At 45.9% G+C, this 121,896-nt stretch overlaps 5 protein-coding genes across 6 annotated transcripts; 1 reads left to right on the top strand and 4 right to left on the bottom strand.

Moving 5' to 3' along the window:
• Positions 1–2,389: 2,389 nt before the first annotated feature.
• Positions 2,390–32,901, bottom strand: ATAT1 (alpha tubulin acetyltransferase 1). Of its 2 annotated transcripts, XM_069746452.1 has the most exons (13): positions 32,766–32,901; positions 30,672–30,858; positions 26,844–26,904; positions 26,667–26,758; positions 26,460–26,520; positions 26,237–26,350; positions 26,070–26,171; positions 24,739–24,784; positions 16,329–16,400; positions 15,884–16,100; positions 10,198–10,295; positions 9,706–9,742; positions 2,390–3,124 (listed from the first exon to the last, which is right to left on the bottom strand). In XM_069746452.1, exons 2-13 carry the CDS (start codon positions 30,764–30,766, stop codon positions 2,860–2,862), a joined length of 1,260 nt encoding a protein of 419 aa, XP_069602553.1. In that variant the 5' UTR covers positions 30,767–30,858; positions 32,766–32,901; the 3' UTR covers positions 2,390–2,859. The 2 variants fall into 2 exon arrangements, with proteins under 2 accessions (XP_069602553.1, XP_069602554.1); XM_069746453.1 differs by lacking the exons at positions 2,390–3,124; positions 9,706–9,742; positions 10,198–10,295 and adding an exon at positions 11,057–11,385.
• A 20,012-nt stretch (positions 32,902–52,913) lies between these two features.
• PPP1R10 (protein phosphatase 1 regulatory subunit 10) lies at positions 52,914–70,102 on the bottom strand. Its single transcript, XM_069746450.1, has 20 exons — positions 70,083–70,102; positions 69,361–69,925; positions 61,261–61,378; positions 61,081–61,167; positions 60,633–60,768; positions 59,589–59,640; positions 59,418–59,495; positions 59,117–59,287; positions 58,912–59,017; positions 58,548–58,657; positions 58,268–58,368; positions 58,024–58,171; positions 57,783–57,938; positions 57,444–57,690; positions 57,243–57,318; positions 56,921–57,109; positions 56,697–56,817; positions 56,449–56,574; positions 54,567–54,995; positions 52,914–54,173 (listed from the first exon to the last, which is right to left on the bottom strand). The coding sequence occupies exons 3-20, from the start codon at positions 61,365–61,367 to the stop codon at positions 54,067–54,069; spliced, it is 2,547 nt and encodes an 848-aa protein (XP_069602551.1). The 5' UTR covers positions 61,368–61,378; positions 69,361–69,925; positions 70,083–70,102; the 3' UTR covers positions 52,914–54,066.
• Positions 70,103–70,797: 695 nt separating this feature from the next.
• MRPS18B (mitochondrial ribosomal protein S18B) lies at positions 70,798–75,157 on the top strand. Its single transcript, XM_069746449.1, has 7 exons — positions 70,798–70,921; positions 71,003–71,105; positions 74,177–74,274; positions 74,404–74,472; positions 74,549–74,615; positions 74,687–74,746; positions 74,890–75,157. Exons 1-7 carry the CDS (start codon positions 70,862–70,864, stop codon positions 75,090–75,092), a joined length of 660 nt encoding a protein of 219 aa, XP_069602550.1. The 5' UTR covers positions 70,798–70,861; the 3' UTR covers positions 75,093–75,157.
• Positions 75,158–79,280: 4,123 nt separating this feature from the next.
• On the bottom strand, positions 79,281–92,431 carry DHX16 (DEAH-box helicase 16). Its single transcript, XM_069746448.1, has 21 exons — positions 92,366–92,431; positions 91,788–92,031; positions 90,274–90,485; positions 89,552–89,714; positions 89,047–89,103; positions 87,859–88,113; positions 87,348–87,566; positions 86,972–87,166; positions 86,782–86,892; positions 85,735–85,850; positions 84,765–84,975; positions 84,574–84,672; positions 83,802–83,954; positions 83,557–83,697; positions 82,492–82,654; positions 82,094–82,212; positions 81,939–82,006; positions 81,674–81,836; positions 80,827–80,988; positions 80,318–80,491; positions 79,281–79,645 (listed from the first exon to the last, which is right to left on the bottom strand). Exons 2-21 carry the CDS (start codon positions 91,983–91,985, stop codon positions 79,517–79,519), a joined length of 3,108 nt encoding a protein of 1,035 aa, XP_069602549.1. The 5' UTR covers positions 91,986–92,031; positions 92,366–92,431; the 3' UTR covers positions 79,281–79,516.
• A 10,970-nt stretch (positions 92,432–103,401) lies between these two features.
• Positions 103,402–120,358, bottom strand: PPP1R18 (protein phosphatase 1 regulatory subunit 18). The gene is made up of 4 exons (XM_069746447.1): positions 119,819–120,358; positions 115,168–116,548; positions 105,911–106,103; positions 103,402–105,808 (listed from the first exon to the last, which is right to left on the bottom strand). The coding sequence occupies exons 2-4, from the start codon at positions 116,401–116,403 to the stop codon at positions 105,789–105,791; spliced, it is 1,449 nt and encodes a 482-aa protein (XP_069602548.1). The 5' UTR covers positions 116,404–116,548; positions 119,819–120,358; the 3' UTR covers positions 103,402–105,788.
• Between the last annotated feature and the right edge of the window lie 1,538 nt (positions 120,359–121,896).

The following is a 121,896-nucleotide window of genomic DNA, read 5'->3' as shown; positions in this document are numbered from 1 at the left end:
CCGCCCCCTGCACTAATAATGAGGGAACAGTAACGTGAGAGCCGCCCCCTGCACTAATAATGGGGGAACAGTAACGTGAGAGCCGCCCCCTGCACTAATAATGAGGGAACAGTAACGTGAGAGCCGCTCCCTGCACTAATAATGGGGGAACAGTAACGTGAGAGCCGCCCCCTGCACAGGACAGGACGGGCACAGACTCCATCCTGATGGCAGTAGTGGGCGGGCAGATAGGACATTAGTGGGGGCTACAACCATCTGGGCCTTGTGGTGCCACCTGGGCTGTGACCTCCCATAACAATGAGAAGACAGAATAAAATCCTCATTTCCATGTCCATGCAGGAATTTAGGGGCAGGTTGTGTCATTGTTCCTGGTGCAGTGGTGACTCCCGACTCCTGGGAACTCATCATGGCTTCCTTTGATGGTGGGATCTCAGAGACCCTTCTTGTTTGCATAGGACATCTCTGCACCTGGGGTCCGGCTGGGAGGATTATTCTTCGCATTTCAAAGGAAGAGGAGTCACCGATAAGATAATAGCAAAAAATAAATAATCCAATGAGGCTGAGGCCGGGTATAGACGACCCGTGGGAAAAACAAGCCAAGAACATGGAGCTGGAGCCGCCGTCACATATTTCATGCATAAAACAGACCACAATGGGGCATGCTGGAAATTTTTCCAATAAACAAGTCATGTTCCGGGGAATATAACAGAGCCGGGTGCTCTCAGCGTTCAGTCAGCGGCGCACATGGACCAATCAGACGTGAGCTGAGAGTTTAGGAATAAGGCCGGGGTCACGCTACCGTAAATGGACCCTGCCCACACGAGTGCTGTCCCGATTTTTACGCACCAGAAAAAAAGCCAACAATTCATCTGCCGCATACAATAAAATCAGACTGATAGGTTAGAATAGTATACACATAGAATACATATAGATGTCAGTGACATACACACACATATGTATATATATATATATATTACATAGTTAGATACATAGAAGAAAAGTCAGCAATTCAGCAGCCGCGTAGTGTAAACTCACAGCAGGATAGAAGAGAGGGATTACATATAGTAAATACACATAGAATAGGTAGGTACACAGATGTCAGTGACAAATACCTGGGGGAGGGGACAGTATCCATGGCCCCTTCCTAGGCTATCGATATCAGCCACAGCTATCTGTATAGCCTTTGCTGGTTGTTAATTATAGGGGGACCCTACGTGTCTTTCTTTTAGGGTCCCCCATTTTAATAGCCAGGAAAGGCTAAGTATACAGTTGTGAGCTGATATTAATAGCCTGGGAAGCTCCATGGGCATTACCCCCTTCCCAGGCTATAAACATCAGTAACCAGTCATCGGCTTTCCCTCTGCTGGTTACGAAATTGTACGTCATGTTTTTCCAAAACATAATCTTTTATTAAATACATGTGCAGCTTTGTCACTGACATCTATATATTTATGTATTCTATGCGTATATATCTATTCTAACCTGTCAATCTGTGATATTACTGTACGTGGCACATAAATTGCTGGCTTTTATTCTATATATACGGTGTATATATATATATATATATATATATGTGTGTGTGTTTTGAAGAATATTTCCTATGAAAACGATGTGTAAATGACAGAACTGCTCTATGTAAAAGCTCATATTAAAATCGCATTGCAATCGGATGTAAATCAGATGCTAGGTGTGGAAAAAAAAAAAAAATCGGATTGCACTCACATGACACTCGTGCGACTCTCAGCAGGGAGAGTTGGACAGATTTTTCATACATTTAGTGCGACTCCGGCCTAAGGCCAGGGTCACACGGCCGTCGATTATCTCATGCGAGAGGATCCGGACGACTATGCTAATGAGCTTGGTGTGATCGGATTCTGTCGCCTGACAAAATTGGATCACAGGTGCGAAGATGGAGAACTTAAAATTCTCAATTTTCTCAGCGTGTGCACATCGGACTGCACTTGAATGACATCTGAGTGCAGTCCGATGTTTCACACACACCATAGACTTGTATGGGTGTGTGAGAGATCTGATTTATGGAGCCGCTCGCGGCACGCTGTGATTTATTTATCACGCTGAATCGCCACATAGGGTAACACTGGTCCGAGTGCTGTCGGATAAAATTTCAGCGCTCGGCCTTGTTATATGCTCATGTGATCGAGCGGTAATCTAGATGGTCTTTGGATGTGTTCACATGTTGCGGCTGCAGCGTCTTCTTTTGCTGCAGAAGGATTTAAAATAAATATACCGTAATGGCAGTGTGTGAACGCCGGCTTGGGTCAGTCAATTAGCTGTGCTCCACGTTAGTAAATGACGATAGTATAACCAATAGCGAGCTCCCTACCTCTGTGCTGCGTAGGGTGCGGCGTGAAGAACAAAAGCATACACGTCTTGTAAATGTCCGTATATTGGCATCATACAAAACAGAATTTTTAGGCCACCATGTGCATAAGGCTTTAACCCTTTTCTGACATGTACATAACATGTGGGTGTGGAGAGCAGGCTCAGGAGCGGAGCTCACTTATAGAAAGTGCCGATGTCAGGATATATGGTACTGTAGCCTCGATCAGAGCGCTGTAGCACAAATTACAGCAGAGCATATGGCCCGAAAAGCCAACCACCACATCAGCACAAGGGACCTCACATAGTCCAGTTTATACCCCTACCTATCCCTTTAAATAATAAAACTCCATCTGCCTGCAGTCGCCACTAGGGGGAGCTGCTGTGCACAGACTTTCTCCAACCTCTGGCAGAATATTGGAGACTCTGTATATATAATGTATTTTATTACCCTGCTATAAAACAAATTTATAATAAAAAAGTGTCAGTGCTGAGTGTCATCCTCTGCTGTGTCCTGCGTCACCACGGACGTGTCCCGCGCAGCTCCTGCTTCCGCTTCACCCACTGTGCGTTCCTTACTGTTCCCAGCACAGTCCATGAAGGAGTGTCTAACCAAGGAGCCGTGAAATGGTCCAGGCGGCAGGGTTTATTCTGTTCCTCGCTTATAACTGGACTTTTAATTCCTCCTGGGGGCTGGGTGCTGAACAACGTTGGTTTTTGCAGATTGTTCTTGGGATGAACATTCCCATTATGGTGGGCTTCTCCGGCCACAATTGTGTTACCCCTGTTTGTGATGATGGGGAAAGAAAACATTAATTTATTCCGAAATTAACACCCCAACACCTACAGAGTCCCAAAACAGACTACAGGGAGGTAGAGAGTCTTTGGATTTTCCTATTGCCTTGTTATAATACTGCACCCCCCATACTGTACACCAGAAGTGTGAAAACCAATGTCTAGTATCTTAGTTCTCTGCTGAGATCTGTGCAATTAGATACGCATACAGGCTTCATTGAAATCATTGAGAGCTGTATAAATCTGTATATAGTAAGCTCCCCCTGGTGGTGGCTGTATAAATCTGTATTCAGTGAGCTCCCCCTGGTGGTGGCTGTATAAATCTGTATTCAGTGAGCTCCCCCTGGTGGTGGCTGTATAAATCTGTATGTAATGAGCTCCCCTAGTGGTGGCTGTATAAATCTGTATATAATGAGCTCCCCTAGTGGTGGCTGTATAAATCTGTATATAATAAGCTCCCCTAGTGGTGGCTGTATAAATCTGTATATAATGAGCTCCCCTAGTGGTGGCTGTATAGATCTGTATATAATGAGCTCCCCTAGTGGTGGCTGTATAAATCTGTATATAATAAGCTCCCCTAGTGGTGGCTGTATAAATCTGTATATAATGAGCTCCCCTACTGGTGGCTGTATAAATCTGTATTCAGTGAGCTCCCCCCGGTGGTGGCTGTATAAATCTGTATTCAGTGAGCTCCCCCTGGTGGTGGCTGTATAAATCTGTATGTAATGAGCTCCCCTAGTGGTGGCTGTATAAATCTGTATTCAGTGAGCTCCCCCCGGTGGTGGCTGTATAAATCTGTATTCAGTGAGCTCCCCCTAGTGGTGGCTGTATAAATCTGTATATAATGAGCTCCCCTAGTGGTGGCTGTATAAATCTGTATATAATGAGCTCCCCTAGTGGTGGCTGTATAAATCTGTATGTAATGAGCTCCCCTAGTGGTGGCTGTATAAATCTGTATTCAGTGAGCTCCCCCTAGTGGTGGCTGTATAAATCTGTATATAATGAGCTCCCCTAGTGGTGGCTGTATAAATCTGTATATAATGAGCTCCCCCTATTGGTGGCTGTATAAATCTGTATTCAGTGAGCTCCCTCTAGTGGTGGCTGTATAAATCTGTATGTAATGAGCTCCCCTAGTGGTGGCTGTATAAATCTGTATACAGTGAGCTCCCCTAGTGGTGGCTGTATAAATCTGTATATAATGAGCTCCCCTACTGGTGGCTGTATAAATCTGTATTCAGTGAGCTCCCCCCGGTGGTGGCTGTATAAATCTGTATTCAGTGAGCCCCCCCTGGTGGTGGCTGTATAAATCTGTATACAGTGAGCTCCCTCTAGTGGTGGCTGTATAAATCTGTATGTAATGAGCTCCCCTAGTGGTGGCTGTATAAATCTGTATTCAGTGAGCTCCCCCTAGTGGTGGCTGTATAAATCTGTATATAATGAGCTCCCCTAGTGGTGGCTGTATAAATCTGTATATAATGAGCTCCCCTAGTGGTGGCAGTATAAATCTGTATTCAGTGAGCTCCCCCCGGTGGTGGCTGTATAAATCTGTATATAATGAGCTCCCCCCGGTGGTGGCTGTATAAATCTGTATTCAGTGAGCTCCCTCTAGTGGTGGCTGTATAAATCTGTATGTAATGAGCTCCCCTAGTGGTGGCTGTATAAATCTGTATATAATGAGCTCCCTCTAGTGGTGGCTGTATAAATCTGTATATAATGAGCTCCCCTAGTGGTGGCTGTATAAATCTGTATATAATGAGCTCCCCTAGTGGTGGCTGTATAAATCTGTATATAATGAGCTCCCCCCGGTGGTGGCTGTATAAATCTGTATTCAGTGAGCTCCCTCTAGTGGTGGCTGTATAAATCTGTATGTAATGAGCTCCCCTAGTGGTGGCTGTATAAATCTGTATATAATGAGCTCCCTCTAGTGGTGGCTGTATAAATCTGTATATAATGAGCTCCCCTACTGGTGGCTGTATAAATCTGTATTCAGTGAGCTCCCCCCGGTGGTGGCTGTATAAATCTGTATTCAGTGAGCTCCCCCTGGTGGTGGCTGTATAAATCTGTATACAGTGAGCTCCCTCTAGTGGTGGCTGTATAAATCTGTATGTAATGAGCTCCCCTAGTGGTGGCTGTATAAATCTGTATACAGTGAGCTCCCCTAGTGGTGGCTGTATAAATCTGTATATAATGAGCTCCCCTACTGGTGGCTGTATAAATCTGTATTCAGTGAGCTCCCCCTGGTGGTGGCTGTATAAATCTGTATTCAGTGAGCTCCCCCTAGTGGTGGCTGTATAAATCTGTATGTAATGAGCTCCCCTAGTGGTAGCTGTATAAATCTGTATACAGTGAGCTCCCTCTAGTGGTGGCTGTATAAATCTGTATGTAATGAGCTCCTCTAGTGGTGGCTGTATAAATCTGTATGTAATGAGCTCCCCTAGTGATGGCTGTATAAATCTGTATGTAATGAGCTCCTCTAGTGGTGGCTGTATAAATCTGTATGTAATGAGCTCCCCTAGTGGTGGCTGTATAAATCTGTATATAATGAGCTCCCCTACTGGTGGCTGTATAAATCTGTATTCAGTGAGCTCCCTCTAGTGGTGGCTGTATAAATCTGTATGTAATGAGCTCCCCTGGTGGTGGCTGTATAAATCTGTATTCAGTGAGCTCCCCCTAGTGGTGGCTGTATAAATCTGTATGTAATGAGCTCCCCTAGTGGTGGCTGTATAAATCTGTATACAGTGAGCTCCCCTAGTGGTGGCTGTATAAATCTGTATATAATGAGCTCCCCTACTGGTGGCTGTATAAATCTGTATTCAGTGAGCTCCCCCTGGTGGTGGCTGTATAAATCTGTATTCAGTGAGCTCCCCCTAGTGGTGGCTGTATAAATCTGTATGTAATGAGCTCCCCTAGTGGTAGCTGTATAAATCTGTATACAGTGAGCTCCCTCTAGTGGTGGCTGTATAAATCTGTATGTAATGAGCTCCTCTAGTGGTGGCTGTATAAATCTGTATATAATGAGCTCCCCTAGTGGTGGCTGTATAAATCTGTATATAATGAGCTCCCCTAGTGGTGGCTGTATAAATCTGTATATAATGAGCTCCCCTAGTAGTGGCTGTATAAATCTGTATTAAAAGAGCTCCTTCAATGGTGGTTGCATACATCTGTATGCAGAGAGCTCCCTCTAGTGGTGATTTGTAGCCCATGGCCGGACAACCCCTTTATTTACCAGGTACAGGTCCTTCTCAAAAAATTAGCATATAGTGTTAAATTTCATTATTTACCATAATGTAATGATTACAATTAAACTTTCATATATTATAGATTCATTATCCACCAACTGAAATTTGTCAGGTCTTTTATTGTTTTAATACTGATGATTTTGGCATACAACTCCTGATAACCCAAAAAACCTGTCTCAATAAATTAGCATATCAAGAAAAGGTTCTCTAAACGACCTATTACCCTAATCTTCTGAATCAACTCATTAACTCTAAACACATGCAAAAGATACCTGAGGCTTTTATAAACTCCCTGCCTGGTTCATTACTCAAAACCCCCATCATGGGTAAGACTAGCGACCTGACAGATGTCAAGAAGGCCATCATTGACACCCTCAAGCAAGAGGGTAAGACCCAGAAAGAAATTTCTCAACAAATAGGCTGTTCCCAGAGTGCTGTATCAAGGCACCTCAATGGTAAGTCTGTTGGAAGGAAACAATGTGGCAGAAAACGCTGTACAACGAGAAGAGGAGACCGGACCCTGAGGAAGATTGTGGAGAAGGACCGATTCCAGACCTTGGGGAACCTGAGGAAGCAGTGGACTGAGTCTGGTGTGGAAACATCCAGAGCCACCGTGCACAGGCGTGTGCAGGAAATGGGCTACAGGTGCCGCATTCCCCAGGCAAAGCCACTTTTGAACCATAAACAGCGGCAGAGGCGCCTGACCTGGGCTACAGAGAAGCAGCACTGGACTGTTGCTAAGTGGTCCCAAGTACTTTTTTCTGATGAAAGCAAATTTTGCATGTCATTCGGAAATCAAGGTGCCAGAGTCTGGAGGAAGACTGGGGAGAAGGAAATGCCAAAATGCCTGAAGTCCAGTGTCAAGTACCCACAGTCAGTGATGGTGTGGGGTGCCATGTCAGCTGCTGGTGTTGGTCCACTGTGTTTCATCAAGGGCAGGGTCAATGCAGCTAGCTATCAGGAGATTTTGGAGCACTTCATGCTTCCATCGGCTGAAATGCTTTATGGAGATGAAGATTTCATTTTTCAGCACGACCTGGCACCTGCTCACAGTGCCAAAACCACTGGTAAATGGTTTACTGACCATGGTATTACTGTGCTCAATTGGCCTGCCAACTCTCCTGACCTGAACCCCATAGAGAATCTGTGGGATATTGTGAAGAGAAAGTTGAGAGACGCAAGACCCAACACTCTGGATGAGCTTAAGGCCGCTATTGAAGCATCCTGGGCCTCCATAACATCTCAGCAGTGTCACAGGCTGATTACCTCCATGCCACGCCGCATTGAAGCAGTCATTTCTGCCAAAGGATTCCCGACCAAGTATTGAGTGCATAACTGAACATTATTATTTGTTGGTTTTTTTGTTTGATATTAAAAAACACTTTTATTTGATTGGATGGGTGAAATATGCTAATTTATTGAGACAGGTTTTTTGGGTTATCAGGAGTTGTATGCCAAAATCATCAGTATTAAAACAATAAAAGACCTGACAAATTTCAGTTGGTGGATAATGAATCTATAATATATGAAAGTTTAATTGTAATCATTACATTATGGTAAATAATGAAATTTAACACTATATGCTAATTTTTTTAGAAGGACCTGTAGAGCAATGATGAAGCTGTCTGCCTAAACAAAGAATGCAGCCTGTAGAAGTTCAGTAGCCGCCCAGTCGTCTGTCCCTTCACTCTGATCAGTACAGGTAAGAAACTGCCTGTGCGAGGCAGAGAGGAGGGACACGGCGAGCAGCCTGCGAGAGGCAGAGAGGAGGGACACAGCGAGCAGCCTGCGAGAGGCAGAGGAGCAGGGCGAGCAGCCTGCGAGAGGCAGAGAGGAGGGACACGGCGAGCAGCCTGCGAGAGGCAGAGAGGAGGGACACGGCGAGCAGCCTGTGAGAGGCAGAGGAGGGACACGGCGAGCAGCCTGCGAGAGGCAGAGAGGAGGGACACGGCGAGCAGCCTGCGAGAGGCAGAGAGGAGGGACACGGCAAGCAGCCTGCGAGAGGCAGAGAGGAGGGACACGGCGAGCAGCCTGCGAGAGGCAGAGGAGCACGGCGAGCAGCCTGCGAGAGGCAGAGAGAAGGGACATGGCGAGCAGCCTGCGAGAGGCAGAGAGGAGGGACACGGCGAGCAGCCTGCGAGAGGCAGAGAGGAGGGACACGGCGAGCAGCCTGCGAGAAGCAGAGAGGAGCACGGCGAGCAGCCTGCGAGAGGCAGAGAGGAGGGACACGGCAAGCAGCCTGCGAGAGGCAGAGAGGAGGGACACGGCAAGCAGCCTGCGAGAAGCAGAGAGGAGCACGGCGAGCAGCCTACGAGAGGAGGGACACGGCGAGCAGCCTGCGAGAGGCAGAGAGTAGGGACACGGCGAGCAGCCTGCGAGAGGCAGAGGAGCAGGGCGAGCAGCCTGCGAGAAGCAGAGAGGAGGGACACGGCAAGCAGCCTGCGAGAGGCAGAGAGGAGGGACACGGCAAGCAGCCTGCAAGAAGCAGAGAGGAGCACGGCGAGCAGCCTGCGAGAGGAGGGACACGGCCAGCAGCCTGCGAGAGGCAGAGAGGAGGGACACGGCGAGCAGCCTGCGAGAGGCAGAGGAGCAGGGCGAGCAGCCTGCGAGAGGCAGAGAGGAGGGACACGGCGAGCAGCCTGCGAGAGGCAGAGGAGCAGGGCGAGCAGCCTGCGAGAGGCAGAGAGGAGGGACACGGCAAGCAGCCTGCGAGAGGCAGAGAGGAGCACGGCGAGCAGCCTGCGAGAGGAGGGACACGGCGAGCAGCCTGCGAGAGGCAGAGAGGAGCTGCCAGTGTGAGACAGATGTTGGGCATGGCGAGCAGCCTGTTTCAGAAGGAAGGGTATCATGAATAGTTTCTGTGAGCTAGGCAAGCAGTCCGTGGGAGAAGGGAACACATGAGGGTCTTACTCTTTCTGCTACAGGGACTATGCTGGAATTTGGCGGGGTTAGTTATCCACTGGACACCAAGTATGTAGTGTTAACCTATCGCTGCCCTAGATCTATGGGTGACGCAGACAGACATCAACCCTTAATTGCCATAGACCGCCAAGCACACATTAACTCTTTCTCTGCTTTACACCCAACAGATTAGCATATGTCCAACAACTACTATTGGCGCCCTACAGTAGTGTCACTTGCCTCCTAATTTAGAAGGAGCAGCACCTGGGTCCCTGATTTCCCGGCTCATTGGCTATAAAAGCTGAGGAACAGTGGACACGGATGTAGGACACGCACAGACGTATAATAGCGCTGCCGCCGTCTGCCTGAAGACAACACTCACGTCTGCCCCTGCGTTACACATAGGATTAATACATGGAGCGGCTCTTACCTTTTAGCGCCTTCATCCTGCTCTTCTCCATCGTCGACTGCAGGAAGAAAAATATAACAACTCTTAATACAGATAATATAGAGCAAAGAAAACAATTACGGGGGTCCCTAAGCCCAGACAATCCCAAATAAATAGGTCACAAGGGTCCCATGAGCCCCCAAAACATTTTAGTAACAAAAATCACTTTTAAACTACAGTAAATCTGGAACCCCTGGAGAAAAGCTTTGTCATTCTGACACTTTGTATGTGTAGTACACCAGGTGACATGGACAGAGGGGCACGTCGGCCCATGTTAACTTTTTACTTGCAGTACCACGGCTGACCACACGGTGCGCTGTTAAATAAAAATGCTAGCTCTAATTTGGACACTTGTGACAATACTCTACATCGCCATCTCAAGGCAAAGATATGAAGTGCAACTTTTTTTTTTTTTTTTTTTAAAGGCTTTCATCGTTTTGTGAGTGGTGTAATGGAGCATAGAGCTGCACGTACCTGTAGGTGGCGCCCTGGAGAGAAGCGGTGGGGAGACACACGAGTGGCGGCTGTAGCAGTTCCTCTGCGCCATGAGTCCTCGGGAGAGATTCACACCGCTGAGAGATAAAGCGACAGAGAAAGAGGGAAAAGGAGGGAAGGAAGGAGCGGAGGACGGATAGAAGACGGCAGAAATGAAAGTGGAGTGATACAAAATGTGCAGAGAGCAGAAAGTGAAGAGACAAATGACGTCAGTAGCCCACGACAAGACGGCCTTCTCTTGAGGCTACAAGAAACCAGATCTATAAAACAGGTTCTTAATAACAGGACAGGAACGGCAAGGAACAGCGGGCAAAAGCCTCACCACTTCTGTGCCGACTTTACACCAAAAATCACACGTACTCCTGCTTGCTCTGGGGTTGTCATAGCAGCCTCAACAGGTAAACAACATGTCATGTGACTTGCCCTTACAAGGACATAATACAGTGGATGTGCATACACATTTTATCTCCGTGGCAACTCCAGAGCAAGCGCAATATCCATCTATAGATCACTAGAGCTGGGAGCGAGGTCTGGAGGAGGCGAGAAAAAAAACAAAATAAAAACGCAAATTATATTAGACTGAGCCGCCCAAGGCAGGCAAAGAAGAGCTATGCCAAGATTCAGAACTTGCCGTTTTGTGTATACAGCTCCAATGCATATCTATGCGTTTCAGACTACGCGCAGAATTTCTTTGTAATTTCTAAATTAATCCTGTTAATGTGATCACGAGAGTGAGGAATCAGACTGTCTGTAACCACGGAGACACATAGCTCTGCATGGGGACTGCATACGCAACACGGCAGGACATCGTTTTCTTTAACAATTTGCAAAACTTGGTTCAGTGCATCAGAGAAATACAAAGTTTGAAAAAGTATTCACGCCCTAAAACTTTTTTTTTTTGTTTTTTGTTGTAAAGTTGGAGCCTTCCTCTCCATTACGCGCCTCCTAGGACAGCAATATGGGCGGTCTCAACCGGACACCACCTAATCCACATGCATGAAAACATGAGCGCCGCCAGCACAGACACAGATCTCGTCATCATCATCATTGGCCTTTTTATTGATCCAGTCAAGTAAACTGTTAACCCATAATTTATTCCTCCTGCAGATCACGGGCCGCCGGCCGTAGGTGGCGCCGGCCAACAAGCACTGTAAGAAACCGTTCATCCTGGAGGGGCAAAAAAATGTGCAAAGAACTGAACATTGTAAAAGTGTATAAAAGGGTGAAACCTCTAAAAGCCGCAGCACATTGTGATAGGACAGGAGGCACCGAGGCGTTACCTGTCAATGGTGAGGCAATGAGTCAACAGCGACCCCTACTGGCCAGAAAAATAAGAAGTTCTACAAGAGTATTGCACTCTGCGGATCATAAAATAAATATTATATATAAAACAATGCTAGAAACATAGAAAAGACAATCCGTTCTATTTAATGAAGCGGTCAGCAGAGGGTGGCATGGATGGGTGACACTGTATGGAGACTGCAATACTTTTAAGAGATAGCGTTTGCAAAAATACCACTCCTACCATGAAAGCTGCAGCTGTAGTTTTGACACCTCCAGTGTAGACTAGACAGTACTAGTTGCTCCCAGAGCCACAGTTTCTTCTCTATCAGCCAATCAGCATTCGGAAGATCACTCTTCGCCATTCTGATTGGCTGGGAGCAGTTGGCAGACTGGGTGGCTGGCATCCTGCTGGAAAGGACATGGGTGCACATTAAAAAAAGCCCTTACATATCCAATCAATGCCCTTATTTAAAATGCTAGGCCCTCGTATATGGCTCATTAAAGGGGTCCCTGCCTTAAAAAAAAAAAAAGTTTGTCGGAAGAGTCTTTTGACAAAAAGCGGATGACAAATTACTCACTTACTGAGACTTCCTGACCTGTGGGACATCCTGGCAGCGTTCAGTTTCCCTGCAGCGCCACCACTAGGGTGCAATAAGTATTACACAGTGCCCATTCAAATACATGGGATTTCTGTAGGTCATCCAGAGTGACAGAGGTGAAGATCCTAAACAGAAGACCCCCTCTATAGATTATATGGAATAGAGTTTCCATGGCTAGACACCCCCTTTAAATGTGACACGACCATTGCAGGGAATGGGAAGGTTCCCCACTGACATCCCCTCCCCCTCTGTGCATGCGTTGCAGAATGACAATGCTCCCGGTGTCCATTGCAGCAGTCGATGCTTAGACCGAGGCCCGGGCTGATAAACTGCATTTCCATTATATAAGCCACAAGTGTTGTCATTGTGACACTATAAAAGTGTTGCTGTGAATGCAGGAGCCTGCGGTCAGGTCAGGAACTGCCTCTGTAATATGGATGGAAAAATGCAACAGCGGTATGGTCCTGATTTAGGCCAAAAAGGAGTAAATGAGAAATCAATAAAATAGCTCAAAATCTAAATAAATATTAGTAAATTCATTTAACTACAGGAAATCACCAATTCACATTAAAAAATCATCATCAATCTGCCTGTGAAAAGTGTGGTAAACTTACCTTACAGCAGATCTATAAATTAATGTCATTAAAGGGAATCTGTCAGCAGGTTTTTGCCATGTAATCTGACATCACCATGATGTAGGGTCTGAGACCCCGATTCCAGCGATGTGTCACTTAGTTTCCTGGATGCAGTAGTTGTGATTCCAGCTGCAGAGCTCTCTATAGCCCCGCCCACACCACTCATTGGCAGTGGGGGTGTGGCTGGACCAGGAAGCACCACCAGACACCTAGTCCTGTAGTGATAATCCCCTGATGTTAAAATACTCATTGTATTGAAACAACAACACACAGCTGGGTAAGTGACACATCGCTGTAATCAGGGTCTCTGCCTCGACATCATACTAAATACCAGCTGTCAGATTCCCTTTAACCAGGATCGTTATTGTGGCAGTATATGAAATCAGCCAGATATATGCTTTATGGCATAAATGCTCGGTTTTTGTTAAATACGGTATATCAGTTGGTCAAATATGGAGGTAAAAGCGAAAAACTAGGAAAAAAAAAAATTAGAAATGGACTGTGCTAGATAACTGATAAAAAAAAATTATATATATTTATAATAATAATAATATCATAGCTCCATTACAGTCCAAAAGTGCGTGAAGTGGAAGTGAGCATGTGCGACCACTGTACTATTCACTGTCCATAGGGGCGGTGGTCGCACATGCTCATTACTGCTCACAATCACACAGGAGACATTCAGACCATCTTTTGACGCTCCCAGTAGTCTGAGGCACGGCGACCATACATTTAATCACCTGTCCCTTTAACAGGAAATATAGGATGACCCCTTTAAGCATTACATGAAAATCAACTGAGCAATTTTCCATAGGAAAATGAATCTGCATGTAGTGATCTGCTGTCCTGCCATCTATGGCTACCATAGGATAATGACAGGCTCGTGAACACGGACTCATTTCCTCACCATTTGCAGGTAATACCTCCATGGTCTGACCGAACCGTGGGCAGCGCACCCCCCTATAGAGGTGTATATACCCAAGGCACTCACAATTCGGCTTCGTACCATAGATCATTTTGTAGGTTTTTTATCCTCCCAAGTGAAAAAGTTAAAAAATTGTTCTGAATGACAGAGGTGTAAATACCCGGAGGAAACAAACTGGTTCGATTTCCAAGAAGATGCTCTTTATCTGGGAGTATTCCCATCTCCTACATGTCCCAATATGTAGTAGGGGGGTCATAAGAATAATATTACCAAATACATTCAATTAGAAAAAAAAAAAATAGTATAGTTCTTCTGATAACTTGTCCCCTTACCCCATGTGCAGGGCATTGCAGCAGCATAGGTATCCATAGTTACGACCATTAACAACCAACTGTAAACTATATGAGTGGTGGTAACCATGGATACCTAAGCTACTGCAATGCCCTGCACATGGGGTAAGCGACATAGCGAATCAGAAGAACTATACTACATATCTAATTGCAGGTATTTGCCAATATTGTTATTATTATACCTACTACATATTGGGAAAGGATCTTGGAGATGGAAATACCCCTTTAATTCTGCAGTGACTGTCCAGGTCTAATGAGGAATGATGGAGGAGGAGGTGGACGGAGTACGACGGCAATGGAGATCAGACTGTAGAAAGGGTTAATGGTGAATGCTCTGAGGACGGTTGAGGGAACTGAGAGGGGGAAAGGAAGGGAAAAATGGAGAAAAAGGAAAGAGAAAAGAAGAGAAGAAAAGATCTATAGTGACAGAGGGAAGGAAACCTGTAGATCGCTGATCAGAGAGCGTCCCGGTCACCTGTGGACTCTCTTTTAGAGCATGTTAGGCCTGCACGATGTGTACGGCGTCTGTCCAGTTAACGTTTTACTGACCGATGTTGTCATAGGTTATAACCTGCAGTAAAGGACCCTTCTGATGTCCATGGCCGGTTGACCATGGACCCTTTTGGCCCCTTCAGACAGGCGGATGTAGGCAGTAAATCTACCCTCGGGTGACTATATACAGTGGCTTGCAAAAGTATTCACCCCCTTGGCATTTTTCAATTTTTGCTACCTCACCATCTGGAATTTCACTGTCTATTCAGTGTGCAAAACTTCTCACCCCCCTAAAATCAGTACTTTGTAGAGCCTCATTTTGCGTCAATTACAGCTGTAAGTCTCTATGATCTTTCCACATCTGGCCGCTGGGATATTTACCAATTCCTCAAGGCAAAACTGCTCCAGCTCCTTCAAGTTAGACGGTTTCCTCTGGTGAACGGCGATCTTCAAGTCTGACCACAGAGTCTCCATTGGATTAAGGTCTGGGCTGTGACTAGGCCCCTCCAGAACATTTACATGTTTCCCCTTAAACCACTCGGGTGTTGCTATAGCAGTATGGTTTGGGTCATTGTCTTGTTGGAAGGTGAACCTCCATCCCAGTCTCAAATCACTGACAGACTCAAACAGGTTTTGCTCTAGAATATCCCTGTATTTTGCACCATCCATCTTTCTCTCAACTCGGACCATTATTCCTGTCACTGCGGCTGAAAAACATCCCCACAGCATGCTGCTACCACCACCATGTTTCACTGTGGGGATGGTGTTCTTGGGGTGATCGGCTGTGCTGGTTTGGTGACAGACATAGCGTTTACCTTGGTGGCCAAAAAGTTAAATTTTTATCTCCTCTGACCACGGCACCTTCCTCCACACATTTGTGGAGTCTCCCACGTGTCTTTTGGCAAACTCAAAATAAGCCTTACAATATTTGTGTGTAAATCAATCTTTTTTTCTGCCCACTCTTCCATAAAGGTCACCTCTATGGAGTGTACGGCCGATTGTGGTCGTATGGATAGATACTCCAGTCTCTGCTTGGGAACTCTGCAGCTCCTTCAGTGTTACCTTTGGTCTCTGTGCTGCCTCACTGATTAATGCCCTCCTTGCCCAGGCTGAGAGTTTTGGTGGGCGGCCCTCTCTTTGGGGGGTGAACACTTTCGCAAGCCATTGTATGAGCAGAGAAGCAGTCGTTCGCTGGTCTAACATTCTACATGCACAGAACGATCGTTAATATGATCGTTCTGCGCCCATGAAGTAGCATTAATCGTCTGCACATTTCCGGTTTGACGTTTGTCGGGTAATTGAAAGCATTGCACGAGCCGGCCATCAGCTCAGATGGTCCACACGTGCCCCCCGGGACCGCACGCGGGCAGACCCCTTTACCTGGTCCTTCTCCTCTGGGAAGGATCCTCCTGTTCACCATTGGCCGCTCTTTGAAGCGAGTGTGGCCTGCAGTTTCTAAGGGACTTCACAAAGTCGTCTTCTCCAGGAATAGGTCTGGAGCAGGCCCGTGTGGGAGAAGATCCAAGGCTACCGGCGCGGTTAAGGGAAGCCTGTGCCTGACTGAAGGGCCAGGGAAGACCCTCCTCGTGCTTCAAAACTGGAAGTAGAACGAGGGAAACGTCAGCGATCACGAGGTACAACACAGATATTTTTGATAAATCTGCCTTTGTGGTCCCGAACAACCAATCACAGCGCAGCTTTCATTTTCCCACAGCAGTTTGCAAAATGAGAGCCGTGCTGTGATTGGTTGCTATGGGCAACACTGACAGTTTTGACAGACGAGGCCCATTATGTCCCCAGTTACCCCAGAGTCACCAGTCCTTACAGTCTCTCTCAGACAGGGAGTACGGTTTGATCTCTCCTTCTGCTCGTTTGGGGGGTAATTTCCTTCCTGGGACTGAAAGAAACAAAAATAGAATGAGATTTAGGAGGGGGGTCTTGAAAACCACATACATATCGGTCTCGTCCATGCTCCGGGGTACTATACTAGGGGGAGGGAAATATATATTAGGAGAAACAGAGAGGGGCGTCCGGAGTCCACCCCAAGGATAGGCAGGGAACGGATTTACAGGGCGTGGATACTGAAAATGCACTAGGCCTCGTTTACTGCCTGAAAAGCCTCATCACCCATAGCAACCAATCACGGTGCAGCTTTCATTTTACGTGAGCACTATAGAAAATGAAAGGTGAGTTCTCATTGGTTGATATGAGCAATAAAGGCAGATTTTCCTACAAAGATCTGAATATTTTATCTTCCAGTGATGGCGGCTCTGCACTTGTATCCATGGAAATTCTCCCCAGAAGGTCCCAGGCCCCTTCTACTACCACACACCATGATGCCGACCACTGCTTCATACTGACGGCACCACCGCCATCTTACATTTCTATTTGTACTTTGCCTAAAGTTTCTCTCTAATGAAAAGATTTCCAGAAGGAATCCCCCCTGGTCTGCATGTACCCCCGAAATCCGAAATTTCTGGTACAAATATTTGATGGCTTTTTATTGCATTTTCTTTGAAGGAGGAGTGGCGTTTAATGGATGGGTGTGCCGCATTACTCTCCCTCTTTAACCTCTCCCTTTACTGTACGGGTAACTTAATTTTACATTTTGGTAGATCAAACTTTTACAGACTTGGCGATACTGAATAGGTTAAAACAAAAGATTTACCAAATACAGGTCCTTCTCAAAAAATTAGCATATAGTGTTAAATTTCATTATTTACCATAATGTAATGATTACAATTAAACTTTCATATATTATAGATTCATTATCCACCAACTGAAATTTGTCAGGTCTTTAATTGTTTTAATACTGATGATTTTGGCATACAACTCCTGATAACCCAAAAAACCTGTCTCAATAAATTAGCATATTTCACCCATCCAATCAAATAAAAGTGTTTTTTAATAGCAAACAAAAAAAACATCAAATAATAATGTTCAGTTATGCACTCAATACTTGGTCGGGAATCCTTTGGCAGAAATGACTGCTTCAATGCGGCGTGGCATGGAGGCAATCAGCCTGTGACACTGCTGAGATGTTATGGAGGCCCAGGATGCTTCAATAGCGGCCTTAAGCTCATCCAGAGTGTTGGGTCTTGCGTCTCTCAACTTTCTCTTCACAATATCCCACAGATTCTCTATGGGGTTCAGGTCAGGAGAGTTGGCAGGCCAATTGAGCACAGTAATACCATGGTCAGTAAACCATTTACCAGTGGTTTTGGCACTGTGAGCAGGTGCCAGGTCGTGCTGAAAAATGAAATCTTCATCTCCATAAAGCATTTCAGCCGATGGAAGCATGAAGTGCTCCAAAATCTCCTGATAGCTAGCTGCATTGACCCTGCCCTTGATGAAACACAGTGGACCAACACCAGCAGCTGACATGGCACCCCACGCCATCACTGACTGTGGGTACTTGACACTGAACTTCAGGCATTTTGGCATTTCCTTCTCCCCAGTCTTCCTCCAGACTCTGGCACCTTGATTTCCAAATGACATGCAAAATTTGCTTTCATCAGAAAAAAGTACTTGGGACCACTTAGCAACAGTCCAGTGCTGCTTCTCTGTAGCCCAGGTCAGGCGCCTCTGCCGCTGTTTATGGTTCAAAAGTGGCTTTACCTGGGGAATGCGGCACCTGTAGCCCATTTCCTGCACACGCCTGTGCACGGTGGCTCTGGATGTTTCCACACCAGACTCAGTCCACTGCTTCCTCAGGTTCCCCAAGGTCTGGAATCGGTCCTTCTCCACAATCTTCCTCAGGGTCCGGTCTCCTCTTCTCGTTGTACAGCGTTTTCTGCCACATTGTTTCCTTCCAACAGACTTACCATTGAGGTGCCTTGATACAGCACTCTGGGAACAGCCTATTTGTTGAGAAATTTCTTTCTGGGTCTTACCCTCTTGCTTGAGGGTGTCAATGATGGCCTTCTTGACATCTGTCAGGTCGCTAGTCTTACCCATGATGGGGGTTTTGAGTAATGAACCAGGCAGGGAGTTTATAAAAGCCTCAGGTATCTTTTGCATGTGTTTAGAGTTAATTAGTTGATTCAGAAGATTAGGGTAATAGGTCGTTTAGAGAACCTTTTCTTGATATGCTAATTTATTGAGACAGGTTTTTTGGGTTATCAGGAGTTGTATGCCAAAATCATCAGTATTAAAACAATAAAAGACCTGACAAATTTCAGTTGGTGGATAATGAATCTATAATATATGAAAGTTTAATTGTAATCATTACATTATGGTAAATAATGAAATTTAACACTATATGCTAATTTTTTGAGAAGGACCTGTATACTCGAGTATAAGCCGAGATTTTCAGCCCATTTTTTTAAGGCTAAAAGGTGCCCCTCTCGGCTTAAGGTACCTTCACACATAACGATATTGTTAACGATATCGATAGAGACAGGTAGAGGGCACCACCAAATGCGTATGACTAGGCAATAATACACTGGGGCTCACCAAGGACTTGACAAACTACAGCGAAACCAAGAAAAAGAAAAAAAGATCATGTCCATAGAAATGGGAGCACCTCAGACAAAAATCAAAAAATACAAAGTTCTTTATTGATCAGTATGACTATATACCACACACAAAAAAACAGAATTAAAAACATTTAAAAATACAACACCAAAAAACACAGCAGTCATATCCTAGTATAGGGAAAATGACAACCCACAACCCAATCCCCTCCCAAACAGACAGAGATATATAGGCATAAACAAATGCAATAATCCCAAACAAGATGATATATTAACATGCACTATATGAGAAAATATAAAAATATATATATAGCAGAACTCTCAACCTCAAATGAAGCGGTACAAAGTATACACACGCAGCGGACTACTGATATCACAGTACCATACAGCCCTAAAAGGACAATAATAATGTGCTGACCGATGCGTAACAACCAGGTCTAGGCAGCTGTGATAAGAGGGAACTCAATCCACAAGAGTAATAAGCATGCCGGGCATGGCAGTCACACATATATCAAAGTATGGCAAGAATACAAATAGAATACCCACGCCTGAAAACAGGTCCATCTGCGTGTGGACGACCAAATCATATGCAAATTTAAGAGGGAGAGGTATGGGAGAGAGGGAGAAAAGGGCTGTGGGGTGCAACCCACGCGTATCGCCGCAGCTGTGGCGGCTTCCTCAGGGAAAAGAATAGCATCAGTAGTCCGCTGCGTGTGTATACTTTGTACCGCTTCATTTGAGGTTGAGAGTTCTGCTATATATATATTTTTATATTTTCTCATATAGTGCATGTTAATATATCATCTTGTTTGGGATTATTGCATTTGTTTATGCCTATATATCTCTGTCTGTTTGGGAGGGGATTGGGTTGTGGGTTGTCATTTTCCCTATACTAGGATATGACTGCTGTGTTTTTTGGTGTTGTATTTTTAAATGTTTTTAATTGTTTTTTTTGTGTGTGGTATATAGTCATACTGATCAATAAAGAACTTTGTATTTTTTGATTTTTGTCTGAGGTGCTCCCATTTCTATGGACATGATCTTTTTTTCTTTTTCTTGGTTTCATTGTTAACGATATCGTTGCTTTTTGTGACTTAGCAACGATATCATTAATAAAATCGTTATGTGTGACAGCGACCAACGATCAGGCCCCTGCTGGGAGATCGTTGGTCGCTGAAGAAAGTCCAGAACTTTATTTGGTCGCTGGACTCCCTGGAGACATCGCTGGATCGGCGTGTGTGACACCGATCCAGCGATGTCTTCACTGGTAACCAGGGTAAACATCGGGTAACTAAGCGCAGGGCCGCGCTTAGTAACCCGATGTTTACCCTGGTTACCATCCTAAAAGTAAAAAAACAAACAGTACATACTTACCTACCGCTGTCTGTCCTCCAGCGCTGTGCTCTGCTCTCCTCCTGTACTGGCTGTGAGCGTCGGTCAGCCGGAAAGCAGAGCGGTGACGTCACCGCTCTGCTTTCCGGCCGCTGTGCTCACACAGACAGTACAGGAGGAGTGCAGAGCACAGCGCCGGGGACAGACAGCGGTAGGTAAGTATGTACTGTTTGTTTTTTTTACTTTTAGGAAGGTAACCAGGGTAAACATCGGGTTACTAAGCGCGGCCCTGCGCTTAGTTACCCGATGTTTACCCTGGTTACCGGCATAGTTGGTCGCTGGAGAGCGGTCTGTGTGACAGCTCTCCAGCGACCAAACAGCGACGCTGCAGCGATCCGGATCGTTGTCGGTATCGCTGCAGCGTCGCTTAATGTGAAGGGGCCTTTATACTCGAGTCATTGTCCCATGGGGTCGGCGGGGGAGGGGGAGCGGCGGCTGTCACATCATACTCACCTGCTCCTGCCATAGTCTGACGCAGGCAGCTTGTTCCTGTGTTCAGCGACCACATGTTACCGCTCATTAAAGTAATGAATATGGATGCGACTCCACTCCCATAGAGGTGGAGCGCATATTCATTACCTTAATGAGCTGTACCAGCTGTGACCGCTGAACACAGGAACAAGCTGCCGGCGTCAGAGACCATCGCATCAGAGAAGCAGGGACCGCGCCAGGAGCAGGTGAGTATGACAGGATGCGATATTCACTTGTCCCACCGCCGGGCTCCGTCTTCCACGTCCTCTGGCTGTAGCACTAAACACGTCAGTGCGCCCTCTGACTGAACAGTCACTGCAGAGAGCCGGAAGACACAGCGGCGTGCGGCAATGGAACGGGGACAGGTGAATATCACAAGTGCCGGGGGCCTGAGCTACGAGAGGCGAGTATGCATATGGGGCATAATATGCTATGGAGCGTCTTGTGGGGTCATTATTACCCTTTTATGCAGCATTATATGGGGCATATTTTAATATGGAGCATTTACGGGGCCCATTATGAACTTTATGGAGCATTACATGTGGCTCCTGATTCAATATGGATATTCAAAAACACTTAACCTACTGATGTCTCAATCAATTTTACTTTTATTGGTATCTATTTTTATTTTTTTAAATTTACCAGTAGCTGCTGCATTTTCCACCCTGGGGGGGGGGGGGGGGGGGTCGGCTTATACTCGAGTATATACGGTATTTACATTTTTATGTTTATTTTTTCCTCTATTTTGTAAGCCACCATAGTATAGCACTATATAATACCGTACTTATTATTTTACTCGCTTATATAGCGACATTAATTCCAAAGCGCTTTACAGACACCTCTATATGATAGGAGACTGTAATTTTCACTATATACTATGAACCTCAGTCCTCGGCCTGACAGTGCATAATTAACAAGATGGAGCAAAGGGGGCTTTCAGCAGACCCTCAGCTGCCGTGGTAGCCCTTCAGCATCCCGCTAATGAGTTATGTGGGGGTGAGGAAATAGGAGGGTTCCTGAACAGATGGCCCCGTGGGGGTCACTTGACTTAGAGGGAACCTGCCATGTGAAAAAACGCGATTAGCCTGCAGATAAGGGGTTAATCTCCAGGTTTAGTATTCCGAATCTGCCCAATGCCTGCATGTAGACCCCTGCTGCCAGGAGGAAATTAACTTTATTCCTTTTGCCAACATTCGGCACTCAGTCATGGGGGCGGTACCAGCGCAGTTTCAGACACCGTTCAGTCTATAGAGTGGCATAAGTAGCCCCGCCCCCATGGACAGATGGTGGCGCAACCACTAGGTGGCAATCTGTTTATAGCGCAACCACTAGATGGCGATCTATTTACAGCGCAACCACTAGGTGGCGATCTATTTAGGCTATGTTCACACTTTGCAGATTCCACTGCGGATTTTTCCGCAACAGAATTCCAAAATCCGCAGTGAAAACCCGTCGCGGTTTTACTGCGGATTTATCGCGGTTTTTACTGCGTTTTCTTCTGCGGATTTTCATCTGCAGTTTTCTATTGGAGCAGGTGAAAATCCGCAGAAAAGAAGTGACATGCTGCGGAATGTAATCCGCAGCGTTTCCGCGCGGATTTTTCTGCAGCATGTGCACAGCGTTTTTTGTTTCCCATAGGTTTACATTGTAATGTAAACTCATGGGAAACTGCTGCGGATCCGCAGCGGTCAAATCCGCTGCGGATCCGCAGCAAAATCCGCAAAGTGTGAATATAGCCTTACAGCGTAACCACTAGGTGGAGATCTATTTACAGCGCAACCACTAGGTGGAGATCTATTTACAGCGCAACCACTAGGTGGCGAACTGTTTACAGCGCAACCACTAGATGGCGATCTATTTACAGCGCAACCACTAGATGGCGATCTATTTACAGTGCAACCACTAGGTGGCGATCTGTTTACAGCGCAACCACTAGGTGACGATCTGTTTACAGCGCAACCACTAGGTGGCGATCTATTTACAGCGCAACCACTAGATGGCGATCTATTTACAGCGCAACCACTAGATGGCGATCTATTTACAGCGCAACCACTAGATGGCGATCTATTTACAGCGCAACCACTAGATGGCGATCTATTTACAGCGCAACCACTAGGTGGAGATCTATTTACAGCGCAACCACTAGGTGGCGATCTATTTACAGCGCAACCACTAGATGGCGATCTATTTACAGTGCAACCACTAGGTGGTGATCTGTTTACAGCGCAACCACTAGGTGACGATCTATTTACAGCGCAACCACTAGGTGGAGATCTATTTACAGCGCAACCACTAGGTGGCGATCTATTTACAGCGCAACCACTAGATGGCGATCTATTTACAGCGCAACCACTAGGTGGAGATCTATTTACAGCGCAACCACTAGGTGGCGATCTATTTACAGCGCAACCACTAGATGGCGATCTATTTACAGTGCAACCACTAGGTGGTGATCTGTTTACAGCGCAACCACTAGGTGACAATCTGTTTACAGCGCAACCACTAGGTGGCGATCTATTTACAGCGCAACCACTAGATGGCGATCTATTTACAGCGCAACCACTAGGTGGCGATCTGTTTACAGCGCAACCACTAGATGGCGATCTATTTACAGCGCAACCACTAGGTGGCGATCTGTTTACAGCGCAACCACTAGATGGCGATCTATTTACAGCGCAACCACTAGTTGGCGAACTGTTTACAGTGCAACCACTAGGTGGAGATCTATTTACAGCGCAACCACTAGGTGGCGATCTGTTTACAGCAACTACTAGTCAAACTACAGCTCACTCTAGTGGTAACAAAAGATGACTGCTGCGTTTCTGTAACATTTTGTACTATGTATGCCACACCTTTCGCAGAAAATAGAAATTGTAAATGGCAAGGTCACTTTAAAAGCTTCCAAAGCAACAAAGTCCTGCCAGTGACCCCCGCAGCTTTGGTCAATGAACAATTGTAACAGAGATAGGAGCAAGAAAGGAAAAAAGGGGGTAAGGTGCAAGAAATGGAGAAATTTGTGGTTGGGTATGGGGGGTGGGGAGGTTTGCTTATATGCCTTACTGTCCAATTAGTAGGACGATCTCCGAGGTCCCTGTGAACAGTATCGTCGGCTGCATGGAGTGAGGGATTGGAGGGTTATAAAGACATGGGGTCATGAGTGGAGCGGACCCTCTATTAAGTCATATCCTGCATTAAGACGGTTATAATGAGAAATAAAGAAGTAAAAATTATTATAACCAAATATATGGAAGTCACCAAGCTGCACCGACCGGACAAAAGCATCGGCTGCGGGAAATTGCAAACTTTTCTAAACTACGGCGACAATACGAGCCACAGTCAAGACTTGTTTGCCAGGCACCTAAAAATGAAGAGGTCCCGGGAACATGAAACATTTATTTTTCTCTTGTCTGTGGTCTGCATTTATTTTAGGGGGCCTATTCCGTGGTTTTATTACCCCTAGGTCCATGGTCGGAAAATGTAAGGGTTATTCAGGGTCTGAATAGATTTAGGAGTCCTTGCAAAATGCTAACAAGACAACATCTTTTCTACTGGCGGTAGGACCTTCACCGGACCGCAGACCCAGGTGGCGGATCTTCACTGAACCTAGCCGAATCCTTCTTCAGGGATACTCTCAATATCCCACTGTTTGGCCTTAATTCATGATCTTAGCTTTCGTTTATTTCACTATGAGGTACTCCGCTTAGAAACATTTATCATGGGGTTGAGTCTCGTAAAGCAGCATTCACTTGAATGGGGCTGAGCTGCAATACCCAACACGGCCTACGGGACAACAGTGGCGCTGTTTATACAGAATATAAGCAGATTTTCATTTTCTTTCAAACCTCATACAAGCCCCTTCAAGACGGACCGCGTGTTTTACAATTAGCCATCGCTTACCTTTCCGGTCTCGGAAAAATCCTTCAAAGACGACAAAATTGTTAACCTGAAATAAAGAGAAAACGTACAATAATCCGGGAGGGGTAAAGATTGTTCAAGGAATCTGGGCAACCGGAGATCCTTGATTTTGTTTTTAGGATGTTAAAATTGTGGTTAAAAAATAAAATTAAATATTTTACAATTTTATTTTTTATGGCACAAGCTATAGATATTTTTGGGTATATGTGATGTTTTTATCTCTTATTCAATTTTTGGGGATAAAGTGACAGAGAAAAATAAATAAATAAATGAGATACCAAATAGGTTTATTTTTTTGATTATTGGAGAACAAACATGGCAGACACGAGGACCTCTGGTGGGCCACTGGCTCCTATGACAATGTCACGAGGGGTGAGGAGAGGTGAGTAAATGACGTCCCAGCCCTTTTCAAACCATGTGGGTGCCGACTGTACAACACAGCCAGCGCCTACTGTTTATAGAGCAGCCTCGCCTCATCCGGACCCTCCAAACATTAAAGGTACCGTCACACTCAGCAACTTTCCAACGATCACGACCAGCGATACGACCTGGCTGTGATCGTTGGAAAGTCCTTGTGTGGTCATACAGACAGCTCTCCAGCGACACCGAAGTTCCCGGGTAACCAGGGTAAACATCGGGTTACTAAGCGCAGGGCCGCGCTTAGTAAGCCGATGTTTACCCTGGTTACCATTGTAAAATGTAAAAAAAAAAAAAAAAACCCACTACATACTCACATTCCGGTGCCTGTCACGTCCCCGGCGTCTGCTTCCCTGCACTCCTCCTGCATCCTGTGTAAGCGCCGGCCGTAAAGCAGAGCGGTGACGTCACCGCTGTGCTCTGCTTTACGGCCGGCCGGCGCTGACACAGGATGCAGGAGGAGTGCAGGGAAGCGGACGCCGGGGACGTGACAGGCACCGGAATGTGAGTATGTGTTTTTGTTTTTTTACATTTACAATGTTACCCAGGGTAAATATCGGGTTACTAAGCGCGGCCCTGTGCTTAGTAACCCGATGTTTACCCTGGTTACCAGTGAAGACATCACTGAAATCGGAGTCACACACGCCGATTCGGCGATGTCAGCGGGTGATCCAGCGACAAAATAAGGTGCTGGCCTTCTAGCTCCGACCAGCGATGTCACCGCAGGATCCTGATCGCTGCTGCGTGTCAAACAACGATATCAATATCCAGGACACTGCAACGTCACGGATCGCTATCGTTATCGTTGTAAAGTTGTTCAGTGTGAAGGTACCTTAAGTGTGCACATCCCCGGGGGGGTTAAGCCAACATTCACCAGTTATCTCCAATTTTCTAACCTGCGGGATAGTTGAGCGAAGGTTGTAATGTTTCCGCAGGAAGGAGAGAAACTTCTCAGACGGTCGGTCAATGGCGAGATGCTGAGGCTCAACCTGCTCGATCTGGAATAAGACAAGGATAAGAATGAGGAGGAACGTCGCGCCACATACAACGGCCGTGTACTTACTCTAAGCATAAAGCCGAACAGTTCCTTCCCGAATCCGTGACGCTGGAGAGATTCATGGATGTAGAAATCGAGGATACACAGAGGTTCCACTTCTATGTGGGCTCCTGTGTGGTCCTGGTAGGAAACATGACAAAATATCGGGAAAGGGCCCAATGTCATCACTACCGACACAGCGAGCATGAAGCCCAAGGAGAACGGTGAAACTTATGGGTTCAGGTCTTACCAGCACAAATAACTTCTTATAGCCGACCTTGAGGAACCCGATCACAACTCCTCGGCCGGCTCTGAGACACAAGACAAGTAATGGAGTCAGACGTGTCTGCCCAGCAGGTACAAGAAGCAACTAAAGCCATTATTTCAGAGAAAGACAACTAAGAAAATAGAAAAATGAGGATGAAGGGAGGACATAGCACAATGGTGGGACCCTCACGTTTTTGGGGTGCAGTCCTTCAGGATATACAGATGATGCTGATTGGTCTGCATACGTGGAGCACTGGTTATGGGGGCAGGTAATCTCTGGGCCTGAAAACACAAGAGGCCAATGTTGTCAGGAGCGTCCTCTAGAGTAGAGAGTCAGTATTACATTGTGATGAAGACACAACGGTACCTTCGCGGACGCCTTCCCAATCTCATCTATGACCACTGTGATTTGTTTCTGGGCCTCCGAGCTGGAAAATAGAAGTGTATTACACAACAGCACAGAGATCCAGTGCCGGCCACAGATATCCTCAGGAATACATAATTTTTTTTGAGGAGTTACCTATAGAGATAACCTGGGTACTGCCCTTGTTAAGGCTCGACACGAGGCACGACAGGGCAGATAGTTAAGGCAATTGTGTTCATCTGACCCTGGAGTTCTACAACTTGACGCTCCTAGGCCCAAATGGGCGAGATCGCAGCTATTCATGCACTCTTTATTTTGAAGTGTTTCTCCCCCCCCCCCCCATTAGGATTTTAGGCATTTTGATAAAACTTTACAAGTGCTTCTCACAAAATTAGAATATCATCAAAAAGTTAAATATATTTCAGTTCTTCAATACAAAAAGTGAAACTCATATTATATAGAGTCATTACACACAGAGTGATCTATTTCATGTGTTTATTTCTGGTAATGTTGATGATTATGGCTTACAGCCAATGAAAACCCAAAAGTCATTATCTCAGTAAATTAGAATAATTAACAAAAAACACCTGTAAAGGCTTCCTAAGCTTTTATAAAGGGTCCACAGTCTGTTTCAGTAGCTCCACAATCATGGGGAAGACTGCTGACCTGACAGATGTCCAGAAGGCAGTCATTGAAGCACTCCACAAGGAGGGGAAGCCACAAAACATAGTAACATATGAAGGAGAAGTCATCTTTTAAATAAGGTGTTTTCACCGATTATCACAAGTTGGACTCATTGCTGGGAGGACAGACCTCATTTCCAACCTCCAATAGTGTTTTGCTCTGCACCGTGAATGCTTTTGAGAGTGGTGGCGTGAGGTCAATGGAACATGTAGCCGGACGTCTGCTTGTAGGCCACTGTCGTCCACATGCCTTTAGATGGTTTCTATAGAAGCCGTCACCTAAGGTGATGTCCAATTTTACTTGGAAGTACAGAATAGATTGCTACTAGCCATTCATCAAATCAGTCGAGACCACGTGGGCAATGCCCTGAAGACGCCTTCACGAGGGAGCGTCACACTGGTCCTACTCTTGGGACTATGGTGGAAGATCGCATAATGTACGGTAGCTGGAACCCTCTAGTCTTCATTCCAGGTCACTAACAGATCGGCATTACATTGATTTTGTAGTGTAACTAGTGGTATGGCCATTTCTCCAGTGTCTAAGGAGACAATTTTAAACATGAACACCCCAGGCCGCATGTTCCTCCTGCTACTGTGAGCGGCCTAAACATGCTCCAATGGCTGCAGCGTCTCTGGACTTGTCTCCCATCGAGCACATTATTGGTTGGTGATTACAGAAGAGCTGCCAGCACCGGATCTTGAGGATTTGCCCAAGTGCATTCAGCTGCAGAACCTTCCTCAGAAGACCATTAATGACCTCAGTGATGGCGGCCAAGGCTGGATGTGCCGGGATTTCTGCACAAGGCTCTGACTCCAGAAGTTTTTAAAATCTTGATTCCATTTTTCCATCATTTGCAGATTAGTGACATGACCAGCCTGTGATTTCCATAATTTCAGGACTTTTCCTTCTCGATGTTGCACTTTCAATGTTGAGTGGTGTATAAATCATTACCAGAGTGGATCCTGCCGATAGCCAAGACATCTCCCTTGTCCTCAGTTGGCCACAAGATCACATCGAGGAGTTAAATGGAGCAGAGGTCACCCCCACTCCCATCTGTCTAGGATCGGATCTTCTATCTACAGCACCAGGTGACTTTCTACATGAATGCATGTTCAACCCAAGGTATATTGCAGCCAATTGTGGAGCGATTTGATCCATTTATCGTCAGGAAAAACAAATTTGACTAAAGTTCTTTATTTTCTCTGCTTCCTCCTCAGTAGAAGTGGACAATGGAGGCTATGTCTGCTATCGAGACAATGAGGGTCTTGTTCCCTGGCCACGGTCAGTCCGATAATGAACTCTTCGCAGACAGCCTTAGAGCTCATTTTCACTTGTGAGGAAAATGGACGAGTGCAATCCGATAAAAAAAAAAAAAAAAAAACGGATTGCACTCGGACCTATGTTATTCAATAGGTGACATCTCATCTGCGATGTTTTTCTCAGCTGAAATCGGACTGAGAAAAAAAAAAAAAAAAAAAAAATCGCAGCATGCTGCGTATTGCTGTGATTCTCGGACGAGACTCGCCAATGTAAGGCTAGTTTCACATTTGCGTTTAAAAACGCATCCGCAGGTGGTGAAAAAAACGCATGTAAACGCGTACAAACGCTGCGTTTTTTAGACGTATGCGTTGCTGCATGCGGTTAAAAAAACGCCGCGTTTGTACGCGTTTACATGCGTTTTTTCCTGCGCTTGCGCTTTTGGTACGCATGATGAGAAATTTCACAAGAGAAAAATCAAGATCCAGACACCGCCAATGGGACTACAGAGGGCGTGTGACATGACTGTGGACCAAAATATGGAAAAATTGTAGCTCTCAAAATGTGGTAACACAAAAAATATTTTTTTGAATAAAAAGCGTGTTTTAGTGTGTGACAGCTGCCAATCATAAAAATCAACTAGAAAACCCGCTATAAATAGAAATCAAACCCCCCTTCATCAACTCCTTAGTAGGGAAAAATTAAGAAATTGTATTTATTTCCATTTTCCCATTATGGTTAGGGCTAGGGTTAGGGTTATGGCTAGGGTTAGGGTTTGGATCTGGATCCCTAGGGTTAGGGTTAGGGTTTGGATCCCTAGGGTTAGGGTTAGGGTTTGGATCCCTAGGGTTAGGGTTTGGATCCCTAGGGTTAGGGTTAGGGTTTGGATCCCTAGGGTTAGGGTTAGGGTTTGGATCCCTAGGGTTAGGGTTTGGATCCCTAGGGTTAGGGTTTGGATCCCTAGGGTTAGGGTTTGGATCCCTTGGGTTAGGGTTTGGATCCCTTTATCACCTTGATGGTGGGGGGTGGCTTATCAGTGTGTAGTCTTGTTTTTCTCTATTGAAACGCATGCGTTCAAAAAGGCAACCAAACGCACGTGCTTAAAAACGCATGCGTTTACATAGACAGCAATACGTTGTTTTTTTTGTTTGTTTGTTTGTTTTTTTTTACACAATCGAACACATGCGTTTTTTTGCGTCAAAAAAACGCCTCTAGAAATTACTACATGTTGCATTTCTGCACCAAAACGCAAGCATCGAAAAGACGCATGCATCGTCAAACGCGGTCAAATGCGTACAAAAAAAACGCATGCGTTTTTAATGTTAAATATAGGGGGGAAAAAAACGCATGCGTTTATATGCGTTAAATATAGGGGAAAAAAACGCATGCGTTTATATGCGTTAAAACGCAGCGGCAAAAAAACGCAAATGTGAAACCAGCCTAAGTCAATGGGTGTGAGAAGAGGGGGAAAAAAAAAAAAAAAAAAAAAAAAAAAAAAATCGCATGACAATCGCACGATTTACCTCCGTTTTTTCCTCTGAAGTGGAAAAGAGCCCTTATGCACAGAAAGTTGTGTGCCCCCTGCAGCTGCCACCTCGGAGACTGCACTAACACTGTGCAGTCCTATGCAAGCTCCACGCTGAGCCCCTAAAATGTCTCTGTGTATTATACAGGGCAGATTTGGACAGACCACAACCCAGCAGGGAATAACTGTCTGTTCTTGTATGCAGCTCTGGATGCGATTGGAGTAGAGAACAGCTCAAAATCAGTATGAAGTAAAGCAGAAATCTGACCGCTCACATCTGTGTGTCAGCCAATGAAATAACAGGTAGTCACATGTCTCATTAGCCCCACCCCCGAGGAACCCCCCTACACTGGGCTCCTACATACCTGGAGATTAGCGGCCGCCGCTGCGGGAGAAGGCTGCTGTCCAGCTTGGTGATCGGCTCCGAGAAGATCTTGTGTATGTCGAACGTAAACTCCATCTTGGTTGCCGGGTGAAACTATAATTCAGTTCCAGATGATGAGTTCGGATTTAGGGTCATGTCCCACCGACGCCGCCTCTTATAGAAAGCCCCTGTGAGGGACAGAAGGGTGGGATGAGCGTCCACCAGAGCCAGGAGGATGGAAGGAAGCAATAAATACCACAGTACAGGCATACAGGTCACCAGCGCACTCACACCAAGAAATACATATATCTGTATAAACAAACATTCACATCACGTCCTTTTCCCGGAAAGTAAATATCATAAAAATAAAAAATGTGGACATGACTGCTATATTGTATAATTGTGTAATCAAGTTTTTTTCTGTTATAAGATTGTTTTTTTTAATAAAAAAAAAAATGTATTGTTATAAAAAAAATATGGGCGCATGTGGAACAATCCAACCTAAGGAAATATCTAACAAACATTATCTCAAACAAATTTTTAATAACATTATATATATTTTATTTTAAAATGGAAGCTTTACCTTGGAATAGTTAAAAAAAAACAAACACAAATAAAAACACGCAAAATAAAAAGAATTTGAAAAAAAATATATATATATGAGAGTCATTCAGGGCCCAAAACAATAATAATAATAATAATAATAATATTATTATTATTAATACTTGTGCAAAAAAAAAAAAAAATGAATGCCATAGCTCTAGGAAGGCGAGAAGGAAGCAAATATTGCGGCCTGGAGCCCACTGTCACCCAGCGGCCCACTGTCACCCAGGGGCCCACTGTCACCCAGGGGCCCACTGTCACCCAGCGGCCCACTGTCACCCAGCGGCCCACTGTCACCCAGGGGCCCACTGTCACCCAGGGGCCCACTGTCACCCAGCGGCCCACTGTCACCCAGCGGCCCAATGTCACCCAGGGGCCCACTGTCACCCAGCGGCCCACTGTCACCCAGCGGCCCACTGTCACCCAGCGGCCCACTGTCACCCTGGAGCCCACTGTCACCCAGCGGCCCACTGTCACCCAGGGGCCCACTGTCACCCAGCGGCCCACTGTCACCCAGCGGCCCTCTGTCACCCAGGGGCCCACTGTCACCCAGCGGCCCACTGTCACCCAGGGGCCCACTGTCACCCAGCGGCCCACTGTCACCCAGCGGCCCACTGTCATCCTGGAGCCCACTGTCACCCAGCGGCCCACTGTCATCCTGGAGCCCACTGTCACCCAACGGCCCACTGTCACCCTGGAGCCCACTGTCACCCAGCGGCCCACTGTCACCCTGGAGCCCACTGTCACCCAGCGGCCCACTGTCACCCTGGAGCCCACTGTCACCCAGGGGCCCACTGTCACCCAGGGGCCCACTGTCACCCAGGGGCCCACTGTCACCCAGGGGCCCACTGTCACCCAGGGGCCCACTGTCACCCAGCGGCCCACTGTCACCCAGCGGCCCACTGTCATCCTGGAGCCCACTGTCACCCAGCGGCCCACTGTCACCCTGGAGCCCACTGTCACCCAGCGGCCCACTGTCACCCTGGAGCCCACTGTCACCCAGGGGCCCACTGTCACCCAGGGGCCCACTGTCACCCAGGGGCCCACTGTCACCCAGGGGCCCACTGTCACCCAGCGGCCCACTGTCACCCAGGGGCCCACTGTCACCCAGGGGCCCACTGTCACCCAGCGGCCCACTGTCACCCAGCGGCCCACTGTCACCCAGCGGCCCACTGTCACCCAGCGGCCCACTGTCACCCAGCGGCCCACTGTCATCCTGGAGCCCACTGTCACCCAGCGGCCCACTGTCACCCAGGGGCCCACTGTCACCCTGGAGCCCACTGTCACCCTGGGGCCCTGTACACACTATGATGTCACATTTCCGAGCCCTACAATGTCACCACATGGATCCCAACTCATTCCATCACTCCCATAGAGGACTAATATAGGGGCGGTCAGGGGCCCCCATTCTATCACTCTGTGGGGTTCACCCTATGGGGAGGAGATATATATACACATCAGTGTGGCCGCATACAGCCCTGTGCACACTCACCTCTCCCCACAGACGCACCGGGCAGTGTCAGTGCAGGGCGGCGCGCACATCAGGCCGCCTGTACACCGCGTCCATCAGCTGCGCGCCCCCGCCGACCCGCACTCTGCTGCGCGCCCCCGAAACAAAAGAAGCCCGGCTCCAGATAAGCGCGAGGGGAGAGAGGTGGGCGTGGCCACACGACAGCAGCTTCCTCCAATCAGCGAAGGTGAGTCCGCTTCCACCTAGCAACCGCTTTCCTAGCGACTGCTCTTCGCGCCCGTTGATTGGTTATGAAATGTAAAGAAGGCTTTAGTATTAAAATAGTGACCACGCCCTCCTCTTTGAGGGTCAATGGCTGTCACGTGACCACTTCTCTGTCAGTCACAAAAAAAAAAGGCTGTGGGGCTCCCTAGCAACCGACCAGGCCTTCCTTAGCAACACCTATATTTTCCTGCTGGGGTTCTTTTGTGTTCCTTAGCAACTGCACACTTTATTCATTGTGGAACTAGTGTCAGTGGTTCTATGTATCCGGTCACATTGGGCTGTGTTATCTTTCATGCCTTTTTCATTCTTCCAATGAATGATAATAAATAAAGGTGAAATATTAAACCGACCATCGACATCTCCATGCTTGTCCACCCTCCTGAAATAACTGGGACACCGTCCCCTCAAAGAAGGGAGAGGAGTTGCCATGACTCCCGCGAGGCGCCATTTCCTCCTTTGCTGGCCTGCTGTGCCATCAGACTCCTCCGCGCCATCATACTCCTCCGCGCCATCAGACTCCTCCGCGCCATCACACTCCTCCGCGCCATCACACTCCTCCGCGCCATCACACTTCTCTGCAGCGCAATCAGACTCCTCCGCGCCATCAGACTCCGCCATAAAAAAAGGTGGAATATTAAACCGACCATCGACATCTCCATGCTTGTCAATCCTCCTGAAATAACTGGGACACCATCCCCCCCAAAAAGAAGAGGAGTTGCCATGACTCCCGCGAGGCGCCATTTCCTCCTTTGCTGGCCTGCTGCATCAGACTCCTCCGCGCCATTAGACTCCTCTGCGCCATCAGACTCCTCCGTGCCATCAGACTCCTCCGTGCCATCAGACTCCTCTGTGCCATCAGACTCCTCCGTGCCATCAGACTCCTCCGTGCCATCAGACTCCTCCACGCCATCAGACTCCTCCGCGCCATTAGACTCCTCTGCGCCATCAGACTCCTCCGCGCCATCAGACTCCGCCATAAATAAAGGTGGAATATTAAACCGACCATCGACCTCTCCATGCTTGTCAATCCTCCTGAAATAACTGGGACACTATCCCCCCCAAAAAGAAGAGGAGTTGCCATGACTCCCGCGAGGCGCCATTTCCTCCTTTGCTGGCCTGCTGCTTCAGACTCCTCCGTGCCATCAGACTCCTTCGTGCCATCAGACTCCTCCGCGCCATCAGACTCCTCCGCGCCATCAGACTCCTCCGCGCCATCAGACTCCTCAGTGCCATCTGACTCCTTTGCGCCTTCTAGACACACGTTCACATTGCAGAAATGGGGTGGATGGGGTGTGACCCGCCAAAAGAGACCAAAAAAAATTGAAAATGAAGGTCCATCCACACGGCAAGATTATCGTGGACGACTTTTTGATAATCTTGCAGTCTAAACAGGTTGTAAATCATCTGCAGCAAAAGCAAAACGCTCGCTCGTCAGGTGAAATGATCTTTTCTGCAGCATAACGCCATGTGTACACAGTGCGGTCCCCGTGCTGCCGAGCACAATGGCAGCCTGTGCGCACTGAACTACTACAGATTGTTCGGTGCACATCTGGAGAAGGGTTCGTTTGTACCCGACCACAGCGTGGTTCATTCACCATGTGGCTCATGGAGAAAGCTGAGTGTAGCCCTTGGTAGCCCCATAGAGGATGAATATCTTACAATGTCATCGGAACAGAGATCATAATCACCCAATTCATAGAAAAGGTCCTATGCCTTCATAGCAGGCTGATAAAATAATACGTATATGGACACTCCTATCAAGGACGCATACACAAAAACTGGAGTATAGAGTCCGAAATGAGATATAAAAATATATTATTCATGATTAGATATACAAGGCAATAATTAATATAAAACAGGTATCAGAGAACAAAGAGAGCGGATCCCAAAAAGAGGGAGAGCGTGAGTATCACAAATATGGTTTACAACAGGGAGAGCGTAAAAGAAATAGATTAAAGCTTTCTATAAAGTGACAGCGCAGCATAGTAATAATGAGCGGTGTATTAAGCCATCTCAAGAAGGAGTAAGGTTACTACATCACATCTGCAGGAGGCACGATGATGTCACTACATCATGTCTGCAGGAGGCACGATGATGTCACTACGTCATGTCTGTAGGAGGCACGATGATGTCAATACGTCATGTCTGCAGGAGGCACGATGATGTCACTACGTCATGTCTGCAGGAGGCACGATGATGTCACTACGTCATGTCTCCAGGAGGCACAATGATATCACTACATCACATCTGCAGGAGGCACGATGATGTCACTACGTCATGTCTGCAGGAGGCACGATGATGTCACTACGTCATGTCTGCAAGAGGCATGATGCTGTCACTACGTCATGTCTGCAGGAGGCACGATGATGTCACTACGTCATGTCTGCAGGAGGCACGATGATGTCACTACGTCATGTCTGCAGGAGGCACGATGATGTCACTACGTCATGTCTGCAGGAGGCACGATGATGTCACTACGTCATGTCTGCAAGAGGCATGATGCTGTCACTACGTCATGTTTGCAGGAGGCACGATGATGTCACTACGTCATGTCTGCAAGAGGCATGATGCTGTCACTACGTCATGTTTGCAGGAGGCACGATGATGTCACTACGTCATGTCTGCGGGAGGCACGATGCTGTCACTACGTCATGTCTACAGGAGGCACGATGATGTCACTACGTCATGTCTGCAGGAGGCATGATGCTGTCACTACGTCATGTCTGCAGGAGGCACGATGATTTCACTACGTCATGTCTGCAGGAGGCACTATGATTTCACTACGTCATGTCTGCAGAAGGCACGATGCTGTCACTACGTCATGTCTGCAGGAGGCACAATGATATCACTACATCATGTCTGCAGGAGGCACGATGATGTCACTACGTCATGTCTGCAGGAGGCACGATGCTGTCACTACGTCATGTCTGCAAGAGGCACGATGCTGTCACTACGTCATGTCTGCAAGAGGCACGATGATGTCACTACGTCATGTCTCCAGGAGGCACAATGATATCACTACATCATGTCTGCGGGAGGCACGATGCTGTCACTACGTCATGTCTACAGGAGGCACGATGATGTCACTACGTCATGTCTGCAGGAGGCATGATGCTGTCACTACGTCATGTCTGCAGGAGGCACGATGATTTCACTACGTCATGTCTGCAGGAGGCACTATGATTTCACTACGTCATGTCTGCAGAAGGCACGATGCTGTCACTACGTCATGTCTGCAGGAGGCACAATGATATCACTACATCATGTCTGCAGGAGGCACGATGATGTCACTACGTCATGTCTGCAGGAGGCACGATGCTGTCACTACGTCATGTCTGCAAGAGGCACGATGCTGTCACTACGTCATGTCTGCAAGAGGCACGATGATGTCACTACGTCATGTCTCCAGGAGGCACAATGAGGTCACTACATCATGTCTGCAGGAGGCACGATGCTGTCACTACGTCATGTCTGCAGGAGGCACGATGATGTCACTACGTCATGTCTGCAGGAGGCACGATGATTTCACTACGTCATGTCTGCAGGAGGCACGATGATGTTACTACGTCATGTCTGCAGGAGGCACGATGATGTCACTACGTCATGTCTCCAGGAGGCACAATGATATCACTACATCATGTCTGCAGGAGGCACGATGCTGTCACTACGTCATGTCTGCAGGAGGCACGATGATTTCACTACGTCATGTCTGCAGGAGGCACGATGCTGTCACTACGTCATGTCTGCAGGAGGCATGATGCTGTCACTATGTCATGTCTGCAGGAGGCACGATGATGTCACTACGTCATGTCTGCAGGAGGCACGATGCTGTCACTACGTCATGTCTGCAAGAGGCACGATGATGTCACTACGTCATGTCTCCAGGAGGCACAATGATATCACTACATCATGTCTGCAGGAGGCACGATGCTGTCACTATGTCATGTCTGCAGGAGGCACGATGATGTCACTACGTCATGTCTGCAGGAGGCATGATGCTGTCACTATGTCATGTCTGCAGGAGGCACGATGATGTCACTACGTCATGTCTGCAGGAGGCACGGTGCTGTCACTATGTCATGTCTGCAAGAGGCACGATGATGTCACTACGTCATGTCTCCAGGAGGCACAATGATATCACTACATCATGTCTGCAGGAGGCACGATGCTGTCACTACGTCATGTCTGCAGGAGGCACGATGATGTCACTACGTCATGTCTGCAGGAGGCACGATGATGTCACTACGTCATGTCTGCAGGAGGCACGATAAAGTCACTATGTCATGTCTGCAGGGGGCACAATGTCACTACGTCATGTCTGCAGCAGGCACGATGATGTCACTACGTCATGTCTGCAGGAGGCACGATGATGTCACTACGTCATGTCTGCAGGAGGCACGATAAAGTCACTATGTCATGTCTGCAGGGGGCACAATGTCACTACGTCATGTCTGCAGCAGGCACGATGATGTCACTACGTCATGTCTCCAGGAGGCACAATGAGGTCACTACGTCATATCTGCAGGAGGCACGATGTCACTACATTAGGTCTGCAGGAGGCACGATGATGCCACTATGTCATGTCTCCAGGAGGCACAATGATATCACTACATCATGTCTGCAGGAGGCACGATGATGTCACTACATCATTTCTACAGGAGGCACGATGATGTCACTACGTCATGTCTCCAGGAGGCACAATGATGTCACTACGTCATGTCTGCAGGAGGCACGATAATGTCACTACATGTCTGCAGGAGGCACGATGATATCACTACATCATTTCTGCAGGAGGTACGATGATGTCACTACATGTCTGCAGGAGGCACGATTATGTCACTACATTATTTCTGCAGGAGGCACGATTATGTCACTACATGTCTGCAGGAGGCACAATGATGTCACTACAGGTCTACAGGAGGCACGATGATGTCACTACAGGTCTGCAGGAGGCACGATGATGTCACTACATCATTTCTGCAGGAGGCACGATGATGTCACTACATGTCTGCAGGAGGCACGATGATGTCACTACAGGTCTACAGGAGGCACGATGATGTCACTACAGGTCTGCAGGAGGCACGATGATGTCACTACATCATTTCTGCAGGAGGCACGATGATGTCACTACATGTCTGCAGGAGGCACGATGATGTCACTACAGGTCTACAGGAGGCACAATGATGTCACTACAGGTCTGCAGGAGGCACCATGATGTCACTACATCATTTCTGCAGGAGGCACGATTATGTCACTTCATGTCTGCAGGAGGCACAATGATGTCACTACAGGTCTACAGGAGGCACGATGATGTCACTACAGGTCTGCAGGAGGCACGATGATGTCACTACATCATTTCTGCAGGAGGCACGATGATGTCACTACATGTCTGCAGGAGGCACGATGATGTCACTACAGGTCTACAGGAGGCACAATGATGTCACTACAGGTCTGCAGGAGGCACGATGATGTCACTACATCATTTCTGCAGGAGGCACGATGATGTCACTACATCAGGTCTGCTGCCTTGTGGTATAGAGGCAGTACAGAACTGAGACCTTTGCTCACTGTGGGAATGGGGCTAGGTGAGATTTTTTTTATCATGTTCCTTTTCGACTGAAGTGGAGGACACCATACAGGGCAGAAAGGGGGTATCACTGTGTGAGGGGGAAGTTTTGCGTATAGATGGCATCATTGTGAACGGGGGTCAGGTAATATTTTCATGCTTCCAAAAAGTGGGTCCCCATAATCAGTGTCACTGGTGGACCCAAGGATGTAACTAGAGTCAGATAGGCCCTGGTGCAAAACTTGGACCTGGGCCCCCAACTGCATGTTGGACAGATGTATGGGCCTTGGTAGCATTCTAGATCCAATAAAGACATTCGTGTTCGCCACCCCATGTGATAATGTCCCCCATTCAGGCTCCTTCCTGTAATAATGTTCCTCGTCCTGTGCCCCAGTCTGAAATAATGTCCCCATCCTTGCCCTTCCTGTAATAATGTTCCTCATCCTGCGTCTTTAGTTATATATAGTGTCCCTGATCTGGAGCCCCTTCCAGTATGTGTCCCCTCCGGCCTCCCTCCCCATGGGCTCGGGCGGCTGTGATTATTGTGCCCTTGGGTGGGCCCTTGTCACCCCACCCGACACTGTAAGTGCCAATGCTCTCTGAAGACAGCAGATCTGTTAAACTATGCGGTCATATGCAAAAACAGTCTAGCTAGGCTGAAATATAGAAAACGACACTGATCATGGATACAAATGTAGCGAAGGTTAAAAAAAACATCAGTTTTGATACAAGAAAAGTAATAAAAATGTTTCAAACTGTTGGTTGTTGTGTAAATTAATCCCGTGAAGTTCAAGGATGACGAGAGGTCTATGTACGAAGTCCAAAATAACTTTCCTCTTAGTTTCGTTTTTATTCTCTTTTCGTTGGTTTTTGTTCCGTGAAATGTTATGAGGGTGAACACTTGTTTATCCCAGGGGATGGTCAAATATGAAAAAGGGAGGTATATGCCAGGCACCAAAGAAAGGCAATTATGTGTCAAATAGAGAAAAACTGGGAGAAAAACAAGAAACTGCACAGAAGTAAATAAGGAGTAACCTCTTTTTGGGTTGGAGTGCGGAGACCAATCTGTTCCCTTTATACCTTTACAATTTCATGTGTACAGATGTTGGGGGTACATTGACGATGTGCTATTTTTTGGGACTGGTTCTATGGAAGTTTATCAGGAGTTTATGTCAAGTCTTAATAATTTGGACATTTTTCCACAATTTCCCTAGATTTCTTGGATCTGAGGATCACCCACGATAGAACAGGGTGGGCTACAAACCACAAGAAAACAGCAGCTAGTAGCTTATTGCATTACATCCGCCTCCACCCTACACATTTGCCGACTGTGATACCAAAAGGTAAATTTTGATACCTTCAGTTTAATTGCAATAATGAATCAGAATTTAAATCACAAGCCCGGGGTATTACCCCCAAAAAAATTAAGGTAAGGAGTTACCAGAATGTCATTTCTCAGGCATGTCAGTTTGCCAAAAATACAATAGACACTAAGACTGAAACACAAACACAAAGAGAAAAAAAGCAAGCCAAAAAAAGTGAGCTGGACTATAAGCTTGCATATGCGCAAAGTGTAAGAGCACGTTCACACTGTGGCCATTTCATAGGCGGGCCTGCACAGCAATAGATTTTAACGGAACGTACGTCAGAGGATGCACATTCAATTACTGAACCGGCAGGGGCCCGGTGACATGCCAGGTCTGACATGCCAGTATGAGGTTTAATTGCCTTGCATGCTCCTCTGGGAAATTAAATATGCAAATTGTCTCTTTAGAGAGTACAAGGACTTGAACTATAGCGCCACCTATTGGAAGTAGCAATTCTACAAGTCAATATCAACCCTTTAATGAGCCTTGCAATATGACTTAGGATAAAAGCCAAATCAAAATCTCAGTTGGCAGAAAGGCTGTTTCAAGGTATCTGCTACTGGGCCCCATGGGCAGGATCCTGATGGTTCAGTTACTGAATGTCCATCCTCTGATGCACATTCAGTTAAAATCTATTGCCGTGCGGGCCCGCAATACAATAGTTAAAAGCCGCCAGCCAATCACAGGCGGGCAGGATCATGGGGCAAGATAGAGGGTGAAGGATCATGGGGCAGGATGGAGAAAGCAGAATCATGTGGCAGGATGGCAGAGGCAGAATCATGGGGCAGAATGGAGGGGGAAGGATCATGGGGAAGGGTGGAGGGGGCAGGATAGAGGGGCAGAATCATGGGGCAGCATGGAGGAGGCAGAATCATGGGCAGGATGGAGAATGCAGAATAATGGGGCAGGATGGAGGGGGCAGCGTCATGTGTCAGGATGGAGGAAACAGAATCATGGGGCTAGATGGAAAAGGCGGAATCATGGGGCAGGATGGAGAAGACAGAATCATGGGGCAGGATGGAGGGGGCAGAATCGTGGGGCAGGATGGAGGGGGAAGGATCATGGAGAAGAATGGAGGAGACAGAATAATTGGGCAGGGTGGAGAATGCAGAATCATGGGCAGGATGGGGGGGCAGCATCATGTGTCAGGATGGAGACAGAATCATGGGGCAGGATTGAAAAGGCGGAATCATGGGGCAGGATGGAGGAGACAGAATCATGGGGCAGGATGGAGACTTCAGGATCATGGGGCAGTATGGAAACATCAGGATCATGGGGCAGGATGGAGACGTCAAGATCATGGGGCAGGACAGAGATGTCAGGATCATGGGGCAGGATGGGACAACATATGGGGCAGAATAAAGACATACGGGGCAGAATAAAGACATACGGGGCAGAATGGGAGAACATAAGGGACCAGGATGGGAGAACATATGGCTGGGGTCAGGAATGAGCCTCAAGGACCTAGGAATGAGACACAAGGGGGAAGGATGGGGGATATTGTTACTGTAGGGGCTAATTAAGGGATTGTATTACTGCTATGATGCATTTTTGAGGATAACATTTTCAATGGGGTGGGGGTCCTGTTATTTCGTAGGGCGGCACTGTCTTTTTTTTTCTTCATCAGGTGTAGTGTAGAAGTTGGGAAAAAAATAGGCAATGTGCTCTGCAAGCGGTGCTCTAGATAACTGTGTTATTTTCTGCAGAGACAAGCCCTGGCAGGAAGAAGTGATTGTTGCCTGTGCTGGATGAAGAGGAAAAGCAAAGATGAAGGACTAGAGACGTCACTGGTGAGGCAGTGTTTTTATCTGTACACTATATAGTGTACACAGAGCTCCTGTGTGTAATGTCACCGGTGATCACTGTATTACCTGTTGTGAATTCAGCTTTTGGGCTCCCTCCGGTGGTTGTAGAGGGTAATGCAGTTGTGCCTGGACCGCAGGAGTGGACAGGTGTATCTACTAATTGCAAAACTGACTGGGGTATATAGCTTTGCTGGATCCTTTAGTCAGTGCCAGTTGTCCATTATTCACTTCCCTGCTGGTCTCTCCAGTTTGCTGTGTTTTTCTACAAAGATAAGTTCTGGCTTTGTTTTTGCTGTCCACCTGCAGTGGACCTTATAGTTCTGTGCATTTTCTTGTTTTTGTCTTGTCCAGCTTGGTCTGTGAAGGATTTTTTGCAGCCTAGCTATTTCTCTGGAGATGCAGATATACCCCCCATGTCTTTAGTCAGATGTGGTGATCCGTATTTTCTGCGGTGGATATTTTCTAGTGTTTTTATACTGACCGCATAGTACTCTGTTCTATTCTTTCTTTTTAGCTAGTATGGCCTCCTATGCTAAAATCTGATTTCATATCTACGTATGTTATTTCCCTCTCCTCTCACCGTCAATATTTGTGGGGGGCTATCTATCTTTTGGGGATTTTCTCTGAGGCAAGATAGGTTTCCTGTTTCTGTCTTTAGGGGTAGTTAGATCTTAGGCTGTGTCGAGGGGTCTAGGGAGCGTTAGGTACCCCCCACGGCTATTTTTAGTTGCGCTGCTAGGTTCAGGGTTTGCGGTCAGTACAGGGACCACCTTCTCCAGAGTACGTCTCATGCTGCTCCAAGGCCACCAGATCATAACAGTACAATTGGCCAACAATGAGTTAATTGCATCTCAGAAGAAGGGTGGAAAGATTTTGAGCCATTTTTTTTTCCTTAGCCTGTTTGGTCTGTTCCTCCCTCTTTACCTCTGGGTGGCTACGGAGTCTAGTATTAACATGAATGTTCAGGAGTTAGTTTCTCGGGTGGATCAGCTTGCTGCTAGGGTACAGGGTATTTCAGATTTCATTGTTCAGACTCCTGCCTTAGAGCCTAAGATTCCCACTCCTGATTTATTCTTTGGAGACAGATCCAAATTTTTGAGTTTCAAAAATAACTGTAAACTGTTTTTTTGCATTAAGACCCCGGTCTTCTGGTGATCCTATTCAGCAGGTTAAAAACATCATATCTCTGCTGCGTGGTGACCCACAGGATTGGGCATTTTCCCTGGAATCTGGCAATCCTGCTTTGCTTAATGTTGATTCGTTCTTTCAGGCATTGGGGTTGTTGTATGATGAGCCTAATTCTGTGGATCAGGCTGAGAAAATCTTGTTAGTCCTGTGTCAAGGTCAAGAAGCGGCAGAATTGTATTGCCAGAAATTTAGAAAATGGTCTGTACTGACTAAATGGAATGAGAATGCCTTGGCGGCAATTTTCAGAAAGGGTCTTTCTGAATCCGTTAAAGATGTTATGGTGGGGTTCCCCACGCCTGCTGGTCTGAGTGATTCTATGTCTCTGGCCATTCAGATTGATCGGCGCTTGCGCGAGCGCAGAGTTGTGCAATCTATGGCGTTGTCCTCTGAGCGGAGCCCTGAGCCTATGCAGTGTGATAGGATTTTGTCTAGAGCTGAACGTCAAACATTCAGGCGTCAGAATAGGTTGTGTTTTTACTGCGGCGATTCTGCTCATGTTATTTCTGATTGCCCTAAGCGTACTAAGAGGATCGCTAGTTCTGTTGCCATCAGTACTATATAACCTAAATTTCTGTTATCTGTGACCTTGATCTGCTCATTATCATCATTTTCTGTCATGGCATTTGTGGATTCAGGCGCCGCTCTGAACTTAATGGACTTAGAATTTGCCAGACGTTGTGGTTTTCCCTTGCAGCCTTTGCAGAACCCTATTCCTTTGAGGGGCATTGATGCTACACCGTTGGCAAAAATAAACCTCAGTTTTGGACACAGCTGACCATGCGCATGGCGCCAGCCCATCAGGAAGATTGTCGTTTTCTGGTGTTGCATAATTTGCATGATATTGTGCTGGGTTTTCCATGGTTGCAGCTACATAATCCGGTGTTAGATTGGAAATCCATGTCTGTGACTAGTTGGGGTTGTCAGGGGGTTCATGATCAGGTTCCTTTGATGTCAATCTCCTCTCACCCCTCTTCTGAAGTTCCTGAGTTTTTGTCTGACTTCCAGGATGTATTCGATGAGCCCAAATCCAGTTCCCTTCCACCGCATAGGGACTGTGATTGTGCTATTGATTTGATTCCAGGTTGTAAGTTCCCTAAGGGCCGACTTTTCAACCTGTCTGTGCCTAAACATACCACCATGCGGAGCTAAATTAAGGAGTCTTTGGAGAAAGGGCATATTCGGCCATCTTCTTCACCGTTGGGAGCTGGGTTCTTTTTTGTTGCCAAGAAGGATGGCTCCTTGAGACCCTGTATTGATTATCGCCTCTTGAATAAGATCAATACCCCTTGCTTTTGCTTACTGATTTGTTTGCTAGGATTAAGGTGTCTAGCTGGTTTACTAAGATTGACCTTCGAGGGGCATATAATCTTATTCGTATCAAGCAGGGTGACGAATGGAAAACTGCATTTAATACGCCCGAAGGCCATTTTGAATACCTTGTGATGCCATTCGGATTCTCTAATGCCCCATCTGTGTTCCAATCCTTCATGCATGATATCTTTCGGAGTTATCTTGATAAATTCATGGTTGTATATTTGGATGATATTTTGATTTTTTCCAATGATTGGGAGTCTCATGTGAAACAGGTCAGGATGGTATTTCAGATCCTCCGTAATAATGCTTTGTTTGTGAAGGGATCAAAGTGCCTCTTTGGAGTGCAGAAGGTTTCTTTTTTGGGTTTCATTTTTTCTCCCTCATCTATAGAAATTGATCCGGTTAAGCTTCAGGCCATTCATGATTGGATTCAGCCCACATCTGTGAAGAGCCTTCAGAAATTCTTGGGCTTTGCTAATTTTTATCGTCGTTTCATTGCCAACTTCTCCAGTGTGGTTAAACCTTTAACCGATTTGACCAAGAAAGGCGCTGATGTGACGAATTGGTCCTCTGCGGCTGTTTCTGCCTTTCAGGAGCTTAAACGCCGATTTACTTCTGCCCCTGTGTTGCGTCAGCCAGATGTTTCTCTTCCATTTCAGGTTGAGGTTGACGCGTCTGAGATTCGGGCAGGGGCTGTTTTGTCTCAGAGAAATTCTGATGGTTCCTTGATGAAACCGTGTGCCTTCTTTTCTCGGAAGTTTTCGCCTGCGGAACGCAATTATGATGTCGGCAATCGGGAGTTGTTGGCTATGAAGTGGGCATTTGAGGAGTGGCGACATTGGCTTGAGGGGGCCAAGCACCGTATTGTGGTCCTGACCGATCATAAGAATCTGATTTACCTCGAGTCTGCCAAACGGCTGAATCCTAGACAGGCTCGATGGTCCCTGTTTTTCTCCCGTTTTGATTTTGTGGTCTCGTACATTCCTGGTACTAAAAATGTTAAGGCGGGTGCCCTCTCTAGGAGTTTTTTCCTGATTCCCCTGGGGTTCTTGAGCCGGTCGGCATTTTGAAGGAAGGGGTGATTCTTTCTGCCATCTCCCCTGATTTGCGACGGGTTCTTCAGGAATTTCAGGCTGATAAGCCTGACCGTTGTCCTGTGGGGAAACTGTTCCTGATAGATGGACTAGTAAAGTGATTTCTGAGGTTCATTGTTCTGTGTTAGCTGGCCATCCTGGGATGTTTGGTACCAGAGATTTGGTTGGTAGGTCCTTTTGGTGGCCTTCTTTGTCACAGGATGTGCGTTCTTTTGTGCAGTCCTGTGGGATTTGTGCGCGGGCTAAGCCTTGCTGTTCCCGCGCTAGTGGGTTGCTTTTGCCATTGCCGGTCCCTGAGAGACCTTCGACGCATATTTCTATGGATTTTATTTCCGATCTTCCTGTTTCCCAAAGAATGTCGGTTATCTGGGTTGTCTGTGACCGATTTTCTAAGATGGTTCATTTGGTGCCTTTGCCTAAATTGCCTTCTTCTTCTGATTTGGTTCCGTTGTTTTTTCAGCATGTGGTCCGTTTGCATGGTATTCTGGAGAATATTGTGTCCGACAGAGGTTCCCAGTTTGTTTCCAGGTTTTGGCGGGCCTTTTGTGCTAGGCTGGGCATTGATATGTCTTTTTCCTCTGCATTTCATCCTCAGACAAATGGCCAGACTGAGCGAACTAATCAGACCTTGGAGACCTATTTGAGATGCTTTGTGTCTGCTGATCAGGATGATTGGGTGGCTTTTTTGCCATTGGCTGAGTTTGCCCTTAATAATCGGGCTAGTTCGGCTACTTTGGTTTTGCCTTTTTTTTTAATTTTGGGTTTCATCTTCGTTTTTCTTCTGGGCAGGTTGAGCCTTCTGACCTTCCTGGTGTGGATTCTGTGGTCGACAGGTTGCAGCAGATTTGGGCTTGTGTGGTGGACAATTTGGTGCTGTCTCAGGAGGAGGCTCAGCGTTTTGCTAACCGTCGTCGGTGTGTTGGTTCCCGTCTTCGGGTTGGTGATCTGGTTTGATTATCTTCCCGTCATGTTCCTATGAAGGTTTCTTCCCCTAAGTTTAAGCCTCGATTTATTGGTCCTTATAGGATTTCTGAGATTATTAATCCGGTGTCCTTTCGCCTGGCGCTTCCGGCCTCTTTTGCTATTCATAATGTCTTCCATAGATCTTTGTTGCGGAAATATGTGGAGCCCGTTGTTCCCTCTGTTGATCCTCCGGCCCCTGTATTGGTCGATGGGGAGTTGGAATATGTTGTTGAGAAGATTTTGGATTCCCATTTTTCGAGGCGGAAGCTTCAGTACCTTGTCAAGTGGAAGGGTTATGGCCAGGAGGATAATTCTTGGGTTTCTGCCTCTGATGTCCATGCCGTTGATTTGGTTCGTGCCTTTCATCAGGCTCATCCTGATCGGCCTGGGGGCTCTGGTGAGGGTTCGGTGACCCCTCCTCAAGGGGGGGGGGGGTACTGTTGTGAATTCAGCTTTTGGGCTCCCTCCGGTGGTTGTAGAGGGTAATGCAGTTGTGCCTGGACTGCAGGAGTGGACAGGTGTATCTACTAATTGCAAAACTGACTGGGGTATATAGCTTTGCTGGATCCTTTAGTCAGTGCCAGTTGTCCATTGTTCTTGAAAGATTCACTTCCCTGCTGGTCTCTCCAGTTTGCTGTTTTTCTACAAAGATAAGTCCTGGCTTTGTTTTTGCTGTCCACCTGCAGTGGACCTTATAGTTCTGTGCATTTTCTTGTTTTTGTCTTGTCCAGCTTGGTCTGTGAAGGATTTTTTGCAGCCTAGCTATTTCTCTGGAGATGCAGATATACCCCCATGTCTTTAGTCAGATGTGGTGATCCGTATTTTCTGCGGTGGATATTTTCTAGTGTTTTTATACTGACCGCATAGTACTCTGTTCTATTCTTTCTTTTTAGCTAGTATGGCCTCCTATGCTAAAATCTGATTTCACATCTACGTATGTTATTTCCCTCTCCTCTCACCGCCAATATTTGTGGGGGGCTATCTATCCTTTGGGGATTTTCTCTGAGGCAAGATAGGTTTCCTGTTTCTGTCCTTAGGGGTAGTTAGATCTTAGGCTGTGTCGAGGGGTCTAGGGAGCGTTAGGTACCCCCCACGGCTATTTTTAGTTGCGCTGCTAGGTTCAGGGTTTGCGGTCAGTACAGGGACCACCTTCTCCAGAGTACGTCTCATGCTGCTCCAAGGCCACAAGATCATAACAATTACCTGTACACTATATAGAGCTCTTGTGTATAATGTCACTGCTGATCACTGTATTACCTGTACACTGACACTATACACTGTATAATATATACAGAGCTCCTGTGTATAATGACACTTATGGTAATATCAGTATTGTATTTTCTTATTATTAATAAGTATTGTAGTATTCGGTCACTATGTGGTGGTAATATGTGATCTGGTCATGGTGTGGCGGTATTTATCCCGTGTGTAGTATTATCCAGTTACTGTGTGGTGGTAATATGTGGTCTGGCCATGGTGTGACGGTATTTGTCTCTTGTATGTGATATTATTGGTCATATATATAAAAAAAAAAGAAAAATATACCTAAAAAGAGTATTTGATATTTTAACAAATGTGTAATAGATTAGAGTTGGGCCCGGACAAAAAATTAAAGTCTACCTTGTCATGGTGGCAGGTTAAAAAAATCTTTTATCCCAAACAAAAGCCGCTCTCTACCTATATGATCTGGTGTTAGATGGGAAGTGTTCATGTGTGGTTGGTGAGGACATGGTGCAGAAGTGGAGTTTTTCCAAGAGTGGTTGGTGGGACTATGGAAGGTTCGAGGGGTGGAGGCGAGGCTGGGGTGAAGACTTGGCAAAGTCTCAAGGGGGCTTGGTCCTCATGCTGGTGTGCCAGACTTGGGATGTCACTTCACAAGGAGAAAGCTTACCCAATAGATCCCAGTCAACCTTTCAGCGATCTTCAAGTCTGACCACAGATTTTCAGTTGGATTAAGGTCTGGAATACTGCAAAACATTGAGAGGACGATTGGGCCTTGGCATCTCTGGACGCTGCTAAGGCTTTTGATGCATCTGAGTGTGCCTATCTGGAGAAAGCCTTCCAACAATTTGGCTTTGGACCAGGCTTCAGAAAATGGATTGCATTCTTGTATGGATCTCTGAAAGCCAAGGTCCTGATTAATAGTTTTATGTCCGCTTTGATTCCTTGGGGACAGGGACCAGACCCCCTCTCCCCTTGTGTTTGCCATTGAACCACTAGCTGTCAGGATCAGGCAGACTGCAGGCTATCAAGTTATTAAAGTGGGTTCCTGTGAGGACCACTTGGGGTTATATTGCTGATGATTTAATCGGTTTAGGGCTACTCCAAGAGTTACACTGCCTTTGGCAATGAATCTGATTGATGAATATGGATGGTTCTCCGGTCTACAAATGACACTGGCAAAATCCATGTGGTTACCTCTAAGCACTATGGGATGGAAAGCAGGGGATGAATTCTGCATGCTACAAATAGTACCCAACTTTAAATATCTAGATATACACATAGCAAGAAATCACACGCAAATCTGTGATTTAAATATATCCCCTCTTTTGTTATACCTGCGGGAGAAAATTAGAATATGGGGAACGCTCCCTCTAAGTAGCTGGGAAAAGCAAGGACATTAAGATGATAGTCCTCCCTAATTTCCTAAATTTTCTGGAACATTCAGCCTCCATAGTCCCACAAAAGGTCTTTGCTATGATCAACTCCCATTTAGCATTCTTCATATGGGGCTCAGACAACCTGAAAGTGACCGCTCTTCAGAGGCCCGGGGATGAGGCAGGGGCGGCACTCCCGGACTGCTTCTTATACTACTTAGTTGGCCAACTTTGCTTTCTAAGACACTGGATAGCAGATACTCATTTGACTAATTCTGAACACATCTGTTTGAGTCTTCAGAGTCTATCAGGGGGACTTTGAGGCACCAGAGCAATAGTCATGATCCGAATTTCCAATTCACAGATTTGTGGTTCAAGTATGGAGCGCCATCCAAAACATTTTCAATTAAAGAACACGGTAGTGGAGTCCCCCTTATAGCATAACAGTGCTCTTCCCGAAATGCTACATTCCCAAGGTGCTCAGTTCTAGTTGAAGTTAGGGGTCAAGACACTGGCACAGGTATACAGGTCCTTCTCAAAAAATTAGCATATAGTGTTTAATTGTAATCATTACATTATGGTAAATAATGAAATTTAACTTTCATATATTATAGATTCATTATCCACCAACTGAAATTTGTCAGGTGTTTTATTGTTTTAATACTGATGATTTTGGCATACAACTCCTGATAACCCAAAAAACCTGTCTCAATAAATTAGCATATTTCACCCATCCAATCAAATAAAAGTGTTTTTTAATAACAAACAAAAAAACCAACAAATAATAATGTTCAGTTATGCACTCAATACTTGGTCGGGAATCCTTTGGCAGAAATGACTGCTTCAATGCGGCGTGGCATGGAGGCAATCAGCCTGTGACACTGCTGAGATGTTATGGAGGCCCAGGATGCTTCAATAGCGGCCTTAAGCTCATCCAGAGTGTTGGGTCTTGCGTCTCTCAACTTTCTCTTCACAATATCCCACAGATTCTCTATGGGGTTCAGGTCAGGAGAGTTGGCAGGCCAATTGAGCACAGTAATACCATGGTCAGTAAACCATTTACCAGTGGTTTTGGCACTGTGAGCAGGTGCCAGGTCGTGCTGAAAAATGAAATCTTCATCTCCATAAAGCATTTCAGCCGATGGAAGCATGAAGTGCTCCAAAATCTCCTGATAGCTAGCTGCATTGACCCTGCCCTTGATGAAACACAGTGGACCAACACCAGCAGCTGACATGGCACCCCACACCATCACTGACTGTGGGTACTTGACACTGGACTTCAGGCATTTTGGCATTTCCTTTTCCCCAGTCTTCCTCCAGACTCTGGCACCTTGATTTCCGAATGACATGCAAAATTTGCTTTCATCAGAAAAAAGTACTTGGGACCACTTAGCAACAGTCCAGTGCTGCTTCTCTGTAGCTCAAAAGTGGCTTTACCTGGGGAATGCGGCACCTGTAGCCCATTTCCTGCACACGCCTGTGCACGGTGGCTCTGGATGTTTCCACACCAGACTCAGTCCACTGCTTCCTCAGGTTCCCCAAGGTCTGGAATCGGTCCTTCTCCACAATCTTCCTCAGGGTCCGGTCTCCTCTTCTTGTTGTACAGCGTTTTCTGCCACATTGTTTCCTTCCAACAGACTTACTATTGAGGTGCCTTGATACAGCACTCTGGGAACAGCCTATTTGTTGAGAAATTTCTTTCTGGGTCTTACCCTCTTGCTTGAGGGTGTCAATGATGGCCTTCTTGACATCTGTCAGGTCGCTAGTCTTACCCATGATGGGGGTTTTGAGTAATGAACCAGGCAGGGAGTTTATAAAAGCCTCAGGTATCTTTTGCATGTGTTTACAGTTAATTAGTTGATTCAGAAGATTAGGGTAATAGGTCGTTTAGAGAACCTTTTCTTGATATGCTAATTTATTGAGACAGGTTTTTTGGGTTATCAGGAGTTGTACGCCAAAATCATCAGTATTAAAACGATAAAAGACCTGACAAATTTCAGTTGGTGGATAATGAATCTATAATATATGAAAGTTTAATTGTAATCATTACATTATGGTAAATAATGAAATTTAACACTATATGCTAATTTTTTGAGAAGGACCTGTATATCAAGGGTGTTCTTGTTTCCTTTACTCAATGTCAACAGCTCTATCAAATCCCCAGCCATGCTTTCTTTAGATATCTGTAATGAAGACCTGTGTCCTGAGTATCCAGTTCCCAGGCATTAAGAAATTCACTCATATCCTCATACCCTGATTGGGATTCTTAGGGGAGCCAGGGATCCAAGGGGTTTATCTCCTTTTCATGCACCCATGTTCCTCATTGCCATTGTTGGTTGAGGCCAAATGGGGGACAGTAATACACTCCCTACCAGAGGAGGATTGGAGCGAGGCCTTGACCTCCCTACAACATTACAACGGTAATTAAGAACAAGCTAGTCCAAATGTATATAGTTCATCAATGCTACCTGATTCCTAGCAGGTTATATACAATGGCTAGATCCACGACTGCAGACTGCCATAGGTGTGGGGAAGAGGCAGATTTCATACTTCTGATATGGTCTTGCCCGTCTACTGCAGACTTTTGGAGTGAGGCCATAACTATCCTCATCGAAATCATACAATCCCTTGTACCCCTCTGCCCCAAGGTGTGTATTTGGAAACCAGGATAAGGAGGCCTCACTATCCTCACACACTTCTTTTTGGCTTGCAAAATTATCTCCATGAGATGGATGAAGACCCTGTGGACTTCACACTGGGTCAGTATGGTAGTGCAGCTTCTTACCAGAGGGGGCTATATAAAAAATAGACCTTGTCCTCAAAAATGTGATCAGGTATAGAGGCCTTGGTTTGATTCTCCTTTGACTCAGTCCCCAGGTAACGAGGAGGATTCTCTCAAGATGAAATATAAGATATTTGGTGCCTGACATGGGCGTCTTATGGTTTAGGTTAAGATATTAGACCTATGGTATAAGGGTTAACTTTGCCAGACATTATTAACGAGCAATGAGAAAAGCCGTTTGCTCTATGGTGTAATCTCATTATGTTGTATAATCTTCAATAAAACAAGGTTAAAAAAAAAAAAAGTTTCTTGCAAAGTCGTAACTTTTCTTTTTTTAACTTTACTATCATTGGAGTTGTGTGAGGGATTGTCTGTCTTTTTTGGGGGAGGATAGGACTCATTCCATCTTGTTGGGAAGATAATTCTGTTGTATTCCATTACTGAATTCACCACAAGGTGGATAAATGTGATATTTTAATAGTTCTGTTACAGTCATGGCGATAGCATTCCTGTCTAGGTTTAGGCATGATTGGCAGGTGGTGGATCTATGGGCTTTTATTAGGTTCATCCTGCCATGACATAGGGAGTTCGATATTATTAGCAGCACCTAAGGGATTAGATGGCCAGCACCCAACTTTGCCCGCTGTATCAGGTACCAGGGTATAAATTACAACCAGATCCTGAAACATTTGATATAAACACTTGGCAGATAACAAGAAGGGGTCTAGAAGCAAATTCCAGATCTTCTGATTAATAAATGCAAGGAGCTAGTATTTGTTCCTGGAAATCCGTGGCGCTCAGAAATGATGGATTTCACTAACGTAGTTGTCTGATGAAGTTACACAACGTTCTGCTCAGGGATGAGTTATTATAGAAAATGCAAGGTCTCGCTTCTAAGACTCCCTCCTGATTGTATTCTCTTCTGGGGTCTGTGCCATTATCCTCTTTTCTATAATCTCCTGAATAAACTTTGTCCTGCTGAGCAGGAGGAGATGGGCAGAGCTCAGATTGCGCATGTGATGCCCTGCTAAGGCATAATGGGAATGATAGAGCACAAAGGAAGAGGAAGCAGAGTGACATCTGAAATTCAAGAAGCGGACAGAAGGAAAGGCTGGTGATGATGGAAAGTCGAGTTCCTGCCTTTGGTCTTCCGTTAGGCAGATGTTACAGAAGATCCTTTTTTTCATTTTGGGAATCTTATAAATTTCAGAAATTAGGTACGGTAAATCTTTTACCTTCTGCTTCAATCCACCCTCTCATTAGGTTTATTTATCATTTACAAAGTATACAAAAGAGAAAAGAAAAACCATGGAGTCCAGGGCGCTCCTACTAGGTGCCCGTAAAAAGAAAACATTTAAAAAGAAATACAATATATTCTCAGACAGTTTTCATAGAAAACAAGTATGAAGGATAGGACTCGGAGCCCGCTCCCATCCTGTGATGTCGGTGGGTACAAAAGGTCGGAGCTTGTCCTGTTAATACTGTATTTAAATATATAAGTTGTGGAGGCGAAGAAGGAAGGGTTAATGAGAAAGACCATATTGAAGGGTTATCGGAACGGCAAAATGTTGGTTGTAAGATTGTCGGGGATGAAGTCCTCATGTGTAGACCCCCCAACAGTATAAACACTCAGCATTATCAGTACATAGATACCCTGTACATCACACAGAGCAGCATGGTCACTATATACATGGTCAAGATGCTCAGCATCATTACAATGACATGACACATTTATAAAAAATAAAAATAATATAGTGGTCAAAAAATATTCAGTGGTTTCCAATGCCAGGAAAGGAGTCCTTAATGATACCAGTCTTTAGTGTAAAGTTCAGTCATTGTAATACTTGTTCTTTGAAGGTCTGCTCTGGAGAAAGAAGCAGAGCTGAAGACAACACTGAGTTGCGTAGTGTTTAGTCTAAAAATATTGTATGCCGACACAGTCGCTGAGAGTCGGAAAAAAGCATAATATCGAAGCGGGGAAAAGGTGCAGAAAACAAACAAAAAAATCTGGGAGGTTAGTTCTCCGTCACATTTGATTTCTTTACTTGTGCAGTGGCATACACCCCCCACCCCAACATTGTCCATCCGACACCTAAGAGGAAGGATAATTCCCATCCTTTCTAATCTGTGGTGAATGAAATAGGCAGCACTCCCCCAATCAATCACACAGTGCTTTATGTTAGGCGCTTTGATACCAAGTTATTCAAGTAGAGGCATAGATAGGCAGGAATGATCTGCTCCTTCCTCAGGTCTAGTCTTGGTGAGAGAGGTTTGGAGGCCTCACAGAAGCCATAATAAGTCGAAAATCCAACAAGAATTCTCAAGTCACTTGTTCGCTTTCATCCAGGAAAACACTGATTATAAAAGGTCTTTGGAGGTTGACTAGAGAGGGGGGCCGTTGATGCCTGGATGATAGAAGGCACAGCCGTTTTCATACCGGCAATTCCCTTTCAACATGAAGTGTCGGCAAACAGCACGAAAAGACTTATCTGGAAACAGAAGAGATAACGTTTTATAAAGGCACAGAAATATCTGCAGGTATTAAAAGGGCTATCCCCACCATAGTGTACATATGTATACAAGTCCAAAAGACGCGCATCCTATCCTTGGGAGCCACATCTATCTGCAGGCCGTGGGACCCCCAATCACCCCATGCCCAGAGAAGCAGCTTCTGGCTGCTGCATCGAGTTCATAAATGGAGAGGAGCCAGCAGCGTTCCGTGTACTTCTATGGGAGTCACGAAAACAGGTAAGCGGGTACCTCTCCATTCATTCTGTGCTGGAGATCGGGATATGGTCACCCCCAGAGGTAGGACCACCGAAGTCAGTTACGGGAAATTTTAACTTCAGGGAGAACAAAATAACAGTGGTTGCTAGTCTTACCATGTCCTCGGTGTTCACCACTGTGACCTCGGTGTTCACCATGACCTCTGTGTTCTCCACTGTGACCTCGGTGTTCACCATGACCTCTGTGTTCTCCACTGTGACCTCTGTGTTCTCCACCGTAACCTCTATGCTCTATTCCATGGGGACCATCTCGTCCTCTACCTGGAGGGCCTCTCTCGCCTCCTCGTCCACCTCTACCTCGGAAGGGGGGCTCTCCTCCTCTGCCGCCCCTATTTCTGTGGAATGGAGGAGGGGGAGGGGGAGGAGGAGGAGGAAGGCCTCTGTCTCCTCCTCTCATTCTACCTCTCCCTCCAAAGCTTTCATGAGGATCGCCTCTCAAGTCATTAGGTGGAGGTTCCCAGTAACCATCACGGGGAGGAGGTGGTCCCATCATCCGTGGTGGAACGCCAGGAGGTCCATGTGGTCCTATAAGACAAAATTACATTTTTTTTTTCATTAGAGGGAAGAAAGGCCAGCATGAATCAGAGCATTAATCAGATAGTATTTTGCTGATACTATAATAAAAGTGCTTCAATAGGACAACAAAGTGCAGGAAGTGCACTAGTATACCGCTAATACATTACCATAACAGAGTGGATACAATAAGTCAAATCCAGTAACATTGGAGGCTCCACATACCTACATGTGCTCAGACCCTACGCGCACGTGGAGCCTCCAATGTTACTGGATTTTACTTATTGTATCTACTCTTATGGTAATGTGTTAGCGGTATACTAGTTACCGGCCCTTCCTTGTCCTATTGAAGCACTTTTATTATAGTATCAGCTGCATTATTAGGTTTATGGGCTCAAGTGCAATTGAAATTATTTATTTATATTGTGCAATGTTGGCCTGCTAATGTTATTGCACTTTTTATAGCACTATTGCACTTTGCTATGTATTGATTACAGTTATAAAAATTCTTTTTGCACTTATTATTCAATAATTGTTGCACATTTTTACAGTGCTTTTTTGATTCTTTATTTGCTGTATTTATTGCACAGTTTTTTGCAATTGGTTTGCACATTTTTTGCACAATTTTGCACTTTTGAGTGGCCTTTATATATCAATTTCCCTTTTTTTATCAACCTTTTTATCACAATTTTTGTGCATTTCTTGGAATAGTGCTAGGATATATTAGTGTGGAGGTTTATATATTATTTTGTATTTTGTAATATTTTGGTTGGTGTCCTTTCATACCATTATATTGTGCCCATATTTATCAGCTATATTTTGTGATTATATTACTTTTTTTATACTTTATATTATTTTCAATAACATAATTTTATACGTTGTCTTTTTTTGCACTTTTTATTTGGGAGGATTTATGAATCAGAGCATGTATGCATGATTACAGCCAGTTATATTTCCGGCATTTCAGTGGAAATATACTGCTTTCCATAACTGCTACAGGTAATTGACAGGTCTCGTTATAAAAGAACTGTCAATCACCAGGAGTGGATCTCGGGGAAGCAGCGCCAGACTTGTCTAGTCTCTAGTCATCATCCACGGCCAGATCTATAGGCCACAGTTTCTCTGAAATACTGAAGTGTTTCAGCGAAAATTATACCTGGCTGAAATCGTACAGCCAGGCTGCGATTCATACTGTCCGCTGTTTGGGCCAAGTCAATCAGTTGGAAGGTTCCCTTCAAGTCAGATGCACCAATATGAACCAATAAACTGATAATCATCTTCACCTGTATGAGTTTCAGATCTGAGATTATTGAAAAAGCTCTTTACAATCAGAAATAAATGCTGAGGGCAAAAAAAAAAAATGGCTCCAAAAATAATTTACAGGGTGAAGAAAAACAAAATCGGAAAGATAAAAAAAAAAAAAAAAAAAAAAAAAAAAGGAAAAAAAAAAACCGGAAAATCATACCTGGGAATGGCATGCCAGGCCCGGGGGGTGGAAAGTGCGGAGGCGGTGGTGGTAGCTGAGGATTTTTTAGTACTGGTGGCGGGAATCCATTGTTGGGTGGCGGTGGTCCTGCCATTCCTGGTGCGACTATAAGAAAAATATCAGATTAGTCCGATTCCAGTTACTTGCATAATTATATCTTCTGCATAATTCTCCATGTAACAGAAGAGGGCAGACCTATTGATCCGATGCAGCGCACTGATACTTACGTGGTCCTGGTGGCGACTGGTTATGAGTCTGACTTTGAAGTGAGCCAAGAAATAGTTTTATCTTATCGGAGAAATCTGGCTGCTTCATCAGATCTTCGGTATTAGCATTACCTTGGGCGGTCTGAAATAAAGAAAGACAAAAAGTTACCAATGGACTAAAATTCATTAGCATAAAGTATTGACAGCGAACTCCCAGAACCCAGGCTAATAATACGTTCTCTCACCATTATGGAAGTCAGGATCTCCTGCATAGCGTCTGGCAAAGGACTTGTCTGGGCCTTTGTGTTACCCATGCTACCCATTAAGTTAGCGAGTACAGGAGGTAATTTAGCACCGCCGGTCAAGTCAGGTGATTGAGAAGCTCCGCTCTGATCCATAGGCTCAATATATGACCCATCGTCCATGGAACAATCCTGGAAAAAAAAAATTAACAAAAAAAAAAATTGGGTTATTTTTTGCTTTTAGATCGGTCAGGAGGATTAATTTTTCTGTGAAAGCACTAGAAGATATCATCAGGATTGTGAGTGATAGCGGGTTACACTGTACCTCATCCAGTGGTATGAGTTTTGGAGGTGACGGTTCATAGGCCTCAGGGTCCGGCTCATGCGGTGTGTCAGGAACACTGGTGGGTAAAATTAAAAATTTATAAAATTACCATTTACACTTACTATTGTCATTTTGGCAGAGAAAACAAAAAATTAGTAACGTTATATATTAAAAAATACAATCCAGTGGTGATTTATCTACCTCTCTTTGGATAGAAAGATTTCCTGCAGGATCCCCATCTCCCGCTCGGCCTGGGTGTGCTTCTCAGTGCTGTTGTTGCCCACTTGTACAAGAGCCCCTGGAAGTGACAGGGGACGCGGTAGTACCCAGGGTGTGACTTCTTCCATGGCATCGTGACTTAAGCGTCGGGCATTCTGGAAAGCACGGCGGTCCATCAGCATTTCTCGTTTGGCAGCTTCACCGAAATCTTTAATCTTATTTACATTCACTGTTAAGAAAGATGTGATACAGAAGTTTAGTGATTACAGGGCACAGCAGGTATGGCCCAAGACATCACTAAGAGGAGGAAAGCAAACATACCTCTCTCTGTTTCATCCAGCTCAAAGTAGAAGTATTCCCGGAGATGACTCTCATCCGGCCAGCTGACTGTTTTCCTCTTCTTTCCCTTCTTTGTCAGTTGTGGGACTTCTGGCTCGTTAGGCTTCACTTCTGTTAATGCCAAATCAGAAGTAGAAGCTAAAAAACAAAAATCGATAAGATTCAATTACGACCTATAGTAAAGTAAGAAAAAGGACAAGAAGTCAGCAGAACGAGTCCTTACTTTCCATGGGCTCAGGGAGCTCAACAGCAGGAACCGGAGTCCCGGGCCTCTCCACATCCATCACTTCGGCTGGTGGCTCTGGCTCAGGAGATGGCGGCTTGTTCACACTGGTGGCATCTCCTGGAGACTTGATGTCAAATGGACTGGGCTGCAGATACAGAAATAATACACTGTAGATATGTAGATATGAGCAAGGTGTAACAACGTAGTCCGGAAACTGGGCAGAGAATCTGCACCTACGAACCTTATTACTGGTCGGAGAAACCGCTTTTTTCTTCTTTTTGATCTTTATTCCAGGAATGGGGGCAGAATTTAGTGCGTCCAGAAAACCTAAACTCTCCATAGCTGGGAAGAGATCATGCAATTCATTAGTTGAGTGTACAGAACATAAAAACATAAAAAACTACAGCACTTAATGTGAGGAAGTCACTAATATTTATTGCAGAGAAAACTATTGATCAGAGGAGCAGGAATATTACAAAATGGCTTCAATAAAGAGATTGTGTCAGAGGCGTGATACATACGCTGAGGAGGGATGATCTTGACTTTGATTTCTTTGGCAGAATTTGGTGTGGTATTGAGAGGCTTGTACTTTTTCTCAGCAGGAACAGCATCGGTGGCAGAGGGCACAGGTCTGGTGGGATAATATGTCAGTGAGTTAAAGTGTTTCTCAATAAGCTATTTGATGTTAGCAAGTAACTAAATTACAGGGTCTATCCAACTATGTGACCAACACAACGGTTTGTAGAGGAACACAAAGTGCTGCGTCGCCTTCAGTTTCAGGATCATGGGGGCTTCCTCCCTATCATAAAGCGATGAAATATCCTAGCAAAACACCATGACTTTATAAGCACATAACACACCAGATGTCGGCACCAGTCTACTTACCCCTGCCTCTTTACTGGGACTGGTTTCAAGTATTTGTCAGATATAACTGGAACAGGTGTAGTAGGTTTCTTACTGGGCGCAGGAGCTGGAGCTTCAACCTCAAGACCTGTCAGATGAAGAAGAAAGTAATTGGTCAAACAACTTGGGAGAGAAAAAACAAAAAAAACAAAAAACACAGACAAATGTTTCTAGTGCTGCTTCTCACCGGTAGATCGGAATTTTGCGTGACTTGGGGCTGTGGTTCGCTGCATCTTTGGTTTCTCTTTCTTCTTATCACCTTGATCATCGACTCTGGATTCAGCTTTCGCCTCTGCACTTCTATCAGCAATGGGTGATCGCACTTTTACATCTTCTTTCTTTTTCTTTTTGTCCTTTTCTATTAATTATAAAAAGAAACAAGTTGACAGGGGATGGATGGCCTCTTCGATCAGTCACACAATGAAATACCAGAGGCGAGTTATAAAAAAAGTATTTCTTCGGCTTGGCATAAAGCATTTTCATCTTACCTGGAGGTAGGAGGTTGCTCTGGGTTCGGATAACAGTCATCCAGGCGCCGACCAAAACCCCTGCTAACATCCGAAGCTCTGAAACAACAGAGAAAAATCAAGAAAACCATTCTAACTATTAGCCCATGAGATGCAACAGGTTGCATCAGCTGCCCGTGCTTCATATCTTACCTTCAACCTCGCTGGTTTTGCTGAGCTGCTTGACTAACTTTGCAGTGTTGTTCTGTGAAGATAAAGTAAAATGTTAGAGAATACAAAATATCTATCTTTAAAGGGAATCTGTCACCCCCAAAATAAACGGTGAGCTAAGGCCGCCGGCATCAAGGGCTTATCTACAGCATTCTGTAATGCTGTAGATAAGCCCCCCGATATATCCTAAAAGATGAGAAAAAAAGGTTAGATTATACTCACCTGGGGGGGGGGTCGGTCCGATCCGATGGGCGTCACGGTCCGGGGCCTCCCATCTTCTTACGATGACGTCCTCTTCTGGTGTTCACGCTGCGGCTCCAGCGCACTTTGCCCTGTTGAGGGCAGAGCAAAGTACTACAGTGCACCTGCGCACTGCAGGACTTTGCTCTGCCCTCAACAGGGCAGACAAAGTACGCCTGCGCCGGAGCCGCAGCGTCAAGACAAGAAGAGGACGTCATCTGATGAAGATAGGAGGCGCCGGACCGGACCAGCAGCGGGACCGCCCCAGCAGCAGGACCGCCCCTGGGTGAGTATAATCAATCCTCTTTTTCTCAGCTTTCAGGATTTAGGGGGGCTTATCTACAGCATTACAGAATGCTGTAGATAAGCCCCTAATGCCGGTGGGCTTACCTCACCCTCTATTTTGGGGGCGACAGGTTCCCTTTAATGGTACATTCTTATAACAAACAAAAAAAATGTTTAGGTGTTGCAGATGTGTATTGGGGCCTCCTGAATTTCCCTGACAGATGTTGGGGGACAGAAGGATCTAGTTGTCTGAATTGAAGCACCCAATCCCTTTTGTTTTCCAGGGAGATAAGCGATGTCCGGCAGCAGCTTTCTCCTCTCTCCCCATCAGCAAGGCCAAATGCTCATGCATATGGGAAAAGATGTTTTTGCTAGCCGTCGGCTGAGACCGTGATCTTATGTGGGCAGGTTCAGCATACATTCACATGTGGCAGATCTACTGCAAGAATTTCTGCCAATGTAAGTCTTGAGTGGGCATAAATGGAATTAGGGTCTCTTTACCATTTTCAGGTGGTCCACGGTCAGAGGTAAGTGCTGCAGAGTAAGGAGGATCTGGTGGAGCAGCGGGCTGTTGTTATTGGTGCGGGCATAAGTCAGCCAATTATTTAGCAACTTGTATCCACCAACACGAATAAACCTGAAAGGAAGAAGTCAGACAGTTAATCCACTGGATCTGGTCTACAGTCTTGTTATTAAATTTAATGGCAAAATGCACAAAGTAAACTAATATTAAACAGCATCAGTGCGGGCTCATGTTGGATTTGGGCCAAGTGGAGTCGATATGAACCCATGGAGGTTGTATGTAACATTTTTTTTTTTACTGTGTCTCTGTATGAGCGTTGCAGATTTGCGTGTGCATCTAAAACAAAATGTGATAAAAACAACCCCCCCCATACAAACCCAACACATTAAAAACACTTCCAAATAGTCTTAAAAGTGGGCGCCTTACTTGGAGAGAATTTCTGGGGCTTGCGTCTGAAGGATGATGTTAAGGTAGATACATCGGCTCACCAGCTTTTTAGATTCTTTCATTAAGCTGAGAAAGACAGTGGGAAATGTTAAGAGATGAACAAAGCATCAAACACAAGACAAAATAAAAATAAAATGTTGATAATCTACATGAACCTACTTGTAAATCTTGGTCATGGCATCAACAGCTTTCACTTCTCCTTCCTGCCCAAGGAAACAATCTAGCCCCTTCAGGAGCTCCAGGGGGTCTATAGATCCAGATCCCATGTTTTTAGCGGCTAGGAGGAGAAAAAAAAAAAAAATAGATAAATGGGAGAGTTCATTTTCAAGATGGCCAACAGCAACAATTATCATCCTAGTAGGAAATAGAAAGAGCCGCCCTATGGTCACTCGCGGGGTCTGTTTTCAGACGGTCATCCAGGTAACACATGATTAGTAGGATCTGGGATAATGAACCGACGATGAGATGTGTCTAAGGGGGAGTCTAGACTGGGGCGAGAGAGGTAGCCTCTTCTAAGGGTTTTCCCTGATCTCACGGGATGGGGGCCAGCTCCTATCCCTGGCAGTAAAGAACATTAATAAATATGGCGATCCATAAGGAGATAATCTTCATCATTCCCCATGGTACATTATAAATATTTTTATATCCTGACTCATCGAGACAGATAGCTGTCCCAATACGTATACGGACACGTTATACCGGCATTTGACAACTGTGGACTGACAGACGAGTAGCCTTCCACTAATCATCTCACAGAATATATTACGCTGGCGGTAATGAAGCGCTCGTAAACAAAAATACACTAGAGCGCTGCCTCAATTTACCATAAAAAAAGCATTCCGCACTATATACCTCAGTATACAGCCAGGTTATATACATTTCTCAGTAGTTATGACTGAAGAAGAATCCCCAGTAGCCCTACCAAAGTCTATGGGCATTACAGCTGGCATAACCTTCACAATGTGTGTGGGGGGGGGGGGTCTTTGCTCTACTATCGTGCCCCCATTCACATTGTGCTGTGGTGGAAGTAGCTCAGACCCCCCTCCAACACCATCTACATCAGGGGTGTCAAACTGCATTCCTCGAGGGCCGCAAACCATGCGTGTTTTCAAGATTTCCTTAGCTTTGCACAAGGTGCTGTAATCTTTATGTGTGTAGGTGATTAAATTATCACCTGTGCAGTACAAGGAAATCCTGAAAAACGTGACCTGTTTGCAGCCCTGGAGAAATGCAGTTCGACACCTGATCTACATAGTAACCCAGTCATTACTGATCATTATACAGACTCCTCTATGGGTCACAAGCTGCCTGACCTTCACAGGACACATAGATAGATATCATCTCAATCGTTAGAATGACTATCAGCATTTCTTTTTTAATTGGCTGGAAACTTGTTTTGTCTTTTTTTTATCCGATAGCATTTCTTTAAACAATTAGTAAGAGATCTTTCTCTCCTTTTCGGAGCCACGGTTTGTCCATGTCAGCGCTATATTGTCGTTTTGCTTTTGCACGCCATGTCGGTAGCGGCAGGCAATAAACATAGAACAGGGGTGTCAAACTGCATTCCTCGAGGGCCGCAAACCATGCGGGTTTTCAAGATTTCCTTAGCTTTGCCCAAGGTGCTGTAATCATTATGTGTGTAGGTTATTAAATTATCACCTGTGCAGTACAAGGAAATCCTGAAAACATGACCTGTTTGCAGCCCTTGAGGATTGCAGTTTGACACCCCTGACATAAAATCTTTCATTTTAGAAAAGTTGGATTGAATCAGATGATTGGAAAAAAACAATAGAGCTGAAAGGTGCACAATCGTGAAGGATCGCTAAAAAAGGAAGCACATGATCCAGTCATAGACATATGACGCTGGTTATATATTCCCCCCTCGTTATTTGCGGTTGATTCAGATTGGATTTTGGTCACAGTCTGGCATTGTTGAGGCAAGTAGTTTATAAAGCTGCAGAGAACGTTCGAGATGGTGTTCGGTTCAATTTCTATACCTTTATGAGTCGTAAAAAAATAAATAAAATATGAGCCTACTGTCAACATAGTAGGCCAATGTACGAGACAGAGAAAAAAGGCAAGAGGATAAGAGAGAAAAAAAGAAAAGAAAAACAGAACAGTATATAACTTGTTTGTGCTCCTGAAGACTCTTCCTACAGGCTGCCAGCTCCGGTCTCCAGCACTTGTACAGAGTAGGTCATGGCTTGTGTAATACACTATGTTGCTCTTCCCCTGCTCTATGGTAGGGGGCGACAGCGAGCCCTCAGTAGTGATGGATTTAGGTCTCCTCCCGAATGATCTCCCTGCAGAGCCGAAGCAGAGCGCACACAACCACATCCACCCAGAGCAGCACACAGGCCTGCACCAGCGCCGCACAGCACTCGATCCGGCCTCTTACACAACTTGCTCGACACTTTTTTCATCCAAAATTTGAATAAAAGTATATTTAGGCTATGTGCACACGTTCAGGATTTCTCGCAGAAAATTCTTGAGAAAAACCGGACATTTTCCGCAAGAAATCCGCATGCGGTTTTGCCGTGTTTTTTTCCCGGACACTTCACAATGCATTTTGTAGTGGGAAATCCGCAAAAAAACCTCAAAGTTAATGAACATGCTGCGGTTTTTACCGTGATGCGTTTTTTTCGCGGAAAAAAACGCATCATGTGCACAAAACATGCAGAATTCATTCTAAATGATGGGATGCTTATTGTATGCGGTTTTATAGCGTTTTTATCGGGAAAAAATGCGAAAAAACGCAACGTGTGCACAGCGCCTTATAATGATCTTGTACGTTTTGTTCAAGTCAACACAAGTAGGGGCTCATTCAGACGTCCATTTATCGTACGTCCCATTTTTCTTGTGGACAGATCGGTCTGTGATAAATCAGAGACATGTCCAATATGCCCCCTGAAAGGAGTATTCCCATCTCTAAGATCCTATCCCAATATGTAGTAGGTCTAATAATATTAGCAAATACCTCCAATTATAAATGGAGTAGTTCTCCTAATTCGCTAGCTGGCTTAACCCATGTACAGGGCATTGTAGTAGCTACGGTATCCATGGTTAGAAACGCTCATATAGTGACAGTTCATCGTTAGTGGTCGTAACCATGGATACCTAAGCTCCTGCAATGTCCTGCACATGGGTGTAAGCGAAATAGCGAATCAGAAGAACTATACTACATTTGTAATTGGAGGCATTTGCTTATATTATCATTATTACACCTACTACATATTTGGATAGGCTCTTGGGAGACGTGAATACCCCTTTAAGCTTTTCAAATCTTGCTATTTTTCCCACACATTTGGTAGATGTTCCCTAATAAATGTGTCCTAAGGCTGAATGTACCAAGTGTGAGTAGACGTTTGGCACTTTCTCATATAGGTAAAGTGTAGTCTAGCGTCCCCTCCTACACACAGTAGAAGAACGATCACCAGGCAGCTGCAAACAGAGGACTCTAATGGAGGTATAGTCGGGAAAATTCTCCCAGCGTATAGATTTCCATGATAGCCGAAAAGTGAGGTCCTCAATAGGCTTACGTGACATAGCAGCACCCAGGCCATACACACACACACACTCGCTAGCGACAGTCTAGTCTAAGTTTACATCAGCCATATTTTGGCTAATGGGATGTTTTCATGGAGGTTTTGTAACCTAGATTTTGAGTCAGAACTGCACCAGCATAACCTCCATGTAAACATACCCTTCCTTTTAGCCAAATGACTAGAGCGCATCTCTAGCACATATAATGTACTTTATCAGACACACTTTAGGCCAAAGTTAGACGTCCGCCGTGATCTACAGATCGGCCTGGGGGTCTCCGATCTGAAGTCAACAGCCTCAAATATGCAAAGTACATAGCACTCCTGTCAGGGTGCACGAATAGGATTACACTCCAATATAGAAAAAAAAAAAAACGAAAGTTCGGCACTCCGAAGAATTGATGCAACAAATTAACAATTTTATTAAATAGACAGTTCCATTTAAAATGTTAAATGAAACAATCTACTTAATAAAATTGTTAACTTTTTGCATTGAGTCTTTGGAGTGCTGAACTTACATTTTTTTGCCTTCAAGACTATCACGTTTGGGTCAGGAGACCATGCGGTTGGTCGATACATCACAGATTGTTTCACGGGATGTCCGGAATGAGATCATAGTCGCACCGTGTTTGATTAACACTCTAAAAGCACCTAATAAGCTGCAAAAAGTTAATAAAAACCCATACCACAGCACTCAAATCAATAAGGTGAGTGTTCTTGCGGCATTCACGATCATGGGTACTGAGCGCCATTGCCGCATGTACGTATGTGCCTGCCTCGCGAACATGCACGTATACATCTGATCAAACACGTTTTTAAGCTATGTGCACATGCTGCGGATCCGCAGCGGTTTCCCATGCGTTTACAGTACAATGTAAACCTATGGGAAACGCAATCCACAGTGCATATGCTGCGGAAAAAAAAAACGCGCAGAAACGCAGCTGTTTTACACCTGCTCCATAATAAAAAACTGCAGTCGACTCCGCACGAAAAACGCGCAGTTTTTGCCCTGCGGATTTATCAAATCCGCAGAGGATCATTCTACGTGTGCACATAGCCTTAGGAGATCGTAATAGCATCTGGAGTATAATTGTATATATATATATATATACATACATACACTCACCATCCATATACCCACATTCACACCAGGGTTATTCTCTTACCAACACTTGAGCTGGAGTCATCTGAGGGGACACCGTCTATTCCAGTCATTACAACGATGAAAACCGTATGAGTGGCCTGTACTAGAGGCATTCACACGGCCGCTACACCACCAAAAGCTCCACGTTACTCACCCAGTGTTTCCCAGTAGAGTTTTTGGCAAGATATCCAACAAGTAAAACCTACTCTTACTTTTCTAAAATAAAAGTATAAAATAACAGGAAGAAATTTTTCTCGGACACATTGAGTTAGCCGAGGCAGAGCTGAAAGGCTCTGTCCATACACTAAATACTTACATGCAAAGTATTAGCATAAGTAAACAGCGGTGTACAAGATTAAAAAAAAATTTTTGGCTAAAAAACGTACAATAAAAAATAAAATAAATGTATGTTGCTGACCAGTCAGGAAACAAATTAACTTCTGGGAGAAACATCAAACTCAAGGGTCACGGTTACACTGGTATACGGTTGATTTTGGTGCCAATGTCTGATCGGTTTTATATTATGTGTATGGTGCCGATTAAGAATACGAGTTTGGTTTTGCCAGATTGGCTCTAGTTTCTGAGATATTTAATAGTTACATTAGAAGTCTGGCTTCATAAAGTGGCTTTAATGGGGTTGCTGCTTCCAACAGGTTGAAGTCCTCGTCCTCTCTGAAAAGGCAATTTGCACAGAAGCTACAAATTGAAATACAAAATAATTATATGGGATATTTCATTATCTAAGACACTAAAATAAGAGTCAAAAGACTAAAACCTATTGCATTTATCATCGCACACAAGTCGCACTGGATGAATGCATGATGTTCATGGACGAATTATCCCAAAAACTAGAACCAATTCAGCAAAAGTAACAGGATTTAAAAAAAAAAAAAAAAAAAATCAGCACCGTCGAAGAAAACCCTAAATCCACTAAAATAAATAAATGGGGAGGGTAGACTTGTGTTACAGGAAAGATGACGAGTCCCTGAACGAAGCAAATGAGAAGTAGAATCAGCCGTGGATGCGAAATGGATCAGGACTTCTCTGCATAAAAGGAAGGAAATCCCATAGGTCCGAAGAACGAGAGATGAAAGCGTAAAGGACAACACATACGAGAAACAAAAAATAGGTATAATATAGAATACCTATATAAATTATATTTACATATATATATATATATATATATATATATATATATATATATATATATGTGGGTCGATTAAAATTTCATCCCTTTTCACCTGAAACTTTTGGAGTGCTGCCTTCTTTTTACTATTTGGTATAAATATATATATATATACACACACACACTACATACTTATACACACACACTTCTATACATAAACGCATATATACATACACACAGGTACATGTATACAGACACCACATCTATACACACGCATATATACAAACACATCTATATAAAGATTTCTGCACTCAAATATACAAAGTTAGAGATAAAACACCGATTACAGAGCATCAAGACTTGAGCATTTTCATGGCTTCTTTTGACTCGTCCCCTTCTACAAATATGTAACATCTAAGTTTTAAGACATACCTTGGAAACAAAGGACGTAGAAAAAGGTTAATATATAAAGTAGATAATTTTTTTTGACCAATCAAGTAAAAAAAAAAAAAAAAAAAAAGCTGTCCATCAAACAAAACTACTGTATTGGATACTGTGAAATGCAGTTTCATTAGTAGGGGATGCAAACAATACGTCAAGATTATTATCCGCCAAAATGAGCCCTAAAAGAAATCAAAGTGCAATATATAATCCGTATGTGGCAAATTTATCATTGTCGGTACCAATATAGTTCACTATAGACTTATGGCAAATCTATCACTGTCCGTACCATTGTAGGTCGCCTGCACTAGCTTGCGGTATATAAACCCCTGGCTGTGAGACCCCACACTTTCACGGTCTAGCCTCTTTTTCCACCCCCCAGCTCGGCTCCTCTATGCTCATTTTTCAGCTGTCTGGCTGAGTAGAGGGCATTTGTAGATGAAATGAGGGCGTTCCTAAGAGCTGATCCGAAGGCCAACCCACTGCAGTACACCCCCCAAAATCCCCGCCCAACCCCCCCCCCAGATCTGAAAACAAAGGAGGTACAGGGGCCATTTTGCCGTTGGAACTTGCTAAAGATTTAAAAAAAAACAACAAGCCCGGCAACCATCTTGGAGAATGAAATCAGAAGCTCAAAAAGTGACGAAAAAAAAAAAATAATGCAATGAGAAAATCATTACTATGCAAAAAATATGAAGAAAATTGTGGGTTAAGAAAAAAACAAATTTGCCAACACTTCTAAAACCATTTACACAAACAACTATATATAAAAAAAATGATATTTACAGCTAAGATGAAATGTGTGTAATAATACAGGAAAGATATATATCTTGGTACCGTGTTAGCCAGTAGATAGAAAAATATTCAGAACTGAGAGTCCTCAGTGGTTGATACCTTTTAATGGCTAACTGAAAAGATGGTAACAAATTGCAAGCTTTCATTGCCTGATGAAGAGATCTGTGTAGTCTCGAAAGCTGCAATTTGTTTCCATATTTTCAGTCAGCCATTAAAAGGTATCAACCACTGTGGACTCTCAATTCTAAATATTTTTGTAATAACAATACACAGACGTAATGGAAAATTACGAAATGCCAAGTCTAAAACGTACATTAAAATAATGATTTTGCAATCCCACGCACTGAGCCACAGTCATTAGATCCTTATTCCTACCCCTCCAGCCCTGCTTCCTATAGCTAAAGTTGGCAATCTTTATTGCTAGATTGCATGCAATTCTCTTAGGGTAAGTTTTGCCAAACTGCTATGGTCGATAGGAAGGAAAAAAAGAATATAATTGTAACCCACTGCTGTGTAAATATCAATTCCTCAAGGACATCGAAATAGTAGGTGCATAGTCGAAAAATAAACAGCATGTATCCGTAGTTATTGTAGCCTATCGTCAGTTTAGCTATAGGTCGTTCAGGTCTCTCCCTGCAATCTTTATGTACAGATTGCTCATGGATCTTTCGGGTTTTGTCATCCAAAGGGGCAAAATTACCTATTAATAATCCCTTTCGTCTGTATTTGGGAGGGGGGTCTCCCACACAGAGATGACCAAACACCCCCATCATCTCTCGTGTGGGAGCTCATTTACAAAAAACCCTATCTGCGGCTCATAAATCGCCCGCTTATCCAACCTCTCTCTAAAAAAAAGCCTATTACATTGTCTCGTCCTCTTGTATGGTCTCGTCCTCTTGTATGATGTTAACAGGCATGCCAAATTATAGGATACACGTTATGTCAAAAATGGGTACAAAAAAAAAAAAAAATATTTCTCTGCAGCTTTAGCCTCAGCGATTCAGACTGTACCATAATCATAGTAATTCAGTGATGCCAATCTCTGTACAGCGCTACCGAATAAGTTGGTGCTAAATTAAGAACATTGCATGGGAGGCTTTTATCGATTAAGGTTTTTTTTTTGTTTTTTGGAAGGATTAAAAATAAAATTTATAAAAAAAAAAATTAAATTTTTTTTTTCCAAGTTTGGTTGGAAAAAGGTTAACACTTACTATCCAAAACTTTCCTCCTGAGCTTCGTAGGCAGATAAAAAAAATCTAAAATAAAAAAAGGGGGGGGGGGGGTGTAGGGCAGAGCAAGGTTCCTTACGAAGAAGACAATGTGCCGCTGATTTACGGCCACATGGAAAAAGCTGTGGCGGCCATTTTTAGAAAGGGCGTATCCTCATTTCATCAGGTTGGAAGACATCCAATTGCTGTTTTTTGGGTTTTTTTTAGGCTTTGCTGGAAAATCTAGTTTTTCTCCGAGCGGTGACTAGCATTTATTACCAGTGTTACTATGAACTAAACCGCCCTATGGTGGAGTATGTGGAGGATAGCACTTTTTTTATATATATATTTTTTTTAATAAAAATGGCACAAGATGGTCAAGGAGAGGAAAGTGAAAAATGCTTATAAGTCGTTCGAAGAGGCTTCCTCGAGTAATTCGATCTTCAGACTCCTCCAACAAAAGGAAAAAAAAACTGAGAGGAAATGGGCAGAAGCTTCTGGATAATTAATCTTTAACTATCGTCCATAATCATAGTGGTTGAGGTAAACCCAGAATATTCGAGAAGACCTGTAAGGAGAAAAAAAGAGAAGAGAAAAAAAATATTAAGTACGAGGCAAATAAGATAAAGACGTAGAAAACAACATGTAATGGCGACTGGGACAAGGTCACGAAATGGCGGCTGAAGGGGAACACACGAGCGGCACAGATTCCTGATACTACTTACCTGACGACGCTGTCTGGAATGGCGGGGTGGTGACGCAGTCGCATTTATATAGGCTCGTGACGTAGAAGGGGGGCGGGGAAAGGCCGCCGTTAAAATCAAGCACGGGATTGGTTGTAAGAAGGACGGCAGATTTTAGAGATCGGTTAGAGACTGGTGACGTCGAACGGCTTGACCAATGAGGAACCGTGTAACCGCTAGCGCACGTGTCCCCCGTGACTCCGCCCACGGGCTGTGGCTCGGCGCTATAACAGGATTATGGGCCGCTAACATTGGCGTAACCGAACACATTCACGTCCTTTTCCCCGTGTATACGGCCATAGTGCGGATAAAGCGGGGTTGAGGAAACAGAAATGATATATCGGCTATGTGAAGCTTAGGGGGGGGGGTGATGCAATTGCAATGGCGTCGACGCCCTTTCTTGTGGTGACTGATGCAATCACTAGAGCGCTACGTGTCGACATTGTAGAGTCTCCTTCGGACGCCATTTTGGGTGAGCCAGTACCGATACATAAAAGGGTTAGTCTTCGGAAAAATGGCGCCTGGAGTACTCTGAGGGGCTGAACAGCCACTTATGATCTTAATAATGCCTCCGTAACCTTTAATAAAAGTCCATAAGGAAGACTAGTTACTGAGAATGTGGTAGAAAAACGGTTACAATGCTGAGGCGGGGTTTGTTATTGTGTCCCATTTTTGTTAATAAAGTTTATTGATTAAAAAAAAAATATTGATGATTGGCAGATGTCCTTGCGTTCGGTTTATACCTACCTTCCCTCCCCAAGATGGCGGCCTCCTTGGTCAGGCTGTGTGTGAGCGGTGTGAGAGGAGGGCTCCGGAGCCGGGTAATTAGCCGATGGCGGAGGAGGAGAGCGGGGCGGTGTAGTGAGTGATGAACGTCCGGTAACGGTGTGTCTTATCCACAGGCGGCGCTGCCCCCCGGGGTCCGCTCACTGTGCAGCCCCCCGGAAGAGTCTGGCCTGGAGTCTCGTTATAAGGAGCATCCCTGGGAATACCTGAGCAGCGAAGGTAACAGTGAGCCCCCCCTCCCTGCTATTGCTCTCTGTTATCAGCCTTGACAACAAGTTCTCCACCTGTTCGGCCCTTTTAGGTCATGTGACCTCTACAGGCGAACTACAACCTCCAGAATGTCCTGACAACCTGCAGAGGGTTGTCAGTGCCTCCTCCTCAAGTCTTTTACACCCGCTTGGATCACTTTTTTTTAAAATCTGAAAGTAAAAGCAAAAGTTTTTTTTTTCTTTTTTTTAATGTGATTATTTTTATAAACCAATCCCTCAGGTGGGAGAATCTATTCCCAGGACCGCGCTCTGTCGGTCAGCGATCTGTGGTGGGAGGCGCGGGGTTCTCCTCAAGTCCTAGCTCTTCTTCCGGGAGCGACGTTGTCACCATTCACACACGGTGTCCAGTCCCTCGTGTCTTTTTCTCACTGCCGCCATCTACACATCTTCTGATTAGCCGGCCTGGAGCAATGTCAGTGCTGGCGGACGTCGTGCTGGGCCTGCTAATCAGAAGAAGAGGCGCACTGGGAAAGGAGGTCTGCAGAGCTCCCGTCCTGCGGCCACAGATTACCAATATGGCCGTCAGATCACGGTCCGTGCGGAGCGCTGTAGCGGAGAGGAGTCTGTCATTGCCCATGCGGAGCGCAGCAGCGGAGAGGGGTCTGTCATTGCCCGTGCAGAGTGCAGCAGCGGAGAGGGGTCTGTCACTGCCCATGCGGAGCGCGGTAGCGGAGAGGGGTCTGTCACTGCCCATGCGGCGCGGTAGCAGAGAGGGGCTTGTCATTGCCTGTGCGGAGCGCAGCAGCGGAGAGGGGTCTGTCACTGCCCGTGCGGAGTGCAGCAGCGGAGAGGGGTCTGTCACTGCCCGTGCGGAGTGCAGCAGCGGAGAGGGGTCTGTCACTGCCCGTGCGGAGTGCAGCAGCGGAGAGGGGTCTGTCACTGCCCGTGCGGAGTGCAGCAGCGGAGAGGGGTCTGTCACTGCCCGTGCGGAGTGCAGCAGCGGAGAGGGGTCTGTCACTGCCCATGCGGAGTGCAGCAGCGGAGAGGGGTCTGTCACTGCCCGTGCGGAGTGCAGCAGCGGAGAGGGGTCTGTCACTGCCCGTGCGGAGTGCAGCAGCGGAGAGGGGTCTGTCATTGCCCACGAGCGGAGTGCAGCAGCGAAGAGGGCTCTGTCATTGCCCGTGTGGAGAGGAGCAGCGGAGAGGGGTCTGTCACTGCCCATGCGGAGTGCAGCAGCGGAGAGGGGTCTGTCACTGCCCGTGCGGAGTGCAGCAGCGGAGAGGGGTCTGTCACTGCCCGTGCGGAGTGCAGCAGCGGAGAGGGGTCTGTCACTGCCCGTGCGGAGTGCAGCAGCGGAGAGGGGTCTGTCACTGCCCGTGCGGAGTGCAGCAGCGGAGAGGGGTCTGTCACTGCCCGTGCGGAGTGCAGCAGCGGAGAGGGGTCTGTCACTGCCCGTGCGGAGTGCAGCAGCGGAGAGGGGTCTGTCATTGCCCACGAGCGGAGTGCAGCAGCGAAGAGGGCTCTGTCATTGCCCGTGTGGAGAGGAGCAGCGGAGAGGGGTCTGTCACTGCCCATGCGGCGCGGTAGCGGAGAGGGGTCTGTCACTGCCCGTGCGGAGTGCAGCAGCGGAGAGGGGTCTGTCACTGCCCGTGCGGAGTGCAGCAGCGGAGAGGGGTCTGTCACTGCCCGTGCGGAGTGCAGCAGCGGAGAGGGGTCTGTCACTGCCCGTGCGGAGTGCAGCAGCGGAGAGGGGTCTGTCACTGCCCATGCGGAGCGCGGTAGCGGAGAGGGGTCTGTCACTGCCTGTGCGGAGCGCAGCAGCGGAGAGGGGTCTGTCACTGCCCGTGCGGAGTGCAGCAGCGGAGAGGGGTCTGTCACTGCCCGTGCGGAGTGCAGCAGCGGAGAGGGGTCTGTCACTGCCCGTGCGGAGTGCAGCAGCGGAGAGGGGTCTGTCACTGCCCGTGCGGAGTGCAGCAGCGGAGAGGGGTCTGTCACTGCCCATGCGGAGCGCGGTAGCGGAGAGGGGTCTGTCACTGCCCATGCGGCGCGGTAGCAGAGAGGGGCTTGTCATTGCCTGTGCGGAGCGCAGCAGCGGAGAGGGGTCTGTCACTGCCCGTGCGGAGTGCAGCAGCGGAGAGGGGTCTGTCACTGCCCGTGCGGAGTGCAGCAGCGGAGAGGGGTCTGTCACTGCCCGTGCGGAGTGCAGCAGCGGAGAGGGGTCTGTCACTGCCCGTGCGGAGTGCAGCAGCGGAGAGGGGTCTGTCACTGCCCGTGCGGAGTGCAGCAGCGGAGAGGGGTCTGTCACTGCCCATGCGGAGTGCAGCAGCGGAGAGGGGTCTGTCACTGCCCGTGCGGAGTGCAGCAGCGGAGAGGGGTCTGTCACTGCCCGTGCGGAGTGCAGCAGCGGAGAGGGGTCTGTCATTGCCCACGAGCGGAGTGCAGCAGCGAAGAGGGCTCTGTCATTGCCCGTGTGGAGAGGAGCAGCGGAGAGGGGTCTGTCACTGCCCATGCGGAGTGCAGCAGCGGAGAGGGGTCTGTCACTGCCCGTGCGGAGTGCAGCAGCGGAGAGGGGTCTGTCATTGCCCACGAGCGGAGTGCAGCAGCGGAGAGGGGTCTGTCATTGCCCACGAGCGGAGTGCAGCAGCGGAGAGGGGTCTGTCATTGCCCGTGTGCAGAGGAGCAGCCTGGGACCGAGATGACAGCCCACGTCATTATATTGAGAGCTTTGACGTCTCGCCACCCATCCTCATTCGCTATACTACTGGTGCTAGGACCAGGGCTGTGGAGTCGGTATAAAATAATGTTTCCATAATAATTTGGAAAGTTAGGAGATGTCCTATAAATGTCTCTTCTGTTCCTGATCTCGGCTTTTAGCTGAGATGAATCTGTGCTGCGCTTTCTGCACATGCTAAGTAGTGACCGGCACTGTGGAGTCAGAAGTCTCTGAAATTGAGGAGTCGGAGTCTGTGGTTTTGCTTACTGACTCCCAGCCCTGGCTAGGACATGCTGGGAGTTGTAGTATTTGCACACCATGTGAGTTCTCCACGGCTTTGCATTTTCTTATTTCTCCCCACTCTGTAGAGTACTTGGAGCGTTATGAACAGAGATGTGTCTGGACCGGTTACAGAAGAAATCACAAGGGACCGATCCCCCCGCAGAAAACACGGAAAACCTGCATTGTGAGTGGTTGCAAGACTCCACCACGTTCATCATTAGATACGAGGCTGCTCAGCAACGCCACTCTTGTGTATAGGCCATGCCTGGTATTGCTATTGGATATGCAGTAAGCACTTTGTATTTTCTTGCAGAGAGGAGGTAAAGTGTGCGGCAATCCCTGCCCCATCTGCCGGGACCAGAACCTCGGTGTGGATTACCGGGTGAGTCTCCTATGGGTGCGGTGACCTCTCCCAATCCAGCCCAGGCCGATGATTGCCATTTCTGTTGTTTCCGCAGAACGTGAAGTTACTGCAACAGTTTATCTGTCCGCACACGGGAGTCGTGTATGACCCGACCAGAACAGGTTTGTCTTGTTGTAGAGCGCGGCGCGGACCGCAGGCGGACGCCCATAGACGTAACGTATTTATCTCCTAGGTGTGTGCATGAAGCAACACAAGCGGCTCGTGAAGGCCATAACTGAGGCCGAGGACCACGGTGAGATGATGCTACGTGACAATCTGCATGGCCGCCACTCGTGGTCATATAGTGACTGCAGACGTTATTTCAACCCCTTTAAATAATTTTTTGAGACGTATGAAATTGCACCTGACAACGTCTCGTCCCCTCCTAATCTGCAGGTCTCCTGCCAGTAATGATACAGAACAAGGACATCACCTTGGGAGACTACTCGCGGACGCACAGTGCGGTGGCACAGACGCCTCCACCCCCGCCGGGCCCGTGGTATTCCTGGTACGAGTGGCAAGAGCCGTCCGAGAAGGACGTCACCAAACTCCAGAAGCTGTACAAGCCGTACTGGAAACAGATGAGGGGGGAGCAGTGAGGACCGCCGCGCCGCTTTATAGTTTCTGTATGTAATAATGAATAAAACACAATGTCGGGAAGTAACGAGGTGTGTAATGGCGCCATACTGCGGACACCGCGCGTCTCTGGGCTGCAGCGTTTAGGGCAAGGTCGGTCCCTTACAGTATTGCTGCCGCTATAGCAGTGATAATCCTACCTATAAGCCGTGGTGCTTGTAGACAGATAAATCCGGTGCTCGTTTATTTAGAGGGTAAAGTTTGGCGGTGGGGGGGGGGGGGAGACCTTCCAGGGAATCGCAGAATTTCCCATCACTGATATAAATGAAGAGGAAATGGAGACGCATTTGCCGTAGTGGGACGTGTGGGTGATCGGGGATTATCCCCTGTGGAAATCACCTTAATAGGGTTTTTGACAAGTATAATAAATTCAGAAAAGTACCTGTGTGTCAGTGAGGGTGTGTAATAAGTCAGATGTAATTTATTTCTCATTACTAGGGGTGTTCATTACTTCGCACAACCTCCGATACTGCCTGACCTGTTATAGTACTGACAAAGCTCAAAGGGAAGGAGAACGATTACTGTCATTAGGCAGAACACACTTCAGCTACTTACACTGGACTCTACACCATTTCCAAATTATTATGCAGATGACATTTTTCTCTGATTTTCCTAAATGGTCGGTGCAAATGACAGTCAGTCTAATAAAATTCATCACCTGTTAGATTATACATCGAATTTTATTGAAGAAACCTCCCAACCAATGATAACAGTATAATCTCCACAATGAATAAAAACTCACAATGCACTGTTCCAAATTATTAGGCACAGTAGAATTTCTAAACATTTGATAAGTTTTAAAGAACTGAAAATGCTCATTTGTGGAATTTGCAGCATTGGAAGGTCACATTCACTGAGCAAAAAAGCTATTTAGCTACAATACATCCTAACAGGCCAAGTTACACATTAACATAGGAACCTTCTTTGATTTCAACTTCACAATTCTTGAGTATTTGGAGAGTTTCTGCTCGTATTTCTTTGCATGAAGTCAGAATCGCCTCCCAGAGCCGCTGTTTCGATGTGAACGGCCTCCACCCTCATAGATCTTTTGCTTGATGATGCTCCAAAGGTTCTCTATAGGGTTGAGGTCAGGGGAAGATGGTGACCACACCATGAGTTTATCTCCTTTTATGCCCATAGCAGCCAATGACTCAGGTTTCTTTGCAGCATGAGATGGGGCATTGTCAGCATGAAGATGATTTTGCTCCTGATGCCACGTTTCTGCTTTTAGACCATGGAAGAAAGTTGTCAGTCAGAAACTCTATATGCTTTGCAGAGGTCATTTTCACATCTTCAGGAACCTTAAAGGGCCCTACAAGCTGTTTCCCCGTGATTCCGGCCCAAAACATGACTCCTCCACCTCCTTGCTGACGTCGCAGCCTTGTTAGGAAATGGTGGCCATCCACTACTCCATCCATCTGGACCATCCAGGGTTGCTCGACACTCATCAGTAAACAAGACTGTTTGAAAATTAGTCTTCATGTATGTCTGGGCCCACTGCAACCGTTTCTGCTAGTGAACACTGTTTAGGGGTGGCTGTATAGTAGGTTTATGGACCAAAGCAAGCCTTTGAAGGATCATACACCTTGAGGTTCGAGGGACTCCCGAGGCACCAGCAGCTTCAACTAACTGTTTGCTGCTTTGTAATGGTATTTTGGCAGTTGCTCTCTTAATCCATTGAATTTGTCTGGCAGAAACCTTCCTCATTATGCCTTTATCTGCATGAATTCTGTCTGTGCTGTGTCTCAGTCACAAATCTCTTCACAGTATGATGATCACAAGTTTTTGTGAATTATCTAATTTTTTCATACCTTGTCCAAGGCATTGCACTATTTAACGCTTTTCAGCAGCAGAAAGATCCTTTTTATTTCTCATATTGCTTGAAAACTTTGGCCTGCTTAATAATGTTGAATATCATTTTTAAGTAGTTTTCCTTTAATTAGAATCTATGTAAGGTATTAGTTGATATTAGGGCCATAATATGGAAGCTGGCAACCCACGCCAAGGGTCCTTACGTATTGCCAGTCCTACTCTAACATGAAAAACACCAAAAAAGGACACATTCAAGAAAAAACACCAAAAAACAGGTAAAGATGCTTACCTGTCTAAATAGGCCTCAATACAAATGCACAAGCAGGGTGCAGCGGACCCAAACAAAATAGCAAGTGCACAGGTGCAATACCTAATGAAACAGCCAGCCTTCAATAAGGCTTTTTTTTGCACGTATATTTTTTGCAGGGTGCAGCTGGGCCCAAATTGTTCTGTACACTGTGGCCTCTGTTCGCACGTGATGCATTTTAGCACTGGGCAGCCCGCCATATGGCGTCATTAATAGGCTGTATCCAGACGCTTTGTTTCCCTTGTGTGAACACGCCACATACAGAGTATTTTATCTTAGTGCATTGGTGTACCACACGGCCAAACCCTTATTGAAGGCTGGCTGTTTCATTAGGTATTGCACCTGTGCACTTGCTATTTTGTTTGGGTCCGCTGCACCCTGCTTGTGCATTTGTATTGAGGCCTATTTAGACAGGTAAGCATCTTTGCCTGTTTTTTGGTGTTTTTTCTTTAATTAGAATCACCTGGAAAACTAATTATCACATGTGTTTAAGGGTACCGTCTCACAGTGGCACTTTTGTCGCTACGACGGTACGATCCATGACGTTCCAGCGATATTCATACGATATCGCTGTGTCTGACACGCAGCAGCGATCAGGGACCCCGCTGAGAATCGTACGTCGTAGCAGATCGTTTGGAACTTTCTTTCGTCGCTGGATCTCCCGCTGTCATCGCTGGATCGGTGTGTGTGACACCGATCCAGCGATGCGTTCGCTTGTAACCAGGGTAAACATCGGGTTACTAAGCGCAGGGCCGCGCTTAGTAACCCGATGTTTATCCTGGTTACCAGCGTAAAAGTAAAAAAAAAAAAAACACTACACTTACATTCCGGTGTCCGTCAGGTCCCTTGCCGTCAGCTTCCCGCACTGACTGACTGCCGGCCGTAAAGTGAAAGCAGAGAACAGCGCGCTGTGCTGTGCTTTCACTTTACGGCCGGCAGTCAGTCAGTGCGGGAAGCAGACGGCAAAGGACCTGACGAACACCGGAATGTATGTAATGTTTTTTTTTTTTTACGCTGGTAACCAGGGTAAACATCGGGTTACTAAGCGCGGCCCTGCGCTTAGTAACCCGATGTTTACCCTGGTTACCCGGGGACCGGCATCGTTGGTCGCTGGAGAGCTGTCTGTGTGACAGCGACCACACAACGACTTACCAACGATCACGGCCAGGTCGTATCGCTGGTCGTGATCGTTGGTAAATCGTATAGTGTAACGGTACCCTAAGATTGATTTCAGTTATCTATTGAGCCCTGAGACACAATACCTTCCATGAGTTTATTTGAAAAACAAAACAATTAAATCTTTATGACACTTAAATCCAATTTGCATAATTTGGAACACAGTGTATCTGCTGCCCAGCATGTAAAACACAATCCAGACAGAAAGGGGATGATGGAGATGAGAATCACGTGATATGTGTGCTTCCTCAGATCTATTATCACTTGTATTAATCTGGCCATACACAAGATGGCCGTCCGACATGGGAGCGCCCGCTCTGCTGCCGCCTCCTCTCTGACATGGAGCGCCCGCTCTGCCGCCTCCTCTCTGACATGGGAGCGCCCGCTCTGCCGCCTCCTCTCAGGCATGGGAGCTCCTGCTCTGCCGCCTGACATGGGAGCGCCCGCCCTGCCGCCTCCTCTCAGACATGGGAGCGCCCGCTCTGCTGCCACCGCCTCTCTCGGACATGGGAACGCCCGCTCTGCTGCCACCGCCTCTCTCGGACATGGGAGCGCCCACTCTGCTTCTGTGTTCTCTGAGAAAGCAGTCTGCAGACACGTTGGCCGGTGTCTTATCTCTGCGAGAACAATACATACAGAATCAACATTTCTCTCAACCATCAGTCGGCAGGCGCTTCCATACACAGACCGTCAGCCCAACCTGTCAATGTTGGCGCATTCGGCCAACACTAGTGTAATGTGTATGGGAGCCTTTAATGCTGGATGTCCCACCAGCAGGAGACCAACACCCGCGGCAGACGTTCTGACAACATTATAAGCGACTGCTGTTACCACGTGAAAAGCATTAGATACAAGAGGCAGAAACAGGTTTTATATCCAAAATGAGAACTTTTATATACAAGATCTGTACAGATATGATCCATATAATCCAGTGAGCGGCTGCAGCGTGACGAGGCCTCTTCTTCCGGCAGCGCAAAACGTGAGCGGTCACTGGTGCAGAGCTAGACGTACGCAGAATGTGAACACACCCAAAATGTCCAGCTATTCCAGACCGGCACCTGAGTGCTAGAACTCCAGTAATATGGCCACCACTCAGCCAAGTTCGTCTTTGCTCTTTCCTACTTGTTTGGGCATCTTCTTACTGCTGGTGTCCTCTAGTTCTCGGGACTGGTAGTAATGCGGTGCCACCTCCAGGAGCCAGGTGCTATCGATCTCAATGATCTGCGGGTGGAGCGAGAACTTATCAATAGAGTGCAAATTACTAACCTGTTGGATAGAAATGTTTTCAGTGTGTGGGCAACGTGGGCCCACAGCCAGGGTAACCTGTACCCCACGGGGGCCTCACCCCATGCAGTTGGTACCTTAAATAAAGTTTTACCATTTTTTTAAAATTAGGTTTAAGGTGAATGTAGAATAAAAAATATATATATACCTATCCGATGCTGCACATGTCACCATCTATATCATCGCTTCCACCAATATGGACATCCCATGACATCTGCAGCTATTTAGCAGCCACTGATTGCCTGCAGTGGTGATGTTCAGTAGAAAGAGAGCAGACTGAATAGCAGCGGTCATTTTGGATTTTGTATTTACTGATACACTGTATCAGAGGTGGCCGGCTTCCTAGGCGAGGAGCACAGCACTTACAAGCTCTTTCCTGTACAGCTCGTGAGCGCTGCCGGCCAGATCGCAGGATCCAGTTAGCTTCAGTGCTCCTCTGATGACGCAGAGGCAAAGAATGAAGTTTGGACCAGCGGAGCAACAATGCCGCTGGGGTGCACAGGGAGGTGGGGAAGCAGAGCGCTCCTGAAGATTGAAGATTAATAAACCCCTTTAAGGCCCGCAAGAAAAGGCAGAAATAAGGACGGAAAAATAAGAAAACTATCTGACCTGTCTCATAAACTCCTTGGAGGTGAAGACCAGCTCGTGGTAGATGATGCAGCGGGGCTGCTCCTCATGTAGGCTGCTGTTCGGATGGATGAACACCGACTGTTGTTTTTTCACCGTCTTGTACCCGCTGCGAGTCAGCCTGGCCGTGTGGTAGAAGTACCCGGCTGTGATTGCCTAGAAGTTAAAAAAAAAAAAATAGGAGTGAAGCCATCATTGAATGAACTGGACTGTCAGGCTAAAGGCAAAAGGCAGGGCAGTGGTGCATCTTAGCACGCGGTTAAAAGGGTACTCCATACAAAACCGATGCACTCTGGTTACACCCAACGAGGGGAAGATGCCCGAGAGACCACCCTGTGTGCCCCTCCGCCACCTTAGGCAGAGCAGTCAGTTTGTCCTGCAGGACGGCACGTTCAGGACCTACCGGTGCCCCAATATTCACGGCACACAACAGCCAAAATTATCCAAAAGGGAACCCGGACATTCTGGCACGTTAGGATACGGGTCTCTACCTTCCGTATTGGCACGGAGTCTCCTTCGCAGGACGTTAACTCGATCTCTATCCGGGCCATGAGTCCTTCCAGCTGCTCCCGGACGTCGCGGGCCCGGCGGAGGGAACGGGCTTGGATGAAGTTCTCGTAACACCACTGCAGGGAGTGAGCCGTCTCCACCCACTGACAAAGAGAAACGACATTGGTAAGGAAACATGGTAGACGGGTGGTCCGGGACTCCATGGAGGTCCTAAAGCGCTGAGCTCCATGTGCCTTATATGAAGGTGTCACCGGCGGGAGGAATTAAGGGGTAAATTCAGTTTCTATTTTATATCAATTTTGAAACGGGACCTTTCACCAGATCTTTCATGCTGAACTGAACTCATAATGTCAGAGGATTACATTTTTTTTTTTTAATTTCTCTTCTACTTTGCGGAAATATCGGCAATCAAATAGTTGGCACCTAATGAGTTAAGTCCAAGTGGGTATTATCAGATAGTTTTTAGTGGGGGCGTGTACTTTTGCTTCCTGTACGACGCTGACCAATCATAAGCAGGCAGACGGACTTACGATGATGCCCTCAGGGTCACATGACCCAAGTCCACAGATCCTGCCAGGTGGAGAGTGCAGCATACATTACACAGACGTGTGGAAATATTAACTCTGGTTACATGGCTGCTTTGTTCCTGGAACAGCGCCACTCCTGTCCATGGTTTGTGTCTGGTATTGCAGCTCAACTCCACTGTAGTGAATGGTACTGATCTGATCTACCAGACGACAACCTGTGAGCTGACATGGCGCTATCTCTGGATGAAAGCAGCCATGTTTTTAGATTACTAGACATCCATATATACATTCATCTTCTTACCTGTGTGTACACATTGAGCAGCACCATGTGGTCGCCCCCCGGCACAGTAAAGTTGGTCCGTGCCGTGTCTGCATGGACCAGTTTGTCTTTGGGTCGATAGAAGATGGCATTATTTATGGACAACATGGCGGCGATGGTCAGAATCTGCTCTGAACAGCCATACCTGAGAAAGGACGCAAAGGGATGAAAAATTGAAAAATCTGGGACGATAGTGAAGAAATAATGGAGAACGGGAAAGAGAACTGCTTCCAGGCAGACAACTCACTTCTCAGACGCCAGGATCATCTTGGATAACATGGGATCCACCGGGAGCTCGGCCATCCTTCTCCCGATCTGCAGAAAACAAAAGGAGAAGACACGTAAACAGAAGACGCGGATGAAGCGCCGCTGCGCCACCACTACCCTCATCATCAGTGTTACCTTGGTCAGCTCTCCTAGGTGGTTTAGGGCCCCGAGGGCATAGAGCTGCTCCAGCGCCAGAACCAGCGTCTCGTGGGGTGGTGGGTCCATGTAGTCAAAGTGAATGAGATCATTAATGCCTGGAGAAAAGGACAAGAAACTGAGCGTTTGGGGATGAAGAAAAGATGAGCAGAGAGGAGAGACTTGATGTGCAGGACCCTGGACCAGTCCGCGGCCGCCGTCCCGAGTCGTACACAGAAGTGGTTTCCGTTCACTACACGGCAAGCAGAGATACTGGTGAGGAATTGATCCCAGATATGACAGAAAGCTGCAGAATTTCCATTATTCAGGGATTACGGATTTACACAAGATATTACAACCCCAATCCTCCCCCCATAATGTTCTGTGCAACCCCTCACCTAAACTCTTCAGCAGCAGAACCACATTTCCCAGGTTGGTCCTCTGGATTTCCGGTACAGTCGTATCTTCCATTTCGTTTTTGTACGCCCAGGCTGTATAAAGCCGGAAACACTTTCCCGCAGCCACGCGGCCGGCTCGTCCCGCTCTCTGGTTGGCGGAAGCCTAGAAGAAGAACGACACTCGTTAACGAGTCTATGATTACAGTGATAACAAACGTGTATAGTTTTTTATTATTATTATTATTATTTCAGTGGTGCAAAAAACGTTGCTTTATGTCACCATTTTCTGAGACCTGTTAAGTTTTATTTTTTTTTTGTAAATGGAGATGTGTGAATATTTTATTTCTTTTTTTGGGCGATGAGCAAAAATGTAATCATACCAATCTGGGTTACAGGTTATGTTTTGGTCACTTTTTAATGCAATTTTTTTTTTTTTTTTTTTTTTAGGGGCTAGTCATTGAAAAAATGTAATTCTAGCGTTTTGACTTTTTATGGCCTTTACCATTCATTTTAATATTCATTTTAGGGGGTTAGGGGTTAATTCATTTTATATTTTGACAGATCCGTGCTAAATGTGTTTTGTTAATTTTCAATATTTTAATTTTTTGTTATTAATTTTAAACATTTTTTGAAATAATTTTTACAATTTTTCAACTTCCTCTAGGTGACTTGTATTGAATTACATAGTCATGATGACGCTCTCTTAGGATGCACAGACACAGGCTGGGCTTTGCAGGACTACCGGGATGGACCTCAGCCTCCTAAGAAAACCCATCGGGCCCCTGCAATCGTGTCATGGACGACGGGAGCCGACGCGCACCGCGCCATATAAATGCCGCTGTGAACAGATCGACAGTGGCATCTAAATGGTTAAAAGGCAGTGATTGCCGGATATTGTGCGGTCTCAGCTCCTGAGCCTGCTACAATACATTGTGACCTAGCAAACAACAACAACGTACTTTTACATGCTACACCTAGAAGGGTTTATGAAAGGTGTATGGCCACCCTCAGAAAGGATTTTCTACCTCTGTGTTGCTGGATAGAGACAGAAGTGAGAGGCGTCACCTTTGAGCAGGGGGTGACGATGAGGGACTCCATTCCGGTGCGAGCGTTGTAGCTTTTCTGCTTGCAGAATCCGGGGTCAATGACGTAAATGATGCCGTCTATGGTCAGCGACGTCTCCGCAATGTTGGTGGCTACGACGACCTTGGAAGAAAAGAAATGATGTAATATATATATATATATATCTATATTTTTTTATTTTTTTTTTCACGGTTCCCTTCTTTCCCCCCTACTAGGCCATTCCTCACCTTTCTCGCTCCAGGCGGGGTGGGGTCGAATATCTTGGCCTGCATGTCAGACGGCAGATTGGCATAGATGGGTAAAATCAGCATTTCGGCGATCTTGGAGCCCAGCCTGCGACAGCGTTCTTGTAACATTTCACAGCAAGCCTCGATCTCCTCCTGTAACACATTCACCAGCCGAGAGTATAACCTCCATCATCTGCTCTGTGTGGGCACCCTGTGATATCCAGCCTGAGCGCACTTTTATCTTGGACAGAGACCCTGAAACTTGGGGGGGGGGGGGTCTCCAATGTAAAATCTGTAGCGGGACCCCCACGCCGATATGACAGGGCAGATTGGTATCCGGTCCCATGTACAACACTACTATCTATTGGACCTGAGTGACCGGCTGTGTGGTCACTGCCCTCTTGTGGTCATATGTAATAATAAGCCAGGAGCACAATGTTGGTCACCAGGCAGATGTATACATAACTGTGTGCCAATTAACCCCTCCCCCCCTTCCCAGTCGTTTTTTCCTAACCCCATTTTTTCCCCCCAAACCTTATTTTTTTATTTAAATGGCCAACGATTGCACCGTGTTATTTCAGATGCCGTAGTAAGAGACTGACAGCATTGCTGACGCCATTGGAAGCGGGTGCTGCCTGTATAACACAGCTGGTGCCTGGCCCTGTGATGCGGGCTCAGCAATCAGTGTCATGGAGTGTGATGTGGTGACAAATACGAGGAGAATGACATCAGAAGAACCACAACGCCCAGCATCCCTCTCATCTGCATGTACCTGCCCGGTCAAAAAGACCAAGATGTCTCCAGTCGGCTGTGTGACGTGAATCTGTAGGACGGACACCACGCACGCCTCCAGGTAATCGGCCTCCGGTGCCTGGAGGGGATAAAGAAGAAACCAGGCGACGTTAACCCTTTACTATCACCCCCTCTCCAGATACATCTATAGAAGTTAGATTCTCGCCGCACCTTTGTGTAGTAAATGTCTACTGGATATCGCCGGCCAGGAATACGGAAAATGGGGGCATTGTCGAAGAACAAAGAGAAGCGCTCGGTGTTGAGGGTGGCACTGGACACCAGGACCTTGAGGTCTGGACGGAAACGGGCGATGTCCTTGATGAGGCCGAAGAGCACGTCCGTGTGCAGGGTCCGCTCGTGAGCCTCGTCTATGATGACCACACTACAAAGCAGAGGGAGAAACGGGGGAAAGGATCCAGGTGATACTTATTACATGAGCGGGGCTGATGATGACCCCAAGGACCTGCCGAGAAGCGTCTACCATCCCCAGGGATCAGGCACGAGTCCTTAGAATAGATCACGTGTGGGGTCGTAACACCATTTGCCCAAGTAACGACTGACGACCCTTTTAAAGAGTGACTTCTACAGTGAGGACATCTCCATGCCGGGCGGCTCCTCCTAACAGCAACCATAGCTTTGGTTGCCAAAACTGCAGAAAAATGGCTTCAAAACTCTATGCAAATTAGGTCATCAGTGCAAAGTGGGAGGTGCTTCACAGTTCAAAAGACCTCCCATAAATTTGGTTTCCTGCTTTCTTGATGGACAGTGCTGGCTGGGCAGAAATCTGGCGCGTGTGCACATCCCCGTGCTGCTATATCGGTGCATGATCAGGAGCTGTGGAGACGTGTCCGTGATTTCAGAAGAGACGGCGCTGACCCGAAATAAAACCAGTGCTGTCAATCAAGTAGGAGGCGGCCGACCCGACTGACAAGAGGGAGGAGCATCAGACTTTCTGACATCGTTGTGCACTTCTAATGTACAAAACTGGTAACACATGCACTGATTGTTTTTGGTGCAAGATGCCCGAAATGTGGATGTGTCTTTCTTTTGGAATGTAATTTTGCCCTGACACATTCCCTTTAAGGAGAAGCAGATCCCAGCAGAGGAGGAGGATAAAGCTTCGCCAATGTTGGTGTAGTACCTGTATCCGGCCAAGTCCGGCTCAGTTAGAAACTCACGGAGCAACATCCCGTCCGTCATGTACTTCAGGACCGTGCGCTCCGACGTGCAGTCCTCAAACCGAATGCTGTACCCCACCTGGGAGCGGAGAACGGATATAATCAATCATCGCAATCAGCTGTGTCTGTGTTCTGAGGAAGCGGAGTGAAAACTCAGAGGGTTACGATCAATGCTCCTACATTGGTTGTCAGACTTTCACATCCCCTCCTCCGGTATCAGTGCTTGACCTGACAGATATGGCTCCAGAAAAGGGGACTTGCTCTGAGGGGGCTGCTGTGGCTGGTCCGGTTTAGAAAACCCATTTTAATGCTTAAATTGGGAGTTCAGGAACCTCAAAGCGGCGGTCACAGACACATTTTGCTCTGGAGGAACCACCATGTATGTACAGGACAAGGACAGACACCGGATTTCATTGAGAGATTGGTAATGCCTCATTTGTCCTGCGGTGGTGCTGCAGGAAAACTGAACACTCGCTGGGAGGTTTCACAACAACAGACGACAGCAGATCACAAGAGATTCTCCCGTAGCTGATCACAAGAGATTCCCCCTAGCTGATCACAAGAGATTCCCCCTAGCTGATCACAAGAGATGCTCCGTAACAAAACACCTTGTAATCCCCTTAAGCCAACGCAACCTCCGGGTGTCCTCCGAGTATTTTTTTAGTGCTCGGAGATTTCGTTTTCAGCGCCGCAGCTGAATGATTTACATCTCTTATCCAGCTTGATTACATGTGGGGATTCCGTAGCATCCAGACAACCCCCACATGTACTTATGCTGGCTAACAGATGTAAATCATTCAGCTGCGGCGCTGAAAACTAAATCTCCGAGCGCTAAAAAATACTCGGAGGACCCCCGAGCGTGCTCGAGAAATCTCGAGTAACAAGTATATTCGCTCATCACTAGAAATTACCCTTTAAAGGAGTTACTGTCATGGAGACAGATGTCAAAACCCCAGCACAACTCTTTTCCATGCACTTGTCAGGTATCGCAGCTCTGCCACACCGCTCACCTCATTGCCCAACTTCACAGACATTTCCTGAGCGACGCGTGCGGCTACGCTCATGGCCGCCACCCTCCGAGGCTGAGTGCACCCGATCTTCATTCCTTTCTGGGTGTAGCCCTGTGCAGGAAGGAGACAGGTAATGGGGGTCTACTACAGGAACAAACATAAGAGGGGACACTAGACGTTAACCACTTACTTCTTCGTGCAGGTACTGGGGGATCTGGGTGGTCTTGCCAGAACCCGTCTCCCCCTCGATGATGAGGATCTGATGATCGGCGATGGCTTGGAGGAGATCGGAGCGATAGGGGAAGACGGGCAGACTGCGCCTCACCTCCTGGATGGACATCTTCTGCTTCTCCAGCTCCGACAGCTGCTTGGCCGACTCGTCTTCCTGAGGAGTGAAGGTGGCAGATATTTATAACAGCAAAGGGTTAAGTCCGACCATTACACCACCTTTACCGCTAACTCCCAGAGCCGTATCGTACATAGAACCACCGCTTACTGCGGAAAGAGCGACATCACCTTTAATTAGGAAACTGCTCGTAACGCAATTCCCAGACCTTCCGCCTCACCTTCTCCACCGTCCCTTTCATCTGGGTGGCGCTGACGAACTGTATCATCTCGTCTTCCTCCATCACGTAGTCGTATTCCTTCTGACCGCGAGCGTGGGCATCCTTGGCTCCAAATTTCAGAGCGGCCGCGCCGATGTGCTCCTCCTCCCAACGCCTTTGCTCTTCGCGGGGAGCAAAACGCTCCTCGCTCAGCGGCTCCTCGTACCGATCCGGAATTTTCTGCACGACAAATATAACACAACGGACACGTGTAATATCTTCCATTTTCGTGGAATCTTAAAGGGGCGCTATGTCGGAAGTACAAAATGCTAATATAATATTACAAAATCTGGCAGCATGTGATGGTTGTGTCCGATTTATGGATGTGGTCGGGCGCATGAAGCTGCGGACGGGACCGATCCGATAAATTCAGTGGCCCGTGTGAACATAAACCAACTCTGCATGGAAGCTGTGTACGAAAACGTTGGTTATTACTAGACCCCCGCCCGAGTTTCATTACTAGAAGACGTACTTTACTCCTGCTCTCCTCGGGAATGAAGTAGCGATCGTGTTTCTCCATGCGCTCCTTCTCTCCGGCCTTCTTGTACTCCTTGGCCAGATCCCTGACGCTCCTCTTGTACTCCAGGTCTTTCTTCTCGGTCGACGTCAAGCGGCTGTCAGCGAAGAAATACTCCTCGTCTGCTATCTCCGCTTCCAGGTCCTCCAGCTTCTCTTTCTCTCTCTTCCCGAGATAATCTCGCCGAGACTTTTTCCGCAATTCTGGAATCTTCAGAAAACAAAAACGATAGGTAAAAAGTAAACCATGACTGTGGCAACGGCTGCAATACCAGAAACAGCCACGAATGGGAGGGGGGAGCTGTTTCTGGAAGAAGGGAATATTTTCTGGTATTGCAGTTCAGTCCCATTTAAATGAATGGAGGCAAAGCTGCAGTAGCATACACAGCCTGTAGGGAAGGGTGGCGCTGGTCTTAGAAGTAATGTATATTTATATACTCTGGTATTATAGGGGTTGTCCAGCCTTGGGGTACAAGTCTGCAGTCATTCCTCGTACTGTGGGGTTTCTTCGGTGCCGCTCATGTGACCACAAATATGTAATTTGCATACAGCCAGTCACATTCCGACTAGTCGTGTCTGGCCTTGCTCTATTCACTTGTATCGAGAGAGGCTGCGCACGTCTAGTCGGCATGTGACCGCATGTATGCAAATCACATATTTGTGGTCATGCACTCGCCCATTTCCCGATCCTGACAGTGAAGATTCACAAGTCTGCAGTCACATTGAGTGACTGCAGACATTAACCCCCAATGCCGGACAACTCCACTGTGCATTTCTTATGGCCTACTGACTAGTTCCAAAAATGTGTAGTCACCGACTGCCAGAATTCAGGACCGTACTGATCCAAAGGGGAAAAACAAAGTCCCTATTACCTCTGGAAAAATGGACGGCCATGTCGTACCATCATGTAAGCGGATGTTTGCTGTTGGAAATGCGATCACACTCCGGTACATTACAGTGAGAGGTAGCAGAGGCATAACGTGAACTTACGTCACATGGAACACGTCTCGTCTCCAAAGTGGGCGTTTAGTTGCCGTAGCCCAAATGAGGAGAGACCCTTCAATTAATTGTACTGACTCTAGTATTTTGGGTGGGAAATGTTGCAAAGTGGAGGAACTCCTTTAAACACTGGAAATCCACCTACCATTTTCTTACGGTCCTCCTCAGCCATTTTGAGTCTTTTCTGCGCTTCTTCATAAGCCTAAAAAAAAAAAAAAAAGTACAACTGCCATAAAGTAATGTCCAGGCGACTGCGCCAAGTCTGGTCCATGTGCTACATCTGGTGAATACTACGGTACCCGACCCAGAACGTGGACGATGCCGGGACTGCTGCCGCCTTTTCGTTCCATAGGAGCTTAAACTATGGCTGCCATGGGAGGTTCGTAAGCCCAATGCACATACATGGTTGATGTACCAGGATGGACACAAACGGGGGATATAAGAAGGTCTTCATTAATCCTAAGCATAGCTAGGACACAATGGCATTAATGTAATGTTTCTGGGTGGGTTTATTGGCCATGGGTGTGGGGTTCCAGCAGTTGGACGCACAAAATATACCCAATTGGGTAGAAATCAGAAAAAGTTACTGGTGGGCTCCTTGATCCAAACCCTCAATTTCTAAAGCCGCCCCCCACATACGAGCGACTCACCTTCTTATCGGACCTCTCCACAATGTTCCTGGTCTTTTCCTTATCTCGCTGCTTTACCCTCTCAGCAAATGCATCTCTCTCCTCCAAGTCCTTCAGCCTGGCCTGCTCCTCACGCTCTTCCTCATCATCAGAGATGACCTGCGGTGATGGCACCTTCTCATTCCTGGTGGGATCAAGGACTATAGTAATGACTGACCTTAGTCTGACAATATGGAGAACATGTACGTCTCACCCTCGTGCACTAGGACCACCATGAAGCCCCATCTCACCCTCCTGCACTAGGACCACCATGAAGCCCCATCTCACCCTCCTGCACTAGGACCACCATGAAGCCCCATCTCACCCTCCTGCACTAGGACCACCATGAAGCCCCATCTCACCCTCCTGCACTAGGACCACCATGAAGCCCCATCTCACCCTCCTGCACTAGGACCACCATGAAGCCCCATCTCACCCTCCTGCACTAGGACCACCATGAAGCCCCATCTCACCCTCCTGCACTAGGACCACCATGAAGCCCCATCTCACCCTCCTGCACTAGGACCACCATGAAGCTCCATCTCACCCTCCTGCACTAGGACCACCATGAAGCCCCATCTCACCCTCCTGCACTAGGACCACCATGAAGCCCCATCTCACCCTCCTGCACTAGGACCACCATGAAGCCCCATCTCACCCTCCTGCACTAGGACCACCATGAAGTCCCCATGGACTATACTTACTTTGCCCGGTCACTTTCGCTGTCAGACGATTCCTCTTTCTTCCGCTTCCGGAGATGTTTCTTTTTCCTCTTCTTCTCGTCTTTGTTCGCCATCTTCTCCTCCTCTTCGTCGCTGTCTTCCAGGAGAGCGTAAGATTTGTTTTTCTGCTGCATTGCTAAAGCTTCTCTCTCGGCAGCTCTGGCCGGACGCTCGACCGGGGCTTTACGGGGCAGCTGAGACAAAAAGGGAATGAAGATAATAGTGTTTTATTAGTGTCGCCGTCATCGCAGTGTAACACAAGGCTGGAAATCTGGTGCAGGAACATACAGCAAGCAACAGCGCCTCCACCCAACCCCAAGACGCCTGTACTATGTAATCCACAATGTAGTACTTGTACCTACCTGTCATTGAGGGGTGAACAGGCATGCATCCCTAGGATCGGGAAAGGAGGCACGCGTCCCCGGGGATCGGAGGCATGCATCTCCTGGAATCAGAGAGGTGGGGAGACGAGACACGCGTCCCCGGGGATCGGAAGGGTGGGGAAAGGAAGCACATGTCCCCGGAGATCTGGGGTGAGGTGGGGTGGGGGAGGGAGACATGTGTCCCTGGGGATCGAGGGGGGAAAAGTAGGCATGCATTCCCGGGGATCAAAGAGGTTGGGAAAGGAGACACACATTCCAGGGGGATCAGGGGGATGGGAAAAGGAGACACACGTCCCTGGGGATCGGAGGGGGAAAGGAGGCATGCATTCCTGGTGAATGGGGAGGGAAACAAGGCTCGCATCCTCAGGGATCGGGGAGTAGCCAGGTTGTCGGGAGGGGGGGAGGCACCGTTCCCCAGGGATCAGAGGAGGGAAAAAGGAGGCGTGAGTCCCTGGCTATCAGAGAGGGGGACGGAGGATGCAAGAGTCCTGGGTATCGGAGTGTGAGGAGGCACGAGTCCCCAGAGATCAGATGGGGAGGGGAAAGGAGGCACATGTCCCCGGGGATTGGGGAAGTAAGGAGGCATGAGTCCCCGGAAACTGGGGAATATTTTGGTTAAAAGGTATGTGCCTACAGGAGAGAGGAGCGGTGGAAGGTGTACCGATATGAGTCCTTGCAGTTTATAATTATCTTGCAGCTTGTAATGACCACACGACCACCTCACCACCATCGGAGCTACTGCGACCTACTGTCTCCTTCCCCATAATCCTGTAGAATGTACGCCCGCAAGGGCAGGGTCCTCGCCCCTCTGCACCAGTCTGCCACTTAGCTTATTTACTGTAAGTGATATTTGTATTTTGATGTAACCCCTTCTCATGTACAGCACCATGGAATCAATGGTGCTATATGAATAAATAAGAATCTTGCCATTGCTCTAATGGCGGCTCCCTCCTTGTCCTGACATCCTGGTGAGCTTGTGCTTATCAGCAGCATTAATCTAAACAAGCAGAGCTGCAGTATAAAGCATGGAGGATGGAGAGAAAGGATAACCAGCGGGCAATCCTCGCCCATTTTGTAGACGGCCCATACTGTACATAGCGTCTGGTCTCTCACCTTCGCCCACAGCTCCTCAGCGAAGCTGCGCACTTTGTCCGTTACGTCGACGGCTCCGGTGTCGCTCAGGCGGCTCACAAGGTCGGCGGCGCTGGAACTTCGCCGCGCGGTGCCAATAAGGAATTGTGCCACGTGGCGATCGCTCATTCCCAGGACATCGTGGAGCCGCTCCTTCACCCACACTTCTATCACATCCATTTTGGCTGTGGTTGTTGACGCTTTCCTGGACGTGATGCAGAGGAGGCTGCGGGAGGAAGAAGAAAACATTCAGTTGTGGGGGAGCAGTATATCCTACGGACGTCTCGCGGATTCCATGGCAACCAAAATGCACTTCTTGCATGAGTCTTCCGCTTGGACAAAAACCAGGGAGACAATAAGGATCAATGTTGCCCATAACAACCAATCAGATTCCAGCTTTCATTTTTCCAGAGCAAGTTTGAAAATGTCAGGAGGGCTTTGATAAGCTGCTGTGAGCAACACTGACACTTTACGACTAGCTTTACAGCATCAATAGACATTAAGCGTTTTTTATGTAATAAAACGTACATTTAAGCTGTAACACATGAATAAAAACTTACATCCCCTCCTGCTCACTCCACCACCAAACAAGCGTTGTCCGGCGACTCTTGGTGACGTCATTAACTCTCTCTATTGACAGCTGTTCCGCATCCTGGAACGCATAGTGCGTTCCATTGACGTCACGTCCTTCTTAGTCTGCTCACCGCGCGCATGCGTAGTAGTCATCGCTAGAGGCCTAAATGTATTTGACAGTCTCGTCTCCCTCATGGAGACCGATTTGAAAGTAGAAGTCTCCACTGGGCTTCGGGAAAATGGCGACTCTAGCATAGATTGCACGTATTATAGATGTATACCGTGACAGGAGAAGGTGGTGGATGTTGATAATTATAAATGTTACCCACCTGGATCAGGATTGTGTAGGGAGGAGACACTATTCCTGTATGCAGAGCTCTATGCTGCCATTTTCCTCCATTTGTAGCAGTATAGCCTGACTACCTAGACGTGGCCACTCCGCATCAACAACGGGGTCCGCGGCCATCATGAGTTTCTGATAAGGAGATTACTGTCAATCAGATCTACAACAGCCACCCCTATGTTATGGCCATGCAATACGAGTTAAAATGGAAAATCCCTTGAAGAATTTTTTAAAGGACCTGTCCACTTTTGCAAATCCTTGTTTAGGTCGTACTTGTTAACGTGCAGAAACAAAGGGAAGAATTGTCAGCCCTGGAATCCATCCATCTGTCAATTTTTTTGTCTGGAATAGATCGGTTTGATAAATGCTCATTATTATTATTAATATTATTATTTTTATTTTTTTTTACTAAACGCGGTTACAAATGAATTAAATTCACTTTTTTTTTTGCAATATTTTCTGCAGCGCTGTCTAATTTTGGTTTCTATGTACTGGAGCCGGAAAATCGGAGATGTGCATCCGTGCGGATCATATTGTCACCGTAGAGCCGTAAGATCAGCAGATAGGGTCGCTCAGTCACTGAATTGCTGAGCCATGTAGTCCATAAATAATACCGCCATACAACGCTGGCATAGTAGCCGCCATAGCACTGCAGCAGCCGCAGCAGCCCTGTCTAAAGCTTTGTGCCGCATTAGGTTTAGTAGCGGATGGTTAGGTATAACAATAGATGGGGTTTTGGTAGGAAAATGAACACAGAACTGAAATTATACCGCCATACAGTCCTGATGTAACAGTGCCCTATGCTGCATTACGAGGCAAAAATAACTCATTTTGCATTCGGTGGAAAAAAAAATGCAATTATGCATATAGACTGTAGTCATATATGTTTCCAGTGTTACTGTGCCAATGGGTGAAGGTTGTGTGAGGCAGTGACCGGTTTCATATGCGAGGGCGCTGTGTGTCCCCCAGGATGTGCAAAGAAGCATATGGAGGCCGTGGGAGGACATTGCAGTCACAGGCATAGCTGTGATTGCAGAGCAAAATAAAAGTGAGTATTGGTCTTGGGCAAGCTATGTGTCCAGGGCAGATATAAGAAAACCTGTTCTGGGCTTTTATTTTTTAAACAGACTACAGGGTGGTAGTGGGGCAGTCCGTTTCCTCCCCGGCCTCAGGTTTTCCCAGGCCACAGGTTCTTTTGTAAAAAACCCTGCAGCAGAGGGTTGGGTGTGTCAGTTTTGGTCTTGCAAACAGGCAGAGCAGATGGCTCTGCAGAGCACTACCTGTGTGACACAACACAGGGCCAAACGGAGCCAAAAGGCCCAGAACCTTCAGCATACACGGCAATGCCGTAGCCCATGGCAACCGGTCACGGACTGTCTTTGTTTTCCTGGCTGTGATCCGGAGGATACAGCGTGCTGTGCACTGTGTGAGTTTTGAACTTTGCTGGGTCACTGCCTCCTCACTGCACAGCGTGGATACCGCTGCACTACAGTTGGCATAACTTAATGTTTGGGTCAACTTCTCTTTGATTCAATTTACATGGAGAGATTTCGATAATATCTTCCTGTGACATTCTCTGTAGGCCTATGAATGGCATTCCTCGTAAGTGACATCAGCGGGCTCCGCCGGATTAAGGCTGACAATGATGGGTGCTGTTGTTTTCCAGTCTGGTCCGCGGGCCTCCTCCGCACTGCAGGAAACACGACAACACAGCGGTACATTCATCCGTTACTCTCCATCCATGGTTTCAGTTTTTTTACCCTATGACCAATATTGTCAGTTCGGGATGCAGGTTGTTGAGTAACAAATTTGGACGAACATCTCACCGAGCGGTACTTGTTACAGTATGTCCCCGAGCGGTACTTGTTATCTCCCCCAGCGCTACTCGTGATCTCTCCTAGCGGTACTTGTTTTGAAGTTTCAAGCAAAATAAATATTTTTTGTAACCTTCTATTTGGCTTTCTAGTAAGAGGACAGACCTATACCTGGCTTTTAAGTAAGAGAGCAGACTGATACCTGGCTTTCTAGTAAGAGAGCAGACCGATACCTGGCTTTCTAATAAGAGAGCAAAACGATACCTGCTTTTTAGTAAGAGAGCAGACCAATACTTGCCTTTCTAGTAAGAGGACAGATGGATACCTGGCTTTCTAGTAAGAGGACAGATGGATACCTGGCTTTCTAGTGAGAGGGCTGACGGATACCTGGCTTTCTAGAAAGATGATAGACCGATACTTGGCTTTCTAGTAAGAGGATAGATCGATACCTGGCTTTCTAGTAAGAGGATAGATCGATACCTGGCTTTCTAGTAAGAGGATAGATCGATACCTGGCTTTCTAGTAAGAGGATAGATCGATACCTGGCTTTCTAGTAAGAGGATAGATCGATACCTGGCTTTCTAGTAAGAGGATAGACCGATACCTGGCTTTCTAGTAAGAGGATAGATCGATACCTTACTTTCTAGTAAGAGAGCAGACGGATACTTGGCTTTCTAGTAAGAGGGCAAATATATACTTGGCTTTCTAGTGAGAGGGCAGACCAATACTTTGCTGTCTAGAAAAGGTACCGTCACACTCAGCGATGCTGCAGCGATATAGACGAGCCGATCGCTGCAGCGTCGCTGTTTAGATCACTGTACAGACGTCAAACACAGCAGCTCCAGAACGATGCAGGAGCGATCCAGTGGCGTAACGGCGACTCACTTATCGTTCTCGCTGGTTGTTAGCTCCATGTAAAAACATTGCTGGCATAGTTGCTTTTGATGTCAAACATGACGAATCACGCCGACCTGACGACCAAATAAAGTTCCGGACTTCTAGCTCCGACCAGCGATGGCACAGCGGGATCCAGATCGCTGCTGCGTGTCAAACACAACGAGATCGCTATCCAGGACGCTGGAACGTCACAGATCGCTGTCGTTCTCGTTGTAAAGTTGCTGAGTGTGAAGGTACCTTTAGAGAGCAGAATGATACTTGGCTATCTAGTAAGAGGGCAGACCGATACCTGGCTTACTAGTAAGAGGGCAGACTGATACCTGGCTTTTTAGTAAGAGAGCAGATACCTGGCTTTCTAGTAAGAGGGTAGATCGATACCTGGCTTCCTAGTAAGAGGGCAGACTGATACCTGGCTTTTTAGTAAGAGAGCAGATACCTGGCTTTCTAGTAAGAGGGCAGACTGATACCAGGCTTTCTAGTAAGAGAGAAGACCGATACCTGGCTTTCTAGTAAGAGAGCAGACCAATACTTGCCTTTCTAGTAAGAGGACAGATTGATACCTAGCTATCTAGTAAGAGGGCTGACCGATACCTGGCTTTCTAGTAAGAGGGCTGACCGATACCTGGCTTTCTAGTAAGAGGGCTGACCGATACCTGGCTTTCTAGTAAGAGGGCTGACCGATACCTGGCTTTCTAGTAAGAGGGCTGACCGATACCTGGCTTTCTAGTAAGAGGGCTGACCGATACCTGGCTTTCTAGTAAGAGGGCTGACCGATACCTGGCTTTCTAGTAAGAGGGCTGACCGATACCTGGCTTTCTAGTAAGAGGGCTGACCGATACCTGGCTTTCTAGTAAGAGTGCAGACCGATACCTAGCTTTCTAGAAAGATGATAGACCGATACTTGGCTTTCTAGTAAGAGGATAGATCGATACCTGGCTTTCTAGTAAGAGGATAGACCGATACCTTGCTTTCTAGTAAGAGAGCAGATGGATACTTGGCTTTCTAGTAATAGGATAAATCGATATCTGGCTTTCTAGTAAGAGAGCAGCCGGATACTTGGCTTTCTAGCAAGAAAGCAGACCAATACTTGCCTTTCTAGTGGAGCGCCCCCAGACACAGGGCCATGAGTTCTCGGTACCGGGCCTCTCTGGTTCGGTTCTGAGGCTGTCACGGTGGCTAGACCCGGTCCGCGACCCTGCTAAGGGGCGTCCAATAAAGGTGGTGCAGTCTGTCAGGGGTTCGTGACGCCACCTGTGGTGTTCGGTCAGGGTGGCCGACGCTGCTGTGGGGTCCGCTGGGGTGATGGAATGGCAGCTGGATGGTATACCTTCCCACAGGTGAAGTATGTCCCCAGGGCTTCCCAGTAAGGTAGATGGTAATGGTGTGAGGTGCAGGCAATAATGAGGACACAAGGTTGCAGTCTCTTTACCTCTTTACTGAAGACTTCAGGATCCTCAATCCAGAGCACGCTTAACAGGGCTATCTGAGACCGGCCGGTCCGATGGGCACATCCAGAGTTTCCTTCGCAGATGGAAATCGTTGCCTACCAATAGCGCCTGTGTGTTGTAGTCCTACCCTGCTGAGCATTCGGAATAGTCCTCACAACTGCTGTTCTCGTTCGTTCGTTCTCTACAGCTCTCTCTCTCTTTGGTTCCAGATCTTTCTAGTTCAACGTCCCCCAGGTATGTTATGGCTAGGACGCACCTGTATGACGGGAAGGCCTGGAGCTCTTCCGGGACCCTAGAGACGCCTCTCTCCACGCGTTGCCCCCTATGTCTTCGTAGGTGTAGTGAGGAAGACAGCCAATCTATGATTAACTGTCCTGCGGAGTTCGAAGTAAGGCCTAGAGTCAGTTACTCCCGCGGTGTTCTGGCCACCGGCTACGCGCCTCAGTAGGATGTTGCCTCGGTCTCATGGCACGACTCCTACTGGCTCTCCTTTGTGCTTGATCTCGTTTACACTGTTCCACAATATCCTTCCCTTCGTGTCTCTCTCTTGGATACCGCCGCGGGGTGTGCAGGCGCGGTTACGTTACGTTCTGCTCTGTTCGCTAGGCACCTGCCAGGTTCCCACGCCTGACAGGGACCCCCCTGTGTCTTCTCCCTGCAATACCCCCTGCCACGGGATGTTGCCTGAATCCAACCCAGTCAGCTTCTAACTAACTTCCTCCCCGACCCCTAGTTTTACCAGTGTGAGGAGTGGCCCAATAAATAAAGCCTTTTGCTCCCCCTAGTGGCCGGAGTGTGAAGTGTAATGTGTTCTGGTGATACCTGGTCAGGAGAATTCCTTCAGTGCCATCAGACGTACCATCACTCCCCTTAGTGGCAGAGCGTCATACTGCAACGACCAGATCTCTGGGGCGCTGCACTAGTAAGAGGACAGACGGATACCTGGCTTTCTAGTAGGAGGACAGACCGATACCTGGCTTTCTAGTAGGAGGATAGACCGATACCTGGCTTTCTAGTAGGAGGATAGACCGATACCTGGCTTTCTAGTAGGAGGACAGACGGATACCTGGCTTTCTAGTAAGAGGATAGACCGATACCTTGCTTTCTAGTAAGAGAGCAGACGGACACTTAACTTTCTAGTAAGAGGATAGATCGATACCTGGCTTTCTAGTAAGAGGACAGACCGATAGCTTGCTTTCTAGTAAGAGAGCAGATGGATACTTGGCTTTCTAGTAAGAGGGCAAATATATACTTGGCTTTCTAGTAAGAGGGCAAATATATACCTGGCTTTCTAGTGAGAGGGCAGACCAATACTTTGCTGTCTAGTAAGAGAGCAGAATGATACTTGGCTTTCTATTAAGAGGACAAATCGATACCTGGCTTCTAGTAAGAGAGCAGATCGATACCTGGCATTCTAGTGAGAGAGCAGACCGATACCTGGCTTCCTAGTAAGAGGGCAGACCGATACCTGGCTTCCTAGTAAGAGGGCAGACCGATACCTAGCTTCCTAGTAAGAGGGCAGATCGATACCTAGCTTCCTAGTAAGAGGGCAGATTGATACCTAGCTTCCTAGTAAGAGGGCAGACCGATACCTGGCTTCCTAGTAAGAGGGCAGACCGATACCTGGCTTTCTAGTAAGAGAGCAGATACCTGGCTTCCTAGTAGGAGGGCAAACCATTATTTCACATTCCAGTAAGAGGGCTCCCAGAATCTTGGGATCCCAGAAAGATGGTTGACCGAACCTTGACATCTCATAAAATGGGTAAAGTTACACTTTTGAAGTGTGAGAGAGATGGTGAAGTGACACTTGGAGTGCCAAAACCTAAGAAGTCGTGGGGTCTAAGATCAACAGCAGAGCGAACACGTGGAATCACAAAAGGACAAACTGACTCTTAGGATCCAAGAAAAAGTGTTGACTAAAAATTGGAATACCAAGAAGAGGGCAGTCTGACACTTGGCCACCCAAAGTCGGGTTAGCCACCACTTGTAACCCTTAAAGGGGAGAAGAGGAACACTTGGATTCTTTGAAGATGGCAAACCAGCAATTGGGAGAACACACTGCGACTCGGAATGCCACATAGAGGGAAGACCAACCCCGCGGATCCATAAAGAAGGGCACGATTCTGGTTTCTCAGCACAATTTAGCATACCATTGACACAACAACCAACCTAGTAATTCGTGATTGAGGACGTCTGCTGTCAGAAATGTCCGCTAGGTCTCATTATCCCAAATTTTCACTCTGATCTGAAAATTTTCCAGCTTTGAGTTAAAGTTCACCGATGAAAACAGTTCCTAACGTTTTCCTCATTTGCACCGTGTGATACTTTTTGTATCTCGTCCATCCCGTATACATTTTTTTTAAATTCTTGCTGTGCGATAACTAACAATTGTATTATCCGCTCTTTAATGTGCTTGTGTTTGTGCAAAATTTTGGGGACCAGCTGGTTTAGTAACTTATTTAGCCCCAATAATTCTATATTTTAACCCTGTGGGGACCAAAAACTCTTCTGAGGACATCAGAAGACAAAAGATTGGCTTCATTTTTTGGTATTTTTGAGGCCGCAGTTTCGCTGTAGTACAGCTTATAACCAGCAGATGGCGTCCACCTTGTATATTTTTGGAAGGTTTTTTTGTATGGAGGAATGAGCAATGCCAGCCTTGGGGTTATTTAGGTAGAGGGTTCGGCATTTATGACATATTGGTGAGGTCACCTTTGGTTGCCAAATTATCCAATGCAATTTCTGACTAAAAGGTTTCAAAACTGTGCCAAAAAATGTCGCTTTTCAGCCTTTCGGCCAAGATGAAGTACAAAATCTGTTCCTATCAGTGGCTGTGATTGCAGTTATTGGCAGGACATGTTGCTCCATACAAGGTTACACCTGGGTACATGCATGTTGGCCCAATCCGCTGCCCGCAGCGACCCTCCTCCTAATGGGTACTGTGGTGACCCCAGGGCCCCCGTAGTGGTGTCATGGTGGGCATCCGAACAGCTAACCCACTTTATTTGTTTGTATTTTTTTAAGCTGCCCCTTTACAGGATAAAGTTACGAGTAAAAGGTTATGGAGACACATTTTTTGCTTTTTACTTAAATGCATCTAATCTGGGCCAAAAATAATTCTTGCAATTGCATTTGATTAATAATTTTGCACCATTTGCTTCTGTAACTTCTGCGCTGTACTGTCAGTAGCTGACTGCAGAATGAGTTAACTGAGAACCTGTCATTCACCTCATTCTGATGGGAGGGTTCATAACGGCCATCTCCCTCTTTTTCTTATCCTGTGCAATCTACTGTATCAGTGTACGGGAGAGGGAGGAGGGGAGCTGTGACATCACCTATTGTGAATGGTGGATCCTGTGTTATCTACTGTATATAGCGGAGTTATCAGTCATTGTACAGGAGGAGGAGGAGGTGAGCTGTGACATCCTCTATTGTGAATGGTGGATCCTGTGTTATCTACTGTATATAGAGGTGTTATCAGTCATTGTACAGGAGGAGGAGGAGGTGAGCTGTGACATCCTCTATTGTGAATGGTGGATCCTGTGTTATCTACTGTATATAGCGGTGTTATCAGTCATTGTACAGGAGGAGGAGGAGGTGAGCTGTGACATCCTCTATTGTGAATGTTGGATCCTGTGTTATCTACTGTATATACAGGTGTTATTAGTCATTGTACAGGAGGAGGTGAGCTGTGACATCACCTATTGTGAATGGTGGATCCTGTGTTATCTAGTGTATGTAGCGGTGTTATCAGTTATTGTACAGGAGGAGGAGGTGAGCTGTGACATCACCTATTGTGAATGTGGATCCTGTGTTATCTACTGTATATAGAGGTGTTATCAGACATTGTACAGGGGGAGGAGGTGAGCTGTGACATCTCCTATTGTGAATGGTGGATCCTGTGTTATCTACTGTATGTAGAGGTGTTATCAGTTATTGTACAGGAGGAGGAGGTGAGCTGTGACATCACCTATTGTGAATGTGGATCCTGTGTTATCTACTGTATATAGAGGTGTTATCAGTCATTGTGCAGGAGGAGGAAGTGAACTGTGACATCACCTATTGTGAATGGTGGATCCTGTGTTATCTACTGTATATAGAGAAGTTATCAGACATTGTACAGGAGGAGGAGGTGAGCTGTGACATCTCTTATTGTGAATGGTGGATCCTGTGTTATCTACTGTATATAGAGGTGTTATCAGTCATTGTACGGGAGAGGGAGGAGGTGAGCTGTGACATCACCTATTGTGAATGGTAGATCCTGTGTTATCTACTGTATATAGAGGTGTTATCAGTCATTGTACGGGAGAGGTAGGAGGTGAGCTGTGACATCACCTATTGTGAATGGTAGATCCTGTGTGATCTGCTGTATATAGAGGTGTTATCAGTCATTATACAGGAGGAGGAGGTGAGCTGTGACATCACCTATTGTGAATGTGGATCCTGTGTTATCTACTGTATATAGAGGTGTTATCAGTCATTGTGCAGGAGGAGGAAGTGAGCTGTGACATCACCTATTGTGAATGTGGATCCTGTGTTATCTACTGTATATAGAGGTGTTATCAGTCATTGTGCAGGAGGAGGAAGTGAGCTGTGACATCACCTATTGTGAATGGTGGATCCTGTGTTATCTACTGTATATAAAGGTATTATCAGTCATTGTGCAGGAGGAGGAAGTGAGCTGTGACATCACCTATTGTGAATGGTGGATCCTGTGTTATCTACTGTATATAAAGAAGTTATCAGACATTGTACAGGAGGAGGAGGAGGTGAGCTGTGACATCTCTTATTGTGAATGGTGGATCCTGTGTTATCTACTGTATATAGAGGTGTTATCAGTCATTGTACGGGAGAGGGAGGAGGTGAGCTGTGACATCACCTATTGTGAATGGTAGATCCTGTGTTATCTACTGTATATAGAGGTGTTATCACTCATTGTACGGGAGAGGGAGGAGGGAGGCTGTGACATCACCTATTGTGAATGGTAGATCCTGTGTGATCTGCTGTATATAGAGGTGTTATCAGTCATTATACAGGAGGAGGAGGTGAGCTGTGACATCACCTATTGTGAATGTGGATCCTGTGTTATCTACTGTATGTAGAGGTATAGAGGTGTTATCAGTCATTGTACAGGCGGAGGAGGTGAGCTGTGACATCACCTTTTGTGAATGGTGGATCCAATGTTATTTACTGTATATAGAGGTGTTATCAGTCATTATACAGGAAGAGGAGGTGAGCTGTGACATCACCTATTGTGAATGGTGGATCCTGTGTTATCTACTGTATATAGAGGTGTTTTCAGTCCTTGTACAGGAGGAGGAGGTGAGCTGTAACATCACCTATTGTGAATGGTGGATCCTGTGTTATCTACTGTATATAGAGGTGTGATCAGTCATTATACAGGAAGAGGAGGTGAGCTGTGACATCACCTATTGTGAATGTGGATCCTGTGTTATCTACTGTATACAGAGGTATCAGTCATTGTGCAGGAGGAGAAGGTGAGTTGTGACATCACCTATTGTGAATGTGGATCCTGTGTGATCTGCTGTATATAGAGGTGTTATCAGTCATTGTGCAGGAGGAGGAGGTGAGCTGTGACATCACCTATTGTGAATGGTGGATCCTGTGTTATCTACTGTATATAGAGGTGTTATCAGTCATTGCACAGGAGGAGGAGGTGAGCTGTGACATCACCTATTGTGAATGGTGGATCCTGTGTTATCTACTGTATACAGAGGTATCAGTCATTGTGCAGGAGGAGGAGGTGAGTTGTGACATCTCCTATTGTGAATGTGGATCCTGTGTGATCTGCTGTATATAGTGGTGTTATCAGTCATTGTGCAGGAGGAGGAGGTGAGCTGTGACATCACCTATTGTGAATGGTGGATCCTGTGTTATCTACTGTATATAGAGGTGTTATCAGTCATTGTACAGAAGGAGGTGGTGAGCTGTGACATCACCTATTGTGAATGGTGGATCCTGTGTTATCTACTGTATATAGAGGTGTTATCAGTCATTGTGCAGGAGGAGGAGGTGAGCTGTGATATCACCTATTGTGAATGGTGGATCCTCTGTTATCTACTGTATATAGAGGTGTTATTAGTCATTATACAGGAGGAGGAGGAGGTGAGCTGTGACATCACCTATTGTGAATGGTGGATCCTGTGTTATCTACTGTATTACCTTTCATTTCAATCCTGCCTGCAATGATAATGACAATACTGAAAAGTTATCTGAAAACTACAGGAGGTTTGAGTATAGTGCAAGTGCAAATGATTACTGATTTTTCTTTTATATAGTGATTTTTTCTTAGTTTTTCATAAGATTATTATGAAAAAAAAATGCGTTTAACCTAAAAGCCTGACACAGTAGGTCACTTAGTGACGACAAGTGGCTATTACGCACTGAGCAGTGGGTCCCTGTGATCGTCTTGTCGGAGAGTTACTCTGACCATTACCACGTCCATCACATGTCGGTGTCGTGCATTGTGAGGATACAGAACAGTCCACGCCAGGCCGATGTCAGAATCATTACTCTTAATTGTATATTTTACAGCACGTTCTTACAAAATCGCAGTCATGATTTGCATCCCTCCGAGAAATACAATGAGGAGACACGCGTACATTCATATATATATTAAAACATTCAAAATTAAGTGCAAAACGCAGTGCATTATGGAAGCAGACTGGTCCCTGCGGGAACACTATGATGTCCGGCGAGACAGGCGCCCTCGCAGAGGTGGCCGCTATTGGGGAATAGTCCAGTTTCTTCTCGGCGATGCCGGCTCATCCATGGATTGGCAGCCAACACTTTGTATGAGGAACCGGCTCCTTATAGTCTCAACTGACGAACATCATTTTCCGTTGATAACAGTAAAAATACGCAAAAAAAACAAAACAATATGGCGACACATTCAAAGTGGCTGAACAATCTGGGGGTCCGTGGGTGGTTTCCCCCTGACCCATTACCTTCTGTATTCGTAAAGGAGGGGATTGGCACTCACGTACAGTAAGAAATCTTAAAGCCCCGATAGCAAACGCTCGTTATCAACATTTCCTTGTATCAAAAACATACAAAAATATAAAAAAAAAATATATAAAAAAAATACAAAATAAACAAAAAAAAAATAAACACAGTTTAAAGAAATACTTGTCGGTAATAAAACTAGCAATGTGAACTAGTCTCAAGCAAAGCGTCCTCATCGAGAACGGTGACAGTCCTGAGCCAATGGAAGTCCTTTATTCTGTGGCCGAATACACCAAAAAAATTTTTTCTCAACCTACTCAATTTTTCCAATGGTGTAATATGGGTTAATACCAGTACCTTGGTCTAGAGGATCACTCACCAGTAATACTTCTGGTGTTACCAGTAATAGCAAGACATTCTCCAGCAACGTGGTTAAAAGAAGGAAACTAATTAGGTAAAATGAACTTGGCGACTAATAACCGGATGGACTCGATCTGGTAATGATTTCAGTGGTTATAACAGTAGCTTGTTCTAATAGTCTAGACAATACATAGTTTCAAGATGGCTGATTTTTTTTCTTAAATAGCGCCACATCTGTTTAGTGGTTGTGTGTGGTATTGCAAGTCAGCCACATTCATCCCAATACCAGACACAACCTACGTATGGAGAAGGAAGCGGCGGCTTTGTGTTTTGGAGAAAAATCAGCCATGTTCTTGTACAATCTTTTTAGCGTACAGTGAATTAGGACAAGCTATATCTAAATGAAGTCAATCTATACATTATCACAATTAACTAATACAATATATTAAGAAACTAATATATGGCTAAAACTAGTCTCACCAGTAATGTGTATATTCTAAGAACAGGTCATTGTTAGTCCTCCACCAATTTAAAGGGATCCTGTCAGCACGTTTCTTTATATTGAAGAAGTGGTGTTGCTGTATAGGCTCTTGTTCCCAAAGAAAAATGATACCTTTTCTGTATATATCCGATGTACCAGTCATGAGTAATCTAGCGTAGAAGACTTAGGCAAGTCAGGCAGGAAATGCACTGGAAGGCGTGTCCCTGCACTTGGACTGTTGCTTCCTACTGACACGCCCCCACCAGGGCACTTCCTGTTTGATTCTCATAAATCTTCTATGCTAGGTTAGCCATGACAGGCACATTAGATTTCTACAAGAAAGGTGTCATTTGTAATGGGGAACAAACACCTTCCCAGCCATAGCACTATTACTACATGTAAAAATGCGCTCACAGGTCCCCTTTAAGAATTTGGATTATTTTACAGATACATGGTAATCAAAGCCGAAGAAGATGCTCTAAAGGTGGGCATACACATTAGATAAAAGTTGGTCGATGGTCGAATGATCAATCATCTGGTCATCCATCCTTACGTAGACGTAACCGTACGTGGTTTAGTCCACCATGGCTGTTGTTGTCGATCAAACTGGTGAGACATTTTCAATGATACCAGGTGAAGATCAATGTAGTATTCTGTTAATGTTCTTCCAGTAAAGATCTTTCATGGACTGGTGATTGTCAGACAAAAACTTTGATCATATCTGACTTTCAATCCAGGTGTAGACAGACTTTCACTGTTTCACTCGGTGAATGATCGTATTAGTTAAAATCGTATGTTTTGGTCAATTTTAGACCATCGTGTATTGCCACCTTTGGTTCCATGATCAATAAGTGTTGCCTTCACTGGGTCAGTCAATAGTTTGAATGGTTTGACCTCCCTTTCAAATAATGATTGGCCTACAGAAAGCAGCTCTTCGTAAATAGACCAAGTCCACCTCTTGGACGTGAAAGCAACAACTTTTCTTTCCAATTGGTAGTATTGTTGTTTTCATTGGTAAACATGGTTTGTTGAACTGGTAAGAAAATACCAGGATCCACAGGTGCATGGTGCTCAGTACCCAAAACGCTTTGTGACTGCTCCTCAGCGTTTGCAGGACTCGTCTACAACAGAGTAGAGTGGGGACATATTATGGGATAGTATAACAATATATGATAAAAATGAAAAAACAAAACAAAACTGAAAACTGAAGTCATATTACTCACCGACTATGAGAGCTTTCCTTCTTAAGATGCCTCCCAACAGGGCGCTTTCTTCTTCTTCGTCATCTTCGGGCTGAGCAAATGGAGCAACTGGGACCTCTGGCTCATCCGATGGCCCATATTCTGCTAACATTGAGCTCTCAGATGGATACTCAAAGGTGCTCTCTAGATCCGCATCCGGAAAGGAGATGTTCATCTGATGACAAAAAAAGTGGAGAGAATTGACTTTACTGGAATGTGTTGACTTGTGTAAATGTGAAGGCTTTCCGAACTGGAGAACCTCTACAAGTTAGTTATCATGGGGTGGGGTAAGGATTTTGGCTGGACTTTTTGGCTTAGTGTTAAGTAGGGATGACGAAGTCCTCATAAGCCAGTTAGGCCATTTTGGAAGGTAAAATAAGTCTTAGGGTATGACAATAAGAAACTTCATATACAATACTAGTAAACAAAGTAATCAGCGAACTGACGCCTGGTCCACTGTGACTTTTACAACCCTTGGTTTACAGATATTGGCTGTGGTAAACTGAACACCATTTGAAAAATAACCAATTATTTCTGAACATCCGTAATAAACCAGATCATACCATGGACCACAAGGATGATGATCTAGTGGATCCAAGGCCAAACCAACTTTCATAGCTTTAAGGTTGAAGAAAGACAAGTCCATCATGTACGACCTACGACCTAATGTTTATCCATGACAGTACCAATCTTGGACTTTATCTTATTTTGGCTATATTATGAGAAGGCTTTGTTCACATAACACATGTATTATGGATACATTGAAAGGAGAGGAAGATCTCCAACATCAAGATGATGAGCCCACCTCTTAAAAACTTCAAACAGAAGACGGAACACATGGTCCTCAGAAATATGAAGGGTTTTTTTGTTTTCTTTATGGGTCACATAGGACGTTCTTAATATTGTAAATTATCAGTTAATTTTATAGGTTATTTAGAGAAAAAAAATCTAATAAAGTTTTCTCCTGCGTACAACGATAACAGAGTGGTAGATTGTGCAATGTATGATGTATTTATAGTGCCGAGAACAAAGCCCCTTTTGTAGATGGAGGATAGTTATGCAAGTACTGACATTTTTTAGTTGGGGTACAAAAGCAGATCGGGTCTTAATATAGTAAGCAAATATCGGTGAACAGGTTCTACCAGTGATCTGAATGCCTCCTAGACCCTTCTACAAAGGGAGTCCCTGTAATGTCACTGATGACATCACGTTCCCTACCAAACTCCAGCATGCAGAGCTTATTTCAGCTCCTTGTCCCAGTACAGAATTGGGCTATCACTGTGGCAGTCCAATCTTACTGGTGACTCTGGTGCACCGTGCCGTCATGAATGAATGGGCTTATGGCCCAGGGACTATACCATTAGTTTGTAATTTAGGTAGATAGTTGTAGATGCTGAATGCACACAGAAATTTGTGTTGCCAAATATGTGCAATAGTATCGTGTACGTGCGACTCTGTAGGCCTACAAAAATAAATACGAGGCTGGCCTGACCAAGAAGGGGTTAAGCATGTTAATCTCTTAATTGGCTGGGGCCCTAACAAGATTATATGGTTAGGGGTCATGTAGGGGAGACAACAAGGGGACGAAGAAGCTGAGATCTCTCTTGGAAAGAAGCAGAGGCTTCAGCTGGGTGTGAGGGGTGAGGAAAAGATGAAGGGCGAGGAAAGACGAAAAGGCCCAACATTGTGAGAAAATGATTCAGAAAGAAGAGGAAGAAGCTCAGTCATAGAAGGTCTCCTCCTCTCGGAATGATCTTATTATATTCGACCTCTTCTATCCTCTCAATAAAAGAGTTTATTATTATCTCGCTGCTCTACAGTCTGCATGTCCCTTTTATTCCCTCTATCCATTGTCCACAGGCCATCAATAATCTCTGTCTCTTCAGCCCTCGGGAATTTCCAGACCTTCTCTTCCATGGTCTCCCCTCCCTTTCTTACCCAGCTGTCTCTCCTCCCCCAATGACCCCAGATGTCATGAGCCTTCTTCTCAAAAGTCTCTCTGCCCCTCCTCTTCCTTAACTCTTCCTTAAACCGTTTGGCTTGAGACCATCTTCTCTAGCCTTCTTCTTGACCAGCGCCCTTGTTAGGTTTTCTCTAAATCTGTGCTCTACAACCAGACAAATGGATCGAATGCAAAGACATTTCACTAAATAAATGAACTTTTTTTCTATATAAAAAAAATTCCACCTGAAATTTTTCATAGCCTTTTGGGTGTTATTTTAGTTCTTGTAATATATTCTAGATGGTCATAGACAAGTTGATGTGGTAGTCGCTTCTACATTGAGAAGATCATGAGCTATTTGAAGGGGAAGGGGCCATTAAATATGTGTTCATCAACTTGCATGCAGTCGATCGATATATGCTTATGTCCAGAGATGAGCCCTTGTCAATGGCCCTTACAGTTTTGGACTGGAGTGCCAAGGACCCACCTGTAATCAACTCCAGGGCCCCACTTTTCAGCTTCAAGCAAATGTGACTATCTTCAATCACAAGTTTATATAACAATGAATTGAATAGATTATTAAATTAATAAAATGCTGCATTTGTCTGTACATAGTGATTCAAGTATACTGTGTCAAGGACTGCTCATATAAGAGGGTGGAGGCCCACCGGAGGATTCTCCTGTTCTCCTGTGGGCCAGTCCAAGCCTGTCCTTATGGGTCCAAGAACGGCGCAGAAAATCCTTTTGTCATGCACCGTTGCTTTAGGCTCTGGGTGTTTATTAATTATACTTCACGGGGTATTACAGGCAATGGAAAACTACAAATTATACAAAAATATAATGTATAGTTGTCTTTTGACTTTTTTAATTAAATAAACCATGGTGACACGCTGTTCATTTTTCCTAAATCCATGTGTCATGGGAGCGGAGTTTAGTGTGACGCGAGTAGTTATGCAATCAGCGGAGTCGCATTCTGTTCACCGATGTGTAACATTTCTAATTAGTGTCAGGCTTGTGATATTACTACTGTATTCGGAAATGTTTACACTCCGGCTGGCGTCCGTTCTGCAGACTTGCATTTAGGGCACTGATAATCTCCTTATGTTGTCTATATATATCTATAGTGTATCCTCACCCACCCCCTGCAGACTGTGAGCCCTCGCGGGCAGGGTCCTCCCTCCTTATGTACTCGTGTGCCTTGTTATCTGCTCATGTTTAATGTATTTGTCTATATTTGCCCCGTATTCACATGTAAAGCGCCATGGAATAAATGGCGCTATAAAAATGTATAATAATAATAATAATAATATATATGGCATCCCTTTATCTTCTTCCTGCCTTTACAGAGTCAGTGTTCATTTGCTTGCTGGGTTTTACGTACTTGAGAGGCTCATATTGGTTTCCTCTGGTTAATGTGGGTTTTTGTCACACGTTCAAAATTTTCTTTACCATCGTTCTCTAAAACAAGCTGCTTCTGATTAAATTTTGGGTTCTGAAATCCCCAGCAATCTGCCCATAAATAGGTGACCATGTGGATGGACCTCCCATAAATAGGTGACCATGTGGACGGACCTCCCATAAATAGTTGACCATGTGGTTTGACATCTTATAAAGTGGTAACCATGTGGAATTTCACCAGAAGGGAGCAGTTTTCTTCAGTCGATCTCTGCTAACACTATTGGCTGTATATGATGCTTTATAACAGGTGACTATGTGGAGAAATGTTCCATAAATAGGTGACCATGTGAACAGACATATAAATAGGTGACCATATGGAAGTCCATCAGAAACTAGCTATTCTTTTCAGTTGATCTCTGATATACCTATTGGGGGAGACCCCCTTCTATAATAGGTGATAATGTAGATAGATCAATCATAAATAGTTGACTATGTGGAAGTCCACCAGAAGAGAGCTGCTCTCTGCTAAGACTATTGGAGGAGACCCCCTCTATAATATGTAGGTGACGATGTGGACAGATCACCCATAAATAGTAGACTATATGGACAGACCCATCAATAGGTGACTATGTGGAAGTCCACCAGATGAGAACTTTTCTCTTCAGTTGGTCTCTGCTAAGACTATTGGGGGATTCTGCTCTATAATAGGTGACCATGTGGACAGATCACCCATAAATACTTGACTACTTTTAAGTCCATCAGAAAAGAGCTGTTCTTTTCAGTTGATCTCTGCTATGATTATTGGAGGAGATCCCGACTATAATAGGTGACAATATGGAAAGATCACTCATAAATAGTAGACTATATAGACAGACCCATCAGTAGGGGACTATGTGGAAGTCCACCAGATGAGAGCTGTTCTTTTCAGTCGATTTTGGCTATGACTAATTGGGGGGGGGGGGAGACTCCTCTCTATAAGAGGTGACCATGTGGACAGACCACCCATAAATAGGTGACCATATAAACAGACCTGGCAATCAATAGGTTGCCAGGTAGATAGTCTCATAAATAGACAAAGATCTGGAAGTCCACCAGAAGAGAGCTGTTATTTTCAGATGATCTCTGCTATGACTAATTGGGGAAGACAAAGCTTTACATTAGGTGACCATTTGGAAAGATCATCCATAATAAATAGATGACCATGCGAAGAGACCCATTAGTAGATGACCATGTGGAAGTCTGACAGCAGAGATCAACTGAAAAGAACAGCTATTTTTTGTTAGACTTCCACATGGTCATCACGGATGGGTCTCTTCACATGGTCATCTATTTATTATGGAAGATCTGTCCAAATGTTGCACTAGCAATCTCACATTCTCTGTAACCTAATTAGATACTATGGGCAACCTTTGTGTTTTTTTTTGTTTGCACTAGTGAATAAAGACGATAGAGAGGAAATTGACGTGGATAGGTGTTACCAGCAGCAAGTCTCTGCAACTTTCACAGCTACCGAGGAATGTGTGTACCTTAGCAGATGCTTGGCTATTCATGTGAAAGCTTGCAGATCGATGGCTTGACAAGAAACCTGTGAAACATAAGAACCACTGCTGGATGGGGCAATTGCCCAGTAGGTCGGCCCAACACATACGTATAAAGATCGAGGATTGAAAGACATCAATCAAGTAGGAAGTTGGTGCAAGCGAAGGCGCTCTGAATTCTGATAAGTGGCCACAATGGTGCAGCACAAGATAAGTTTTAAAAAGCTGAGACATTGTAGGATTGGGAAAGGGTTATGAGCAAACTGTACGACATCTCATCGAGGGTTCGAGAGCTTGGTCTAGTTTGCAAAAAGGGGAAGGAGACAATATAACTAAAATGCCTGCAAGATAGTGCATTATAAGACACGGTAACAATATGGGGCATTTTTTTAGGTTTTGAAAAAGAGGCAACTTGACTATCACCAGATTCTTCAGTCCATAGAATGTTAATCACAGCGAATGTTCTTGTTTTATTCCTCCTGTTCGACAGCTGAAACGCACGTGCAGATTGCGTAAGAAACCGGCAATCCCTGAATGTGTTGCGGCTGTCGAACAGCCGCGGGGACTTGAATATATTTTTCCAGCACGCTGAAGACATTCTGTTAGCACCCGAGCATGGATAACGTCTTATCCGAGCACGTTCGCTCATCACTATTAATCTTTCGTGGACCATGTACAGCTCCTCGGGTGCAGCTGCTCGGTCTCGGCCCCTCTATCAGCTGCGTTTCCCTCTCTGTAATCACATCCTTTTTTTCTGCCTTCTACACTCTATTACTCATTGCTTCCATTTCAAATTCCGTCTTTATTTTCACCCCCTCGCCACCACGAATTGAAGGCCAAATCTGGATGATTTCATCATTCTCTCTCCGACATTACAGCCATATATTGTAGGTCTGCGTGCAGAAAAAAAACGTTTGAGTTGAGCTTGTGCAAAATTATTGAGCAAATTTTGCTTTTGGTGGCAGATGTCCAAGGTGTCCATACACATATTACAAGATAGAGCATAAGGGCGTTTTCAAATGTCTACATAAAGGAAAGGGTCCAATTGTTCATCAGCCAACGTGCTTGAACGCCAGTCCACACAGTCTATGTAGACGTGTATATACATCATTGCTCAGAAAGCTCCAAGCCTCTGATTTATTGCATCTATTGACACTTGCCTCCTCTGTGATTACCAGAAAATAAGAGACCTCAGTGGTTATCTTCTTGACCTAGAGCTTGGCTGACTTGCATGGCTGGTCGCCTGCAGAGTTGCACTACATGGCTATAATCCATGGACTCCTATACCTTGCAGGGAATCAACGAGCCTTTGGATTGAAGATACACAGTGCCTAGAGGGTGCAAATACTTTTTTTTTTTGTTAAAGGAAGGGGTTGTCTAGGTTGCGCCACTCTTGTTAAAGGGGGATGTTTGGTGAAAACATGTTACCACTTTTCCACAGAATTGCTGATCGGTGGGAGCCTGACCGATGAGACATGCACCGATCGGCAGAACGGAACACTTTTATCCCCGTTAGTCTTAGATCAGATCCAACAACTGCTCCATTCATTCTCTATGGGGCTGACGAGCTCCGAGCTTGGCATTTTCCAACAGCCCCATAGAGAACGAATGGAGTGATGGTTGGACATCCAACTTGCTGTTCCATTTTGTAACCAGGACTAAAAATTCACTGTTTTGCCGATTAGTGTGTGTCTTATTGGTCAAACCCCCCACTGATCAGTAAGTTATCACCGATCCAGCAGTTTAAGTGGACAAACCCTTAAAGTAGCTGCTTCCTTCGGTGACTAGTTGATCATTCACTGACCATCGAAATCTGTGTGCTGCTTGTACAATACTCAGACATATGAGGTCCTCCAGAGAGTGGTCCATCTCTGCTATGACTAATAGGGTCTCTACAATGTCAACCTACAATTGGGTGGGTGTCGTGACCAGTGTTGGACTGGAGTACCAAGGGCCCACCAGTAACCACTCCAGGGCCCCACTTTTCAGCTACATGCAAATGTGATGTTTTCCTCAATCACAAATTTATATAACCATGAACTTGGTAAATGAATAAGATGCTGCCTTTGTCTGTACATAGTGATTCAAGTATATAGGGCCAAGTATTTCTCCTATAAAGGGTGGTGGTTCTCACACAGGGGCCCACCAGAGGATTCTACTGTTCTCCTGTGGCCCAGTCCAAGCCTGGTCGTGACTACTTATTCGCCTGTCATGTCTCTGCAGTGGGCCCACCTTGACCGTAAGTAGGCCCCAAAAAATGTTAAAACCAGATGGGCGTTGCATTTTTTCAGTAGTGCTCTGACTACATAACGAGGGTGCACATAGGCTTTAAATGAATATTGACGTTTCGTAGGACTTGGTTTGGTAATTTAGCATGAAGTGGATAATTTCAGGGTCACAAAGTCACATTGCGTTACGTAATTCTGCACAGGACTTCCTGTGTACAGCGCCAACACCTTCCTGTATTTACATGCACACAGCAAATAATGAGAACATGTATCTACAGGAACTTCTGTCCTGAAGACATTTTCTCATGGACCCTTCATAGAACAATGCGTACGAATACAGGTGTCTTGTAGATGGTCACTGGGACTTCTGAACCTATAGTCAAAAAAGTTTTCACAATGAGGACCGACCTCTTCAGACGTCCGTGAAATACGGTACCAGCGCGGACCACAAAGCACTAACTGGCTGTGGGTCGCCTGACCCGAACTCAGCAGCCCCATATATGCCTATAAGGCTACTGAGTTAAGGTCAGGAGACCCATGGCTGGTCCATGGCCAATGTGTTATATGCTTACACTGCATTTCACAGACGTCTGAAGCAGGTCTAAGGCTCACATAGCTGCGGATTTTATCTGCAGGTGAAACTTGCTGTGGAATAGATGGAATAGTGCAGCAGGTATATCGATGATATATTAACAGTGGGTTCCTAGAAATCAGATAGGTAATCATCAATATGTGGGTCTAGGAGAGCTCCTTTAAAAGGATTTCCAACTATTTTTTGTCTACAGCTGCTATGCAGTCCAATGTGATTCCATGGCAACAGACAACAAACATACCCTCAACAAACGTCTGATCCTGCAGTCATATTCCCTTCCAATTTCATCCTTAAAGGGTTATTCCCATCTGCATACATGGATGGTACTTGTAAATACAAGCTATTTTGTAACTTACTACATATTTATATTTTCAGTAGTTCTTCAGATATTAAAATGTATTTATTTTTTTTTTGTTTACAGCCCGTTGTCCTGGAGACAGACCACCACTACTAGACAGAAAAACGTGTGCAGTGCTTATAAGCCCTTTTCTGTTGAGCTTGTAAGCTCTGTTTTGAAGCTGGCCATGATTGCTGGATCACGCTGTTACCTCCTGATCCTGGGCAGCTTTAGCTCATTGCTTTCAAGCTAGACAACAGCAGTGGTCGATTTCCTAGGCAACGACTTGCAAGCAAAAAAAAAAAAAGTGTTAATATCTCAAGAACGGCTGAAAATTTTTTCGGAAGCAGTAAATTGCAAAAGTGCTTGTTTTCCCAAGCTCTATCCAACAATTCTCATCTATTAAGATGGCAATAGCCTTTTAAATATATTTTGTATTTTAGAAGGAGTGAGGGGACAGATAAAAGGGAGTATGACTACAGGATCAGACTATATACGTTTTTGTTGTTGTCTGTCGCCATGGAGACACGTTGGTTCGCACTGAAGTTGCGAACAGAAAATAGTTGGACTTTTTTTTTTTTTTCAAATGAAACGTATTTGCAAACCTGATTTAATTTTTATTTGAAAAGCATTGGATGACGGGAAAAATTTTTTTTGGGGTGCCGGTAAAAAATAGCCTATAAATCCATACAAACCAAATCTGACCATAACAACTGTTATTTCTTGCTCTGGCGTACCTTGGTGTTTTTAATGGGAATCAAAACGTTTTTTCTTTATTGGTACGGTTTGCACTTTATATAAAGAGCGAGATCAATATACAGAAATAACTGGGATGTGGTTTCCAGCTAGGGAGCGGCGCTCAGGCAGCAGATTGTTTGTATCCCGCAGCTGAAACTTTTGCTAACTCTAAATATGACCTACAACTTGTTTTAGCCTGCAAATGGAATGGTGAGAGATAACATTCTGGAGCAGAGATACATTCTGGAGCAGACATAGACGTGGGGGTTGTTATGTAGAGAAGGGAAAGCAGAGGAGGTAGAGGAGAGGAGGGATGGAGAGCGACATCTGTGCACAAATATAGAGAATGCACAAGTCATACAGATCATTTGGGCCTGTGTTCACCTACATCTGTGGTTGAGGAGTCAAAAGAAAAATGGGCCTGCAATACTACAATACCGAAGGACAAGATAAAACCACCCCTTACCTTCTTCTTGTCACGACTGTGTTTGGCCAGACAGGACTTGGATAAAGCCAGATAGCCTCCAATGACTTTGATTTCTTCTGCCGTTGGGTAGCGTTTCTTTCCAGATTCGGGCTTGGTGGTCGGAGACTTGGTCTCTGTCACAGCATACCCGTTCTCACAGATGACAGCTTTTCGTGGGTTGACTGTGATCGTATTGCCTTTCCTCGTTTGCACGGCTTGACTCTCTCCTGTCACTCTTTTGATGCCCTGGAAATTACGGGTAACTTTGGAAGGACTAAGCCCGGTTTCACCATCTTCTTCTGTCTTTGCAGAGTTAACTTTGACAGTTTCTGGCCTTGACAAGACCGGAGATACCTGGGTAGTCTGTTTTAATTGTCTGGCTGGAGATGCTGGACGCAGCTGGAAAGGAAAAGGTCTAACTTCCTCCGTCATGCTTTGCTTGGTGGTGAACCCACTCATGATCGTGGGGGCCACACAAGCTGAGAGCTCAGATGGCTCCGAGTCAATGCAGGAAGAGGAAGGAGTGACGTAGGGGGAGAGAGTGGTTTCCTGAGTTAGCGTCTGGCTTCCCGTGACAGCAAGTAGGCAGGAAGGGGAAGGCGGAGCGGGGTTCGCAATACTTGAGGCCTGAGTTTCAGGCTCCGCCATTACAGGAGCAGTGGGCAATACAGTTTTGGTGGCTCCTTCGCCTTCTCCATTTATTCGTTGTAAACACGCGTCACTGCTATCTTCTTCTGTCCTTGAACCTCCAAATCGACTAAGCAGTCTGCTCACCCTCCCTTTCACATCAATAGATGGAGGTTGATTTTCCTCTAATGGAGCATCTTGCTCCTTCACCTCATTGGGTAGATCATCTACTTTTGGAAAGCGGACTGTTTGCTCAGTGGTAGACTTTGGTCTAGTGCAGGAATATTCTGGTATCCGTCTTTGCTTCTCCTGTTGGATAAATGGATTTTTTTGAACTGGACCAATATTTTCTCTCAAGACCCTACTTTCCCGGATTTCTTCGTCGACAAAGCCTCCGACTTTCTCATCTCGTTCTTCTCCATCGGTTTCAATTTTGCTCTCAGGCATAGAAGCCTCAGCCTTCGCCTTCCTTCGGAGAATGATCTCTCTCTTCCATGGAGGCATCTTTGCAAGTCGTTCCTCTTCCTCCCTCTCTCTCCTTTTCATCTCTTCTTCTTCTTTTCTCTTTCTTTCTATAAGATGGACTTTCCAATCTGGAACCTCCATCATTTTTTGAATTGATAACTCCAAGGGTTGTGCTTGGATGTTGACTTGAGTTCCTAGGTTATTTTTCAGACGCCATAATCAGTATTTGGCAAGGAGGAGGCATGGTTGAAGGAGAAGATCAAGCTTGCTTTACCGTAGCGGGATGCTCCTGAGGAAATGCAATATGATATCATGACTCAAGAGCAGAAGAAATGGCGATATGAAACAAAAAGACTCAAAAGGAAACACATGAAAGACCCAGGCAAACAGTACCATCAAACAAACGAAAGTAAGATGGATTTTTAGATTCCGAGATAATTTTACAAGAAGAAGTTGGAGAAATAATCTTCACATCTATGGTGGTCACATCAAATGCTTCCCTAATCCCCAAAATTAGAAAAACAATAAAAGAACACACTATAAAAGATACATATATACATAATGTCTCATTCAACCGTCATCTAAAATTCAACTCAGAGCTAAATGACATTAACAATAGCTCATCTCATGGTAATTATCCGTCACCCACTTGGCACCAGCTCTATATCTGGCGCTCCGGCGTTAATAAGCATTTTACTATGTTAATTACTGATCTGTTTATTATGGGGAACAGTAGTAAACACCACATCAAGGATTACGGCTGTAATTCCAAAATTGTATGCACTTAGGCCAAATATTATGTGAGGTAAAGAGGAGGGGAAGACGGGGTAAACAGACTGTAATCAAGAAGGAAAGCGTGTAAGAGTGCAGTGAGACGGTGGCATAGCGCAAGTGGACAATGGAGGATAGACCAGACAAGGGAGGGAGATGTGAAAGACAGCGCAGTGCAATGATAGCAGAGCGAGACAGCGCAGTGCAATGATAGCAGAGCGAGACAGCGCAATGCAATGATAGCAGAGCGAGACAGCGCAATGCAATGATAGCAGAGCGAGACAGCGCAATGCAATGATAGCAGAGCGAGACAGCGCAATGCAATGATAGCAGAGCGAGACAGCGCAATGCAATGATAGCAGAGCGAGACAGCGCAATGCAATGATAGCAGAGCGAGACAGCGCAATGCAATGATAGCAGAGCGAGACAGCGCAATGCAATGATAGCAGAGCGAGACAGCGCAATGCAATGATAGCAGAGCGAGACAGCGCAATGCAATGATAGCAGAGCGAGACAGCGCAATGCAATGATAGCAGAGCGAGACAGCGCAATGCAATGATAGCAGAGCGAGACAGCGCAATGCAATGATAGCAGAGCGAGACAGCGCAATGTAATGATAGCAGAGCTAGACAGCGCAATGCAATGATAGCAGAACGAGACAGCGCAGTGCAATGATAGCAGAGCGAGACAGCGCAGTGCAATGATAACATAGCAAGGCAGTGCAATGATTGCAGAGCGAGGCAGAGCAATGATAGCAGAGCAAAACAGCGCAGTGCAATGATAGCAGAGCAAGACAGCGCAGTGCAATGATAAAAGGGAGAGGCAGCTCAGTGCAAAGATAGCATAGCAAGACAGCTCAATGCAATGATAGCAGAGCGAGACAGCGCAGTGCAATGATAGTACAGTGAGTGCGTTGCCATCATTGCACTGCGCTGTCTTGCTCTGCTATCATTGCACTGCGCTGTCTTGCTCTGCTATCATTGCACTGCGCTGTCTTGCTCTGCTATCATTGCACTGCGCTGTCTTGCTCTGCTATCATTGCCTCTGTGCAATAACAACAGAGCAAGATTGTGCAGTGCAATGATAGCAGAGCAAGACAGCTAGTGGCAGGGGTGCCAGACCATGCAGGGCAGTGACAGTGGAGAGAGACAGCACAGTGCAGTGACAGTGGAGAGAGACAGCACAGTGCAGTGACAGTGGAGAGAGACAGCACAGTGCAGTGACAGTGGAGAGAGACAGCACAGTGCAGTGACAGTGGAGAGAGACAGCACAGTGCAGGGACAGTGGAGAGAGAGCGCAGTGGAGAGAGACAGCACAGTGCAGGGACAGTGGAGAGAGACAGCGCAGTGGAGAGAGACAGCACAGTGCAGGGACAGTGGAGAGAGACAGCACAGTGCAGTGACAGTGGAGAGAGACAGCACAGTGCAGTGACAGTGGAGCGAGACAGCACAGTGCAGTGACAGTGGAGAGAGACAGCACAGTGCAGTGACAGTGGAGAGAGACAGCACAGTGCAGGGACAGTGGAGAGAGACAGCACAGTGCAGCGACAGTGGAGAGAGACAGCACAGTGCAGGGACAGTGGAGAGAGACAGCACAGTGCAGTGACAGTGGAGAGAGACAGCACAGTGCAGCGACAGTGGAGAGAGACAGCACAGTGCAGTGACAGTGGAGAGAGACAGTGCAGTGACAGTGGAGAGAGACAGCACAGTGCAGTGACAGTGGAGAGAGACAGTGCAGTGACAGTGGAGAGAGACAGCACAGTGCAGCGACAGTGGAGAGAGAGCGCAGTGGAGAGAGACAGCACAGTGCAGGGACAGTGGAGAGAGACAGCACAGTGCAGGGACAGTGGAGAGAGACAGCACAGTGCAGGGACAGTGCAGGGACAGTGGAGAGAGACAGCACAGTGCAGGGACAGTGCAGGGACAGTGGAGAGAGACAGCACAGTGCAGGGACAGTGCAGGGACAGTGGAGAGAGACAGCACAGTGCAGTGACAGTGGAGAGAGACAGCACAGTGCAGTGACAGTGGAGCGAGACAGCACAGTGCAGTGACAGTGGAGAGAGACAGCACAGTGCAGTGACAGTGGAGAGAGACAGCACAGTGCAGTGACAGTGGAGAGAGACAGCACAGTGCAGTGACAGTGGAGAGAGACAGCACAGTGAAGAAAAACACAATGGGATCACCAGATGGGTAACACCATACATTGCAATAAATCTGGGGGCGCCTAGACAGACCGGTGGGGGGAGGGGGCGGGATGTAGCATCCCAAAACAATGAGATGGTGGAGAGACCGTACAGTGAAAAGAGACATCATCAGACCAGGAAAGAAACCTCAGTCAAGATAGATGTGACTGTGAGAGATGAACAGTTAAGAGTCCTGGTTCCTGTCTGGAGACAATGGAGAGACAAAGGCGCAGCTGTCCACACATACGGCCATATAGACCGCCGTGTATACGGGGCCGATCTGTGACATCTGAGCTGTGGAGATTGACAGTGAACTGCGCACAAAGAAAGTTAGTCATACGATATATATTATTATTATTAATTATTATAGCATCATTTATTCCATGTCGCTTTACATGTGAGGATGGGTATATACAGTATATATATATATATATATATATATATATATATATATATATATAACCATGACATATACTATACCGATGGTGCGGAACGTTACGTTAGACTCTCGATTCCTCAGCTTTCCTATCCCGTGGCCGCGACGGTCCGACCATAGACCCTCCATCATTATGGCCACACGTACGCACACCACCCATATACACATACCCCTTCCAGGCTCCTCCACAAATCCTTGGCGTCTCTCCGCTACGTCTGAAGGATCGTTCCTCACTCAACTTCTCCGAAAAGATGGACCTCCTTACAGGCCGGGAGGGGTGAATCCATCGGCAACTTCTTACCATTACTCATAAAGGCGAACGTCCTTCCCCCCCAAAAAAAAAATAAAAAATCACTGCGTAATCTGAGACCCGATAGATTTTCACAAGTTTTATTTTTTGGGGGACGAATTTAATTAAAAAAAATAAAAATAAATAGATAAAATAAAAACGCGAAAAACGTAAAAAGCCCCTTTTCAATGAAGCAAGGAGAGAAGGGTGTGAGGAAAGAAGAAAATTGATTCACAGACAGAAGGAGAGAGCTGGTGGTGGGTGAGGTTACTGGGGGAGGGTGGAGATATACGAAGGAAGGAGGGGGGGTATACAGGCCTATTAACCCTCGCACTGCCGAGCAAGCGGAGGGAGGGGGGCGGCCAAAGCCTCCGGTAATATTACAAAAACCACATTCCGATACTACGCGCTCACTTCCTATGACAACTTCCTCCGATGCTTTGAAAAATATTTAGAATTGAGAGTCCTCAGTGGTTGATACCCTTTAATGGCTAACTGAAAAGATGGTAACAAATTGCAGCTTTCGAGACTCCTCAGGTCTCTTCATCAGGCACAGACTGGCTAACATGGTACCAAGATATATATCTTTCCTGTATCCCATGCTTTGGACATAGAAGAGGCGAAATAAAACACTCATCAGGTCTTCCGGATCTCAGCGCCTCGCCGCCTGAAGTGTCCTCCCCGATATGCGCCCTTTTAGGATCGTAATGTCCGTTTTTACCTTTACTATTAAATATCTGGAAAAAATATATATAAAAAAAAAAATTGTGCTTATGAGAAAAAAAAAAAAAGGAGCGTTGTGCAATATACAATTTTTTTTTGTCTCAAATGTTTCATCCATTTTTTTCTCGCATGCAAAAGAATAAAAAAAACTCCCAGCGTCTCCTACCAATTAAATGGCGCAAAGAAAAAAAAAACGGACAGAACTCGGATGACGCAGGGATGTCAAACGTGCGTTTGCTGTTTTTTTGTATTCACGGTCCATAAAAAAAAGAAATCACAGGCGTGTGAACAGCTTCATAGACTATAATGGAAAAGTGAAAAATGCAGAAAACAGAGGTATGAATTCAGCCCAATGTCTCATTCGGACATATATATATATATATATATATATATATATATATATATATATATATATATATATATATATATTATTTTTTTTTTTTTTTTTTTTATACGAAAAAGTGTGCTGTATCCAATTTTCAGCCATTTTTGGTTCACCTGTCCATAAAAAAAAAAATGTACAACATGTGGGTGACATCTGTGCGCTGTCATTTTTTTTTAATGGCACCATCTACTTACAATAGATGAGTCCTGCGCACCACTCTGTTGTCCCTACACACTCGGTGCAACCTTCCTCCACAAAGTTGCAGCTACACAGAAAAATCCAAGAACCAGGGCACCAGACGTCCTCCTTTTGGTGACTTTATTAGTACAGAAAAATCAGTGTTTCAACAGCATAGGGCCTTTATCAAGCCATAAATAAAGGTACATATTAGTGATGAGCGAATATACTCGGTACTCGCGATTTTCCGAGCACGCTCGGGTGACCTCCGAGTATTTTTTAGTGCTCGGAGATTTAGTTTTCATCGCCTCAGCTGAATGATTTACAGCTATTAGCCAGCATAAGTACATGTGGGGGTTGCCTGGTTGCTAGGGAATCCCCACATGTAATCAAGCTGGCTAACACATGTAAATCATTCAGCTGAAAACGAAATCTCCGAGCACTAAAAAATACTCGGAGGACCCCCGAGTGTGCTCGGGAAATCTCGAGTACTGAGTATATTCGCTCATCACTAGTACATATGCATATCTTTATTTTCTTATGGCTTGATAAAGGCCCTGTGCGGCCGAAACGTTGATTTTTCTTTACTAATAAAGTCATCAAAAGGAGGAACCTTTCACTTCAACAGGCGATTTTGATTGCTAAATTGGATAGAAAACAGACAAGTCTTTTCT

The sequence above is a fragment of the Ranitomeya imitator genome, chromosome 2, assembly GCF_032444005.1.
Source record: "Ranitomeya imitator isolate aRanImi1 chromosome 2, aRanImi1.pri, whole genome shotgun sequence".
NCBI lineage: Eukaryota > Metazoa > Chordata > Amphibia > Anura > Dendrobatidae > Ranitomeya > Ranitomeya imitator.
Note: the sequence above shows the minus strand (reverse complement) of the source record. Positions and strands in the feature narration are given on the sequence as shown.

Coding starts and splice junctions, on each gene's coding strand:
- ATAT1 (XM_069746452.1), bottom strand. CDS start 30,766: ATGGAGTTTACGTTCGACATACACAAGATCTTCTCGGAGCCGATCACC. Junction 9,743..10,197: donor CTCCAGGGCGCCACCTACAG/GTACGTGCAGCT, acceptor TTCTTCCTGCAG/TCGACGATGGAGAAGAGCAG. Junction 3,125..9,705: donor CAGGATGAAGGCGCTAAAAG/GTAAGAGCCGCT, acceptor CATCACAAACAG/GGGTAACACAATTGTGGCCG.
- PPP1R10 (XM_069746450.1), bottom strand. CDS start 61,367: ATGGGATCTGGATCTATAGACCCCCTGGAGCTCCTGAAGGGGCTAGAT. Junction 60,769..61,080: donor GCCCCAGAAATTCTCTCCAA/GTAAGGCGCCCA, acceptor TCTTCCTTTCAG/GTTTATTCGTGTTGGTGGAT. Junction 58,658..58,911: donor GTCCCAGTAAAGAGGCAGGG/GTAAGTAGACTG, acceptor TTATCCCACCAG/ACCTGTGCCCTCTGCCACCG.
- MRPS18B (XM_069746449.1), top strand. CDS start 70,862: ATGGCGGCCTCCTTGGTCAGGCTGTGTGTGAGCGGTGTGAGAGGAGGG. Junction 71,106..74,176: donor GGAATACCTGAGCAGCGAAG/GTAACAGTGAGC, acceptor CCCACTCTGTAG/AGTACTTGGAGCGTTATGAA. Junction 74,747..74,889: donor AACTGAGGCCGAGGACCACG/GTGAGATGATGC, acceptor CCTAATCTGCAG/GTCTCCTGCCAGTAATGATA.
- DHX16 (XM_069746448.1), bottom strand. CDS start 91,985: ATGGATGTGATAGAAGTGTGGGTGAAGGAGCGGCTCCACGATGTCCTG. Junction 89,104..89,551: donor TGGAGAGGTCCGATAAGAAG/GTGAGTCGCTCG, acceptor TTTTTTTTTTAG/GCTTATGAAGAAGCGCAGAA. Junction 87,167..87,347: donor TGAAAGGGACGGTGGAGAAG/GTGAGGCGGAAG, acceptor TTCACTCCTCAG/GAAGACGAGTCGGCCAAGCA.
- PPP1R18 (XM_069746447.1), bottom strand. CDS start 116,403: ATGATGGAGGTTCCAGATTGGAAAGTCCATCTTATAGAAAGAAAGAGA. Junction 106,104..115,167: donor ACAGTCGTGACAAGAAGAAG/GTAAGGGGTGGT, acceptor TTTTGTCATCAG/ATGAACATCTCCTTTCCGGA. Junction 105,809..105,910: donor AAGGAAAGCTCTCATAGTCG/GTGAGTAATATG, acceptor ACTCTGTTGTAG/ACGAGTCCTGCAAACGCTGA.